Source organism: Columba livia, chromosome 10 (assembly GCF_036013475.1).
Source record: "Columba livia isolate bColLiv1 breed racing homer chromosome 10, bColLiv1.pat.W.v2, whole genome shotgun sequence".
Taxonomy (NCBI): Eukaryota; Metazoa; Chordata; class Aves; order Columbiformes; family Columbidae; genus Columba; species Columba livia.
This window is the reverse complement of record NC_088611.1, coordinates 19,300,939-19,423,583: the sequence shown is the minus strand read 5'-3', so window position 1 is coordinate 19,423,583 and position 122,645 is coordinate 19,300,939. Positions and strand designations below refer to the sequence as shown.

The 122,645-nt window shown below is 46.5% G+C and overlaps 2 protein-coding genes and 1 long non-coding RNA gene across 14 annotated transcripts; 1 reads left to right on the top strand and 2 right to left on the bottom strand.

Moving 5' to 3' along the window:
* The first annotated feature begins 3,476 nt into the window (after window positions 1-3,476).
* CHST13 (carbohydrate sulfotransferase 13) lies at window positions 3,477-61,675 on the top strand. 5 transcript variants are annotated; one of them, XM_065075644.1, is made up of 11 exons: window positions 3,477-3,539; window positions 5,133-5,241; window positions 5,400-5,470; window positions 5,800-6,005; window positions 7,655-11,084; window positions 15,331-15,479; window positions 16,675-21,278; window positions 28,467-28,750; window positions 32,576-32,708; window positions 57,465-57,547; window positions 60,357-61,675. In XM_065075644.1, the coding sequence occupies exons 10-11, from the start codon at window positions 57,482-57,484 to the stop codon at window positions 61,200-61,202; spliced, it is 912 nt and encodes a 303-aa protein (XP_064931716.1). In that variant the 5' UTR covers window positions 3,477-3,539; window positions 5,133-5,241; window positions 5,400-5,470; window positions 5,800-6,005; window positions 7,655-11,084; window positions 15,331-15,479; window positions 16,675-21,278; window positions 28,467-28,750; window positions 32,576-32,708; window positions 57,465-57,481; the 3' UTR covers window positions 61,203-61,675. The 5 variants fall into 5 exon arrangements, with proteins under 5 accessions (XP_064931716.1, XP_064931717.1, XP_005507587.1 ...); XM_065075645.1 differs by lacking the exons at window positions 3,477-3,539; window positions 5,133-5,241; window positions 5,400-5,470; window positions 5,800-6,005; window positions 7,655-11,084 and adding an exon at window positions 13,914-14,419; XM_005507530.3 differs by lacking the exons at window positions 3,477-3,539; window positions 5,133-5,241; window positions 5,400-5,470; ... (1 more) ...; window positions 7,655-11,084; window positions 15,331-15,479 and adding an exon at window positions 16,149-16,579.
* Window positions 29,947-33,380, bottom strand: LOC135580476 (uncharacterized). The gene is made up of 2 exons (XR_010475146.1): window positions 32,929-33,380; window positions 29,947-32,665 (listed from the first exon to the last, which is right to left on the bottom strand). It is a non-coding gene; the product is annotated as an uncharacterized LOC135580476 (long non-coding RNA).
* Window positions 61,658-113,861, bottom strand: SLC41A3 (solute carrier family 41 member 3). Of its 8 annotated transcripts, XR_010475143.1 has the most exons (16): window positions 81,945-82,052; window positions 81,025-81,096; window positions 80,105-80,249; window positions 77,924-78,070; window positions 75,164-75,308; window positions 74,366-74,445; window positions 72,460-72,594; window positions 71,517-71,665; window positions 67,017-69,169; window positions 66,729-66,880; window positions 66,204-66,343; window positions 65,159-65,598; window positions 64,753-64,948; window positions 64,523-64,583; window positions 64,297-64,428; window positions 61,658-62,267 (listed from the first exon to the last, which is right to left on the bottom strand). XR_010475143.1 is itself a non-coding variant. In XM_065075636.1 (13 exons), exons 4-13 carry the CDS (start codon window positions 92,697-92,699, stop codon window positions 68,984-68,986), a joined length of 1,458 nt encoding a protein of 485 aa, XP_064931708.1. In that variant the 5' UTR covers window positions 92,700-92,727; window positions 94,635-94,941; window positions 98,343-98,470; window positions 113,699-113,861; the 3' UTR covers window positions 68,281-68,983. The 8 variants fall into 8 exon arrangements, 7 of the variants coding, with proteins under 7 accessions (XP_064931708.1, XP_064931709.1, XP_064931714.1 ...); XM_065075636.1 differs by lacking the exons at window positions 61,658-62,267; window positions 64,297-64,428; window positions 64,523-64,583; ... (2 more) ...; window positions 66,204-66,343; window positions 66,729-66,880 and adding exons at window positions 92,409-92,727; window positions 94,635-94,941; window positions 98,343-98,470; window positions 113,699-113,861 and having other exon boundaries at window positions 68,281-69,169; XM_065075637.1 differs by lacking the exons at window positions 61,658-62,267; window positions 64,297-64,428; window positions 64,523-64,583; ... (2 more) ...; window positions 66,204-66,343; window positions 66,729-66,880 and adding exons at window positions 92,409-92,727; window positions 98,343-98,470; window positions 113,699-113,843 and having other exon boundaries at window positions 68,281-69,169.
* Between the last annotated feature and the right edge of the window lie 8,784 nt (window positions 113,862-122,645).

Sequence of the window (122,645 nt, the reverse complement as noted above, 5' to 3'; positions counted from 1 at the left end):
TTCTCGATAACACTCCTGTGCTTGTTACCTCGCTGCTTTTGAAAGTATCTTGGAAGCTTTTAAAAATGATCTTTACATCTTGCTGTGCAGTTAAAGCTCTGAGTTTCTCACTAGCACATACAGATGTTTCTCGGATATTCGCAACAGCTAGAAAATGGGAATGTGTAAAAACCCTTCTCATTATTAGCTGGTGGATCTTCCCTTTTCTTCGACTGTTTGGTACCTGTTTCCATCCTGCGCCACGCTGTTGGCGAGCAGCACTCCAGCAAAGTGTATCCCTTGTAGAAAATGAGGATAATCTGAATTTCAATAACATTCAGGTCTAGCTTTTTTGAATCACTTAATGCTGACCTTTCCGTGATGTTATAGAGCACTCCTGAATTGGAGTAAATGCCCAGATAAATAAATACGCAGAGTTTATTAAATGTAAAAGACGAGGAAGGTTCATCATTTAGATCCAAGTCTGAGTTGAAAAAATCCATCTGATTCTTATATCTATTTGAATGTTTTCTTGGGGTTTTATTTTATTTCAAAAATATCTTTGTGTTGACTTTTCCCCATTTTCTGAAGTGGTTGCTGTCTGTACACAACAGCGCTGGACTGGTTAGGGTGGAGAACCCAGGACAATTCACTCTTTTTGTACATTTGAACTGAACAAACTGCTGAGAAGAGAAAACAGCAGCTTATTTGGAGGAAAAATAATGCAGGAAAGGGTAAGGCAGGAATGGAGTGGAGTTCTTAGTCTGAAATCTTGATTTGGAGCTCTGCAAGCTTATTCATACAGAGCGAGGGAGGCTTTACCCTTAATAGTGTCCCCTTTTACTGTGTTCATAGAATATTGCTCTTCTATCTTTACCACATTCATCCCTCTTAGAAAACCCATCTTAAAATACCAAAGGGAGAAAAACATGCTGTTGCTGGGCTCACTGACACTGACTCTTACCTGGAAGGTTTTTGGGAAGCGAATGTAACGTACGAACACCCAGAATAAGGCAGATGAGTGCTCCATATAGCCTCATATAGAGGAAATTAAACGGACAGAGGAATCGTACCATGGCAGTCTCCTGATACATCTTCACAGCATCCAGTGCTCTGTCGTATTGCAGCTACTTGAGCTTTAACTAAGACCTCAGATGGACTTTTCTGTCTTGAGTTTGCCTAATTGCCTTTTGAACCTGTAAGAAACGCAGTTGAATTTGTGCTGCTGTGAAATACAAGGAGTTGAATTCCGAACGGGCTGCATTCAGAAACACAAGAATCAGCTCAGAGGAAAGAAGAATTGATCCCAGCGGCTAAGCCTGCCACCATGTGCCAAATATACTTAAGAACAATCTTCTGCTGCAGATGGAATTGTGTAAAGAACTTTGTGTGAAATCCATTGCAAGGGTACATGTTTCGCAAGAACAGCTATTATTCTGGACAAAAACTGGAAGATATCACATCCTGATTTACTGAAGAGAGTTGTTTCCAAAGCAGAGGTTGATGCATATTGAAGAAAAGTACACGTTTCGTATTATGTGCACACAAAAAAAATGCATGTATCGATTAGACTGTGCCTAGCTGGATTTGAATAGGATTTTTCTTTATGTGAGTATTTCCTTACAGATACTAGACTCAGGAGCACTGATTTATTTCTTGCCCATTCTCCTTCCAGCTGCCTCGCTGCTTCGTTGCTCCATGTACATCCCACTCGCTACACACAAAACTAAACTGGAAAAGTAAATGATGTTTTCTTTGGGAAATTATCTGCTTGTTTCTATATTTTCTTAAACATAATCCATATTTAAAGTTTTTCGTGGAAACTTCAATTTTGATGAAGACAATGAGAGAAATCTTGATGGAAGAAAATGCCTTTTGATCAATTACAGTGATGAGGTTTCACTTGTCACAGATAACTTTGTTCAGCCTCTAATATTTTTTTGAGGGATTATGGGAGAAAATTCTTACATGTATTTTTATAGCATGAGGTACTAATAACTAAGATCTAGCAAAATAAAAGATTCAGAATACTTTTTCAGAAGGATGCTGTGGATGAAAGCAGTACACAAGGTGAAATATGCATACCTCCTGGAAAGCAGATGCCTTGTAAGCCTGGCATTTTACCTTTGCATTTATAGCATGAAATATTCTCTTTGCTTATTCTGATATAAAAAGGCGTAACACAACATACTCCTTACACTTTCTAGTGCAGCTGCTGTTCTCTCTTGTGTATCATTTATGTCTCACCTAAACATCATATTTGAATTTCACTCACTGATATATTTTTTTCCAGTGAGGCTTTCACTGCTGTGAATGATTTTTTTAAGCATGTTCACCATACAGGTCAGGATGTGTGAGCTGGAATCTCATGCTTCTAAGTGCAGGATTGGGTGGGTTTCAAAGGCATTTGAGGGTTTTTCTATGAGCATTCTTCTTATAGGAATGTTGATTTTTAAGCATCCTGAAATCCCACATTGGCACCATGCAGCCTGATCAGCACTGCATCAGAAACCCTCATCATCATCCTCTTCCTACACTCGTCTCGCAGCAGCGAAGAGTAAAATCAGCTCAGGGATTACCATTCTTCATGCAAAGGAATCATTGTGACAGTCGATTTGAATAATCGGTGGGGCCAGCGCTTGCAGGCAACAGGGGTTTGGAAACTCCTAGGGCTGGAATCTCCCTGCGTTCTCCCTTCGTCACCGTGCGCTTGGAGACGCGGCCTGAGGAACAGGTTTGTATGAAACCGTGGTGATCGCTGTACAAAGTGCAGCCGTGTGTCACGCGTGTCCTCCCCCAGCCCTGCACCCGCTGGCTCGGGAGCAGGAATACTGATGAATCATGTTTGCTTTGGCAACCTCTTGCTCAAGTGCCTCCTCAAAGCTCTTCTTGGCTGAGCTTGGGTGCCTTTGGACCCGCAGGTGGGACTGCTGGGACCTACCAGAGCTTCCTCCTGCTTTTCTCTGCTCCTGGTGACATCTACTGGTAGAACAACCTCAGTTTGTGCATTTGCTGCTGCAGAAGGTAGCGAAGATATACATCAAGTTCAATATGTGTACCTAAATGCAGTGTAGAATTTATTAGTGTAAATGTTTCTATATTTGTTCGGGTTATTCTGTGATTTGTAGCAGGAAGGCAAGGCCCTTGATGGTATTGAAATGAGAGCAGAATAAATCACTGCAGTAGGTTTTATAGGCAGCGCTTCAGCTGAGCTATGAATAAGTGAGATTGCGCTATCAATGCCTCGAAGGCTTTTTTGTGGTTTTGTTTCGTTTGCTTATTCTGTTTTCCTTGCACAAAGGATCTTTCGGTGGTGTCACACCATCAGAGGTTACTGAAAGCCAGACTCACCATGGGAATCGGAGCTGGTACTTTTTGTTTAGAATCAATGCTTTCTGGCTTTGACATGTCACAGGCTGGTTCGGGGAACAGGGGTAAGACATGCTTTTCTTTCTGGTAATGGCCATCTGTGCTTTGCTTCTTTTTTAGGTGCCTGACATTGACCATGAGACCTCCAGAACACACTAAGCAAAGAACAAGAAATTATAAGTTGAGAAGGAGTAAGAAAAATAATTTTTAATATTTTTTTTAGAAAAATAAAAATAGGTATTTAAGGGTGATAGCCCTGTCCACGTAATTAATGATGATATGTTTACTTTGGTCTATGATTCAGAAGCAAAAGGCACTGCAACTATAGTGGTTTAGCTTTGAATTCTTGTGCCTGCAGGTGTTTTGGCTTCACCCAGGGTTAAGTCCTCTGCTCGCCCATCTCTCATCTTTCCTGTGTAAACTTGCACAAGGTACCGTATGGCTCACTTAGTATTTGTGAGACTTTTTGAGGTGCAGAAAACATTTTCTTGCTGATATTAAACCACTTGATTGAAGATGAAGCATGAATGTTGCCCGAATTCTCTGTACATTGCTCCTGTAAGGCCTGAGCTCACTGAGGACATTCATTGACAGAGCGGGAAAATCAGAGGCGGATTCAAAGTGCTTTCTAAATGTGATACCCCCTCTGCTTGAGAGCTGAACTCAGGCTCGCTCGGTTCTTCTGAATGCAGCATCAATACGCACACAATTAAGCACAAGAGACCGGTCTTGTGATAAGTTCTTATTGATCCTGTTCTGAAGCCTGGAAAAAGAACAGAAAAGGCTTCCAAGATAGAAAGCGCTTCAGTGCGGGATGGGAAAGGACATCCCCAGTGGTTTGTACTTTTAATAAATCCCTACAAAAGTCTTAAAGATGGCAGCTGAGATAAAGTACTGCTAAGCACAGCAGAAAGGGAGATAAGAAAGTTAAGCCCCTCTGTATTCAGAGGTAAATTTGAAATAGTCAAGCGCATTGATGGCCTGTTGAGAACTGGAGCCGAGATAGACCTCTGAATATTGGAAGGCACGTTTAGGGCCATAAGAAATGATCCTGTGGTGAAAAAAATGGGATTGTACAATAATCATAGAGTCCTGGAAGATAAATTAAGATTGCAAGAAAAAGTTTGGTTTATTTTCCTGTATTTTTACTTTTGGCTTTCCAACAAGCAGATGTAAAAACCCAACGCAGATTTGGGATTTTGAGGGCACATGAGGTGTAAAGATCTCTTAGATTCTGTACGGTCTCATTTATAATTGTAATAATAAGTAATTTAGATATGATTGAATACAAATATACTGACACCTAGCTATTAAGCAGGATGTTGCTACGCTTACAATGTCAGTTCATTATACGATGTATGTTTAAACTAGTCTTTTAATTATGGCTTAGAAGATTATGTGCAGGAAGTTCACTAAACCGGGAAGTACTGGTTCCAGAAAGACACAAAACAAATAAGAGTTTCCTCAGCCCTGCAAGTATTTACTGTGGTAAATGTAGGCGGTTTTCCATGGAAATGTTTTCAGTTTGTCACCATTGTGCTTCTGTAAGAGGCGAAAAAGCCCCTGATGCACTTAGACTACAGTTGGACAATGGAAGGAAGATATTGCTAAAGAAAACTCATGAATGATGGCAAAATAGGAGAAACTCACCTTAAACTGCTGCTTTACTGTAATGTGTCTCTCGGAATGAAGTTGCACTGGAAAAGGATTTGAAGGTTTTGATATTATACCTCTTAAAAAGACTCGTGTTTGTACGTGAATTTCTTTTCATATCTCTCCTACAGATTTCCTGAAATTCTCCGTTCCGATGGAATACAGAAAAGAGGGGACCCTGAGAAATGCTCATGACAAGCAGAGGGTTCCTGTGATCCACATGGACTATTCAATCCTTGGGTAGGTATTTTCCAGAATTGTTATCTACTCGGTATAATTTATAGGGAATGACATGTTTGTCGCTGTGCTGAGACTCTAATGACCCGTAGCAGGATAAATTATGCTGTACTCTCGCACAACAGGTTCCTTGAAATATGTTTATTTTCCTGTGCATGCAGGCTAAGATCACAGGATGGTTCAAGACATCGAGACTGTCTTGTGAGCGCATTTGGCTGTTCCTGCGGGCAAGGTCAGCTATTTCTGTCAAATTTACACATAAAATAGTAGGCTAAAGGATTCATTTTCCCAGTGCAATTTGTAAGAAAACAAGTGAATCATCTCTTGATAGATACACTAAAGGTGAATGAGAAAACTTTTTGTAATTAACTTAACTACAGTGCCTGTCTACACTGTCTGTCCCCAAATTTAGGAAGATTGCAGACCTGGGCACATGGGCACTGACCCGTGTTGTGTGATGGCTGACTCCAAGTGTTTGCCTGAGTTATCTCACTTGTGTTCATTGTCCTTTCTCCCTGCCACAAGTATTTACCTTGCTCTTCCTTCCTTTCATTTCTACAGGTGGTTCCTTGCCATCTCCTTCCACTCTCTGATAGTTTCCCTGTTGTCCTCTTGCCCGTATGAATAATCCAGCAGCAGGACTGCGGTGATAAAGCTCTTTCTAACGTAGGTTGATCCCGAGAGGATCAGGTACCCCACAGCAGGAGAATCTGAGCTCCCTCTCCAGTGACACTGGTGACACCGACTGACCACAGCGTCACACTAAGGTACCTTGGAAACCAGCTTATAAAAAACTACAACTAACTACTGTTAGGTTTAGTACCAACAAACATCATCCTGAAATACCGATCTCCACGGTGGGTGCAGAGGATGCTGCTGTTAATACATCTGTAGCCACTGTTTACTTGGCCAAAAGATCAGCATCTTGAAAGGCTGTAGCAATTGCCACGACAGAGCTGAGGGCACTAATTTTCCTGGGATTTGGCAGATGGTTTTCCTGCAGTGCTGCCCAGCAGCCGGGAGGGGGGGCACAGGCTTTGCTGATTTATGTGAATGGTTGCACAGGCCTGATGCTGAACACCAGGCTTGAGGTTTGTTGGGTTCAGTGGACATAAAGCAGCAGCTTGCGGATTAAAGTTTCCGGAGTAAAACACTAGAAAATGGAGGAGTTTGTAGGACTGCACTCAAAAGAAAAGCTCTTGGCACTGCTGGCAAAGGCTTGCAGAGGTAAGAAATAGGGGAGAATAGAACAGCAGGGAACTGAAGAGAAGCAAACATCAGGTAGCTGTAACTGCTGCTATTTCTGAAACGGTCTGGGGCAGAAATTAATTTGGGACGCTAGGCTGTAGAGATTTCAGCTTAAAATATATATGTATTTTATATGTTAACAGCAAGGACCTGGCAAAATCCAATAGAAAAACTGGGTTTGAACATAAGGTGAAACTTAGGCATTTACATTCAGATAAACTAAGATAAAATCCATTGAAATCCTCTAAGAGTTACTATGAGTTTATTTGGCTGTAATTGTGAACAGAGTCATCTCCAGTCCATGGGCAAGCTGTGAAAGACTCAGTCTGAGTTTCGTCACATACAGGAGTCACAGTGATACCTGGTTCCTTGCAGGAGGTTTTAGTTCCAGGTTGATAAAACACATAATCATGACATGATAAACCTTAGAACAACACTGTTTTGGTATTCATGAAGAATTTGTTCCTCCCCTAAGCTGGTGCCTGGCTTGGGTGCAGTCAGTGCACATCTCTTTAGGAGCACACTGTATTAATAAAAGGGGCATTCAGATATTTGGAAAACTCCATGACTGCCCAGAAATATCTGCTCTGAGACAGGATGGCTATTAATTTATCAAGTATGTCACTAGGTTAGCATATTTATCCCCTCCAAATGAACTGAAATTGGTTGTTTTGTTGTTCATAAAATTTCATCCTCTGGATGTACTCCCCAGAATACCCTGCAGTGAAGGTCTGTGCTCACACACGTGGTTAACATCATATCCTAAATAGCAATGGACTTGGGCTCTTCCCCAGAGAAAGTAACTGTGGAGTCTTTCACTAACTACACAACAGCAACAGGTCCTAAATATTTGTGTCCAGCATGACACACGCTGTGTCTGGGCTGTTCTCAGCTACTGGGGTGAAAGTCAATAATGAAATTGCTACAATAGCCAAAGGCTTTATCAGTCAGAGGCATCCAGAAAAGCCTTTCCCTCTGCCCCCATCCCTCACACCTGAGAATATGTATACATATATATATATATATATATATATATATATATATATATTCATCTTAAAACCTGCTGATCATTCACACAAAACTTTTGCCTGTCAGAATCAGGCCCTATTAAAAATTACTCATGTCCCAAAGACTGTCATCTTCCTCCCCCCATCCCCATATTTTTCAGGCGAAGAAAGGCATTAACATCCCATTTTCAGTTCCCAGTGCCATGACGCTAGTCCTGACATTGCTGCTGGTGCTATAAAAGTATAAAAGCAGCTCGGTCTCCCTCAGGTTTGGAGCCTAGTCGTTGGGTACAGTAAGTAACAGCTCTTCTCGAAGTCAGGTAAGGTCCTTCCTTCTCAGCTCACTTTTAATTATAATTGCTACCACCTTCCTTTCTTTGTGAGGGCTGAAAATCCAGTTGGGGATCTGGCGAGCTGATCTCTGACAATATCAAATGTTTTAAGAACTCTTAATCGAAGGCAGCCCATGAAAGCACCCCGGGGAGCGCTTTATTCTCTGTGTTTAAAAGGACATGAAAGTACAATAGTTCTCTTTATACGGGTACAAAGCAGCCAATTGATCTTGTCAGTTTAATAAATAATACAATTGCTTCCATCAGACAGTGTTAATAGACTCCTGTCTGGACTAATGTCGTACAGAATTGTACAAGTACAGAAATGCTATCTACCTCCGTCTGCCCTGGATTAACCACCTCCCCCTTTATCACCTAGAGGCAAAGCTTCCAGCAGTCGGCCCTGAAGGGCATCGGGTCCCCTGATCTTCATCTCTTCATCTCTTTCTTCATTTTAATGTGTGTTCTTGGAAGAGACGAGCTAATTTCCTGGTGCATCTGTTGTCTGGCTGGTTCCGAGTATTTGTACAGAGTCAAAGCTTGAGAATGTAAACTAGGCAGCAGATTTGGGGTTGGGGTTTTTTTGTTGTTGTTTATTTTCTATTCATGTACTCTCTACGTGGTCTCAAGGTGCAAAATTTGGGTCATGCTTTTCAAACATTGCAAAGGTGCAGGGGAGCTTGGATGCAGCTTTTTACCTGGGGCAATATGAATACAAGGAGCAGATATCAGCAAAATTGATCCAAGGCTTTGGTTCAAGGAGCTCACAGCTCAGGGCTCTGGGTTGTTTCAGATTTGGTGCCAGAATAACCAGCACATGCCCTTCCATGGATTCCTCACTCAGCAGTTTAAGCGGGCCCTGAGGTTTTGCATTATCAGCACTGCTCTTTAGGTGAGCATTAGATGGGATACAGACACGACAGTGTCCATTGGGAGAGCGCTGGTAACATTCCCAGTAGATCTAAAAATGTTAATTGTTTTGGTTTGTTTTCTGGCTTCTTTCCTCTGCCATGACATGAAGTGATTTTGGGTTTTGCAGCTGAGGTATGTGATGAAGTCAGGAACAGAATGTATTTGTCATTGCAAATAGGTTTCCAGGGTTTTCAGGACCAGAATGTCATGCTTTGAAAATAGTTAATTTTACAGCAGTTATGGATTTTACATTATTTCATATTTCTGCCTATATATCTACCTAAATAAATGTTTATAGCTACATGGGTGTTTTATAGATTTAAAACCATAAAAATATAGGTATGTTTTATATATATATGTGTGTGCACATATATGTATTAAACTCATCTTCACTGTCAGAGCCCCCACAGGTTGTTTCCCCAGATGATGAGAGACCCGACATGCATCTGGGAGTGTTGCTGAGCTCTCCAGCTCGGCTGGCAGAGGAGATATTGCAGTGAGTGAAAAGCTGACCCATCCCCTTCCTTGTGTTTGCAAGAAAAACACCTCTGATCTTAATGCTGCAATCAGTTATTCAATCGCTAATATATAGTAATAAGCTAATAACATTTTTCAATCTATAATAACCCGAGTGAATAATGCAATGAACAAAAAAGTAAAAAGAGCTGCTGAAAAGTTATTTAGACCTCTATACGTTGTTTTTTTTTTCCCTGCTGTAAAAGGTAGGTAATAACAGTGCCAGAATTCAAAGGGGCATTCAAAGGATAAATGAATAATTTACATTGAACTCCTCAGGTATTTGAGGTACTGGGATAATATATGAAGCTAAGAGATTTTTACCTAAGCAGAGAGACATTCTGGTTGCTTGATGGGGTCCTACAGCAACAGGAGAAGTCAACAGGGATTCTTTTGGATCAGTGCGGAAAGCAATTCTTGGGAATTGAATGCTTGATCCCCAAAGCCTTTTTCCCTGAATCCCTGTGTGATCAAGTCTGTGCTTACACAGATATTGCTTTTGAATTGTTGTTGCACTGCTTGCAGAGAAAATACACTGCTGCCCTTCTATTTGGAGATGAAAAATGCTTTTTATTTTACATTCAAAGACTAATTGATATCCAGACTTCTTAACTAGTTTTAGATATAACTCCAGAAAGAAAAATCAGTCCTTTAAATAATAAAATGCTTGTACTGAAAATCAGTTTTCTTTGCTCCTGCATCCATTTTGAATTGAGGCTACTGTGTTTGAAGGTTAAGACCTAATAATGTTTCTAAAGTCACAACTGGTATTTGAAAGGCAGCTCTGTGCTCTTCTTTGAGTGCTATTGATGCTTTCAGCTGTGGCATGAAAGACCTAGAACTCTGATCTCTGGTTTTGGCAAGTCAAGTCGTTCAATTCAATTTCAGAACTGTGCAGCTGTGAAGCTTTACAGTTTTCGATGTTTAAAAAGGGCAGGGATTATTTCTGTTCCCTGTGATTTGCGAGCAACCGCTGCTTCTGTCAGCAAACCCAGGAAGAAACCTGTCTGTCTGATGTGCACCGACTGCTACTGATACCTGCGCAAACACCTGAGTAGACATTACACATCTGCCTGGAATCTCTGAGATCAAAGCGCTCTCTGATGCTTTGCTGCCCTTTGAACAGCATTTAATTGGCCATAAGACCACCACGTTTTAGGACCTGGGACTGAGCTTCACAGTTCACAGTGTGAACTTTGGGTTGTCCTATGCAGGGACAGGAGTTGGACTTGATGATCCTTGTGGGTCCCCTTAAACTTAAGGCATTCTATGATTCTCTGATGGACTGTGTGGAGTTCTGTGGTGTGCACTGTTACTCAGTAGCTCTGTCACTCGTGACAAGGATGATGGTGCTTGAGGGTGTTTATTGACTATATGGTGCAAAAAGCTGCTTAGGTCCTTCATAGACAGGCCTGACATCCAGGTTTCCTCTGTGATGATCTCAGAGCCTGGGTAGGTGTTGGATGGATGAGTGGCAGGGAGATGAGTGCCCTGGACTGCCAGGGGACGTCAGGACACCGACAGCACTCTGCACTCGATGGGTGTGAGGAAGATGAGGAGGAGGGAAGGTGGGACATGGGCAGGTGTGCGCTATGGAGGGGAGAAAGCAAAGTCATCCTGCTGGGTGTCACTTCTGAGCAGAGGACTCTGCTAAGGCTCAATTCAGCAGCATGCTGCAAGCCTACTGTTTGCAGCCAAGTCTAAAGGCACCAAGATGTCAGTGCCTTGCAAGATTAAACTCTTTGATTCCAATCTCTTTAGCTAGAAAGCATGTTGTTTTATCTAATGCTTGTCTCTGTCTGTTTTAGGCTGTGGCCCCTGCTGAGAAAAGGTATGCATAATGAAATGATTAAATCATGCGTTTTCAAATAATCAAAGTCATGCTGTTTCAGCTATGCAGAAATCCTGTTCCTCTTATGAGGCATCTAGCCAGATTCAGAATTTCTTTCGGATTTTTGATTTCTTAGAAGGACTATGAATAAAAAAGAGAATCTGGTTAAGGCCAGTTCTGCTTTCCTGGATGCCCAGGGCCAGATATGATCACATTCATATTCTTCTAGTGTCACTGCAGACGGAAAATAACTTTGCAGTCTGATTTTATGCTCTAAAGAAAATCATTCACACTGTGGCAGCACTTCAAAATATTTCAATCCTTACTCTGTATATGCTGCTGGCTATGACTGCAGTGCAGAAAAAACCTGTTTCACTGAATCAGTAGTTATGGGAAGGGGTAAAGTTTCCAAATCACTCCTTTCCATCTTGATTTTGTAACTAATCCCTTGTCCCCTGCTGTACCTCCACTTTGACATGTGTCCCCTGTAACTCCGCACTACTGCAAGCTTTGGCATCCCTGACACACATAGTTGCTCAACACTGCTTTAATATTGTGCATGGTAAGGTCAGATGGCGCTATATAAACTGCTACATATAGAATTGCCCCCTGACTGTGGGAAATCTCCCAGAGAAATGCACCCTGGAGCTGGCAGTGAATCAGAAAGACCCTCATGGTCACAGTCCAGAGACTCCTACCATCCACCAAGGAAAGGGCGCTTCTTAAAAGGATGCTGTCAAGGCTGATAGACCTAACATGAAATCTTGTGCGCTTTCTTGAGTGATGGGCAATGAATGTGTTGCCACATTCTGCTGTTTGGGATTAGTTGTAGGATCGTGTGAGAAAGGAGCTGGAAACAAACAGGGATGTTGTCAGCAAGGAGGACTCTGACCTCCCGAGGTCATGGATGTGACAGTGAACTGATGGAGGTTAATAGGCTTATTTTAATGAAGAGACTGTTTTTACAGGGGAGGTGGCACAGCAAATAACATGGAGCTGCACCGTAAGACACTCTTACAGGTTAATTTTAGCAGATCCTAAATACAGCCTCAGGGAGAAAAGCAGTGAACAATCCCTCCCTCACAGTGCCACATTTAGGAAACCGAATGACAATTGCAGTATATCTAAGAAGGCAGAGAAATTTCATTGAATAGCAAAATATCAATTCTACATTTCAAAGAGAGGAATTATCTTTTTTAGGCCAAGCAGAATTTAACTTTGACAAAAGGAGTTATAAGAACTCTGCTTTTCCCATAATGGAAACTGTCATCATCAGTCTCATTTTTATTATGGGAGTGCAGTTCCCCACCTCGAAACCGAAACATCTCAGGCCAAATGACAGTTGCAGTTTCCAAGAGCCACGTTTCAGTGCTGCAGTGACAGGGATAGAGACCGTACAGCTGCGCCACTGGGCTGCCACCCTTGCTCTGCAGATCGCATGTTGAAGACAACGGGATGATCAGACAGAAGGCGTTACTCCAGCAGAAAGCATTAATCAGGGACACTGAAAATGGTACACCCGAGTAGCTATAAGCAGACAGCAGATGGAGGTGGAAGAGAAGGAAATAATCAGATTCTGAATTAAGACAGAGACAGCTTAGACGGCTGCTTTCATTTGCATTCATCTAATAAAATGAATTTGCTAGTTTTACTCTAGATATGGATTTCCTCAGATGACAAAGCCAAAAAGGCAAAAAACTCCCCTAAACAAATCAAAATTCCCAGCTTAGCAGCAGTGCAGAACAAACCCAGCATTCAAAAAGCAAAGAGCAATTTCTTCTCTCCAGATGAACAGAGATGGATGATTATGCCGGTTGCCTTCAGCTTTAAAATACTGATGCAGAGCTTGGCACTCTTCTCTTTTGCTCAGCCCAGTGTGGCTTTTTGGGACAGGACATGATGCTGCCACAGAAAAACCCACCAAGAAGAACTTGCAGCTATTCAGACCTCTCATGGGGAGCACAAACCTTTTCCCAACGAGGAGTTAATGTCACCAGTGCCCACGCTGGGCCTCTTCCTTGCAGATTTCTGCCTCATTTCCTTGGCTGCTTCACCTCCTTACTTGAACCTAAAGCTTTAACCAGCAGCCAAGAGCTGTGTGGGGTTGAGAGTCTTCGGTACAATCTATTTGAAAAATGCCTATAACTAAAAGGTGTGAAGCCTTTAGCAGTCAAGAGTAGAACGACTTTGTGTAAATAACAGATTATACCAGTCCATATTGATTTTTCTTGCCTGAGCAATTCCTGGATCAAATGTGCTCTTTCTACAAGTCAGAAGGTGATATTTCGAACTGCACTCACTCCAAACTCTGAAGAGCTAAAACCAAAGTTTTTCTTTCTCTGCTCCATCACTGCTGTAAGTAAAAACCTTACCATGAAGACTCACCTTAGCATTTTGTTTCTGATCCATAAAGCTTACTTTTTAAATAAGGAAAAAGCTGCCCAGCTCTATAAACTGGGCATGGCCTAAGAAGAGCAATTGCACACCAAAGACATAGTTGTGGGCAGCAATTCTCCTCTTAAGTGCTCTGATGTATCGTGTCCCCTGCTCCCAATCTCTGACCTACAGACTCAAGGGGACAGGAGCGCATGAGGTCTGTCCTCTCCTCATCAAGATCCCTCTGCTCAGATCAGACAGCAGCAGACTTGTTCCTACAACATTGAGAAGAAACGCAGAGCACACTGGAGGAAGAGACGAAAACACCCAAGCCCTTGGGATCAGACCAGCTCAATGACAAATGGGTACCTGTGTTCTTTATGCACTGGTGGGTGTTTGGATTTAATAATAGAATTATAGAATCATTTTGGTCAGAAGAGATCCTAAAGATCATCAAGTCCAATCACAACCTAAATCTAGCACTAAACCACGTCCCTAAGAACCTCATCTGTATGTCTTTTAAATATCTCTGGGGATGGTGACTCCACCACTTCCCTGGGCAGACTGTTCCAATGCCTGATGACCCTTTCCATGAATAAATGTTTCTTAATATCCAATTTAAACCTTCATTGGTGCAGCTTGAGGCCATTTCCTCTCATCCTATCACTTGTTTTTTGGGAGAAGACACCAACACCCTCCATGCTGCAACCTCCTTTCAGGTAGTTGTAGAGAGTGATTCCCCGTCCTCAAGGCCTGCCAAGGAGATCCTGCTTCTTCTGGCAAGTGTTGGGTGGCTGACGTGGCTTGTTGGAGATCTGCTGGCAAAGCCACCAGCAGTGATGCCTTCAGGTCTGTGCGGAGGTTTGGGATGAAAGGAGACCTGGAGTGGGCCCCACAACAAACTTGCAGTAGCATTGCCTCAAGTGAAGTTGTGCAGCCAAGACAACAGATTTCAGGAGGTGAATGAATTTCACATTTATTCATGAGCGCACTCCGGAAGGATTCTTAACAGCTTTTTTACTAACAATGACAAAATTGGCGTTTCAAAATACAGAAAAGATACCAAATACCAAAGGGTCATCCTATTGAGGGAGAGGAAATCAAGTTGATTTGACTCCAGAAATCAAAACTGAATACTTTGAATATTTCTCTCTGTACAACAGATATATTTTTTATTTTTTCCAAACAAAAAGTAGACTTCCATTGCTTTTCTTTAAAAAAAAAAAAAAATAATTCAATATCTTAGTCATTAAGGTGGAGTGAATGTTGCTGACTTCTCAGACTTTCCTGAGAAAACAAGCTTACCAACAAAGAGGTGATGGTGACCAGACCTGGGCTAATAAAGCTCTAATAAGGTACAACATGTTGTCTGAAAGTAGGTCAGAGCCCAGCCCACTTCTTTATCAGAGTTTAACCTCAAGTCCATATATTGGAGTGGTGGAACAGAGCTCTGTGAATCCCAAATTGCCATCACCAGCAGGGTCATCCATCAGCCTTAAATGTCCAGGCCCAGGAGTAGAATCATCCTGAAACCCTTTAATGGGAAGGAAACTCATTCCTCTGTATGAAGTACAGCTTAACAGCATGGGGTGTTTTCCTTCTGCACTGCATCTCCCCTTTGAGCTCCTTCCTTCCCAGCAAGAGCCATGGGAGGACACTTGCATCCCTTTTTTTCCTGAATCTTGCCAGTATGATTCACATCCTAGATACCAGGTTAGACCTGAATACCAGACATCCTATATCTGCAGGAAAAAAAGGCACTGGGTGGTTATTTCCCCTGTCTCCATTATGTGTGTTTTGCCCTTCACATTCAAACAGAGCACTTGATCTTTCTTAGACAATTTATCTCTCTCATTCTTTCCTTTTATAGTTTCCCACAGCAAGGCCCCAAAAGTTATCTAATAAACATGGATGTTATGCCATCCTCCCACAAGAACTCTAAATATCATACAGGAAACATCGCCTCATAAACGATATAATTACTGCAGAGATGAAAACCAGCACTCCTGGAAACACACGGTGAGTTGCTCTTCATCTTGTCGTACAAATTATTTCCATTCTTTTCCTTGAGTGCTTTGTTTTGTCTTGCTTTGCTTTTCAGGCTCTTGTTTTTTCCTCATTGCTTGTGATCATATGCAAGAAATGTATATCTCCAGGCACAGAAATGTAAAGCGCAGTCGTTCTGAGCTGCCACGGGAATGCAGGTCCACCCAGTTCATTTTTGCCCATTGTACTGGGTGGAGTGGCTCCACAGACACACTCTTATACACACCCTTTCTTTTTTGGTACTGTTAATTACTTTTAAGCTACCCTTCAGGTTGGTAGCATAGCTTATTACTGTGGAAAATGAGCAGTTTCTCTCCTTTTGTGGTGACTAGTAAGTTATGAAAAGCTTTTTAGCTTGATTTATTCTGACTTCTGCCATGTCTTGCTGATTTATCCATTATGCTTTAAAAAAGGGCCAATTAAACCCAGCAGTTAAACCAGACAGAAAGACACGCATTTCCCTCCCCAAAAGGTATTTTTTGAAACAAAAAGACACGTTTTAAGCCAGTAAACTGTACGTTTTGCTTTGAACTAAGGACAGCACCGTGCAATTACCATTGACTCCGTTGTCATGGGCACGTTGCATTATCACTTTGCTTTGTTATTACACTCAGTCAAAGCAGAGAAACACAAAGGCGAAGGCTGCTCTGTCAAGGGCTCCGAGGACGGGATTGCTGAACGCCGTATTTTAATCATCTGCCTTGTTCACATGAGCAGAAACAGCCGCAGCCCAAGCAGAGAGCGCTTGTTGGCCAACCCAAACACAGCTGTTGTAGCCCATTTTGAAGTCTACCAGCCTTTCCGCCATCCCTTTTCAGAGATTAAGCTTAATCTCCTGTACGCGAGGCTTATGTCACCTCACTCAAGGACAGTTTCACTGATAGCCTTGGAAGTTTGTTAGTTTTTTTCCTCATCCTTTGTGGTTTTGGCAGGGAAACAACTTTAATAGAAACGTACGCGGGCAAAAAAAGCAGGATAGTGTAAAACCTGTGTGGTTCTGCCACACAGCCAGGGAATTCAGCGGCTTCTGGAGAAAAATGCAAGCTGATATTTTGGTATGGAATCCAAACCAGGTAAACCCGACCATCCTGTGTGATTTGAGTCAACAGGCACATGAACAAAACAGGAGCTGTGTTTTAATCTGAGTTTTTATTTCCCTTTCTTTCAGCTTGCTCTGAGATCCTATTGAAATGAAAGTGTGGGAGGAGGCATTTGTCTAATCCGTATGGATCAAAATGTCATAAAATACCGAGTTTCACCAGCCTGCCTCTTCCACAGCCTCATCTGTGTCGTGTGAAAGCCAAATCAGGGATGGAAGTAACTCTGCCCCACTGCCAAGAAACTCATCGCGTTGGTTGATCCAGAAGGGCTCCCGTACCAAAGATAGCCTCTGGCGTGTGGGTAACGTTTTGGGGCGGCTTTTAGAAGAGAACTGCTCCAAGAGAAGCGGAATGTCTGTCTTCAGGTCTGTGATTATTGTAAAAGCCTGGATTTGAGCTTTTTCTTTCACTGCCTGTGTGTCACAGCACTTTCATAATGACCACTGGTTGCTGCCTCAGTTGAATAAGTTCCCCAGACTAACCAGGAAACAAGAGAAACCCTCCACCCTTGGTTCTTTTTCATTTTATAATTATCTGCTGTTTCTCTAGAGTTGCTCTTTTATCCTTATGTTTTGCTCTTGTCTGGATGTGCCCAATGCCTTGCAATTAAAACAAAACAGCTCTATACAGTTCACAATCTAAGATCACACGCTGCAAACCCTTGCTCATTAGAGCAAGCCCAAGGAAGCGAATAAAGCTGTTTCACATCAGGTTTGCTTGCTTGGTGAAGTTTAGTAATTTCTGACCTTTAGTTCCATGTTTTAAAACATCAGCAAAATGTTCTCTGACTCACTGTTAATAGTATAATTGCTAATGTGGTGAAGCTCTTAAAAATAGGTCCAAATATGTTTATATAACCATCAGAAAACTTGCATTCCCAAAGTAAGGCAATGGTTGTACTTTTAACAACACTTGTGTTTTGGCCTGGAGGTGTCCTATGTGCTGTGCCAAAAAGTAATAATTAAAGGGACATGGTCAACATAAAACTAAATTTACTGAAATTTCTTAACCTGTGCTACTTGGAAATGCACTGGGGTTTCAAAGTGAAAGGTGTTAAAAGTTTGTTTTGCACCACTTAGGCTCTTTGTTCTTCCTGCAGTGCTCCATTTTAAGTATAAAATCTGTTTTTTCTGGTTTCACTTCTAGTTCGTGTTCGATCACTCCGTGTTTCTGTGCTGTATGTGTTCTGAATTTAAAAGACATCTGCTTCACTTCAGCTGTATCCCCCACTGTCAGCCTTTGCTTCCTCCTGTTATATGCATGCTAAAATATTGCTGGCATGAATATGCAAGGAAAGTAAATGCAAAGCCAGCACCACAGATAATTGCTGATCCCTTTAAAGTGTCCAAACCTCTCATGAGGTCTTTGATGCAGAGGCTGTTAAGCAAGACAGACTAAGGTTTGACTGTTCTCTTTGCAAGCAACAAGAGCAAGCATCTGCAATTACTTTATGAAAACAACCACTGGTGAGAATTACAAATCAATAAGTGCAATGTGCTCGTTATACTTTATTTTAATGAAACCCTGCTTCACGCAGCGATTTTAGTTTCTCAGCTGCCTTGTTAGGTCCCTGGCATCAAGGCACGGTGACAAAGGAGCCAGGCACCTCCTCCGCAGTTGGCATCACGGGGCAGATGCTGCAAGCATGGTGAGTAGTTCACCAGAAATCACAATTCATTTGGTGGCCAAGTGATTGTGAGTAAAATTGAGATCTGCATTTAAATTAAAAGGATAAAAAAAAGAAAAAAAAAAGGATAAAAATGCATAACAAAGTGCACAGGGCAGTGTGACGCTCTTGCCAGTGTCAGATCGGTCAGACAGGGGCTGAGCTGGGTGAGGGTGCAATGCACAGATATGCCCCGTGCAGATGTTGGAACTTGTCATGCTGAGAGAGCCGTGGATGGAGCGGGGGGAGCCGATTCCTGCCACTGTATTTGTGCACGGAGGGCTCCGAACTGCAGAGCTGGGCACGTTGCCATGGTCCCGCAGCCCTACGGCTTCTGGCCTGCAGCCGGGCTTGCATCTGGCCAGCCAGAAACCCAGCCAGAGGAATTCAGATCCATCTGCACCCACAGCCCGTTACCGCTCAGGGTGCAGTTGGAGGTTACAGCTCAAACAATCCTTTTTCCAGGAACAATGCCCTGGGCAAGGCCTGTCTGATCCAGAAGATTTGATGTTCTCAAGAAAAAAAGTAAAACAACAACCCACAACCTTCTTTACTTCAAAGCCAGGACTTTCCTCCACTTATAGGGGTTCTAACAAGAAGATCTTGTGATCTGACATGGTCAGTCATAGCCCAGAGGCTGTGCAATAGCCCGCTCTGTCAGTGAACTCGTTGTAACAGGTCCAGAGACTGGGGAAAACAGCCAAAAAGCAGCATGCCAGCAGAAAGTGTATGGTCAGCTTGAATAATGGATATACTTGAGAAAACCATGGTCTGCTCGTAAGGATTGCTCAGGCTGAGGGGAGGATCTGTGCACCACATCGGTCTCTACCAGGGAGCCATCCCTTTCCCTGTGATGGCAGCGGGGAGGAGATAACCCAGATAAGGCCAGTGCACATTTCCTAAGATTTAAAAAGAGCACCGTGAAATAATTACTAGAAAGTTTAGGTCATGCAAACGTTCAGTTGGATCAAATGCCAACGGAAAGCGCTCTGAGAGCCAGGCCTGTCCGTCTGATGTGTCTAGCAGTCAGCATGCTCTGTAATCAGCAGATTAACGACCTCCAGAGAAACAGCCCCACCTCTGACAATCTACTCGAGATTTCAGCGATATATCTTTGGATGCGGTTCCTCTGAGCTTGGCGTGATCAACCAGCTGACATGTATTATGCAGGACATTTGGGGGAATTCATTACAGCCACAGTGCTGATGGGTGGGCGGCTGGGAGATGACCCCACCAAAGTGGAACTGCTGGGGGATAAATCCATCTCCCAAGGGGTGGGTGTTTTGCCATACGTGCCTTATACCTCTTCAGATGTTGGGTTGGGTTTTTGGTTTTGTGTGTGTGTGTGTGTTTTTTGTTTGGCTTGGTTTTTGTTTTTAAATCTCAGCCTTGGTTTGCAATTCTTCAGGGTATCTAATTAGCTGTATTTTTTTTTCTTCTAGGATTACTTGGCTCCTGTCCAGTTGATGCTTACCATGCACAAAGAGGGAAGTGTGCTCTTCTGTACTAGGGCTTTTATATATAGTCCTTCCCTTAAATGAAAAGAAGAGGGAGTTTGTCTGCACTGGATTTTGGAGGGGTGGGGGAGCCTTAAATGCCCACAAGGTTCAAGGATGAATTTAGGCAAAATTACAGGCACGCTCAGGGGATGTTTTCGGGAGCACATGGCGCCTTTGTGGATCTGAGAAGATGTGGCGGTTTGGTGTGGCATCGGTACAGCTGCCTGGGGCTTGGTGGGAGATGCTCTTTGAAGAGCAGTAGAGCCTCTCCACAGATAGACGTTGACTTCGTACTGAAAATGGCATTATTCCCCATGCCAGTCAGCAGTGACCTGAGCAGGTTTGGATGTAAATACCCTGACATAATAGCCTGCGCTTGGTTTGCAGCGGACCTGGTCTCCTGCTGCAGCGGGCATGCTTGGGAAAGGGCGGTTTTGGGGGTTAGAGCATTCCCGGCATGGGGAGAAAGCTCAGTGCATCTCTGCACAATGCTCCTGCTCTCACGGTGAAGGTGCGCGCCCCAGGAAAATGCCTCATTTTCCCGAAATGGAGCCAGTTTCTCTGCAACATTTCATTTCTAATGTCCAAATGCACATCCCAGCAGGCTGGCCTGTGTGCTACCATAGACAGCAAAACCACTGTGATAGTTTGTTTGGATTGAATTGCACGTCTGCACAAAGGGGACCCTGCTGAAATGACAAACCCCCAGGCTATGTATCCACGCTCATGTTTTGATGCACTGATAATATAGTATTTCCTGGGGCAATTTGAAGCAAAGTGACAGGTTTACCCTTTACTCTGAAAGTGAACTTAAAGTGAACTTACGCTTTGAGGTGTAAAAGTAAAAGAATTTGAACGGAACAACAACAACAAAAAAGATTAGTAGTTAAAGGTATCTTGCAGGTGATAAGTTGGCAGTCTAGTTGGTTTAATATTAACACCCAGAAAGCATAAGGGGCTGTAAGTTAACCATGAGAGACCATTAACTTCCATCCCTGTTCACCTATGGAAAATTATTTTCTTCCCATTCTTCTGTTTTCTCTCCCCTTTGAATATAATCAAATATAACTCAGCTTTTCAATTCAGTGAAACCTTTTGATCCTGCCTGTGTATGAAACACTTCATACCACAGTGTGGCATTTCATAGTAAATTAAATTAACTCTTCTGCATACTCCTGAACTGTGAGAGACTCTCAATAAATAAAAGAAATCTGCAAATAAAGAGAATTTAGTAGAAGGCTGAATGCTTTCCGTTCACCTCAGAGACGTGCGGATCAGTGTTACCCTCACACGCCTGTGTAGGTACCTGTGTAGGTTCAGCCAGATGCCTGACTTCTCTGCACATCTCTTTTTCTCCTTTTCCTTCAAAGCAAAACCTTCTGTCTTCTGAAAATATCCTGGAGACAACGGCTGCAGCTCATCCAGCTGCTCCAGGCAGCCCCGCACCCCTTCCCACCCACACCCTGCGCTGCAAGAGGACTCCTCACCCTTCCAGGCAATTCTGCAGGTCAGTAAAACAGCCAGAAAAACCCTCCAGGTTTGTGATACTCACACGGGATGGGTGTTCAGCCCAAGCCAAGAGCAGGCTGCTCTCAATGGCAGCGTGCAAGCTTTGCGGCGCGGGGGTTTCCCCGTGGGTTTCATTTCAGAGGGATCCTCTGTCACAACATGTGTGTTAGACATTTCAGAGCCTGTGTTTGAAACCGTTTGTCTTCCTGCAACGTGTGATAGCTGCTGCTCTAACAGGGTGCAGGACAGGTAGGGATCACCTGCCGACACCAGCACCCTCAAAAACGTGACATCTGCTCATCCTCGGAGTCTGACCTGCAGCATGGAGCACATGGCTCTGCGGCACACCAGCCTTCCAGGGAGCCCGGTTTGATAATAAGCCTGGATGTCCTGCAGGATGTTCTCTAAATGGGAGTTAGGAGGTTGGTTATTTTTTTGGAGTAAATGGCTTGGAATCAAGTTATGTAGATCCTCTGCCACTGTAGATTTCTTCTGCCACTGACTCATTCTTCTATCACAGGCAAGTCACTTCACCTTGATGCAAGGATTAGTGAGATTGTGCCTCCAGGAGAAGAGTCTGTCTCATGCCTTTCTAATAATGGCTCTGTTTACTTTCTACTTTGTATGTGTTCACTTGTTGTGGAATTATGGCTTTCCTGTTTGGAAGAGTATAGTGTGGATTAGAAGTCCATGTGACAAGAGCCAAATGTGCAACAGAGCGTATAAAATGGTAGCAAATGTCTAATTGGTTAAAGAGTTAAATGGAAAGGAACCTGTGGCTGCTGGTAGGGCACGGAGCTCCATGTTCTCACCTCATCAACACACAGAAGCGTTTATGGGGCTCCTACAAAGCTTTCAAGATTCATTGTATGCTTGGCTGTGTACATTTTACCATAAAGAGCCGTAAATTTGTCGTGTTCCCCATGGCATTAACTTGTCTGGCAACGTGGCCTCTTCTGAATCAAATGTTTTTATAGTGACGTCACTAAAACCCTTTCAGAGCTTGCCGTGAAGCATTGAGACCCACTTTCCAAAGCAGAAGCTGCTGACACCCCTGGGCCGGTGGGCTTTTCTCCTGCCTGTGCTGGCTTTGGGAAGTTCTGCTGAAGGTGTGAGCAGAGCTCTGCATTCCCAGCTGCTGCCCCTCTGGTTTTACAGAGGACTCCTGCAATGTGGGAGACTGGGAATAGAGCTTGTCAGAGAGTGGGGCTTTGGGGGACTGCTGTTTCTTTAACGAGGTGCTTGGGGGGATGCTCTTTCTCAAATCTTTTTGATGTTCTTGAATAGAAGTCTGATCCCAAAGGGTACTGCCCTGCAAACATCCATCCCAGTGAGTCTTCAGGGTTCTTTGTGTCTGATGTTACTTCGACAATTCACCTGTCTTGCCTAGGTAATAGCTGTAATATTCCCCTAGAATCTGCTGGAAGGACTGAAATTCAAAACCCAGGATGCTGTCATTATACTAATCTCTTTTTACGCAACTGTCAATCCAACTTGTAGGCTGGGGCACCCACTGTGTGCTCCTGCAAACCACTGCTTTCCATCATCTCCTTCTCTAACCTCAGGCTCCTATACAGCTCTGCCTACATCTTTATACAAACTATACCCACCCCTACATCCTCAAGTTTCTAATGCAGAGAAGCCACAGCACCTGTCTACTGACCCAGCGGTGTCCCCTGATGTTTCCACTCCTCACCTCTGTGTTGGAATGGGTAATAAAAATGCTGCTCATTTCATCTTTATTAGGCTTTTCAAAAAGACTTGGAAAATGAGATGCTGTCTATCTGAGGCAGTTTCAAAATTCATGAGCTCAGTTAACTGCATGGATTAGAAATCACCTGGAGGGCTTTTTTTTTTATCTGTGAAAATTTAAATTCAGCAACCAGTGTTTCCTCTGCAAGAGAGGGTGAAATTACCACTTCTCGACTCCAAGGAAAAAGCTGCTTTCCCTGACTTCTTTACAATGCTTTAGGTGTTAGTGATTAACAGTACCAGCCTTCATTTCTGTCTTTGTCATCCCAATACTAGATATTGTGTGTATGGTAAGTGATGCAGGTACACCACCTATTGTTAAAATAGACTAGCACTTCCAGCAATAATAATTTCATTTCAGCTGCTTATAGTTTTGCCAAATTGCAACTATTTGCATTGAAGCTTCTCAAGCAGAGAGCGTCTGCTTCATGCTGATTAATTTGCTCTAAATTTCAGCAAAAATGTTTCAGCTGTACTATGGCCAAGATTGAGGAGATGTGCTATTGAATGTTGTTCTTACTACTTACTGTGTTGTGGCAGAGGTTTTTCTCCTTTTTGTAAAAGGAATTCTACCACCCACACGTGTTGGACTTGAAACCTGTCATGTCTTGGATGTGCTTTCTGGTGTTGGGCAGAGCTGTCCTGAGAGCCAGTATGAAACCAGTGGTAAAATCACAGCCTGTTTCATGGCCTCATGTCACAGTCTGTCTCCTGGATAATCTGCTATCCCTGCTCCTGTCCTCTCTCCCACCATCCAAATCGAGTAGCTCACTGCTGTCCCCTCTCCCTCTCTTCACCAAATCCACGCAGGGTCTCGTTTCCCATTCCCTCTGTGGCTGAGCCCGTGTGAATCTGCCCTTGGCTGCTGAACTGGAGGATAGTGGTCCAAGAGCATCTCAGGTGGTCAAATGTACCTTTTTGCCCTCCCTGAAGTCAGCAAATGTATCTTTCACCGATTTTCATTGGTTGTATGAGCTTGGACAACCACGCTGGGAACATTTTTCAGTTTTTACAACCCCTCTGGAGTCAGCCACCAAAACTGGGAGCTGATGTTCCCTTTCCCTGGCTGCCAGGTCCATCTTTGTCTCAGACAATGTTCTGGCACCTGGTGTGTGTAGGGGTCCTGGGAACTGGGATAATGCAGATGCTGATTTGGTACCAACTCCTGTACTGTCAGAAATGGCACCTTCTGCATCTGGAGGGGGTTTGGACACTGATCTGCTGGGAAATGCTCGTGCTAACTGGGTTTCTTCAGGTTGATGGTTAATTTTGCTGCCAATATTATTAAGGGTAGATGGGTGGAAGGGCTTTTTGGATAAGGAGAAAAATAGTTCTCTAAAGCTATGTAAGGAAAGATTCCCCCACACCCCAAACCCCCTATTTTGGACTTAATATGATTTAAAGTTGGCAAGGAAGGTTTGATATGGGAGAACAGAGGTATTCACATCTGTCACTGCAACTAAAAGGCTTTATCTGAGCACAGCCCAGAAAGTCAGGTGCATTTGCTTTCACTGCTCTTGGATCTTTCAGCAAAGTACTGTTTTTAAAGCATTTGGTTCCCCAGCAGGATTTCCAGCTCTGGTTTCCATGAGATTAATTGTTTCAAAAGCTGGAGTGGATGGAAAGTTTTGTTGGTTATGTCCATATAGAAAAACCACCACTTCTCTGTGCAGGAAAAGCTGATACTTTTAGCACTGCCATGTGTTCCTGAACAGTCTAATATTTCACTCAGCTGTTACATATTCTTACTTTACTCAGCCATTATTTAACAAATTAAGGAAGCACATGAAGTGATTCTATGTTGCTGTTGATTTCCTTTTCCTCGATAACCTTCTCATAGTAATTTTTTTTTAAGGTTCACTGTCACATTCACAAAAGTCAACACGCAGTTGCAGATCAGACTTCTTGGAACACAGGTATTTGAGACACCGTCCAAAATGAGATGTTGCTTTGTGTTATTCATTACCATTCTTAGCCTGGGTCACAAAGGCTGGGATTTAGGATTAGGTTTCTCTTTACTGTGCACTTGTCCTGACTGACTGCAGAACACATTGCTGAGACTCCAGCTGAGAATGGTTTTCTTTTCTTGGCTTCTGCACAGGCCAATTAAGATTTCATTGGAAAATGTTAACTAGTGAAGTGTATCCCTTCTTTAGAGACAGCTGTAGCAACCACATAACTATAAATTCCTGTGTAGTCAATCAGTGGCTCACGAGATCCATGGAGTCGTGCCTGCTTTGTCAGGCTTTGGAAATCTCGAGAGCAGGTCCTGGAAAGCCAGCATCAGCCTTGACTCGCATGGCCGGCTGATTTTGCACCATGAATCTCTGTTGGGCTCTGCAGGAATAGTTTGCTTGGCTAAAAACCAACTACCAGAGGAAATATAGCTAAGAAAGCAGAGTAGGAGAGGACAGCAAAGCCATATGTACTGCACTGCAGTGTGGATGAGAATTAACTGTCAGGGTAACACAGCTTTATTACGTTTTTTTCCCCCAATTCCTAATCTTTTCCTTGCATGGCGCCAGAGTTTATACTCTGGGCCAGCCATATTTCTAGATAATGTGTAATCATGGTTCCCTGTCATTGATTATCTCACTGCTCAGTTCCAGCTGCTTTGCTGGGCAGCAGGAAGCTTTTCCACATGGCCTGTGGGCATCATTAAAAAGCAACACCAGCCTGGTGCTTTCAGCCCAGAGGGATTTGATCCCCGTTCAGCACAGGGCTGATGCACAGAGCAGCTGCTGGATCTCACCAGCTTCGTGGTGCAAAGTTGGAGTCAGAACAGGTGCCTCGGCCTCCCCACACCATGCAAGCTTGGATGGGGGCCATGGCGCAGCGCTCCCCTAATTTATATTTCATTCAGAGCATGTCCTTCTCTATCACCCCTGCAATTTGAGCAGCGCTTTTTAAGTCCCTCATTATTTATTATGTATTCTTAGTCTTGCTTTGATAAAACCAGGAGGCTGAGGGTGATTTTACTGCCCCATCTCATTATTTGGGAGAACCCTTGGAAGGACTGGAGGGCTGTAGGACTGAACTGCTGGGCAGGGGCATCTCAGGGCATAAGCCAAGAGAGGCTGACTGAAGCACTTTGTTCAAGCGCCTCCACTCTGTTAGCTCCAGGATGTGAAACAGAAATAGAACAGAGCAAGCTTCAGTGCGGTTCTCATTGCTTCAGGTTTGAAACACTGAAAAATATGCCTGAGCTACCTTGGGCTGTGTCTGGTTGGTGTTTCCTGAACATGCCCCCGTTGAAAGAGATAATAATGTTTTGTTTAAATTAATTTCTGAAGTTAGAAAACCAATTTCTTTTCAAGACTGCCCAGTTCACTGAATTGAACCTCTGCACAGCAGCACATTCAGTTGCTGCTGTAAAGGGCTACTGCTGCTTTTTTTCTGTAGCTTTAACCACAGAAATAACAGAAAAACAAAACAAACAATCAAATGAAATGAACAAACCAAACAAAACCCACCAAAACCCAAACCTTATTATTTGTCTCTTTGGTTTTTTTCTTTCCTTTTTTCTTTTCAATGACACTGGCTGCACTGTTAGTTGGAAAAGAGGTTTGGGGAAGGCATATGACTGCGCTTTCTTCCTCAGCTGAGAAGAGGCATTTGAATTCTCTCTGGCTTTGCTGAAATGACACTATTGCTGAGAACATCTGTAGAAAAGAATCAGCTTTTTCTCTCCCCGCTCTCACTGAAAGCAAACTTCAGAGAAGGTCAAGCTCATAGGTCTTTCTGTGGATTATTTTAGCCATGCTGAAAAGGGTAGAACCCATCTCATTGCAACCAGCTGGAAATACAGCAACTGCTTTAAAAGTACAGGAGCTACCTGCCATCAATATATGGATTTGGTAGCAGCCAGGCAGTTATTTAACATTTTTGGCAGTGCTAGTGTTACTGCCCAAGAGTGCTGAGAGAAGTCTGGCCATGCCCTGAGCAGTGCAATATATCATCAGTAACTCAGCCAGCAAGACCATCTGTGCTTAAACAGGAGGTCACCCTGTAGGTCAGGCTTGTACCCATGGCAGATTGGATGGGCATGTTGTCTCTGGGCTGCACCTAACGCGATCATCTTAAAGGTCTCATCCAACCTAAATGGTTCTATGATTCTTAAAGCATTTGGAAACTGAGACGCACAGGTTTATGTTTCTGGGAGCACATGATGCAGAAACTCGTGAATCATCACTCCATGGTTAATACTTGCAAGAAGAGGCGAAGGCATTACCTGCAAACCTTTGATCTAAGTTGCTTGGGCTGCAGTCTGCAGGGCTACTGCGGCTGTTTCTCCTGAATTAATTGTGGTAGTAATAAGAGCTCCAGCTGCAAATCCAATGCCCTGTCCCCTTCTGTCTTTGATGGACTCTGCAAACACTGGACCAAAGTCCTCATTTGAAAGATTTCTTTATAAAAGCGAGGAGCCAGCCGGCTCGGCTTTCTCTGCGGAGACTTGGAATGTGCTTTCTCCACTCCATCCTAAGCTGATTTGGTAACTTGCCAGGACAAAACTTCTTGCAAAAGACACCTCTGGATCGAGTTTCTGGAGGTGGCAGACACCATGCCTCCTAGATCTGGCTCCTAGACATTCTGGTTAGGTGGTTGTCTGGTTTTAGCAGTGCTGGGGTTTACTAATGCAGACATAATTCAATTAGGGCACCCAGAGGATTGGAGAAAAGCCTTTATTATTTTTAGTCTAAATAAAAATAGTATCTCAGGCTTCCTAGAAGAGTGAAAACACAGAGAGTCATGGACGATTGCTGGACAAAGAATACTTATATGCTTTTTCAGCCAGGGTTTCCATGTAACCAAAGGTGTTTAGATTGGATTTGACCAGGCCTGTCATGTCTAGGCAATTAGTTCTCTATGCTTAAAATTGCAGTAACAAACCTGGGTTTGACTTTATGGCAGTACATGCAGGGTACACCCTCACAAATGCTATTTAGAGGATGATGATTATTACTTTAATCGTACCCCTTCAGTAAACAAGAAACTCCATTTTAGTCATGAGGGAATGTTTCAGCAGTGCTAAAGGGATTTAAGAACCCAAAGACTCATCTAAACATGGTCAGTGAGGGCAGTACCTAAGCCACATGGGTTTCTTTGAAAACATCACTCCATTCATTGCCTTCTTTCATTCTCCTCTTCCTCCAGGACCAGGTTGTTTCGTTGTAGGGACCCTCAGCAATGTCAGTATTTCTGGATGGTCTGATTATTCTGCCAAGATATGGGGTCTGGAGAGGAGAAGGGACAGACCTGACCAGGCTTCCCTGATGCAAGAGGGCAAGAACATAGCAGACATCCTTCCCTGCCTGTAACACAAGGTTTTAAGGAGAAAGAGAACATTCTCAGCGTGCTCATTCTGTGGGTCAGGAGACTTTTATAGCACTGCTCTGACCACTGATGGCAACTTATGTTGGTTTTCTTTTTACAGACTGGTTTTTCTTTCCCTTTGTATTTGGAGCCACTTCAGATGGATGCGTGTATAACAGCAGCAAAGTGAACGCTGCAGGGAAGAAGCACTCTGCAGCACACAAACCCCTGCTGAGAAGCTGCTTCATCTGGCCATGGGCATTTCTCACCCAATACAACCCTTCACTCTGCTCTCGAGAACAAATTTGCTTTTGCTGAGACCGAGGGAGTTGGAGAATGAAACACCCCAGATCACAATCTTGTGCTCATTGCTGCTATGCTAAGAAAGGGAACTTTCCAGCCAAGGTACTTAAACTAAGGTCTCTTCCTCTTGTTCTATATCTTGGCCACGGGCTGCTTGGACATAAAAGATCACAAGACCAGATCATTTCACAGAATCACAGAATCGACTGGGTTGGAAAAGACCTCAGAGATCATCGAGTCCAACCCTTGGTCCAACTCTAGTCCGTTTACTAGATCATGGCACTAAGTGCCAGTTGGTCCTGGGGTTCTGGTCATGATCAAGTCAATGTAAATAGATTGAAGTCCAGGAAACCGGAAGATCTTAAGGAATGAGAGGGACAAATTCCCACTTACAGAGGGAAGCTTGAAACATGTTTTTCTTGCAAGATCTATTTGTGCTTGAAATGCTCTGACTCCTCTTTCCCAGACACCATAACCAGACTGTAAAAAAGAGCACTGAGTATACAAGTCCCTGCTCTGTGCAAAGCCTTGCTCGCAAGAGATCTATGTGACACAGTAGAAAAATTACCTCTCTCCATCCCCTCCTTACGAATTGTGTTCCCTTGCCATGCAGAAGCTGTGTTGAGTCGTTCGCTGTGCATTGATGTACGATGGGCAGGACCACAGCGGTAATTTGCTCCAGGGCATCCAGGGTTCCCTCTGGGTGGAAAGATCATTAGCTGGCTCCCACCTCAGCCCTGCAGCAACACTGCAGCATCCTCTTCTCTTTGTGCAACATGTAGCTGTTACGGGGATGGCAGACAGAGCTGAGCGGTTGCAGCCGGTGCTTTGGGCAGAAGGGAGAGAGGCTGCAGCTTTCTGCTGGAAAAGAGCAGAGCATGAAGCAAACGCTGACCGCCGGAGCCTCGCGCTCCTGCTGGGAGGTTTGACAGGTTTGCTGCTCTTGTTGGAAGGAACGGCCATTCCCAACGCTGTGCTAAGATCAAGGGCAATTGGCTTTCTAGTGTGTGTCTGTAAATCACATCCCTTCCTCATGAGAGCCTCTAAATCAGACATCAGCAGAGAACAAGCTCCCAGCAGGTGACAGTGAATAAACTAATGAAATATAAATGCCCGGTACAAAAGGCAAACACAGTCCCTAGTTGCCACCACTGAGTAAATGGTTGATGGGAGTTTCCACCATACCAATGGCTTTTGATGCAAGTGTTGCTGGCAGAGAGTAGCCCTCAGAGCCTGTAATTTGGTTCGCTCCCATCACTGCTGGTCTTTTTAAAAGCAAACAGCTGCTGCTTTTGGTCTTTCTTTTTTTTTTTTTTTTAATTTTTTTTTATTTATTGTGGCAGCAAGAAAGTTAAATGAATGATTTCTTGAACTCTATTTTGACGGAGGCCAGCATTTCACAATGCGAAGTGAGAGCTCAGCTTTTAATTCTTGATCTCTAGGAAGATTTCCCAGAAGATCAGGAGATAATTGCAGAAAGATCTCTGGGAAGTGATTACCATTTTGTTTGGGAATGGGAAGATCACCAAGCTATGCAATTAGCCAGGTTACAGTATTAACTACTCAGGACCAGATGCTAACTGCACTATCCTAAACCTTAGTACTTTTTTCCCTGACAAGGCATATGAACCTGCATAATTTTAGGCAACATACACTGTCATACCCACCAAGTCAGTGGGATTTCCCAGGGTGTGAAGTGGCTTTTGAATTGGCTGCTTGTTCCCTGCCCTGTCCCCCTAAGACCAAGGAGATTCCTCAAGGCATCAGTGCTACTTTATATGAACAAGTGGCAAAATCTGGCCACATATTTAAAAGATCCACCAAGCATCTAGTTTTATTATAGGTACTTTTAATTCTCCAGTTACCTCTCCAGAGGTATTGAATGTAAATTCTACCTTTTATCCAACCTGCTTCTGTTATATACTGAGTCTGCAAGTATTTACTCCAGTACTTAATGGTGAAAAGTCCACCCCAGTGTGATTCTCTGCTGCTGTTGTGTATCAGTGCAAAGTGGGCATAAACACTAGTGTTTTAATGGAATAATATTTGAAAACTCACATTCTGCAGGTGAAAAGGACTATAGGAGATGGTGGAAAGTCAATGTACTGCCTGAGAAAGCAAGTATTCCAGCTTGGTGCTATTAGCAGAATTAACCTTTCCTGGTTAATACAAAAATGTGACGGAGCCAGGTGCCTTGCATGTCTTTCAGGGCAAAATGTCGTGGGTCTCAGTTATGACCAGGATGGTTCAGATAAGGTGGTGGGAATTTTTTTTAGGGCTTGTAGAGCTGATAGAGATTTCTTGGCAAGATCATAAGGTGTCCATGTTGGGGAAACTGTCAGAATAAGCTGCACACACATCTGCTCAAGAAGGGGATGAGCTGGGTCTTTGCAAGGTCCCTCTCAGCTGGCACATTATATATGCCATAACATTTAAAGCAAAGCACTGAGCATCAGGATACACTGGGGCCTGCAGAAATCCTGGAGGGAGGGTGATGTCTGATGCAGTGCTTAGAAATCAGAGAGGGAGAACCCCCAGCAATCTCTGTGAATAGCTCCCCAGATGTTGGTTTCTGAAGAAAGCCTGTAGTACATCAGTGTAGTTCCCTACATATCTGCCCAAGCCCTTCCTGGTTTGGTAAAATTTGGGGGCTCCGGCTGCAAACACATTGTGCACTGGTGCCTGGCCACCAGCAGATGGAGGTCTCACCAGCATAAGGCCAGGGCAAAACTATTTCTATGGCATTCCAGCTCCAGAATGAAATAACCGGGTGCAAAATTAAAATATCTTCTAGAAAGGCTCCTTTTCACAGCAGCTGGAAAACCTGGTTTTGAGGAGGAATTCAATGGACTCCTCAGTTTCCAACGTTTCATTTCCATTCAACATGATCATCAGACCAAAGCTTGGGGTTAATCTCGCTCGGTGGCACTGAGGTCCTGGGAAACAGCAAGGCATTTGGGAAAAACCTGCTGGGAAGACAGTAACGAGCGCTGCTAACGAGCAGGGAGGGAATCAAGCATGCATTGCACCGAAGGCAACGCATCTTTCTGCAGGCAAAAAACACCCCCTCTTCACTCACAAGTCAGATGCAGTCCCAGGCCTCAGCAGGAACAAATAATTTTCCACCATACCATGTTATTTTGACCATTATTCTTGGTTATCAGCCTTGCCTTTACAGTCATAAATAGCTCCTCCGTGATCTGAACTCCATGGTGTGAACAGGCAGCATGGTGGCCCTTCCACAGGGAGTTCACAGCCTGGCAGGGAAGGAGCCATTGCCAGTCTCTAGCAAATCCTAATTTCTCAGTTCTTCCAGTTAACCTGGCAAAGCAGCAGATTTAGAGAGCCAGGCTCAACGCTTGCCCGCAGAAAACCACCACGCTTATTTCACATGTGCCGCTGAGCACTTGTATTTTCATGTGTGCGTCGCACCTCAGTTGTTCTCCAGTCAAACCAGTGGGGCTTGGAGATGGATGGATGGACTTCTCCAATGCAGACTGAATCTGATTTCCCTTAGAAGTAGGCTTGGAATAATAGTTCTGGAGTCTGAGAGCTTAATTCCCTGTGCTTCTGGGGTGACCTCTCTTCCCAGGTAAGCACCAGGCACTGTTTTCTGCCTCATGGGCTGGGGTTGCTCTTTCTTTCTGTATGGTGGGGATGCAGGGAAGGGGAAGGGTACAAGACATCAACATGTGGGACCTGGGTGGTTTCTCACACACAGAACTAGGCAACAGCAAAGCCCTGACCTCCCAGCAGCTGGTGTCATTGTCCCCTGACAGCTCTTACCATAGTCTACCTCTTTCCCCTTGAAAATGGGTTTGTCCTTCTAAAAAGAATGTTTTAACGTGGAACCAACCTGATTTGCAGATAAATCCAAGTAGGAATCCTATAAAATCTTCATGATGTGCTTCCCCTTACCTCATCTAGCCCCGCAGATGTGAACAGCGCGTTCACCTCGGACTGTCAGAGAACTGGCCATGCATATCTGATGTGATCACAGATGGCCCCGGCCCTGCCCTGCGGGTATGAAACACAGACAGCAGTCAGCAGGACTCAACAGGTCAGTGTCTGAGCTTCAACTGCGATGTTTTACTGTATTTTCTTTAAAAGGAATATCCAACTATGGGTGAAGTTGGGTCACTTGTACTGGTTTTATTTCTCCTGCTGGACCCAGAGAAGTTGAGCTAAGAGGATGATTATTTTCCTTAGCTCCTGTGAGAGCCTTGGTCCAGATTTTCCAGTGTTCAAGTACTAGAAGATACAAATAGTGAAAAACTCACCTACTGTCCGAGTGCACCTTCCAGCTCCTGGAAAACTACTGGAAGGGGGTTCCCACTGCACAGGCTGGATATGCCAGTTGTTGTCTCATTTCTGTCGCCACTCTCTAGACCAGGGCTGTCAAACTCATAGGCGTAGTTATATTTATACAGCCCTAAAATTACATTTGGCCCTTTGAAGGCAACTGCGAGGCTGATGTGGCCTCTGGTGAAAATGAGTTTGCTCTAGAGCATCCAACAGGGACTTTAAAGAGCTGTGTAATTTCATGGTCATAGTTCAACTTGGCCCGCAAGGTGCTGCTCAGGTTTTTATTTAATTCCAGCTTCATTCACTGCAATTCATTCCTTCTCCTGATTTACTCTGTCCTAAATGAGCGCAGAATGAAGGTCAGCATATACACACAGGCAGGCTTTCTTTGTCATTTTTAGTGGCTCCTCCTTGAGCTGTTCTCTTTTTTTTTAAAGCTAAGCATTTTGGGGATGCAGAGAGAAGCAGTGATTGACTTGTCAGTGGGAATCCGGCTGTCTTTCTAATTTGGCAAGTGGCCTCTGCGTAGATCTCGAGTGTTTTACAGAGTTGGGTCAACAGCATCGCTGCTCTTTCAAAACCAGGGCAACAGAAGCTCAGAGCTTTTTTTGCCTGCAATTACAGAGCCTGGATGTTAGAGGACGCGGTAAGAGAGCTTTGCGCTCTTGCTTTCCAAAATCACGCAGAGATTAGTGGAAAATTAGGTCCTCCTTCTATGTAACAGCATTGCTTGAGTTTGAATTACTCAGAAGCATTATTGCTTTCAGTTAAAGACTGTATGGCCAGGGGGATAGCCAAAAAAAAAAAAAAAAAGAAAAAAAAAGGTATATTTTAAGGCTACGAAACTTTGTGATGCTTCCGAATTGCTGAACGTGCAGCGAAAAGTCCTCAGGAAACTCCGCCAGCACATCAGTAACTCTTCCCTTCCCCTGCGAGGAGTTCTAAAGCCACCTCGGCAGTTCGGTGGGGAAGCGCGTACTCCCGAGCGCAGGCAGGGAGCGGACACAGCCCCGGGCGAGGACACCCCCAACCCCCGGGGCCGCACCCCCAGCCCCTCCCGCTGCCCCCGCCGCTCGGCGGGGCTGGATGGGGCGAGTCGCGTTGTGGGCGCCCAGCGGCAGCCCCGGCGCTGCGGGGCACTTGGGGGGCCAAGTTCCCCTTCCCGCGGCCGAGCCGCTCCGCTGTCACTTCCTGCCGGCGCCGGCGGGGCGAGGCGGCCCCGGGGCCGCGGAGCGGGGCGGGGCGCGGAGCGGCGCCCGGGGCGGTGCGGGGCCGGCGGGCGCTCGGCGGGCCCTGGCCGCGGGGCGCTGCCGCCGCCGAGCCGCGGCGGAGGATGCGGCGGAGCCGGGCGGCGCGGCTGGGGCTGGCCGCCTGCCTGGGCTCGTTCCTGCTGCTCGTCTTCTACTTCCAGAGCAGCCTCCACCCAGGTGGGTCTACCGCGACCTCGGCGCTTCTCGGCGGGTCCGCGGGACGGCTGGCGGCACGGAGCGGGTCGGGGTGCGGGCACCGCGGTCTGTCCCTGTGCCGCCTCCTAAAATCACTTCGGTGTCGGTGGGAGCAGGTCTGGTGCGGAGGGGCCGTTCGGCCGGGGGGTTGAAGTTGGGGTCAGCCGGTGAACCCGCCCGGAGGTTGCACATTTTCTCGACTGGGACCGTTGAACTTCGCTGTTGTGTTTGCTTGCAACGTGTAACCGATTTACCGGCTCAGCGCGGCCGTTTTCCAATGAAATTGAGATTTCGTTTTTCAAGCAGGCTGCTTTAGGGTCACTGTCCCGCTCGGTGTCCCCGCGTTCAGTGAAAGCAGGACATGAAACTGGGTCCAGCTTCGTGCGGTCCCGCGGGGGTCAGGACAGACAAAGGAGCTGCTCTGTTCCACAAATGCCTATTTCACACCCACAGTCACTAAAAGTCCTGGAGAATGTGGTTGAGTTGCTCAAGGGACCTCTTTAGCGTATGCTGTTAGAAATATCTGCCACATTGGGAAACAATTCAGCAGTAACAGAACTGAAATATAAACAGTTTTCTACTGGAGGGGTTATTTATCTCCCTGTCTGCTTTCTGTTCTTTTGGGGAAATTAGCTCTTCTTTCCTAAGAGACGTTATTGGGTAATTCCTGTAGTTCCAACAGTGTACTAATGTGTTCTGATTACAGCAGCAATCCATCAATGGGGCCTTTAAAGTTGCATCTTAACATTCAGAAGACTGATTTGACTGAGATGTTAGTGGAATTTTATCAGTGCGGACTCAATGAAACGTGCTTCTCCTTTAATAGGGACTGCTTCATCACTTTAATGTGTTTTTTTCCTAAAAATAATTTTTTAAAAAGTCTTAACTTGTTGGCTGAATAAGATTGAAGAGGAGTTGGGTTTTGGCAAGCATTTGGTATTTCTATAAGAGCATGTGAAGTCTGTCAAATGAATTCTTGTAATCCCAGAAGACCACAATCAGTATTGTATTCTTTAGTAACTTTTTTAAATAAACTATATATGCATCTTTATTTTAGTATTGGGACTGTTCAGTAGAAAGTGCAGCACTGAATTGGTGCCAATCTCCAGGGCTCCTAAAAGAGAGAGGATTGCGTTTTACATGGGATTCGCTTTCTAGTATTTGACTGGAAAACGTGGCTCTTTTCAGGACTCTGGTTTTCAAAAGGAGACTTCAGCGTGTCTGAGTCAGCAGAACTTTCTGTGCTTACTTGGTTTTAATCCCTTGCGTGATCTCAACAGTTTCACAGAGAGTTCCCGTCAGGTCAGAGCAAACCAGGTGACAGTAATGGCAATGGCATCTCATGACGGGTTTAGGGGGTTTTGGGTTTGGAACGCTTCCTCGAGAGGTGCTGGCCAGCTGAGGCTTTGGGAATGCCCTGAATAGGCTGCAAATTGGTTTCCTTCATATGGGGCAGGTGTGATTTTTGAAAGGTCCTGTAGAAGGTGATTGATCTGGGGTAGCCATGCTTAACTGGTGGTGTTTGTCACTCAGGGGAAGCCTATCTGTGAGGGTGGTGAACAGCCGCTGCAGATTTGCCACTCAAGGTTCACAAAAGAGGTAAATTGAAGTGATATTGATGTTCTCTAAAATCTGGTTATTTTCTAGCTACATAGTTGTCTTCCTGTGTCCAGCCTTCATTGTTTTTTTCTCCATTTCTTTCACTTATTGTTACTCAGTTTACAGTTTTTGCTTTCCTCTCTAGTTTTGCGAGAAACTCACTAGCAGAGGAAAGGTCATTACCATATACAAAATAGAAACAAGCTAAAAATGGCTTCTTTTTATCCCAAAGGAAAGCAAACTGAAGCAAACTACTTGAATTTTAGAAGTTACAAGTTATAATAATAGGTAAATAATTTGAAGACAAAAGTGTAATCTATAAGGTGATGGTTGCCTTGAGGTTATTTGGAGTTCTTTTGGTTTCTATATAATAATGAAGCAAAATGCTAGAAAAAGCAGCAGTGCTGCAAGTTCCTCTTGGGAGCAGTCAGATCCTTTTCTCCCTCTTTAGGAGGATCCAGCAGGTCACCTTTCCTGGGCTACCCACAGTCCGTGATGTGTAACATGCTGAATCAATCCTTTCTAACAGCACATCGAGATTGAACCATCCTGTGACCAGTATAAGCGGTACAACCTGGGGAGAAAGCTGATATAACTAGAAACCTTTTAAGTTTGAGAGCGCTAAGGGCTCACTCGCCTGGAGGAGCAGGAATTAACTCCTCCGTTTGCATTTCCCACTTTTAACGCCATCCAGGCGGTCGAGCGCTGGAGCGGTTTGCACTGAGCTCCGTGGCTGTGCTGAAATAAGGGTTTCTTGTTCTACCCTAGGAACACCCACATGCCAGCATGTGCTGAAATAACTCTGTTCCTAAGCGCTGCCGAGTTGGTTATTTTGGTGCTGGGCTGAATTTGCTTGTATTGAAGTCGGTGGCAGAATCCCCCATTGTACCTCCTGGAGGCGGAGATGGGCTTGTGTGTGTTTGCCAACCTCACGGGCACTCGGGAGAGGAAAGTCTTGTTGCTCCCCAGGGAGAGCATCCGTATGGCAGTTTGAGTGAGGATTGACTTCATACCCCTGGTTGCTTTGCTTTGGCTTTGCTTGCCTTTGGCTGGACCAGCAAGCGGTGACGGGGACTGCAGTCCTTGTCCCTGGCTGTGGGGTGCAGCTGCAGCATGTGCACCGTCCCCTGTTTGCTCTGAGACAGTAATGACCTGTCTGTCCTGTTGGTTTCAGCTGTCTCACTCCAGAATTACAGATACGTGGCCAGGAGTAGAATATCCGCGTTGCAGGGAGGTGTTAGAGTGGTGCTGAGCACACTGGCAGGTGGAGTTTGCGAGGAGTGTGGTAGTGGGCAGTTACGGGGTTTGGCTGGAGCTGTCACCTTTCAGCATCTCCAGGCTCTCCTGTGTTTTGCCTGGTGATGTGGGCAGGTACGCTCAGCTCCCGGGCAAACCTGCGATCTCAGCTTGGTGCTGGGAGGGATGTGGTCCATCAGGGGGACTTGGCTCTACTGGTATTGACCCACAGCCATCCAGGAGATCCTGCCTGGCCTCGTCATGATTGTCATACATCTTCTGAGCTGGTCTTCCTCTAGTGTTCCTCCAGGGATGGTTCATCGTTAGTGGTGGCTATGCTGCCTTCTGCACATCGTGCATTTTCTGCATATCGAGGTAGGAATAAGCAGTGGGGCTCTCTGTCCGTTGTCTCGTCTGACTGCGGTCATAGCGAGTCTAGACTGGCACGGTGGTAAATGCTGGAAGCTGCTGATCCTTGACTACATCAAAGCTTTGGTCACTGCTGTTCTTAGGGGAACCGCACAGTTCTTACCACCAGCGGTGGAGCTGGGGATGACTGTGCTGGTGCAGATGTGGGGTGGGGAGAAGGGAGGACATCTGAAGGAGGCAGAGGGAGGTCAGTGGCAGGTGGTAAGGCCCTGTGTTCATCTGCATCTGCGGTTTCTGCAGACCTTAATTAAATGTGCTGTGGGGCCACCCCAATGGTAAGGTCTTTTGGGGAAACCATGAGTAAGTAACTTGTACTGACATCCAGAGAGCTGGCAGTTTTCGGGCCGCTAGTGAGGGGCCAGAAGGATGCGTGCACGGACTTGTAGTCTCCTAAGCAGTTAAAAAGCAGCTCCTCTGTCCTAAATGAACATATTTCCTAATGAGAGGCGACCGGGTGCTATACGAAACATTTTACATAACCTTCCCCCTCTCAAGGCTTCCATCTCTGGCCAGTGCTATTTGATAATAAGTCCTCTTGCAGGCTAGGGAACAATCCCAGAAGTATTTGAAAGAAGAGGGACCTTTGGGAGCCTGAGGAAAGGAAAGAGGGGAAGATAATTTAGTCTGATCCCAGGAGACCATTGCGTAAGAGCTGGGCTGTTTTTTTCTTGCCCTGTCCTTCGTGTATCAGGTCCAGTGACCTGTGTGTGCTGGAGGTGGCTGGGTGGCACAGAGGACATGGCAGCGGGATGGGGAGTGCTCCGCTTCCAGTTGTTTCTAGTTTGTTCCAGCACTGAACCACCTTCTCCAATAAGAAGGAAAACCCCTCAATCTCAAAATGCTGCTTCATTTCTCCTCTGGTTCTGTTTGACTGAGGCATCCAGACGTTGCTTCTTACGTCTTTTTAGCAGCAGTAGCCTAAGGCTGGTTCCTATACCCCCATCTTCTTTTACAACCTTGCATGAGGCTTTGTGGTTTAGACATACTCAGTGGTTTAGACATACTCATGATCTGGCTCTTTCACAAGAGATAGCAGAACCAGGATCACAGTAGTGCCCAGGTTGAGATACCACTCCAGAAAGGTTTGCGAGCAGCAAAGCAGCAAGATCCCTTTCTCCATCCTTATCTGCTGCTGCATCAAACAGCTGGATCTCCTCTGGGCACTGACAGAGCAAAACCCCCTCCAGCCGCTCCTGAAGCTGAGGTACCACTTCACCAGCCCAAGAGAAGAGGATGAGGATGTCGCAGGAGGATGAGCAGCAATGCCAGAAGCTTCACCACCACATGTAACTCATATCGCAGGCAGGAAACTGTGTCTCATCGTTCTGGTGTGGTTAGATGTGGTGGAAACAGAAGATACCCATTGCTACCATCCTCTGCCAACTTTAGGATGGTTTCTGTTGCCCAGCCCAGCATCTCTCAGCACCAGCAGGTCATGGAGAAGCTCTTGCTTCTGATCTATGCAAGTCTGTCCTTTCAAGTTTTCTGAGCTGTGCATCCAAAGTCTGGAGTTGCTCTTGTGAACTGTCAGTCAGCTCTTACTTGTCCTTCAAGATTTTTCCCTTCAAGGGGGGACAAATTATTATACAGTGATAGAGATTATAGAATTTGTAAGTGATTTGACTGAGGTCCTGCAGAGTACCAGTCTCTGAACTTACAAATGCACCTGGACCTCAGTGAACGGAGATACACACTTAGATATTAGCAGACCCTAAGAAACCAGGGATTTTTTTTTCAGAACAGGAAAGAGCTTATTTTAGACCTCAGTTCCTCCCCATTGTTTAAAGGTATTTTCAGGCTGAAATTCAGGCGCTGCCTTGGGACGTGGACGCGGTTCGGCTTTCTGAGCCTGGATGATGTTTGCAGCTGGCTGACACATGTCATCAGCCTTCCAGATAACGAGGGCGACGCTGCCCTTGCCCTGGCTAGCGCTGCAAGCATGGCCAGGGTTGTGAAATCTAAGACACCCTTTGAGATAGCATTGTTGTGTGTTTTTGGGGTTTTTTTTTTCTGTTTTGGGTTTTTTTTTGTTTGCTTTTGTCATGGGGCAGTTTTCCCTGGCTCAGATTCCTGCTCTCAGTGCTCTGAAGCCCAGGATGCAGCCTTTGAGGAGCCAGAGCTCAAAGTACAGCAATGTTTATCAGCCAAGGCGTTGGGCAACTTGGGCTGGAAAACCCTCAGCTCTACCTTTTTTGAAGAAGACATGAAATGCTGTACCCGTGACCTGTCGTGGTAGAAAAGTCTGCCCCATCCAGTGCTGGAAGCAGGGCAGTAATGAAGCCCATCTGCTCCCGAGGGCCAGGCTTTTCACAAGGAATGCTTCTTCTAGTCTTTCTTGGCTTTCTATGGTTTCCTGAGAATCTCTGATATGTGTGAGGAGGGGAAAGGAGGGGGCTTAGCGCACTGGGAGTTAACTCTGTGCCTGCAGGAGAGATACTCATCCTGGTCGCTCTGTTGGGTAGATCCAGCCCTTGCTGGCCCCGCATCCATCTGGCATCCCAGCCCGGCTATTTGTACTTGCATTTCCTGCTTTGTTCCCAATCCCCAAGCCCCAACACTCCTATTTATCCTACAAAAAGGCACATGGTTTAGTGCCAGAGTTAGGTTAATGGTTGGACTTGATGATCTTGAGGGTCTCTTCCAACCAAATGATTCTATGATTCCATGATTGGAAGGACTCCACAGAAGCATCTCCTGGGAGTGGTAGGACCTCCGCCTGTGTGTTGGTGCAAGAAGGACATTCTGGTGGTTGTCAGGAAGGTCTGAGGTTGGGAGATGAGTGCTCACACAGTGGCCAGGGCACTCCTGGGGGTGCTGGGGCTTATTATGTGCTGCATTTTCTTTGCTTCCCACAAGCATCTGAATGGAGAGCAGGACAAACTCTCCATCCTAATCCCAGTGCAAACACAGCTGTCTCTTCCAGGACTGGCTATCAGAAGCCAGGAAACTACAAAGGCATTAGGTGCTTAACTCCCATTGCTCCCCCTTGGAGCTGAGGACCCAAAGAAGAGCTTAACTCTTCTTAACCTCTGCAGCACCAAGGAGTGGACATCAAGGCTTTGAGGCACAGCTGGGCAAATGCCCAAACCTTTCCTTGTTAAAAGGCAGTTAAAGACTAGTGGTGATCTGAGAGGGAGGGAGCATGTCACTGAGTAGCTCTGGGGTGACCATTGCCATCGTCCTGCCTTCGCTTCAAGGCTTGCACTGGTGCTGAGAAAAGAGACAAATGGAGCTACCCTGAGACCTGGGGGGATTTTTTTCCCCTCAGTAAAATAATTGGTGGGTGAAGGGGAGTGACTGCTGTCCGTGGAGACTTGAGCCCTGTATTCCCAGCCTGTACTGTCCAGGTCAGAACAATCTGCGCTTTCCTGTACATGTACCTGCACCTGCGGAGTTTGTGCTGCTGTAAACTGGGACACCCCATCTCTGTCTCCTCTCTGGATCTGCAGCTTTGGGACAGGTCTATATTCATCTACTAGCCCTCTACAATTTCCCCACTGTTTCACGTGGATCTTTTAATTTTTCTCTTCAAATACAACCACCCTCTTGGCAATAAAATGGTTTCAGCAGGGCCGGATGGTGGGAGGTGTTGCTAAATGTGGTACCTACACATGCTGCTGCCCTGTGCAGATCTCCCCCTTCCCTGATGCTCATCTCCAGATGCCAGGATCATTGCTTCATCACCAGCTGCCATGGTTTATTCTGGCCAGCCCCGTTTTTGCTCTGTTGCAGGTTTGCACCCAATGTAATTCCAGTAAAGTCAGTTGTAGAGCTCTGATAAATAGGGTCCAACCTCCAAGTATGTCCTTTGCAGGAGGCAGCACAGTTGGTTTCAGCAGCCACCAGTGCCTGTTCTCCTGTGCATGAAGCCAAGGAGACCCAGCAGCCAGATGAACCTGCAGCGACTAATAGCCTTGACTACCACCCCACCATTTAACAGCCCCCACATTTCCTCCCTGTCTCGCTGGGCTGAACCTGGCAGAGCACAGTGTTGTCCTGAAGTGTGCTTTCAAGGGATGTTGTTTGACCTACAGTCTGAGCCCCGCAGACACAGCGATTGCAAAAAGCAAACACGCCACACTCCCCTGTGCACACACGCTCCCCTGCACTTGGCAAATACATCTCAGCGGCAGCCCCAGCATCGCTGTGACTCGCCCTGGGCAGCCACCTGACAAATGGCCTTTCAGTCGGAAGAGTTTGTGAGCAGCTGTGCGAGAGCCCTGCGTGGGGTCTGGACCCCAGCTGTGCCATTGGAGATCCGTGTTGAAGCTGGTGCTGTCCCTTTGCCCACCCAGCCTGGTGGCACCTGTGGATGTGGGGACATCTTTACGCTGGCTTGCCAGTGTCAGGGAAGCTGAGCTCTCCGCAACTGTTTTTTGGACACTGTTGAGCAGGTTTTGTTTTTCCCAGGCCCTTTGCAGCAGCCCTTACTGGGGTGAACATGCTTTCGGAAGATCCCTGCCTCGTAACCCTTTCCAGCTCCCACCTTTTGCAGGGTTGGACGCAAAGATCTGTAGAAGCCTGAATTTTGTTTCTAGATGGACCAGATCCTTTTTTGCCTCAGAGAAGGAATTCAAAATCTGTTCAACTTGCGCAAATCCATTCCCTTGAGCTCCGTGGGATGGCACTGAGCAGGTTTAGCTTTAGGGCACTGAGGTGTCCCACCCTGAGCCAGTCAGCGGGGAATTCCTGCAGCCCGGCAGAGGAACAGCCTGGCTGCCCTGCCTGCTCCTGGTTTCCCCATAGTGCTCCTCTTCATATTTGGATGAGCTTTCATTAGATAAAAGATTTATAAATTTATGAGCAAGCAGACTGATGGGAATTTGGCTGGGCAGAGCTGGGAGTTGGTCTCTCATGGGAGAAGCAAGCAGTTTTTCTCCCGCTGGTTGGTACTGCAGCAACTCTGTCACTCTCGGGTTCAGCAGCGACATCCATAGCTGAGGTGTCGTGTCACCGTCTACCCATGCTTGAAAGCGTGGCCGCGTAATCCACATCCTTTGGCAGCTCCGTGCTGAGGTGAAAATCACTGTTCTGTATTAAGAATGGTCGAGAACCTGGTTTTGAGGGTGTGAGTCCATCTGGATTCAGTGTCTGCCTAGTTTTGCTGTCCTGGTTGTACACACTGTCCCCGGTCCTTCCCTGCACAGTGGTGAGAGCTTCTTGCACCTACAGCTGGACTCTCCGAGCACCAGCCGTTCCCAGCCCCATGGACAGCCCAACCTGGCTCCTTCAAGCCGTCTGCCTCCTTCTCTGTTAGCATGTCCTGCTTTCTCTCCACCTTGTCAGCAATCCTCCCTGATGCATTGGGGCAATGAAAAACAAATGCATTCAGTGTTCCCAGCGGTGCCGCTCAGCCTGATGGCTGTCACCAAACCCTTGTGGTGGCGTGTTGCATTCTGAAGCTGTTTCCGCAGCTGGGAGATGCTGCAAACTGCCCTGCCTCAGGTCCGAGTTTGGTGTCATGCTTGGATGAATCCTTTACGTGGCCATGTAAACAAACCATGGCTGAGCGCAGGTGCTGAGACCTGCTGTGCTGAAGAAGCACCCAATTCTGGTGAGACCCAGCTTTTTCATAACGGGACTTAATTTTCATGGACTCCCCCAGAGCATTATCCAGCTGGACTTGACGCTGCTTTCTCCCCAGAACGTCTGTTCTGAAGGTGTCACTGTCTCTGTGGTGGCTCAAGTGGCAGATCCGCGAGCCTCTAGCTTGGGCAGGCATTTGCAGCTCTACCCGTGGTGTATACGCATGGAGGAGGTGTGCCGGTGAACATTTTGGACCTGCACGGTAATTAATACACAGGGCATGTTGTGACCTGTGGGTCCCTTCCCACCCCATGTCACCTCTGTGGTATGGGGGGGTGCTGAGGCCACAAGTCCTGGCTTCTTGTCACAGCAGTGCTCACACCTTATTCTTCTCTTTGTAAATGCCACTTGATTAATAGCCCTCCATCTCTTGGCTGCTCTCCCAGCCTTTTCAGGGAGCGAGCAGTGGGTTTAGAGCTGTCCCTTGGAGCGGTCCCTGCACTGCCTGGGGATTTGCAGCCTCATCGCTGACGTGAAGCCTGATCCAAACCTGACCCACGCCTGCTCTCTGGACAGATGTTGCTTCACTGGGCAGTGTTGACACGAGGTTCAAAGGTGATGTTTGTTTGGAGCCGCCGGGTGTGGGTATCTCTGGGGTTGGCTCCCCGGTTCCAGAGGGCTTTCTTCAATGGGAAATTAGTACAACGTGACTGGAGGTCAGAAGCTCCTCAGCCATTCCCCATCGCCGTGCCCTGCAAGTGTGTGGCTCTGCCCAGCTCCCCAGCCGCAGGGGAGTCTCTGCATAGTCGTGTTTCTCCACGGCATGGGAAGGCGGCGAGTTCAGTCCTGCACACATCTGCACAGCCGGGCTGTTCCTTTTGGCAAGGGTGCAGGGGGAGCATATTCACAGCTGGGTCTTTTCCAAGTTTACTCCTGGCAGTATCAGAGAGATTGATTTCCCTTTAGCTTAATAGGAACAGCAGACACAGGCACTCTGAGACTGACGTGACGCTGGTGGAGTTTTGCTTCAGTTGCCTATGAGCAGCCGCTGCTGGGTGGGTGTAGATGCAAAAGTCCTTGTTCTCTTTTTCCTGAAAACTCCATTAGACTTGATCATTCCCTGTAAAATGGAAGGAGATGTCTTTAGAGCATTTGCTGCTAACAGCCATTCTCAGGGCTTGGCCAGCAGCAGGGAGATAAATCCAAAAAGGACTCAGATGGGGTGCGCCTTGTGATGCTGTATTTATTGCATCTCAGTGCTGCAATGATACTGGAGATGTTTGTACCTCCTGTTCAATGTGCTGGCTCTTTGGTGGCTTCAGGAGGTGCCCACTACTAGCAGCAGAAGGAGGTACAAGGAGCGATGCAATGATAAGCTATGTGCTAGAGATGGATTTTATAGCCTCCAGCAGGCTGTAATTAGCTCCTGTCCTCCTCTGCAAGCTCATGCATCTCTTCCACATGTTGTAAAGCCTCTTGCTCTATATCTTGGGGCAGTGAGTCTCGCAGGTTGACGACCTGCGGTCACATAGAAGAGCAGGACACAGACCCCCAGCTGCTGAGAGTAGAGGGGTGAGAACTGTGAATCAAAGCTGGGGTTGGATGGCTGTGTCCACCATGGTGCGTTAGGACTGTTTTGCTGAATGTGCATTTTTTTCCAAGATCTGCTCGTTGAGGCTTTCATCAATTCCAGATGCGCAAAGCTGACAAGATGGCTTGATGCATATTCAGCAGGCAAATTGTTGAGCCGCATGACCTTAGAGAGACTTCATTTTTTCTTGTGTTAGTGTAGGTAGCCTACGTGCGGAGGGCACAAACAGCATCTGCCTGAACCAGACCTGACTTCAGCGAAGTTTTGAGCAGATCCAGCCTCGTCCCCTAGCACCCTGGGCTGCTGTGGCCTCAGCAGCTGCGCAGAAGGCAGCAGGCTGGTGCAGATGGGCTCATGGCTGGGTAGATCCATGCGGCTGAGCCCAAGAGGTTTTTCTGCACCTATGGCTTGCCTGAGCCTGCCCCAGCAATGGGAGCCTGCAGGGCTGTGGGTGTGCAGGGGAGAGACGGGGCTCTGGGGCAGCTTTGCCAGTTTAAAATCAGCCCCTGTGCATCCCGGCAGGGAGCTCTGCCTTGGCACTGCCAGCGCAAGCCCTTCTGCTGCAATTCCTGTTGAGCAGCAGACTGGAAAGGAGGGGTTTATTGACAAGGAATGGAAATGCTGGCAGTTCAGGCTTGCATTATATATGCAAGCAGCCAGCCGGGGCCAGCAGAGTGACAGGCGTAATGGGGAAGAGAAATTGCTCCTGGAAAGCTTCTAGCTTGGCTTGTGAGAGGACTTAACCATTTGAAAACAGAAGGTTGCATGGTACTTAAGCACAGGTATTCTATTTGCTCACATAGGCCATATTCCTGCTGGATAGTGTTAATTTTCTGTTTTCTTTAAAGATCTCAATCGCAATCCTTGTGACAGAGGAGAGCAAGTCACGCTACCCTGGTGAAATACATCCCCTCACCTCAAATGCCTGTGATCTTTCTATTAAATCTTTCTGATATCTGCCTTAGGCTGGTTCCAGGTGACCAGAGTCTCCTGCCAGCACAGGGACATGTGGGTTTAGGTGGAACAACTGAATGGGACGGAGTGTCCAGAGCAGCTGCCTTTGGCTCTGGTCCTGGTCTGATCCCCAGAGACGATGCTGTGGCATTTGGCTGGTTGTGTGAAGCAGCTGGATTCTTTCTTTCCCTCTCTGCATGATTTATTGTGAGCTAATCCTATAGCTGTCACCCTTTTCCATCACTTGATTAGAGTTTCCCTGGCTGATCCTTGACTCAAGTTGACTAAACTGGAATAAGAAAGCCTGCATTGAAAAACAGAGCTGTCATTGTCTCTGGGGAGGAGGGAGCCACACAGCCAAGGGCCAGCTGTGCCCACCCCTGTGCCCAAGTGGGGACACTGTGGCGGTCCAAGAGGTGCCAGCAGTGAGAAATGAAGAAAAATGACCTTCAGAAACATGAAGGCAAAGTAAGCTGTGTGAGAAAGCAGGAGTCAAGAGAGGAAAGAGCTTCCACGAGGCTTTACAGAAAACAGGGAGCTTCCGTATGTAATTTTAGTATCTTAATGGCAATGGTAATAACTTCTTCCTAAGTAAACCTTCCAGGATCTTGAGCATCAGGAGTAATGCTCTGGTGGTTTTAAAGCATCTCCAGCAGCCAGATCTCTGAATCATAAGTCGCTTCTGGAACCAGCGACTGCCAGTCCCTGCGCTGGCTTGGGTGCGGCCAGCCCTCCCCGAACAGGAGTGACCCAGCTGAAGCCTGGGCAGACCAGGGCTTTCAGGTTTCAGAGTCTCTTCCAGGCAGTGTTAAAGGCTCGGCAGTCTCCTGTTAGAGAAGAAATAAAAAAGGCAAAAAATAAAGTTAGAAAGATACTTATTCTCCTGCCCAGTGCATGTGACATACAGTAGAAATCTGCAATAGTGCAGGATGTTCAGGCTCAGTCTCGTGTCAGGAGTTTACTGTTCTTTTTGTAGCAGCTTAAAAAAATACATACATCTGAAAACACCCCCCTCGAACCTCCCATCCGCCTTTGTGGCTGCTGTCGGAGCAGTTGTGTACAGCATATGGAAGGCAGAGCTGGCTGCAAACCCGTTAATGCTAAATCATCTCGCGGCTCCAGCGCTAACTGCAGAGTGCTGAGTTTGCACTGCAAACACGAAGCTCTGTGGGCTGGGTTTGTCATCCAAGCACGAGAAGCAAAATGCACACACCAGTCCATTGTCTCTTTGGACACCAAGGGCTCCAGCAGCCTGCTGGAAAGGGACCGGGGATGGGGGCTGGCGGGGGGTCACGATGGCTTTGCAGCGCTGGTAACACTCGCACGCCTGGGACAGTGAATTCAGCGCCGTGCCTTCCCATTCCTGTGAAATCTGTAAGAAGATTAAGAGAAGCAGACAGTGGAGATGATGTTATCAGCAGTGCCTGCCGTGTTTCTTTGGAGCGCTTTCAGCAGAGATCCCTCTTTTTTTAGTGATTTGGAGAGTCATAGAATGTCCTGAGTTGGAAGGGACACACAAGGATTGTCAAGTCTGACTCCTTCTCTGCACAGGACAACCCCAAAATTCACACTATGTGAATCTCAGGGTGTTGTCTAAATGTTTCTTGAATCCTGTCAGGCTTGCGGCTGTGACACCTCCCTGGGAAGCCTGTTCCAGTGTCCAGCACCCCCTGGGTGAAGAACCTTTTCCTTATGTCCAACCTGAACCTCCCCTGGCACATCTTCCTGCCGTTCCCTCGGGTCCTGTCATCAGGTGGAAAAATCCAAATGGCTCTGAATATTGGACCACTGTTTAGAACACAGTGGGGCACACAGGCTCTGGTATGGCAGTGGCTGGTGTCGTGCAGTGTCCTGTCTGCAGCCATGGTCTTTTCCAAGAGCATATTAGACCCCAGGGAGTGAGGATGAAGAAGCTGCCTATTGGAGGGGTACTTTCAGCACCCTTTCAGTTGAGGAGGGGATGCCGATGTGAAATCGGTCTTATTGTCACATTTCTGTAGTCGTGGCAGTGCCAGCGCCATGTGTGCCTGTCAGAAGGCCCTACTGCGGTGTGATTCTTGGTTAGGATCTTGGTCAAGACATGTTTGAGCTGGAAGAGAAGGTTCTGAAGAGTCAGTGACAACGGGGACAATGAGCAGGGGCCTGCAGTTGGGAAGGGGTCAGGTCAGCTGCAGAGCTGCCACCCCTGTCTCGTCAGCTGCTCAGGAGGCGTTTGCCGTCGTTCCCTGGCACAGTGGCATTGCCTCCCCTACAAAGGTTGCCACAGCATTTGGGAGGCTGGACTGAGGCATTTCTCTATGAAAGTCAATGTGTCTGCGTTGAGCTGGATCCAGAAGGAGAAACCTGGAATCTGGTGGCACTTTGCGCTGGAGGCCAAATGCCCTGTATCTGCCATCTGCTGTTTTATTGCATCTGGCGTGAGTCACTGAGCATGGAAATGTTTATGGGTAGGTGACAGTCACAAACGAGGGACATTGCATCCCTGCACTGAGGGAGCAGGGAGCATCTGGCTGCCTTTTGCCAGCAGGTGGGAAACAGTGTGGGTGCATTTGGAATGCTTGGTGCTCCTGGGCTGTCCTCACTCCTGTCTGCCCTCAGATTTCTGTGTGCGAGGGTACCTTGCTGGGAGTATTTTGCACTTTGTAGGTGGCATAAGTGCCCCAATATCAGAGAGGTGACGCAGCTCTGCTGCTGCTCCATCCCCTGGTGCAGCGTGCACAGGGTCCTCGACAGCAGATGTCTATGTACAGACATTGGGGATCTCACACACGGGTGGAGGAAGGTGTGCCTGGATTTTTGGTCTGTTTCAGTTCCCTAGAGCTGTACGTTTCTACCCCCAGACATTCACCAGAACCGCTGCTGCTTCTGGCAGGCTCAGCCATGCCCTGTCTGGCTGGAACGAGAGCAGGACCTGTACTCACCCCTCTGCGTGGCTCTTCTTCCATCACTTTCCATAAAGAACAGTTTAGGACCTTTGTCCACGCCCTGAATTAACATTTCCCGGAGGCATCGTGCCCCTTTGTCCCTCTGTCGCCCATGGACCGCTGCCTTCCAGCCAGGCACATCCCGACAAGAGTGAATGATTTTTCCTGTTAAAAGCAGCACCGTCTGCCGAATTATCCCATGTAAAACAGTGACTCATTGTCCTCTCTTTGGAGTGTGTTTCTTGGCTAGAGGGAGATGGTCATTCGTGCCAGGGAGCCTGGCTGCTGTTACCTTCCCATTGTGCCGCACAGCCCTGGGACTATGGTGTAGCTGCAAGGTGTTGATTGCTGCGGACAAGGGTGTTATTTTTAGGGGATGATACCTCCTATCACCTCCTTCCCCGAAGAAGTCATCTTGGACATCGGGGAGAGCCCATGCACACATTGTAGCAGGGTGGTCAGGAGGTCCGCAGTATCTTCAGACCTCTGTGTGTGCAGGAACTGTGTGGGGATGGAAATGCTGCAGAAGGGTTTGTCCTGGGGGATAGTACCTGTGGAGTGTGTGCATTTAGTGGAAGGAGGCTGGAAAACATTGATTTTCCTTTTGTCTAGAAGGTTTGTACAGCTGGGCCTCCTCAGAAGTGAGGACTGTGACCTCAGGTCAGTGCTCGTGGTTCCTCTTCTGAGGAATGTGGCTGGGAAGGAGGTACTGGGGATGCTTCATCAGCAGAGACGTGGGCTGAAAATGGGTGTTGGGGATGGGGTGCAGCCTTCTTCCCTCCTCTGCATCCCTCCCTCATCTTCCCCTGAAATGGTACTTTATTGCAGCAGCTAAAACATCACTTCCAGGTGACCGTTGTGTCTGCGGTGCTGCAAAACCACCTTCTCCCATATGCAGATGTGTGCAGGTTGATCCACCCAAGCTGATGGGAGAGGAGATTTGTCTTTGGCTGCTGCAGCTTGTCGTGCCTGTTGTATGTGTGCTATTCTCTATGTAAACCTCCTCATGTGCGTGTCCTTTCTTGCCTCGCTCAGGTTTGCCTCCGAGCTGCTTTTATTTGTGGTTTTTCCCTTAGCTTTGTGGGTAACCTCCTCACAAGGCATCTCTGTTTAGCCCTCTGCAATTCCTAAGTGCTGGGAGGTGAGAGGAGTTGGGGGGGGGTTAATTATTTGGTTTGGCTGTTTCAGAAGAGCTGGGGGGGGATGGTAGAAAATGTGTAGCAGTGGAAAAAAAGCCTGAGCTAAGCTTTCAAGCATCCTTGTGCTGCTGGGACGCGGTTCTGTCTGATCCAGCCAAGCTCAAGTCACTTGGTTGGTTTAGTTTCTGCTGAATGAAACAGATGAATGCAGGAAAGCAGATGGTCGCTTACTTGGTCATCTTCTCTATCAAACAGCAGTCACTACCTTCAGCGATGTTAGGTTGGTGGGTCCAGAACTTGTCGTAGGATTTTGGTGTTTGGGTTCCCACATCACCTCAGTTTGAAAAGTATCTTTTTTTTAAAAAAAAAAACAGGAAACAAACAAACCCTTGTGCTTAGACGGCAATGGAGCGAATGTGTTATCCACCAGTACAAGCCCAAACATGAAAGCTGGAGCTTCCAGACTTGAACTTCGCTTCGTTGAGACCAGCTCTGTTCAGTCCCATAGCTCTGATCCTTCCAGGCAGGGCTGCTCCTCACACAGACCATGGGCCACTGCCCAGGGCTTCGGCTGCTGCTTCCATGTGGGATTTCTTGGCTTCTGTGCCCTGGACCATGCTCACACAGTCAAAGTGTCCAGCCGCCAACCGAGCAGTGTGTCTCAGGCTTTGCTGTCAAACCAGGAGGGAAAGCTGAGCTCAGACGGCAGGAAATGTCTGGATCCATCACTGCTGCTCTCAAGCTCTGTTTTTTTTTAATTTTTTTCTCTCTCTCTTTTATTTTTCCCCTCTTGGATGTTAAAATCGAAAATTGGACCCATTCAGCAGGCAGTGGCTCTGGCTAGTTTGGCTTCGAATAACGCAGTCTCAATATCCTCTCTTAAATTAGACGGCAGCATCCTTCTCCTTGTCTCTTGGGCGCAGTTGTTTTACTAGCGAGGAGGCTGTCGTCACCGAGCAGGGCTGATTTCTGCAGTCAGGGTCGAGTGAGCCATCACTGGTACAACCAACACACTTGCTCGTCACCCACAACAGGTGCTGGGGAAAAGTCAAAAAGAGCGAAGTCCGGAAGAGCTCATTGCTGTGCCCGCTAAGAGATCCTGGTCCTGATTTCTGGCTCTTCCAGTGACTGACTTTAAGCAAGTGCCGATCCCTTTATGCTATAGAGCTCCGTGTGTTGTTTCCCCTTTTAATATAAAGGGGTAATATTGTTCTTACTTGTTTCCCACTGTAATCTCTTCTTTATCGTACAAATACAGTTCGGCTGCACATCTGTGCACATGCCATGTGTGCCAGGCAGTCAGTTCATGTCACCCCAATATTTTCCGATGTTTAAAATCTGTTGTGATGCGGTGAATTCACACAAATGTGGTGGATTCACACACACCCCTTCCCTCAAGAATTTTCTTTCGTTGTGAGGGTGAGCATATCTCTGATGGCCCCAGGACGGGCTGGCCTTAGAGCTCTTCCCATAGTACAACCCAGCACCCATCCCACTCACCCGCTGGGACTCGCAGGCTGTAATTAACACCCAGACTGAGCATTTTGGCACCACAGTTATTTTTTTCTCTTTTTTTAGGTTGTGAGCAGACACAACAGGAAGCAAAGCTGGGGCTTTGAGACAGCGGTGGGGTCAGGATTAGCTCCTTGGTGCCTCTGGGCTGCGGACTCACGTGCAAACACGCTCTGTCTCTTCGCTTTCCTTGGCTGGAGACCACTGCATCTCCAGGCTTTAACCCTCTCCAGTGTTTCGTATTGGAGACCACGAGTGGAGCTTTTGGCTCCTTGTGGCCCCCAGGGTCCAGCCCAGAAAATGCTCCATCCTCCAGGCCAAGAAGGGTTGGGATTCCTCCTGCTGCATCGCAGCCAGACTCCCACTGATCTGGGCTTTCCAAACCTCTTCATATTTGGCACCTGAGCAACAAGGATGGTTGGGCTTGATGATCTTGAGGGTCTCTTCCAGTCAAAATCATTCTGTGTCCTTCATGTGGAACACCTCCCATCGCGCTCTGCTGGCCCATTCCCAGGGGACAGTCGTGTCCCAGCGCAGCCCATACGTACATCCAGCCCTTGCAGCCTCCCATGGGGCAGCAGGTCCTGGGATGGCCCCGTCACGTCGCAGCTCTGGATCTGCCTTGGTCCCAGCAGAGCAAAGCTGTCAGTGCTGCAGGTGAAGGTTGCCAGTGCTATGGATAATAGTATTCATGCTTTTATTTTTCTTTTTGCTGCTATGGCAAATACCTCACCTGAAACGCTTCAGGACTTCATTTGCCTTTTTTTATGACTGTCACAGTGGCAGCTGATAGCCCAAAACTAATGCATCTGGGACCTCCTGCCACTTCCAGCAGCAAAGTAGCAGAAACTGCTGAATTCCAACATTGTGAAATTAAATTCTGTTGAATTTCCACTCCCCTGGTCCAGGACAAAGCTTTAGTTTCCCTGTTTGGTTTTTCCATCTCTCCCGGCCTGGCAGCTTTTCTCAATGCTTTGTCCATCATCAGCATCTATTTTTATGTCAACTCATTCCCAAAGTACTGATCCCAAAGCCAACCTTGGAGATATTTTACCAGAAATGCCTTGTGTTTCCCATTTAAATGCCACCTGCTTTCCAGTTGCTTGTGTCCCTTACAGTTCACCTCTTAAACTTCATTTTCTCTGAAGTACTTATTTCCTGTGGTATGTCCTATCGCATGCATTACATATATCTGGGTAAAGATCTGCCACATATGCTTGGTCTACAGAAATGGCTTATTTTATTCACAGATGAGGTTGCATGGGTATAAGCTGCACTTAGTGAAAGCCATGTTGATTTTATTCCCCTATGCAGCTGCACCCACATCTTTTAATTGTTTTCTTTCTTTCAGACTGTTTTCTAAAGTGTCGGTAATGCTGATGTCAGCCTCGCAGGCTTGTCGCTGCCTGAATCCTGTCTCCTGGCCAAACTCTTCAATTCAGGCCCTGGATTTGCTGTTGTGGTTGCAGAGAACCTCCCTTGTAATTAAGAGCCTCTACAGCTAAAACAGCAAATTCTTTCACTGGTGCTTCCAGAAGTCTGGGAAGGGCATGATCCAGTCTTTCCCTCACCTCACACATGTCTGTCTGTCTTTGCAATCAACTAGTACATCTAAATATTCACAGCTTTAAAACCTATTCCCTTTTCCAAAGAGAGCTGGTGAGTCGTTGGAAGTGGTATCGGTGTCACAGTGCTCCGGTTTTGGTGGGACAGCACTAAAATCTGGGCTGGCAGGGAAAAGGAGGGAGGGAGCGTGTTGCCTTTTTGAGCTCCAAAGGAAAAACTGAAAGCAGAGGAGACTCCAGAATGAGCCTGAGCTCCGTTTCAGGCTCATCTCGGTGGTTCTGTCTATGTTATTGCCTTAGCATGGGGTTTTTGGTCCCTTGCTCTGCGTCACTCCTATTGCCTTGTCTCGTGCTTTGAAGCTGCAGGGGATTTGGATTATGAATATACACTGTCTTGATACTTGCTATCCAAATGGTGATCCAGCGGTTGCCAAGGGTTGATGTTTTCTCCCCATTAGAAACTCAATATACCTTGGCTAAGTGACCTCCCTGCTTTCAGATGCAATTGTGGCAATGCTGAATTTCTGAGGATTACCATTGCACGTGGTGGAATCTGGGAACCTCAGTAACAAGCTATAAAGTCAGGAGGAAAGGCAGGGTGTGAAGATCTTGGCAGCCCCTCCATGATGGAGGATCTTGCTGTACTCAGGGCCATGGTGCCAAAACGCAGCATGAACCATTAATTTACTCTGATGCTACTCACTCCTTAACACTGCTATATATTTCAGTATTCCTTGGCCTTATCAAACTTCTTAGAGTCCCAGGAGCATCCCAGAGATAGGTGAACCAGTGGTACATGGGATGAGGTGATTGACTTGCTCTCAGCAGGAACAGGTGGAAGCAGAGGGATGTCTAAGCGCCATTGCCTGCCTGCCCCCTTCCTCCCTCCTCCTCCTCACAGTCCAGGCTTCATCCCGGGTCTGATGGAAGAAACAGACAGATCAAGAATCGAGCCTTTCCCCAACTCCGCCTGCATGTTTGGTTTTTAATTTCCAGCTGTACAGGTCAGCCAGCTGTGGTGCCTCTTGAGCTCGGCTTTCCTAAGGTGGACTGTTATCCTCTTGGGGTAGGCGGTGAAGGCGACGGCAGGATAAGGAGAGACCGCAGGATGAGAGCGTGTTGTGGAATGGTACGATGGGACAGCTGGGGTAAAGCAGATGTGGTTTTGTGTCCAAGGGATGGCCAAGCTGTGTTCATAGAGTGTGTCCATGAAGACTCGGGGTCTGGTGACCAGGGGAGGCCAGGGAGGGGAATGCATCAGCAGAGATGTTGTAGGTGCTGGGGCTGATGGATGGCGAAAGAGGATGATGGATGATGAAAGGCTGATGGATGGCCAGAGCTTGAGGTCATGGGGCAGAGCTGCGTTAGGTGGCAAAGTCAGGTTTGAGGGGGGCTGGACTCGGTTAAATCGCTGTCTGCAGCTTTCCGCTGGCTCTGGCAGGACACAGCAGCCCTGGTTTGCCTACTGCTGTGATGGCCAATGCTGTTCTGCTGGGTGATCCCAGATGCTTCGGGGATGCTTTGGCCACAGACAGCCAGGACTTGTCTCCATGTGCAGCCGCTCCGACCCCAGCCCTGCAGAGGACAGATGCTTTGGTCCCGGGGGCACACAGATCGCCTGCTGCCCCCTGCACGCACCGGTAACAGTGTGATGCTGTGCTGAGCTGCACACGGCTGCAGCTGTTGCATCTCCCTCACTGCTGCAGGGTTTAACATTGGCGTCAAAAGCCATCCCCACGGCCCAGCCAGGAGCCCTTTGCTTTTCCACTCGGGATAGCGAGTGCAGCGCAAGCAGATGGTTTCTGAGCCTGAGAGAGGAGGCTTCCTGCAGCTGGATGCTTGTTAAAACCCTGCCATCGGGCCAGACGTTTGCTTTTGCTCTGAAAGGTTTGGCGACCGCCCCGGGCAGGGGATGGTGTCATGGTGTCGGAGAGCACAAGCTGTCGAGATGCGGTGAATGTGCAGTGCTGGCGTCTCCCCCTGCCAGCTCAGCGCTCCCCGGCTCCACCAGCCGCACGGGAGCCGCCTGGCAGCTTTTTTCCTTGTTTTTTTTTTCTTCCTCCTTTTTATTTATTTTTTTTTTATTCTGGAACTCTGTACAGCACAAGCATAGAGTGGATCCTAGGGGGTGTGCTGCTATCCAGAGGAGATGGCTTGTTCTCTACCAGACCTTGCGCTGGGGAAAGGCTGGAGGAAATCCATTTTGCAACGTTTCTGCTGGGGCTGCTGGTGACAGCCACGCAAGGTGCAGCATCCCTGGCCAGGCTTGTTCCCCTGCCACAGCAGCACCAAAAGGCGCAGCCCAGAGCGGTCAGAGCACGGATCTGTCCTGCCCGACCTCTGCTCGCTCCCTGCTTTACTGCAGATTTGCTTTTTGTTCACCCTAAAGAGCCTCCTGCCGAGCCAGCTCGCTCCTCCGGGGCCGTGACCTGACCCTGCGCCGGGCACTGCTGCCTTTCCCAGAGAATGCATTTCCATGTGCCCCTGCATTTGCATTTCTAGCAGCTTCAGGTCAGCCTGAACCACCCAGGGTTTGCTTATGTCACTTGTAAGAAGGGTTCTGGTTGATGCACGTGTTAATCTCGAAAACAAACGCCTCCACGTTGCTCTTACTAAATATAGGACAAGTGTGTGCTGTGGTTCAGGGTGCTCGCAGGCAGCCCATGGCAGGGTCACACTCTTAAATCGAGCAGGAGTTTATCAGCCCCAGCCAGGAAAGGGACTGGAGTTTAATGCTCTCTGCTTGCAGATTGGAGCTGCAGTGAGTCAAGTTTTCAAGGTCGATCTAATTCCCTGTCGTTTGCAGAGGGCTGAGCCTGGAAATGTGAAACAGGGCTCCTCTGGGATGAGCATCTCAGCCCAGCACTGCGTACGTTGGATCTTCCGTTTATCTCTCGTTAGCACAGATGCTGTTTCACCCTCCTGTGGGGTAACTGATACAGGGCATTGAGGAAGAAACTGTACCTTCTCGTTAGGTCACATCTCAGTCAGTCCAGTGCTGCAGGAAGTCTCATTTCCCACAAATGCACAAGCATACAGGCATTGCTGATGAAATCTGGTGAGGCCAGGCAGTCATTTCCCCCTAATTACAGCTCCAAGAATGAACAGTATTTAGCTTTAACCCTGGTGACTTTGCGCTTTTGGAGCAGTTTTTATTTAAGCAAAATATAACTACAGAAAAATGAAGATGGGATTTGGATTTTTTCCTTCTGGTTATTTGGTTAAAAATATGCCACCTGAGGCTTGTATAACAAATTTGGTTTTATTTGGTGATGGTCAGTGAATGAAAAGCTCCAGAGCCCCAAACAGTTATGCAAAAAGCTGCTGTGTTAGAAACCTTTCTGTTGCCGGAAATGGATTGTGAGAGATGTTTTTCTCTCCACCACATATGTCCTTCTGACATTTTAGAAGGTCCCTGTAGGACCAGGAATTGGGAGAGCTGGAAGAACCTCCCAGGCCATGATCTCTTGAACAATAAGAAACATCATTTTAAATCTCATCCATTTTAAATCTCACAGTGTGGTTTCTTCTGTGGAATCCAACACCGGGGCTGCACAACCTAATGGTTAGAAACCTTCTTGTATGAGAACTGTTGTGGCATTGTCTGCCAATGGGGAGGGTCAGATACGAGAAGCAGAGGGTGGGTGAGAGGTGGGACACCTGCTCGGTGGTGTTACTGCAAGCAAGAGCCTGTGTCCATGTTGTAGCTGGCTCCATAGATTAGGTTTGGGTTATCCATGTGGTTCTGCCCACACTGTGCTGGAAACGGGTCCCTCGGGCTGAGGGATGGCAGCTGAAGCAGATGCTTCATAGCCTGGAAATGGTTGCATCCCTTCATAATTTATGAGTATCAGAACTTGAGCATCAGTCACCAACTGGGTGTCTGGCACCGCATTTGTTGCTGGCAGGATTCAGCCTCAGGTTTGGTGCTGCAGCAAATAATCCTCCAACATCAAACCAGATAATCTATGTGGCAGAGAAAGGGTGAGGACTGTCACCAGCTTCAAAACTCGAGGAGATGTTGCTGTTTAGAAAGGAAATAAAACAAGGAAATAGCAAATATGAACTTGAAACGACTTACCACAGTCAGATGACTAATTTGTCTGTTAATGACTGTGTCCCTGAGCCTGGCAATGCAAACTCCGAGCCCGTGGGGGCTCAGCACAGAGCTGTCACTGTTGGATCTGCTCCTCGGCACTGCCGAGCCCCAATGCCATCTCGTCCCTTGACCCGGTGCTGGTGGGGGTCCTGTCAGCTCTGGGGTCATTCCCTTGCCAATGCAGCCAGCACACACGGGCACTTCCCAAATGCACGCAGATCAAACTGTTCCCAGGTGCTTTTGAAATGGTAACAACCTTTATTTATGGTCTTTTATTTGTTTAAAGGCTAGGTCAGGATCTTTTGAACCTCAGCTACAGGTTTTGTTTAAAAATAAGGGGGAGGGACAAGAATTGCTCGAGCATTTTCCCCCAGAGCCAAATGGATTTGTCTCTTCTCAGGGGACGTTGCCTCATTGCAACTTGGGCATCTCCAGAGAGCGTGAGGGAAGCTGCCATTCCAACCCTGCTGATTTTTCTCACTCTTTTTGCAGCTGCAGAAGACAGGGCTATGAGATCCACCTGGCAGGGGAAGGCCGGTCGCAGCCCACTCCAGGCCCTGTACGAGAGCGACCAGGTAAGGGGACAGGGAGAGGGAAATGGGGGGTGAAGAGGGAGTGGGGTGCTGGGGATTGACCCCTTCTTCCACCCCTCTGGTGTGCGGGGTGCTGTGCCATCTCCCACCACCCCCAGGGTCCTGGACCTCTGTGTCCAAAAGATAAGACCACATTGCTTTAGGGAGTAATTGTTGATAAATAAATCTGCTTACAGTCCTTGCTGGGACTTGGGCAAATGGTTTCATTGCCGGTGGGCTGAGCCATAGCTGGGCAAACCCAGGAGATTTCGCTGTCTGAATATTTCAAAGCCAACTGTGGGTCATCATAGGAGGGGAAGAGCATCATTGCTGCAATTTCTGAGCTAATAATTGATAGACAGATGCTTCTATCTTGGGAGCTATATAGAAACATTCACATATGTATATGTGTATATATATATATATATATAAAAACCTCTAGCAGGGGATGTTACAATATGAAAAGGGTTGATGGTTTTAAATTAAAAGAGAGGAGATTCAGGCTGGACATGAGGACGGAGCTCTGAGCAACCTGATCTGGGTGCAGATGTCCCTGCTCATGGCAGGGGTTGGACTGGATGGGCTTTGAAAGTCCCTCCAGCCTGAACTGTTCTATGATTCTATAATAGGACAAGAGGAAATGGCCTCAAGTTGTGCCAGGGGAGGTTTAAATTGGTTATTAGGAAAAAAATTCTTCCTGGAAAGGGTTGTCAAGCATTGGAAGAGGCTGCCCAGGGCAGTGGTGGAGTCACCATCCCTTGAAGGGGTTTAAAAGGCGTTTAGATTAGGTTCTTAGGGACATGGTTTAGTGCTAGAGTTAGGTTATGGTTGGACTTGCTGATCCTGAGGGTCTCTTCCAACCAAAATGATTCTCTGATTCTATTCTATGATGCCAGCAAACCCTATCCCTGCTGGAATGTTGTGGTGATGCTTAACTTCTCTGGCTTTTAAAGAAAAGGAAACGTAGAGAGCAATTCTGCTCTGAAGTAACTGCAAGACATGCAGTTATTCCAGGGGACAGCAGTTGAAAAGTAGTCACATTTATTTGTTGCCATGTCTGCAGACAGTGTGTCTGTATGTCTGTCTGGTCCAGCAGTCTTGAATTATGCAAGTGCAGGGAAAAATACCTGAAAAAAACCCCACATACTAAGTGCAAAAAGGGTTTCCAGTTTTAAAAGGTGATGGAAAGCCTCAAAGCAAGAGAATCTTTCCTGCTGAAAGGTTTGGCTGTGTTGCAAGGAGGTGTACCATGAGAATGCCTCTTCAGCTATGGTTGTCATCCCCCTAGGGGCTGTAGCTTCTTCATATCCAAGTAGCCAGCTATGTCAACTTCCACTCTTGGTGGCAGTTTGAGTCTGTTGACCCCCATCTGAGCATTTTCCCTTACCATCTCCCTTTGGAAGGAACAGGGATGGGATGCTTTCTCCCACCCCTGCCTTAGTTTACTGTCCATGCAGGTTCCTGGAGAAAGCGGTCACTATGGTGACCTGAACAAGGTTATTTCTTTTGTGGAAATGAGATGCAAGAAAGCCTGAGTGTGGTTCATCCCTTGCAGGAGGAGCTTCTTGCACAGATGTTAGTGTCCCTCTGAAGGTGACAGGTCTGCTGGATCATCCATGAGACGGACATTTTGTCTCAGGATCCCAGCTCCTGATAGGAGCTTTACAAAGCCCCATCTCCACAGAGATGCCTCTCCCAGCCTCTGGTGCCTCCCCAAACCCCTTAGGGGCCTCCAGGGTGAGGCAAAGGTGCACCTGAAGCTTGGCAAAGGGTGTCCTTTGTCATGGAGAAGCAATGACAACAGCAAAGCTGTAGGGACCAAGGAGGTGGCCTGCCCTTGTGCTTCATCCTGAGGCTGCAAAGACATTTGCTGTGATGTCCTGTGACACCGGCGGGACTGTCTTCACAACCCAAAAGTGGAAGCCACCGTCATCTTGTGACACGGAGGTCATTGCACCAGGTTGGAGCAACAGCTCCGTGGGGTCAGAGCTCTCCCAGGTTAACAAAGAGGCGGTGAAGTCTTCAGTGGTTGTGGGCTGGATGAGGCTGTTGGAGATTCCCAGCAGTGACCTCAGGGCTGAACACGAAACCTCCCAACCAACCCTCGTGAGGAACTGAGTGGGCAGGAGGAGGAAGGGACCTTCCCCTTCTGAGTTCCTGGAAATGGGTTCCTTCCCCAGATGTTTTAATGACATTTTGGGATTTCTGATGAAAGCCGTGACAGAAAAGGTCACATCCCCAAATCTGGAGGCGGGGTTCAGCTGCGGTAAGGGTCAGGGGACTCTGGGCTCCTAGGAAGCCAATGCAGCAGCTGCCAGGCCTTGGCACAAGGATCAAAAGAGATAAAGAAAAAGGACCTCCCCGTGGGCAAAGGAGACTGAGACCAGAGCTGAGGCATCAGACTGCGGTGTTTGGAAAAAAAAAAATCCCTCAAGAGAAGAAACCCAGAGCTCTTGGGTAGGGCTGGTGTAAGGGAGACCTTTAGCTCAGTGTGTGTGGGTGTTATAACAAATATTTGGTTACTGACCCCCTCTACAGCTCCTGTTCTTCCCTTATCCCCTTTGACTTGGCTTATCATCTGGCTCCTTATCACATTTTGTTCTGTGTTTTTTTTCCCTCAGCAGGTCCAAGGATTAAATGCACAAAAGTTGAGTTCAAAGTCAGTGAACTGACTAAAAAATCTCACTTGCGTGAGTGCCAAACCCAGGAAAGAGAAGGGGATAGGGACAGTTGTGGACCAAGTGTTGTTTATAGGCCACAATCAGCGTGGGCAAGATGGTAACTATGTCTTTTTTCCTCTCTGTCTCCCCAGTTTGAGCAGTCGTCACTGCAGGCGGTTCACCAGCAGAGACGGGAGCTGTTGAGCAACATCTGCAACCGTTACACCCGCAAGCGGCGTCTTCTGCGGCCGGATGACTTGCGGCACTTGGTGGTGGATGACACGCATGGGCTGCTCTACTGCTACGTGCCCAAAGTGGCCTGCACTAACTGGAAGCGGGTGATGATGGTCCTGACGGGGCAAGGCAAGTACCGGGACCCACTGGAAATCCCCGCCAACGAGGCTCACGTCTCATCCAACCTGCGCACCCTCTCCGAGTACAGCATCCCCGAGATCAACCACCGCCTGCGCAGCTACCTCAAGTTCATCTTTGTGCGGGAGCCCTTCGAGCGCCTGGTCTCAGCGTACCGCAACAAGTTCACCCGCAGCTACAACACGGCCTTCCACAAGCGCTACGGGACCAAGATCATCCGGCGGCACCGGCAGGAGCCCAGCGACAAGGCCCTGGAGCGCGGGGACGACGTGCGCTTCGAGGAGTTCGTCTACTACCTGTTGGATCCACGGACTCAGCGGGAGGAGCCCTTCAACGAGCACTGGGAGCGGGTGCACTCGCTCTGCCACCCCTGCATCGTCCACTACGACGTGGTGGGCAAGTACGAGACCTTGGCTGAAGATGCGAACTACATCCTCCAGTTGGTTGGGGCTGACACAAGCGTCAAGTTCCCATCTTCATCCAAGACCACCAGGACGACAGACGACATGACGGCCCAGTTCTTCCAGGACATTAGCCCCTTCTACCAAAGGAGACTTTTTAATTTATACAAAATGGACTACTTACTCTTCAATTACTCCATCCCCTCGTACCTCCGCATCCGATGAGACAGGGGCTGGGGGGAGAGGCGCGAGAGAGCTGGGTAACTCTCTTCTTGCCACAATTCCTCTCCTCCCACCCTGTGCTAATCTCTTGGTTGACTTCTCCCCTATGCCTTCCCCATTACATTTTGCTCCACATGCTGATGCCTTGGTCATGCACGGTCTGGAGGGAGGACACCTCAACACACTGGGGATGGAGCTTTTCCTTCCCTTTCCCTCCCACCCTTCAATATCTACAGGGGAGGGTGGTGGGACTGGACACTGCTGGGCAGGAGGGCTTGCCTTAGCTACGGACTTTCTTTTAGCTAAGAGACGCCTCTGTAGATCCAAATCTAAAGGCTCTTTTTTTCGGGCAGGATCCCTTCAGGTCTTTCTCCTCCTTATGGGGCTGTTTGGGGGTGGCTGTGGTGTGTTGGGGGGCAGAGTGGAGCATGTCAGAGACTTGCATAGAACCAGAAATAAAGCAATAATTAATTTAATGGAAGATTTTGGTTTTGTTTAAAATTGCTCACCTCTTTTCTTTTCACCTTGTTCTTGTGCCTCCTTCCCCATCACTATGGAAGGCAGTGGTGGTATTACTGTGACCGTGCATTTCTCCCGACAAAGCCTGGAGGGCTTTTTTGTTCCTCTCTTCCCACATGCTCGTGGTTGGGATGCAAAATACTCCAAAGAGAGAGAGGAGGTATGAGCTGATAGACACAGAGCTTTCTGCTGAACTACAACAGCAGAGCAGGCAGTGCAGGTGCCTGCACATCTCTGAATTTCTGCTCAAATCCAATAAATCCAGGCCCCACACCTCCTGGATTTTAAGACAGGGTGGTAATTGGTTTTGCAAAGCTGTATATAGGTGACTGCGCAGTTAAAATCACGTCCTCACAGTGTTCTGGCTGGCAGGACCCAGAGGCAGCGCTGGCTCGTTGTCCCAGCACCTCGTGCTGCTCTGCCGGTGCCTCTCACGTCGCACTGGGGAACAGAGAAAGGTCCTGGGGCACGTTGGGGTTGTAAAGCACTTGGGTGAGCACTGTGCTGGGACGTGCGAGGTCAGTGTGGTGAGGAAAAGGTGATGCTGGACTGGGAAGAACAGAGAAGAAGAGAATGTGTGTGCGGGAGAGAAAAATGAGAATAAAAATAGGGACAGAGACACCTAGAGGAAAATTTCCCTTTGGCTGGCTGGCTCTGGACAATTAATTCCTTGAAGAAGAATAGGGGAGGAGGGGGCAAAACACAAAAGAAAATGACAAATCCAGCCCTAGGATTTTAAATTAAAACCAGTCCAAGGAGCTGTATTTTTTTTAAAAACCATATTTCAGTCTTTCCTCTTCTCTGTTCAGCTTTGGCTCAGCGGCTGCCTTTGTAAATAAACACACTAGTAATAGAATTTGCTGTAGAGTGTATCTGCTGGCTCGGCTGCAAACACTTGACTTATTAGTGCAATACAATGGGAGTTTTTATAAAAACCCCAGTGCTCTCAGGCTCCTTTAAAAAGAATGTTTTCATCTAACAGCTTTCGGCTGTTATATCTTAACCTTTTTCCTCTCTGCCTCTCCTCAGCACCTCTACGCTGACACTTCTCCTTGGTTGCTCTGTTTGGAGATTGGGTTTAGCAAAGCCATGAACAAAAAGAAAAGTAAATAAAATTGCTGGTGATCCTGGCAGTCTGACTGATTCTCCCAATCTCGACGGGAGATCTCGCAGAAATGGCCTTTCTAGTGCTGTGTTAGTATCTCCCCGTCTAGCTGAAACTCAAAAGCACAAAGACAGATTATATGAACAAATTTCATTGGTAGTGTTCAGGCTTGGAGTGCATTCCTCCCACTTTCTCAGGAGTTTCGCATTGCCTGCTTAGCATTGCCTCTGCTTGGAAAAAATCATTGTTCGAGTCACCACAAGCTCTTTTCATTGCTTTTGGTCATGAATCATAATTTGGGGTCAGATTCAGAGAGACAAAGGGATGGATTTTTTTTGGATGGATTTCTTTTCCTAAGTACCGCTCACTGCAGGTAGCTCTTAAAGCTGATGGCACAGTGAGTTGCAAGGAGAAATACACAGACTCTTTAACCATTGCCTGTGGATGTTTAGGCAATATCTGGCTGGCCAGGAGCCCCTTTGCACTCTCTTTGTGAAAGCAAAAGAATGGCACGCTCTGGGCTTTGTCCTTTAGCCAACTGGTTTCTAACCTTTCCTGCCATGGTGGCAATTGGGAGACGATCCCAGTCGTCACGGCTGTCAACCAACATCCCCATCAGACCTGAGCCAATGGCCCAAACAGCAAAGCCAGGGTCTGCTGGGATTTGGACTATAACAGGGTGTCTTCTGGGTCACATAGGACCTTTGGAAATACCCACCTTTGGGATTTTTCTAAAAAAAAATATAATAATAAAAATCCACCAGCCACAATCCAACCCATTTAGGTCATACCCTTGGCTTTCTCCCTGCCTAAATAACCGCTTTCTGAAGCAAAACCTGCCCATGCAAACAGAAAATGGCCACTTTGTATTTTTGAAGCTACTGCCTTCAGCCTGGGCTGGAGCTTTCGGGGCCTGGCAGCGCTTTGCCTGGGCCAAGAGCAGCGGGACCAAAAACCGCCGCAGGACTGGAGCAAAACGGAGTTATGAGGACACCGTGTGACTGCTGATCCTAACTACAGGCATTTTAATTTCCTCTATGACTTCAAGTGCTCCTGGTTGCTTTTTTTTGGTGTGCGTGTGTGGGGGGGTTGGTTGGTTGTTTTCCTTTTTTAAACTGTTCCACTGCATCCCTTTTTCTTGCTAGAGGAAAAAAAAATCAAGGTAACCTAGGCTACCTCTAAAATGTAATTAGATTTGGGTTGCTCCTCTATTTGGGACTGGGAATGCGGTAGCGCCTGATGGGCAACAAGGGCTTGAAAAGATGCCCGGGGACATCCCCCCAAAAGGAGGGCACAGGGTGCCATCCCCTCGGACATGCTCGAGCGCCCCACTGGGACTGTTTCCAGCAGGAAGATGGTGTCTGGTGATGAAGGGCATGAATGCACTACCTGGATCCTAAATAGGACCAAAACACAGCCCTGTTTCTTAGTGGCAATGGGGATTTGGTGCAGCTGCCCTGCGGGGCCACTTACCATGTCCTGCGCTGCGTTTTGGCCAAGGTTTGATGATGAGCAGAGGTGACGACTCTTCTCGAGCAGCCCTGTGACCAACGAGGTGAAGAGAGGACCAACCAACCTACCCGGAACGAGCACGGCTGCTGTCACCTGGAGAAAGAACAAAGGGATAAACCTCAAGGACAGCAGGGACATTGCTACCTGTGCATGGACTTCTTTTGGTGCCCTTAAATACAAGCCTTACACTGCCAAAACAACCCCAAGTTGGTATTTCTGCAGGGTCACCCCAGCTCGGCAACAGGAGCCTAAAGACAAATGGAAAAATCCAAGTTAGACGTGACGATTGCACGCGGCCCAGCCTCAGGGAAGGAATAACCTTGCAAACTCTATTTAAACCCTCCCTTCCTCACCCCCCTCAGTCAAGTGCTATTAAAATAAACAAAAGAAACTAACTAAATAAATAAATGAACAAACCGTGACTGTTGCCATATGAAGTAGCATTCAGACTTCTGAGTTGCCGAGTGTTTCCAGTCCCATTGGAGGCTTCTGGTACCACAGGGGTCCCATCCTGTTCTCAGGCTCCAGGGCTTGGGGACAGGCAGCTCTGAGGGAACCAGATCAGCCCTGGGGTTCAGTGCAAGGCTGGGGAGCTGCTGTGGAGCCATCACAGCTCCAGGGACACAAAAAGCAAATAAGAACAGTCTTACTTTTATATGTGCATGTGTGCCCACATATACAACATAAATAATTCTTATATTATCATGTATAAAATAGAAATATTGCAAATAATTGAAATACAGGTGATAATACATGCATTATATGTAATATAGATGTATAAAGCATTCATTGCAAGAATGATTAAACAGTGTTTTATACTTACATATTATATGTTTAATAGAGTGATTATATTTGTATATAACTGTAATACTTAATAGCCATTTGGTTTATGCAGGTCTACATATGCTCGCGTGTGTGCAACATCATATTTACACAAACATGTGTGCATTCCCAGACAAGAGGTGGCATCTTCCCTTCCTGCAGCGTTGAGCTTTGCCACAGTCCAACGTGGCTAAAACTGAGCCTGTCCCTTCCTGTGAGTTCCACCAACAGCTCTGCTGGCTCCAGCCTTCGGGCACTTTGCTGCGGGTATTTCACACTACGGAGCTGCTGGCCCCATCCCTGGTGGCCCATGTGAAGCTGTTGACTTTCTCCTTCCAGTGGAAGAAAACTGAGCTTCAGCAATAAGGAGGTTTCCTTCCAGAGCTTGCTGTGCGCTGCAGATTGGGTTGTTTACCAGCTGGAGGATTAAATAGACTTTCACTGAAGGGAAAAAAAAAATATGTAAGTGTTTTCAAGTATGTCTTGGAAGCAATTCTCGCTTGAAGGAGGCTTTTCAGACTTGCTTGTATTTGCTGGCTGGCACTTCACTTGTCCCTGGTAAGGATGCTGCATCTCACACAAAGTAAGAGTTTCTGGAAAAATACTGTATTAGGATGGAGGCAGTGAAGAGAAGATAGAGGGGAGGGAAATAAATGCTTTGACTGTTCCTGAGAACAATCTGCTCCCATCTCTCCCTGTGGCTGGTGACAGCCCCTTCTTTGCTTGCAGAGAAACACTCCTCTGCATCCAGGAATGAGGGAGCCCCTGACTGACCCTCCTCCCATTGCAGGAGGGGAATGATGCCTGGACAACTTGGTGGCTTCTCAGGCTAGACATAGAGAAATTTTTTTACACTGAGGTTGCTGAAATGCTGGTCCATGTTGCCCAGAGAGGTGGTGGATGCCCCATCCCTGGAGACATCCCAGGCCAGGCTGGATGGGGCTCTGAGCAACCTGAGCTGGTGAAGATGTCCCTGCTCATGGCAGGGGGGGCACTGGGGGAGCTGGGAAGGTCCCTCCCAACCCTAACTATTCTGTGATTCTTACCTTGCTGCGATGAGGACTGAGCTCAGTGCCACCACTGGGACGGCTTCATTGGAGAAGCAGGTTCAGGTGGAGTTACAGTAACACTGATCCAAACCATGCTCCAGGATCGCATATAACCTTTGTTAGCAAAGGCCCTTTTTCTTGCACAGGGAAAGAAAGGAGGAAACAGTAAACAGGCTGAAAGCCAAATAACTAGCCTTTCACTGCCCTTAAAAAAAAATCCCCTTTTATTGAAACCATTTCCTTTGGTTATATCATTTCTCTCGAGCCTGGAAGCAATTTTCAGTCTTAAGTGCGTTCCCTGCACTAAGTTCATGGGCAGGAGGCTGACGCGTGGCTGCCCACCATGGGGTACCCTGGAGAACAGCACGTCCCTCTGTGCCCCGTGTGACCTCCCCACATCAGCTCACAGCCCCAACACCTCCTGCAAGGGGGGATCCCCCAAACCCAGCATGGGTGAGCTACAGCACAGGTCACCCTGGCCAAGCTGGGTCCCACAAGTAGGACACAGATGGCATCCATTACCTGTTCCCATCCGTGTACTCTGTCAGTAGCAACAAGGAGAACAAGCCAAACTCTGCCCAGAAATCCCCCGACGAAAGGAAGCAACAGTGCTTGGGTTTTGTCGCAATCACATGGCAGAGGAGCAACTGAGGGTTGGACACTCGGAGCTGATGCTGAAGCCATTAAAAAAAGAAAAAAAAAGAGAGTTTCACATGTCTGGGACCCTGCGCAGGGCTGGAGTAACCTCAGCAGCTTGGCCTTAGGACCAGCCTTGCCTTAGGACCAGCCTTACCTTAGGACCAGCCTTACCTGATTCACACCAGCAGCAAAAGCACCAAGGTCCAGAGAGGACATCTCCAGCACAGTGAGGACATGCAGCGAGGAGGAGAAAAGACAGTCTTGAGGCCGGAGGAGTTATTTTCCAGGAGTTATGTGCCAGGACTGCAGGAGCCAGCGCCAAACTGGCGCTAATAAAGGTTTACAAAATAAAACGCTAAGCTCAAGTTATTCAAATATATACTTATGTATCTCCTAATGCAGCCCCCTCTCAAACTGGGACCAGCAATCAGACGTTTGCTTTGCTTTCCCCACCAGCCCCCTCAGCTGCTGCTGCTGCAGTAATCCCCCGCGGGTGCTCGGGGCCGAGGGCGGCGCAGCCCAGCGGAGCTGAGAGCACACGGGCTGCAGCGAGAGATAAAAAAGGGCCCAAGACGAGGGGGAGCGTGTGCTTCGAATGCTGAAATCTCCCCACTAAGAAGCTGAGGTGCGCATCCTCTTCGGCTCAGCCAGCATGAGATAATTTATCTGTCGTAACAGAAAAGGAAGAGAGGAGCAGGCTTGGAGAGGAGGAAGGTGACAGCTCATTTTTTTTTTCAGGGAGGGTTTTTCCCCAAGCCTGGTGGCCCAACTTTTCTTGGTAGGGACCTTCAGCCACATGTCAATCCTGCGCAGGGGCCTCAGCTTTGCAGCAGCTCTGGGAGATCGGAGCAGCACCAGGAGCAGAGAAACACCCAAGGCCAACAGGCACCCAACACAGCTCTAATTTAAGCATTTAACAGTGTCCTCAACTCCTGATTCTTCGGCATCTTATCTGGAGAACCCTGCTTCTTTGATTTCAGTGAGAACTGGCTGCTTTCAGCCCCACAAGCCTCCTTAACCTGTTCCTGGTAGCACGGAATAGCCACCTTGGAGTGAGGACCTAAGGAACTGTTTGCCAAATCCTCACGCCAAACCCTCACCCAGCCCAGCACAGTCCTTATGCACACATGAAGATCGTAGACTCATTGCAGAGCAATTGTTAATTAGTGGGTGGCAACTGTGGGAGAAGGTAGGGGCTTTAATGCTAACCTGAAACATATGGGCTGCAGAACGCTGCTCCTGGTTAGGAAACACTGATTTTCCTGAAGCCCTGTTAAAACTGTCCTGTCCAACCACAAATGAGTGAGAAAGAAGTGAGCAAGAAGTTCTACCTGACAAGCTCATACTAGAAACAGGCAGAGCCATGGCAAGAAAAAAACACCCCAAATCCACAGCATTACCTTTTTTTTTTTAACCACTTTATTTGTGCGTGTTGTTTCTATAAACATTTTAGCTACTGGACATTCCATAAACCGTAAAAACAAACCTTCCTATGCCGAAAATGCAATCAATCCAGCCTGTTGGTCAGACAGCAGTGATGCTGCCAGCACAGGTGGGTGGTATCCCTAGATAACCTCCTGCTGGGCACAAGCCAGCGAGGAGCTCACTGCGTCAGATCCTGAGTTGTCTGAGCGATGGAGATGAGACAAGTTTAAAGACCTGGTTGCCCCCCTCGTGCAGGGATGTGACAGGAGAGAAAAGGGGGTGAATAAAGAACTTCTCCTGATGGAAAGTCAGAGTCCAATGGAGAGGTTGTGACATCCACTTGCAGGATCGGATGCAGTGACCTCGGCTTTGGAGCAGCCTCGCAGGCTGTTGGTGCTTGAAACCCATCAAAATGCTCATTCATTACAAATAGCCCAAATGCTCCTTAACGCCTTGTTTGTCGGGCACAGGTGTGAGCAGCGGGCACTGCTTAAAACCGGCTTGCTGACTTGCGAGGGTGCAAGTCTGTGGGTGCTGATTCCTTGGAGCGGGTGAGCCCAGCTGTAAGGCACAATGGAGAGGAGAGAGAGGGTGCAGGGGCAACAAGGGGGGCCTAATCCAGCCAGGTGACCCAGCACTCATCACGAGGGTACCCCGTTGTCCCAGAGGAAAGCACCGTGTCGCACGAATGATGCAGAGCAGCACTTGGTCTCTCAGTTGCCCAGGTTCATGTCTGCGCCGTGGACGAGCCAGACCAGGCGGAAACAGACGGCAAGGAATCCGGTGCCCAGGAGGTCGCCCAGGGCAGTGAGGTAGGGGATGGAGAAATTATCGGGGTCCAGCGCCTTCCTCCACATCAGGCGCACAATTAGATCAGCCACGTAGAGCAGGATTCCCACCTGGGCAGAGGCAAGAAAACAACAAAGAGAAATCACTGTTTCTCTTCAGGATGGAGCTGCTGGGATGGGTGTAGCTGGTTCAGACTCTCAGGCGCTGCATCGCCCATGGTGCCACGGCCACACGCTTGGGCACCACACCTGGACTGCCGACCAGCACCACACAGCACAAAATGAGACCCCGGCTGCACCAAAAGCATCTCTCCAAGCTACAGTTCCCACTTGCCACTCCATGAATGGGAGCACACCCATTCACTCCAGCAGAAACAGGGCTGCTGTGAATATGCAGGCGGCCCCACGGGATAAGCTGGTAGCCAGATTTTTTTCTCTTTATCCTTCTTTCTTTTCCATTAGAAATTCAGATCACATCTACTTCGCTTTTCCTAAAAGTCTCAGTGGACAACTGGAGTTTGAGGCAGTTTTTACATCAAAGTTATCCCAAGCAGCACTGACATATAAAAAAAAGACAAAATAATTTCTTTTTTTTTCATCTCAACAGTTTTTAAATCTTTGTTGTGATTTCTTTTCATTCCTATTTCATTCCCGATTCTGATAAACAGATGGAGGAAAAAATACTTCGGTTAAAGATTAAAGACTGTCTAGTTAATTGAATTAAGAATGAAGAGTTTGCACCCCACATCTGTGGTCCCTCCATAGGAGATGGCAGCACAACAGGAACCAAAGCCAGAGGCAGCATTTCTAAAGGTGAAAACTGCAAGTTGCGTGGGGGGAAGAGGGAGGAGGAGAGATGTAGGACATAAATTAAATAACAGAATTGCAGAAACTAAAACTGCATGGAAACTCAACAGGTTTTATATAGACCATTCCTCTGCCTCGATACAGGATCAAATTATGCCCACATCTTTCCTGAAGGTTGTTTGTTTAACCTTTGCTAATCCACCCCCAAAAGATGGAGATGCCACACTCTAAGCAATCAATCCCACGGCTTTGGGTTTTTTGTTTGTTCGTTCGTTTGGTTTTCTTCTGCTCTTGTTTTTCCCAAGAACTTATATAAATCTACCTTCTGCCATTTGAAACCCCCGATTTCATGTTTCATCCCTAGCAACCACGGAGAAAATGTTATTCTGTCCCTCCCTACAGAAACTTGGTCCTTTAAAGGCTGTTAACCAGATTTTTCTCAAGCCTCTCTTCTTTGGACTAGCTAACCCCAGTCCATTCAATCATTCCTCCTAGGTCATGTTTTCTAGGCCTCTGATCTTTCTCTTTGGGCTTCCTCCAGCTGACCCTAACTTCCCCCTCTCTTTCTTTCTGTCTTTCTTTACAAAGTATAATGGAGAGGAAGAAAGAACCAGGCTGAGCATATTCTCCTTTGCTGGCCTCCATGGGAAACTTTCAGGGTCAGCGGTGTTGCTGGGATTCTGCTCTTTACATTGTCATTTATTCTGCGCATTTTCATGCTTGGCTCTGGTTGAGGAGTTACCTCTGTGCATACAGAGAAGAAGAAATGTTTTCCTTTACAACTATGACTGTGCTGCTGGGCTCAGGGTTGTGCAAAGGTCGAGAAAAGCCGATTGTTTACACATGCAAGGAATTCACCCGCAGACACGAGGCTGCTTGTAAGGCAAAGGAAGAAGTCAGCTACCTCACCCTCAAATTAATGAATCACTGATTTAAAAGGGCAAGTGAACTTAGAGCCTCTGGGAGTTCAAGCAACAGCCGCATGCATTTCTGGGTGAGACAACAAACTTTACAGGGCAGGCAAATCAGTGAAAGGGGAACAGGCAGAAAAAATGGGATGAACTGCCCATTGTCTACCCAGAACTTTTACTTTTGAAGATTAACTTCTCAGGCCTGGGTTCTCCCTTTGCTTTTGACCCATACGACCCTGCTGAGAGGGATCCCTGGGTCTTTAGCACGATATGTGAAACTGGTTTTCAAAATGAGTGAGGAAACCTGCTGGCTGGGTTTCACTGCCTCTCACTTGCACCTTACTGGGACAACCAGTGACAGTCTAGAAATACTTGGGGTTTAGGGACTCAAGGAGTGAACACTTTAAAACAAGAGAGACAGCAAGAGAGATCTCCTTGCTAAGTGTGTCTCTGCACACATATTGCTGCTCAGCGGATCATGATAACTTCTTCATCTCACCTGACCCCTCACTCACCCTTAACAGCAGCCATGCTCAATGTGGGAAACCAGACCCTGGTAATTTGGGTGAAGTAGGACTGGACCCACAGAAGATACATGATGCTGGGTAGGAAGCATGCCTGAAATGACCGGAAATGTGGGCAGCTGCTAGAAGTTTTACCATGACTCCTGTTTAGCCTGAGGACTGCTTTGTTTTCATGTTATCTGTGAGATTCCTTTTGGATGAGAGTTCGGGGTTTACCTGCAGCAAAGCAGCAGTCAGATAGAACATCACAAAGGTGAAGGACAGAGACGTGTGGCCCCCCTGCAGCAGATGGATGGTGTAGAGGAACACCAGGTGCCCTGGGACAACCAGGAGGAACAGGACTCGGGCTGACTTGGAATTCACCTCTGTGGAGGACAGAAACAGCGATGACAGCAGCTGCAGATGGTGTGGGGATGACAGGATACAGCTGCGTATTTTCATGCTGGTACATAGATTTGGGGCTGTCCCCTCCCACCAACCACATTGCTAACGCCTTTTCTAGATCACGCAGCAATCTGGAGCATCTGCAGTCATCAACTCAGCAGCTTTGCCTAGCACTGAAACTGTGTGCCAAAGACGAGCTCCACGCTGACCCACTCTTCTTCCAAACACCCCTCTCAGCTGCTCTCTGCCTCCCACTGCTTCTGCTCTGCCTTGCTGCAACCCACCTTCCCAGTTTTTAGTTTGCTTTAGCAGTAACTCCCAGCCTAGCAGGGAAAATCAAGAGGAATATGGACTCTAAAAAGAAAACAGGCCCAAACACAGTTTTGTAGATGCTTAGCTTTATCCATTGCAGAAGATGGAGGTACTGCTGATTTTCAGCAAGGTTCACTCCTCTGTCCACAGGTGATGGCTCTAGGCTGGCAATGGTTAAAATGACTTTCTATTAGATCAGATCTGAGATTCTTTTTCAATTACTTTCTTTAGTGCTCCCTGAAGGCCAGTTTCTTTGCACACCAGTGAGCAACTACACCACAAGCTTATTTTTCAAGCTGCCCACTGCAAAGATGCTTCCTCTCCAATCTGAGCATCTTCCCTGTAAGGGGGAAAGGGAGTTCTGGCTTTAAAACCCACCTAGTCCTTCGTCAACCAGGCTTGATAAAGGAGCTATCTGTGATGACAGGCCTTGAGACATGGACACCAAGGGTTCAAGGTCTACCTGATGAGAAGAATGTGGTGCATGGGTTGGGCCAATTCTGCCTCATCTTGTACGGCAAAACTCCAGGCATGCTCCAGAAGTGCAGGAATGTGGAAATACGGCTGGCCTGGATGGCGACCAGATTCCCTCCAACACCTGTGAGGACAAAACAGAGTAAACCTGTAAAAAACCTTCACTGTAGCAGGAAACATCAGCCTAAAACCCAGCCCAAGGTGAGTCCATCTGCATTTGCTTACAAGCTCATCGGGAGCAGCAGTGAGAAGAAGAGAAAACCTGATCCCACATGTCATGGTGATGACGTGCTGTTCGCTTGGCAGGAACAGCTCATAAAAGGAAGGCTCTAGTGATTGTCTCCTTCTGACTGCTTTATAGGAAATATGTTCCCTTGCTTCCCAGCGCCAGCTGTAAATGCCACGTGGCCTCTGCAGATGATGTAACTGCACCCGGTTTGACACAGTCTGGGAGTAACACCTGGGGAAAGCACCAGAGGCAACGGGAGATGCTGCTCATGGCCACTTCTTGGATTTACTCACCCAGAGAGACATTATTGTTTAAAAGACAACAAACATCACAGAGAGTGATTATATGTCTGTCTGAAGGCACCTAACACGCTCGTTAAATGAAAAGGAATCATGTGAGAATGAATCAGAGCCCAAATATGTCAGATAATTAAAAGGCAATTAATTCCTTCCAAACTGATTAATTCTAGCAAACATGAAAAAGCAGCTATGTTTTTCAGCAGAAAACAGAGGGATGACGATCTATGGACCCAATCTCCACTACCCTGAGAGTAGAAATGCCACAGAAAAGGTAACTGCAAGGCACATCCTACAGGCTTCTCATGTTTTCCCTTCCTTGAAGAAGGAAACGCTCCATCATTACATGTGAGATTCACCAGAGCAGAATCAAAGTGAAAGTATTCTATTAAGACTAACTCAACGCAGGTCAAATAAGAGCTTTCTGAATCATGCGCTGCCACTCTGCAGGACTCCCCTACACCTGCCAAGTGAAGACCCAGAGCACTGTGAAACTGCCACCAGCTCTGCCAAACCGGTCACCTGCCCCCACACAGCGAAGTCTGGGTCAATCATTGCTCAACTCAATTGCTGTTGACGTACTCTCCTAATCAGGCCCATTGAGTAACCGTGCTGGAAAGAGTCTGTCAGCAAGGTGGCTGCCTTTATGCAGATCCGGTAAGGTGACAGCTGGGTGACACCCTCTGACAATGCAAGAGGACACCACGTTTTGAGGGTAGCGTCAGGCCAAGCCTGCCCTAGGATCGTGGGCTTCCCCTGGAATGAGCCTGGCCTGCAAGAATATTGAAATAGCAGAAAAATAACCCAGTGGATCTTCAATGACGCCAGGATCCCCAGCAGTTTGTACTGGTGTGTGTGTATAAAGTACTGTGAGGTTTCAAACAAATACAAACATACACACATGAGATACTGATATACATATTAAAAACGCTTATATATAATCTTTTAATATATATACACACACCTATAATCTTAATAAATTTATCATCAATCTGCATAGAGGATGATTGCACAGCTCAAATTGCTGAGTGGAGAGAGACAGGGAAAACAGATTTATTGTGACATCCTTAGTAGGCTTGATGTTACGAAACGAAAGGTGTCAACGTAGCTCTCAGAGACAACTATCAGATGCTGTTAACCTTTCCCACAGCTCTGCCAGTATTTTTCAGCCCTGCCTGCTATTTTGCTCCAAAGACACTTCAAGATACAAGTAGGGATGTAATGGGGACCAGTAGCTTCACTTCCACTCATGATGGAAGCAGGGACTTGAACACAAACCTCTGTGCAGGGGCAACAGTGGATACCATAACCCTTGGGGAGGAGGGGAGGTATAAATAAAAGCATGTATATAACCCCCCTGCCCAACCTACCGTTAATCACAGGTGTGAAAACGGCCATGCCTTCGAAGTTTGGATCAGTTACAGTTTTGTCCAAGATGAGCCCACCGATGCTGTTAAAAAAAGAACAGGCAACGAGGATCAACCTCCCTTCCCAGGGCAATTCCTACACTGTGCAAACAGCACACTGAAATGAGTTGCTGCTTCTTCCCCATCACCAGAGCTACACTGTTCCCCATTTACTCCTTTTACAGCTTGGTTTTCACAAACAGATCACATTACAGTTTTTGTTATTGGCATAATGAGATCAGGGAGGCCTCTTTGCCCACCCTTAAGTGAAACTGAAAATATCCAAGGAAACTTTATCATCCTCCCCAAAAGTTTTGCTACATTTCTATACTGGTCTTAGCAGTTTCTTTAATTTTATCCCAGATCTCAGTTAGGTCTGAAAGATGAAGTGCAGGTGGAATGAACTACCTGGCTCTACATTCACTGGTCTTCTGCCTTTAGAGCTGGATAAAAATGGGGTTGGTGTTTAACTATTTGTAATGGTCTTCATCTCCCTTTTTGGTTTCCTGGCTTGCACCCACACAGTGCATGGATGTGCGAGTGAGACTTAAAATGATGACAGACTTGCATTTCCAGTCATTTTGGGGGCTCTTTATCTGCTATCTCACAGCCTATTGCAGGCCCACCACGAGCTGAGAAGCTCTGGAAAAATACCTTTCTGCTGGCCCTTCCAGTCTCGCTTTTGATGGGTTTCTAAAGGAGCGAGTTGTCTCTCTGCAGCGTGCACACGCGTGTGGGCTCAGGAGCAGTTCCTCAGTTTACCTGCTGATGCTCATTGCAACAATGACCGGCTGCCATCCAGACTTCAGGACTTCGGCAAGGGAAGGACTTTGCTTGGCGATAGCAACCCAGAGGGGGATCATGACAATGAAGACAACACAGATCAGAGGAGAAAGGTATTTCATATCTGGCAAGGAAAACAAATTTTGAATTAAATGTCCCTGGCTTCACAGGTTGCCAAAATCATATTGTACCAAGTCTGGAAGAAAGGCAGCAGGGCTCTCCCTCAGGCTGAGTTACGTTAGCAGAAAAACCACATGAACCAAGATATTCCCCACACAACCACCTCACTCCACCGCAGAAATCCATAATTAACCCCTGAAACCCACTGCTAGATGATGTCATTGGAAAACCAGCAGGATTCAAAGCAAGTTACATTTGAAGATGAGCAAGTCTCCAATTCCGCCTCCAACTAAGCAAGACTAAAAGTTACAAAATTTCTGGCTTTAGGGTACAAATCAAACAGCAGGGCAAGGGGGAAACTCCTGTGTGCAAGCTGTATCATACTTGCGACAGACACCTCACGCCTTCACCTAAAACAAGAGGTAATAGGAACTTTTGGTGACAAGCTAGCAGAATTGCTGAGCAGCTGGTCTGCTCTGTAGGAACAAATGCTCTCTTGCATATATAAGCCAGTTAAGATCCAGGGTTTCTTTCGTGCAAGCTTACATGTGTTTCCATTAGGTGCTTTTTCCATTCAGTAGGGGCATAACCTTGAAGTGACCTTTGGAAGCAAAGGAATTAAAAAATAAGTAGACGTGCAGCACTAGAAGAAAATAAACATGACTCAGAAGCATGAGAAACACCTTGAAGCAATGGGGACGATGCCAACCCTTTTGATATAAAAATGCTTCTTCAACAAAGCTCTCCATCTGGTCTCTGTGTTGGGGCCAAAGCCAGCGGGTTGTAATGCAGATTTTGCAGGTAATCTGGGAGATGAAGCAGGCTCAAAGTTTGCATTTTTCAAAATGACATTACGGGAGCCTCGGGCTACCTGGATGAGATGGCACTGATGCGATGATATGTTCCATGAAGCAAGGGCTCTCACACAAAGAGGTGCACGCTTTACACGCAGCTTTAGTCAGCACGGAAATGCAACCACTTCTGGGTGTAAATAGCTGCTGTTTTGTCAGGGCACTTTACCACCTGAAATCATTTCAGACAGATGGGTTGTATGACAAGACTTAGTTGCTGTACTGGATCTCCCACCTCCACTCCTTGTTGTTTCAGGCAATTAATTCCTTCTTAAATAATGCAGACACAGAGCACTGGAGTCTATCAAACCTTATGAAATCCCACAGAAAGACTCCTGGTAGGATGAATGGACTTCAGTCTCTTCATTCCAGTTCTGCCACATTCCCCCACACAGAGCCCATAAACAAGCTGTAACCCAGTTGGTATCTCCACTACCCAGAACTGGGAAGGAGCAGAGTTGATTTTTAAAGAATTGAAAATCTTCACTGGCAAAAGGGTATTCCACAGGAGATGGTGCTGCATCAGGTGGCACATAGTACTCCAGACTTTACAGATGCACCGGTGGTTTTGACTGAGACATTTTGGTAGGACCCAGAACTTAACACAGCATGGCCTGGCCCTTACAACACACTGGGGAGGGAAATGGACTTATTCAACCAGCATCAACAGTGCCTTCCTCCTCCCTGCTTCACTTCATGCTCTCAATGACTGGGTGTTTGTGTATTGAGCATTTTCCATCTCAAAGGGCTATTTAAACTGCTCTGAAAACATCCCAGACGGTCTCTGGTCACAATCATAAAGGTTCTCATGTTGTTCTGGCATGTGTTCCTTGGAAGATATTATCAGAGACATAGCGACTGAAAGACCAACTAACTTTACAGAGGCAGGTGTGATGGCGTAATGGAAAAAGCCTATTAAAAAAAATGCACCTCTGAAGCTCATGGAGGGCTGGACCAAAGTGATTTGTGGGCCTCTCCCTGCAACATGTGCTCCTCCGCTTCCTCACTTGCTGGCATATGGAACGAGTTATGCAAACTGACAACAGCTGCCTCGCTGCTTCTGCTCACAGTCTGAACTAACAGTTTGGGTTTCAAATGGCATTGAGTTTGCTGGATCTTCTTGTTTTCCTATTTCTATACTAGGTTAGTCTCATGGTAAATAGCCAAGCACTTTACAAGCAGCAGTCAGGCATATATCACCAAGCTGAACGTCTTTTGAGCTTTTTGGTGTGAACAGGTACCCAAGTCTTTGCCAACTATCAGCACAGCTAAACCTGCAGCCACAACTGCTACTCAGAGTCCTGTGAGCATCAAACAATGCAGCCCTGCCTCCCTCCCTCCAAGATGGTATCTCATTCATTCATGACTCTCCACATGAGAAGATACAAGAACATTTTACAAATGCCAAAACCCTGGAATAACTTTGTGAGGAAGGACCTGCTATTACCCATGCATAGAAAGTGGTTATGCTTGGCTAGCGATAAATGCAGGCACAGAGTCAGTGTCACATGTGTCAGCCTTCTGTTCCAAAGCTATGCAACACACTATGGTGATTTCTTTGCCAAAGCCCAGTTGTGTTTCTTAGGCTATGCCGTCCAGTTTGCTACTAAAAGAGAGCCTAGAAAAAGCCTCTTTGGTCATTTTTCTATCCCAGTGGCATGACAGCCTCCATTCTGAAACACCCCAGAAATGGCTTAAGCACCTGCAACAATTTCACCAGGATTGGTCCCTCCCTTGCTGAGCTGCAAATCCCCGTGAAACACTGTACCTATGTATTTGAAGAGTGTGCTGCTGATTCCCGCCAGCAGGGAAAGGGTTATCAAGTCTCCCAGGCTTGCTGCTATGGGTGTGGCAACATTGTCTGGATTGATCCCAACTTTCCTTGCTCCGATGATCACTCCAATCATTACCAGACCTAGAGAAGACAGAGAGCAGGCATCAGAGAATGCACCCTGCTGCATTTCACCTCCAAACTGCTGTTGCGATTCCCAGAGCAACGCGGGTTCTGGGAAAAGCGAGAAGCACATTGCCCAAAGCAGTATCACACAGCTGGAGATCGGACATCCCCAGGAATTTGTCCTCTTGCTTTCACCAGCCTGAAGGGCATGACTCTGCCCTTCTGAACTGCACCAAGGGCCCAGAGGCACACGAGCAAATTCCAGGGATCAAAGGAGATACCAGCAGGCAGCCCAAATGTAGACGCTCCCTCCTGAGCAGCCTAATCTTCGCTGCCTTGAAGCAGGACCAGGCACGGAGCACACTCAGAGATAAGCACACAGCAGGCATGAGGCAGCCCCCTGGTGCCATCTCCTGCTCTAGATTCCACAGCACAAAGATATTTTCCATATTAGACCAACATTTCTCTGAGTTTGAACCACCAAGAAGGATTCAGCTTCCTTACAGTACCCTGAATTAGCTTTGGGCCGGCCATCAGACTGATCTCTCACATCCAGGAGTCTTTGGGGCTGCTTTAAATTGCACAGGATATATGTTGATGGTGTGAGCAGCTCCAGAGTGAAAGGGTTATGGAGGTGACACACATCACCTCTCTTCCCCTGTCCTCTGAGCTGCACCTGCTGCTTTTCGGCATTGTTAGAGAAGAGGCAAACTTTGCTTGACCAGCTAAGTTAAGAAGTACAAACGCCAAACCCTGATGAACATGTGGGAATCCCTTGGCCATCAGATCTTTCAAGAGGTCTGGGGAAAAGACACCTGCCTGGCCAGCCTCCACTGCTGTGTGACTAGTAAGGGCAGCCTTGAGATGAGACACATGACATCTCTTCCAAGTCCTTCTGTGGCTGGCAGCACATAACAAAGGAAACCTGAGAAATGGTGTCTCTCTCCAGCTCACAACCTCTCTGTGCCTGTTCACCCAGGCCCGCCAAGCCAAGCGTGCACAGGAGCACTGGCTCCCCCCTAAGAAATGCCACGTGTGCACCTTCCCTGCTACAACATCCCTTTTACAGAAACGCATCCTCAGACAACATGGCATTCTCTATAAAAGCCCTCCCAGACACCCACGCTTCCCTCCCTGGTCATAAAACCAGCAGCTTCCCATCGTGCACACCCACACAGAGGCTGCCTGTGGCCATGTCCAGGGAAGAAACTAATGCCTGCTGAAAGCCTGGGCTGGTACAGCAGCAAAGCCTCTCTGTATCACGCCGAGCAGGGAGATTGAAGGGAAGGGTTTAATGAAAGCTGCGCTGCTGTTTTTCTCTCTTAACAACTGCCTCTTCCCATGTTTTCCATCAAAGGCATCTACAATCACCCTTTGACTCCAGCTTCAGGATATGCACTTGCTAACTTATCCCTTTCATTTAGAAAACCTGCTGTATACAACTCTGCCAGCCCTCTCTATTCAGGGTGTCATGCTGCCCTCGTATGGCAGATTTACAAACTGATCATCTCCAAGCAACACAGAGCAGCTCATACCTGTCTACCCCATCATGTTTCCATTGCACAGGGAACAGCCAGGGCTGTGAAGAACCTGGCTCAGAGTTCCTGCAGGGAAGCCACAGTGCTGCTCGTGATGGTCCACAGGGTACCGGGTGACATGAGTCCATCTCCAGTGTGCTCTGGAGCTGTCTGCTACCAGATTCATAATAACCCTGCTCTGGGAAAGGTGTATGAAAGGGCCAGTGCGTCACCCAACACAAATGGAGAAGGTGTGTGTGTACACCCATGCATAGCATGTGGCATTTTCCATGTGTCAGGTGAAGTGGGACATTTTGATCGCTGCTGTGGATGCCAAGAGCCCAGTGAACAACAGATCATGCGAGAAGAGAAGCAAAGGCAGGATGCAGAGGGGGTGAAAGCAGACGAAACAAGACTTATTCTCCCTGCACCTCTCCTCCCTGTGCAGACCAAAGGGATGTCAGCTGGGCTTCCCTGGCAGAACGGACAGCAGCCGAGTGCTGCACGTTTAGTCTGAGGAAGGAAAACAACTCACCGAGAGAAAGTGCAGCTATGAAGGCCGTGGTCACGCTGCTGGCACACAGCACGGCAGCCTGGCTCAGCTCCACCGAGCCCTTGGAGATGGCTCCCAGGATCACAGCAGCAACAGCAGCCAGAAGTCCCACCACGGTGGCCTGGACCTGGGGGCCAAAAGACAGCTGGTGAGCAACCATCTGCCCCTGCTCCCAGGCACTCCCGGTTCCACGCAAGCGCAGCGTTGCCACACAGCTAGGAGGGCAAAGCCTTGCAGGGATGCTGAGTGCTTATGGATTTAAGCACATCCCTGTAAGGGATCCCAACAAAATGTGGAGAAAGAGTCTAGAGGCCTGCAAAGGGCAGATAACATTTCAGCAAAGGACAATGAGTCCATCAGCAAATGTATAGCCCCGGTCAACACAAAAATGGGCTCCTCATCAACACAGCACTCCTAGCAAGCTGAAAGCTGTGAAAGGCGATAAGGGGAAGCACAAAAACATGTCGCAAGCCCTGTAGCCTTGCCATGTGCAACCTCTAGGCTGGTTGCTGGATTTTAACAGGCAGAAATAGCTACAAGAGGCACATTTCTCCCTTCCTGCACAAGGCTGATGCCCAAACACTGCCAGTATACGACAGGCTTTATCTAGGGGCTATTGTGAAACAGGGATTGTGCTGGAGCTCCCCCTGCAAAAGGAGGGGTTTTCATTTTTTCAGCTTGTCCACAAAGGCAATGAATGTCTAGATGTGTTTTGCAGCTGAACTGCAAGCTCTGAGGCCACACAGAGCTTTACTGGAGATCAAGTCCTGGGCTCTGCTTGGCTCTGTTGAGAGCACCTGCCCCAAATTAGCAGCTCCATATCCAACGCTGCTGGGAACAGATGCTGTTGGGCTGCAGCACTGGGAAAGAGCCTTTTTGCTCTCCCAGCTGAAGCGACTCACCTGGATAAGGGCTAAATTGCAGGTGGCCATTTTCCATTGCTTCTGCGCATCATCCATCTGTCCGGTGTTAGCCTAAGAGCCAAGAGAGACACCCTGAAAACCTGTTCCTGTGGAATGGAGCAGCTGCTGAAGGCAGTTTCACCTGGTCCCTGTGGGAAAGAGGTCACTAAAGCCAGAGAGAAGCGAGCGCAGGTCAGCATCTCCCAGCCTTCCCTGCATTTCCTTTTTGACACATCTCCATCGTGCTCTGACCCAGCGTCCCGGGGACATCAGAGGCTCACATGGAGGTACTATAGGTATTGCAGAGGCATTGCAGGGCACCCAGCTGCAAGTGGAGTGGGCACCACCCGCACAACCCGCATAGACCAAAAACTGAACAAATTAAACCATTTTTCCTCTTTTGTTCCTCCTAAATCACTCAGTTAAGCACCATTTTCTCCCAAGACGTGCAATACAAACAGCCCAAAATAAACAGAACTGCCTATGGGGATAGGAGAGATCAAATCCAGAGTAGCAAAAGCTACTGCAGGTCCCAAGGAGCCTTGTTGTCCTCCCAAGGTGGGATTGCTGGGAAGCCCTGGGTCTCTCAAGGGCCAATATCCACCCCAAAGCAATCCAAAACCGAAGCTGACAGCTGTGGAGCCCTGGCTTTGTCTCCTTCATGTGTCACAGGGCCCCAGATATCAGCAACTGGCCACCCAGGGATTAATTCACCTTCAAAGCGCAGATGGAAATTCTCTGTTCCAGTTACAAAATGAGGACACACACATTATTTTAACACTCACACACCACTAGTTTCTACTTAGCAGAAAAGGGCACATCTCATACACACAGTGTGGTTATATAAAAGAAGAATTTCCTGATGTCTCCTGCTAATCCCCACCATCCCCACACACACAAACCACCTTGTTAACACTCACAGCAGTGGAGAGCCTGGATGCCAGTGTCATCTCGAGATTACCCTTCAGGCCAACCAAGGCAGGAACCAGGATAAAAACTTCTGTAATTGTCCGAAACACATCCCAGTGCTGGAACAGAACAAAGGCAATGACCTCAGTTTGTTAAGATGTTGCTTCAAAGACCAATGGGTTCCCATCTCACCACCTGCTCTACAGGTATCTGATTTACACACGGGGGCAGATGCTGCCCTGGCCTGGCTGTGTTTTGGGAGCAAAGGAATTTCTAGCTTGCAATATTCCTTCTGATTTCATGCACAGCAAAGCACTATCCTAACAAGGAATGAACCTTCTTCCTGAGGGCAGCAGAAGATTTTGGAAAGCCACAAATTAAAATGTGCCTTTAGCATCAGCCAAGAACAACATGAAAAATAATTACAGTTCACAAGCCAAACGAAATACAGAGTGCTCTCCATCCTTTGTACTGACAACAGATACAGGAACACCTATCACTATCCAGACTCCTAAGAACAAACACAAAGATCTGGAAACGATCTAAGAACAAAAAGTTGTGTCTGTCTTTTTTTTACCCAACTTCTAAGCATCTAAGACTGGTGGTGGGAGGGAAGGAGACTTTTGTATCTTTTCTCCACAGGCAGTTCCCAAATCTTCCTGTTACCAAGCATGCTGCCAGCACAGCTGGAAAAAGGATTTTGAATTAAGATATCCCATAAGCCTGAACTGCTGGGCCAGTATTTTGATTATTGTTGCTCCTCTGAAGCTGAACTGTATGAAGCTGTTGAATCAGCTGCAACACTAGAAATCACCTGAAACCGTAAGAAACTTTGTTGATTAACATGTCTTCTCTATTTCATCTACCATACAGTGCCTTGGAACGTAATTCATTCACCCCCTGTGTATTCAAGGATGTTGGCAAAGTCCCGCTGTAGTCAGAGAGGGTCACATCAGGATGAAATCACAGAATGGAGCAGCTCACCCTGAAGTAAAACCAACAAGCTCCACATCTAAGAGCAGAATACAAGAAAAAAAGAAGCATCTGCAATGAGTCAGACCAAAGGGCCATCTAACCTGTCCTTAGCTCCACCAGTAGTCCAATTCAGATGTATAAAACAACAATCTACAACTACAACAAGTAGATGGGATAATTCTCCTGTATATTTCCCAGCCTATGACTGTCACAGGGTACTGAGCTGCAGGGCTGGTGTTTCTACACATGATTGTTCAAAGGATTTATCTTTCAGGGACTCATCCAACCTCCCCTTTCCAACCCATGTGCCATCCTGTGGCAATAATTTCCATAGTTTAGCCACACGTTGCGTGAAGGATCAACTTGTTCACTAATTCTAACTTGTCACTGGCTAATATCGTGTGACGGTGCAAAATTCTGGCACTAGAGGATGAAACAAACAGGTCCCTGCCCATCTTCTCTGCATCCACTGGGATTCTGTAAACCTGAAAATCCAGGAGGTTGGACAGACCCAGTAAATGTCAACACGTTCAGCTGTCAGGCTGCTGGGAAATATATATATATATGGGGTGTTTTCTTTCCTCTGGGAAAGGCAGCGGGGTGGCTGTCGGCTGGGAAGACCTCAGAGCTCTCTTCTGCGCCAGGAGGAGCGACAGCCCTGAGCAGGCAGTGCAGGACACGCCAGAGGTGCAGATAACAGGCAAAACGTTATTATCAACGTAAAAAGGCACATTTCCTGGCAGTGGTGACCTGGAAACAGGCACGTTTCAAAATGCTGAGGTTACTGTTGAGTAAATAGCAGACAACATGAGAACAGTCACCCTATTTGACACACTACAGTTTGGTTTGAATTTGCTAACATGGAACTTAAAAACCCAAAAAAATCTAGGGGCAGACACCCTTTTTAAAGATTCAAATTCCCCTCTCTCCTCTCTCTTTAATTAAGATTAAAGATCCAAACACATCTTCGACACCTTCAAAAGAAAGAGAAGAAAAACCAGACTTTATAGTCACAATATAAAGAAACCCAATCATTTAAAAGACACAGATGCGCAAACACTCATATTTAAGACCTTGTGTATTTTGCACATAAAAAGACATAAATAAAAAGCAACAAAAAAACTGAACTGTTTGTTTGGTTGCTTGTTTGGTTTTCGTGTTTTATCTGTGCATGTTACCTTTTGCAGGTCTCGAGCCATCATAACAGAAGTTTCAGCATTTGAGGTATGATTTTTTGGGACTCTGTCTCACATATAATTACACTGAAAGGCTTTGAACAATTAATAATCACACAACTTTACTAATAAAAAAGCTGACTTAATTGCCTCCATTTGAGTCTCATTAGTGACTCACCAAGAGCCTAAGGACAGATTTGTAATGATTTATACTGCGGTAGCCAGGACTCCATTGTGTTAGAGACTGCTGAAATACAGAATAAACACGATGCCTGTGCCATTGCCTTGCACGGCCGTCAGCTGGAGGAGCAGGTGAACGTGACAGCGCAGGAGCTGCCTGAATGAAGACAGCAGGATTAAGTCTGAAGGAACAGAAACATTGCCTGCAGCACTGCAAACCCACACAGGGACACTCAGCCAGAAAGACTCTTCCCCACTCCACGTCCCCATAACGGAGTTGCAGCCCTAACGCTCAGCTCTGTGGAAACTTGGTTACCCCGTGATCCACAGCAACTTGTTCCTGTGTCAGCATGATCTGCTCACGAGGTCCCCCAGAGGAGCAGATGCTATGATGTCCTACGACAGTGTCCCCAGCCGCAGTCCACCCCGCTGTCCCTCCTTACACTGTCCTCAAAGTCCCAACCATGTCCCATTACCTCCCCAGGGCATCCATCCTGCCATGGCAGCAGCTGAGAAACCTCCGAGGTTTTCCATTGCCCCGAACAAGTCAATAGGGAGATCAAAAGATCCTGGACTACAAAACGCAAGCCAATTCAAAATCCTTTTTCAGTGCTAATCATCTCACAGGCTTTTATCAAAAAAGGACAGGCATAGCGTATATCTGCGACTTTTATTTGGATTGTGTCCCACTGCGGCGGTGTGGAAGGGGAAAATGAAAGGGAAACTTTCCTCCTGAATTCTCTGGTTTGAAATCTGATCGTGCAGCTTCAATCTGATTCTTCAACTCACTGCAAAAGAGTGGGCCAAACACTGGCAGGGCCTGCAAGGTCTCCAGCAATGCCAGCCAGCCCAGAATCCAGGTCAACCAGCTGGCCAAGGAAGCAGAAGCAGAAATGTCCAGTGGGAAAAGACCCATGTGGTGCTACCAGCCCTTCGGAAAGACTGCATCGTCTGCACAAGCGAGAGGAGAAAATGGCAAAATGGTGTTTCCTTGGGCACCCTTTTATTACGGTATGAGAGACCCAGGTTTGAGCCTTAGAGTCAATTGTGCTAGACAAATGGTTGATTTTCTTTTTTTAAACAGTAACATGAACAACTCTTGGTTTAATCCCAGGGCAGATGAGAAACTGCTAATAGCCTGAAAAGTTTGATAGGACACAAACAAGCAACCTCCACGTTGTTCTCCTGTACACAACAACACCAGCCCTGCAAACAAGAGGTCCAGCTGGACTCCCAGCATAGAGCCACATTATTTCAAGATATTTTGTATGTGACAAAACAAGGGCAGCCCTGTTAAACTCACATGTGTGCTCTAGACACCATCCTTGAGCTTGCCTGTTTATCTCCCTGTCAAAGGCAGACACAGTTTCCTAAGAATGTTTTGCAAACTGCAAACACGGAAAAATGTTTCTCAGTCAGACCATCCCCTGAAAAACGGGCAAATCACAGATTCCTTGACCAGAAAAACCTGTAGTTTCAGCAGCGTGAGCCCTCGTGATTACCAATATGTGTCTTCTGGAGAGCCCAGGTACCACTTTTAGTTGGGCAGGACTGTAAGTTTCCAGCTCTCATGCTCGCAGGAAGAAAAGCGGAAAATAAGCAGCTCAAAGACAAAAAAGCACAGAAGAATAATCCAGACTTTTAAAGGTTAAGATCTCTGGACTGTTCCAGGCACTGATTTTGTTTTTAAATAGGGGGTTGCGGCTATCATGGCAGCTCACCTCACCAACACCTCCCCTTTGCCAGTTGTGACTCTCAATGCACCAGCTCCCTCCTCTGGGAGCTGAACCCACTGACAGTTTCTATTTCAACTCGGTTACAAACACCTTCACCAAAAAATACACTTCCTATTATTGTGCTTCACGCATGACCCCATCTCTAAGTGTCTAGTGAACAAATACACAACGTAGACTGCACTCTGGTATTTAAAGGACACGTGCAATGTGGGTTTACATGGCTTGTGTTTCCCACCAGTTCGGATACAATTACACTGTTGAACAAAGCTCGATTCTTAGCAAGTGCGTTTGATTCCTTTTAGACAAAGACCTATTCACCTGCCAAGGGTATGGACTGGCTATATAATATGTCTTTATCCTTCTCTGAGATACCTGGCCAAAGATAACTGCTAACTATTAACATAACATCTTGGGTAGTTTGAGAACTTCTGTAATGCTGCAAGACAGGTCTGTATCTAAGCACAGCACAAGGTGGAGATGACAAACACAGCATAGCAACAGCGTGTGCCGCTCCAGTTAACCCTTCTTTGATATTCCTCGTCTTCCCTTTAATTCAAGTCTCTGCCTTCTTTGTTTCTTCCAATACAAGAAAAAACAGCAAGGTATTGTCTTTCCAAACACTCAAGTATCCATTTTTAGCTCCTGCTGTGGTACTAATGCCAGAGAATCCAATGAGCTCAGAGTGCAGGACATATCCTTTGGAAACTCTGCCAGCCTTTTGATTTGTAAATCCACTGGCATGAGATACCCAAACTAGATTAAATTTTGCATTTCTATTTGTGCCATTGGTACAAAGGAAAGACATACAGGATAGATTCTGGTTGTGGGCACAATGGTGTAAATCCAGCAGCACTCCTTGGAAATCAATGGAAGTTGTTCCAAATTTACACCCCCCTCAGAATCTGACCAAGAAGCACGCACTTTGTAGGCAACGCTAATCTTTTTATGCTGGCATGCCGCTCACCACAGTATCTAAATGCCTTCTAGAACAAAGATTACATTAGGTTGTTTGCAAAGAAATGAAAGCATAAACTTGCCTCTAAGTGAGACAGGTAGTTAATATCAACCGTGACCTAGATCATCTTATCAGCAATTCTTGAAGGAAAGAAATAATACCATGCAACGCAGGAATATGCCACAGTCTGACCCCAGTTTCTTCATGCCAGTCATAACCCAAGTGTTTAGGTAGATGCAGCACAGGGAGCGCCCAGCCTAGTGCATTGAGGGCAGCATTAGGCAGCCTGTCTAAAAGCCACTATCCCACTTTACAAGGAGCCCGTGTGCTGATCTAAAGAAGGTTGATAGTGTCTCTCTAGCAGAGGAGAAGCCGACAGCCATCTGGCTGACTGGCTGCCAGGACCACACACTTCAAAAACAAAACCACACAAATGCTCAAGGTCAGTGAAGGAGCCCACCCTCTCACTATAAAGTTGCCTAAATAGATGTACCTACTTGAAAAACATCCATCAAGAGGCCGGCAGCCACCATGCCCAAGCCAGCCAGAAGGAAAGGCACGAAAATCTGTGAGGCAATGGAGAACGAAGTCTCTGGGAGAAATCCACTGGCTGACCTGGTCAACTTGCAGGTGAAACCTCTCAACTTCTTGCCATGGAAGCACAGTTCCAATTGTAACTGGGTGACCACCATGGTCAAACACCATTACCCCATGCTCAGCAGGGCAAAGTGAGGGAGATCAGGACATCAAATAGATCTTCCTGGTAGCTCTCTCCAAAGTCAAAAGAATGTTTTTCCTCAAACTACAGCAACGATGCCAAATTGCTTCAGCTTCTCCTCCTCCTAGGAGCACGTCCAGAGGGTTGCAGCAAGGGTATCCTCCAAAACGGATTCAGCTGGGTTGAGCCCAGGTGGCAGGAAACTTGACGGACACTATTTCTCCGAGTTATATCCAGGGGGGAATTAAAAAAGAGAAAAGAAGATTGCAGAGGTGTCTGTGGACGAATAGAAATAAGCCCACGCCCCATTCAGCTCCCACCACCTCGATAAAAACCAGTAAGACCTGCTCAGGCTACAGCACTGAAAGAGTGACAGGTCATGCAAGAATCCCTCAGCATGCTCAAAGGCACTAGTGTCCTTTCTCCTCAGGTTACATTTCTTGTCAGACCGCAGCTCGCCTTTGATACGATGGTTTAATATGTAAGCCTGCTGTGAACCGGCCCCACTTTCCTCACTCCCACCATAAGCAACGTTGAACTTTTCTCACTGTCCCAAGGCCGAGGAGGTGGGGAGTTAACAACCAGGATCCGTTTTGCTCTCCTTCAAGGTGAAGAAAGGTCAAGGAAAACATGAGGCCACGTTTCTGCCGGCTGACGATATCACGCAGGTCTCATCCCCAGGCAAGTGACACAGCTCGGCCGGTTGGTGAGAGAAGATCGGTCCTGCTAGACCCCAGCCCCTCTTCTTCCCTCCGTGGTCTCCATGGGATGCAAGGATCTCTGTGCCAGCTGTACCTCTGAATGACTGGCTTTCAGGGGAAAAAAAAATCCAGAGAACCAGCCAATAAGCTTCAAAAGTGAACACCCTTATCTGCTGTCATCACTTCAACTTTCTGCTAGTTTGCAAAGGCCAAGATAAGAGTCATAGCGAGAGCTTATTTAAGGTAGCTCCGTAATCTCACTACACGGCAGGCGAGAGAGAGAAAGGGTGAAGTTTCCATGCTGTGAGCTGGTCTCCTTCCTACCCTAAAGAGAAACACTCTGCTTCTGCACACTGCCAGGCAAATTCTGTGTTTGAGAGAGGGGGTCTCACCCCAGGTTTTCCCTGGTCAAACAACTGACAATAGCTCAAGAAACAGAGATGCATCATGGCCACATACAGCCCAAGAATTTGTATCCTGCTCAGTGAATTGTATTCTTCATCTCAAAGTCAGGCATGCAGGGAAGGGAGTCAGGGTATACTTTTGGGGATCCTTCCTGATAATTAATTTGGGCAAAATAATTGGACCAAAGGATCAAACAGCTTTAAAAACACAATTTTGGATGGAAGGTCATGGGATCAGTTTAGCACATTGGCAACTGAGCTTTTCCCCTGTTCAACCACAGGTTCAAATCCAGCCATACCCCAGTGAAGGTAAACAAGTCAAAGCAAGTATCCATTGGTAGACACGAAACACTCAGGTTTCTCAGTCTAGTTCAAATTCAATGCCTAAATTACATTGCCTTACTAACACTTTTTGTACTCATCAACCTCTTCCCTGACACTCTTTTCAGAGAGACATAAAGATTAATGGCTTGTGGACTCTGTCCTTGTGACAGGGTCCCCAGCTTGGAGTTTAAATGCACTGGTAGGGCTGGACAGAACAAGACACGCTTTTGCCTTGCAGACAAGCAGGGAACTAAGGAAGCTCTCAGCCATTTGGACAGCATGTTTCTTTTGGTCTGAATTCACACAAGCCAAAGCACGAAGCCTAACGGGCTGAGAAGGCACAATGGATCTTTCCGCAAGCATGGCGGGGTGGAAAACCAGGCCTAGCTGCAGGTGGGAGACTCTGTCCTTCGCTCCTTTCTAGGTTGGTATTTTGGTCCAGCCCCTGAAGCTTCTCCACTCCCAGCTGGCTTGGTGTGACAATGGTCCGGTTAGCTACAGCTAACGGGAGAACTTTTCAGCTAATCTAACTAGGAAAAATAAAAAGCTCACAATAGCTGGAAGAGGAAGGTTAATAATACCCCTGTAATAACTACACATGACCCAACCTCTTTATGCCAGCCAGGAACTGAGAAGTGACAGCATGAGGGTGCAGTTCTGGTTAGGAACTCACAGAGGCTTCAAGGAAATAAAGGACAATCTCTGGATAACTACCATGAGTTTTCAAAGATCTGATAATGTGTGTACCTAGTCCTATACGTCATTATATCTGCCAACTGGATTGCCAAGAGGCAGAAACATTAATATAAAGGAAATATTAATAAGCCTGAATGACTCAAATGCCATTAACAAACACAGTAGCAAGACATCCTGTACTAAAGCATCAGCCTGCAGGGTTTATGAGTTCTATCACGCTTCAGCTCTCTCTGTTTCTAAGCAAGCACCATAAAAAGCCCTCAACCGATGAGTCAGTATGCAGAGAAGGTAATTGTTTCAGGTGACCTGTGTGTGTACACTGGATCATTTCATTATGCATTTAAGGAGCCTCTGATAAAAATCTGCACCATATTTGTCAGCAAAGAGATGCATCATATTTTCCTGGCAAAGGGATATACCACAATTGTCCTCAAAGAGATGCGTCAGGTTTGAGAAGAAAGAGAGCACTGCTGAACAGCAGGAAAAAGATTATAACTAGCTGGGGAAAATCCCTAAAAACACCTCATGGCTGCACCGCTCATCATGGCAAAACCCAGGCAGGTACCCTGCTGCCCTTCTCTGCTCGCAAATACAACGTATCCCTGTGCTTGCAAACCATCCAACAGGTAGCATTGACCTGGAGGAGCCAAAGCACAAACAGCCTCTTTGGTGGGCCATGACCCTGACCTAGGGCTTCCATCTGCTGCCACAGTACAACAAAAAAGAACAGAATGATGACAAGTGCCAAAGAATAAAGTTTTAGATGTATCTTATCATCCCTGCAAAGAAGGGATAGAGATTCCAGTGAGTGCTCTTACTCCAGCATTAGCAACAGACAGCACAATTTAGACACCTTAGATCTGTGGGAGGATGAATGCTTTTCAGGGACCACAAATCCCAGTTGTTGGAGTGCTATCCCCCCTGACTCCGCTACCTCTCTGTCACATCAGGCTGTGTATTTTTCCTGGTTTTTACCTCACTCCTTTCTTCCCTGATTTAGGAAAGGACAGAGAAGAAAGCTTATGCCGAGAGACTGAGAGCAAGCAGATGGAGAGTGTTTGGGTCCCAAAGCCTTGCAGCATCTCCTGTTGCCCCACAGAAACAGCAGCAGAGGCCAGAACTGGCTTAGAAAGGAAGGGCAGCTCCTAGAAGCAGCAAGTCCACGGTGAGACATGCTCAAGTGGTTCATCATCATGCACAAAAAGTCACTGTGCTAATTGCTAAAGGTCTGCTTTTGCTATGAGATGTTGCATTGGTTATTGCCCAGGCTCTAAGCACTAACGTGAAAGCCTTTTATTTGCATAAAACAGAAAGCACACTTTGGCAATTTCAGAGCGGTAGGAGGTTTGCTTTGCATTCTGTTTATATTAGTGGCCCAGTCCTTCCCAGAAAAAAGACTACTCTAAGGGAAGAATTTTGAAAGAAAAACAACCTTCCAGCATCATAAACCCATCTCCAACTTATTTCACACTTTAATATCTCACAGTAAGAGGTAACACGCATTTAACGTCAGAAATCCATAGGAATGGACAGGTCTGAACCGTCTGAAAAGTAAAAGTGGCTGCTCAAGACTCTCAGAATGACATTTACAGAGACAAAAAGTACTTTGCCACCAGGTTCTGGATTTGCCTTGGTGTCTTCTGATCTGACTAGATATTGCTGGTTATTGAGTACATGCTAAGGTCAGTTAAGGATAGCGTGTCACTCATAAGCCTTTATAGCTCTTCAAGCTCAGGGAGATCAGCCCAAGGCTAACAGCAGAAAAACAAAGCTCCAGATTTGTGAAAGTTTTCAGCGCAAGCACAGTAGTGTCAGTGTTACTGCATCAGATAGACCAGGGCAGTCTGACCCAAGAGCCAGCTAGACAAATAACAAGGGTTAATAAAAAGGCACACAATAGTGAGAGTCACCTAGAGAGCAAAGACAGAGCAATTTATAACCTGGAAACTAACTGCAGCTTTAAACTGTCTGAAATTATGTGCTCACCATTACCTTGAGGCTGTGTACTGCTGCACCACAGGAAGAAAGGTCCCATCCTGGCTGGCACAGAATCAGAGATGGGATTGAGAGAAGACCTGAGGATTTGAGTCATCTGCTGCAAGGCCTTAGAGAAGGATGTGGTGAGCAGGCCAGGCTGAGCTGGTTGTATGAAGCATTAACAGAGCTGGGCTGGCTGGCTCCCTGTGCAATGAAACAGAGGATGCAGGACTTTCCAGGGCTACATCCAGGAGTGCTAAAGCTGCATATACTGCAGGAAAGCACTATGCCACCACAGTCCTTGGGGCTGGAAGTCAGCAACCCTTGTCCCAGGAGCAAAGTGAGATCTTTGCACAGGACTGTGCCTTCCTACATAGATACCTCAGATCCTTCACGTGCTCTTTGGTATCATTTTGTCTTTTATCTCCTGAGGATTAAATGGCCCAGATAAACAGCACACGCTGTCTCCTGAGAGCTGCACGAAAGTATATAATAGCTGACTTTGAAGGGCGTGTTGGCATATGAACCTGCTGCAAACCCTCCTTTACTTTGCTATCCCCAAAACAAATCCCCAGCCTTTGAAGAAAAGTCCCCCAGCTATCCCATTCCAGGTAGATCAGATCCTTTCCCTTACCTGAACATAATCCAAAACCATGCCTGCCAAGACCATGCCAAGCCCAGCTAGGAGGTATGGCAGAAGCACTTGCAGGCAAATCGCGACAGCTGACTCTTCCCGTGACTTTGCCATGGCCGCTTTCCCCTCAGCCACCAGCTTCTGCTGTGCAGGCGAAGAGACATCCTCTGCCTCCTGACTGCCAAGTCGGTTCTCTCTGTGTTTACCCTTGCTCTTTGCTTTGTGCCTGGATCGCTCGCCATTCCTAGTCCTGCCCTCTTTTTTCCTCTGCCGAACTTCCTCACCTTTCATGGTGGCTTTCTTAAATCACAAAGATTTCCTGAAAAACAAAGTCAGAAACAATGAGGTAACTAAAGGAGACACTGGATGGGTCAGAAACAGGAAACCCTTTGGTATTTTGTCCATTCCACTAACTTGCAGGCAAACCACCACCTACTTCCAAAACCCTAGATGCTCTGCTGACCCAAACAGTAGTACTTTGTTTACCTTCAACTTTATAGAGCATCAAATCAATCTCCCTTTCTGTAACTGTATCTGTCTTCCCAGACCTATGTTCATGCTGGAGTACTTGCTGTGCACCCTGGCTCCCACCCCGAGAACACCTAGAAGGATGCGAACAGTGCTGCACACAGCCTGAATTCTGCACTCACCAGCTCTCCCACTGCAAATCATGAAAACAGAGGAGCCCAGCAGAATCCAGACCTTTTCAGGATTTGACCTCTAGCCATAAAATGGGAGCAGTTCACATCCTGCAGTCCAGCAAAGGGTACAATTCACACCTAGCATAGTACAGCTAGCTGTCCATCACTCCTCAAGAACAAGATAATTCTTTAATCTTCTTTCTAATCTGGATGCTTTTTCTTCCTGTTGTGCTTTAGTTGACACGCATGCACTATGTGACTCATCCATCTACAGAGAAGTTGCCACAACCTCACAGCAGCTTGTAAGAAAAAAAGAATAAACACACAAAATTGTTACCAGTCACCCTTTACCTGCCATTTCATTGCTTGCTCTAAGTGTCATTCATCCTGCCTGCCCCAAATCTTTCCCCATCACCTCCTGCCAGCACTCATCCAGGTTAACCACTGGCAAATGTTCTCTGATGCTCTCATTTTCAGGATGGACCCCTAACATCCTAAGACCCTGCACTACCACAGGAAGGACCAATCCTCTTCTTGCCCAACATCTGGGGAGCAAAGGAAACAGCCAGGAGGCCCCAATCACAGCTTGTAGGGAGGGAGGAGGAATGGACAAAACAAAGTCCCCCTTTAGGGGAGGAGGAAACCCGGCCCCCCCTGCCAGCGCTTACCGACTCCTTGCCCTGCCCGGGGCTCTGCCTGCAGGGCCACGGCCACAGCTGGGACGATGCAAACGTGGGAAGTGCCCACCACATCTGGGGCGCGGCGGCGCGGCTCGGAGCCCGCCCTGCGCCGAGGACGCGGGTTCGAGCCCGGCCCCCGGCGGCGGAGGCGGTGCGGAGCCGTGAGTGGCAGCTGCCGGGCCGGCCCTGTGGGTGTGCCGAGAAAACAGCCGGGCCGCTCTCTGCAGGCTGGAAACTGCCGCAACCCCCGCTATGCCATAATAATAATAATAATAATAATAATAATAATAATAATAATAATAATAATAATAATAATAATAATAATAATAATAATAATAATAATAATATACCTCTTCCTGTCCTCCAGCAGCCAGAGCAGACAGCTTAGGGGTGGAGGGAGAGGCTGGGGGGCTCTAAGCAAGGATGGCTTCTGCTTGGGCTGTAGCCCTGCTGGAGGCAGATGCTCGGGGTACCCAGGGTGCCAGGGAACCTCTTGCTGCCCCACTGGGACAAGCTCAAGCCTCTGGTTCCCCTGCCACCCCCTGGCAGACCTTATCAGAAAGGATGACAACTTTCAGCATAGACTGAGTGAACAGGACCCTGCAAATTTGAGTTGAGGAAAGACATTTCCTCTATGTATGGTTTGTGTTTTGTTTTTTCTTGTTTTGGCATTTGCAAGCGCTCTTTGTGTAAGAGACTGCCTCCACTGCAATGACAGCGAAACTCCCCTTAACTTGATGCTTTGCCCCATTCCCATATGAAATCAGCATGTTAGAAGTGTGATTGCAGCATCCGTCACATTCAAGCACATAAATCCCATTAAGCACTCAAGTAACGGTACTCATGCAAGGCTCCTGGATCATGCAGCTCAAATTAGCAGAACAATTGAGGATATCAAATCATACCTCAGTACCAGAGCAATCTTATATCCTGCTGAAGTCTCAGATGTCAATGCTGCGCTAAAGGGCTTTTACTGATAAAATGGTGTCTCTGGGCCCGCGAGCTCCGGCTCAAGCAGGGCACACCAAAGGGAGCTGAAGGTTTTTGTGACAGTAACGAAACGCTGCAGCTGGTGCGTGTTGACGGTGCGCGATAACTGCTGAATGTCAGGGCTGTAATGGCAAGGCTTAAATTTCAGCTCACTTGGTGTGATTTTATGTCTTCGCTTTGCAACTGACTCTTCCCTGAGAACAGTCAGAAGATGGTGTTTTCCTGGGAGAAAAAGGAGGGGAAGGGATACAGATTAAAAAGTAGCAACCTTGCCAAGACAATTTTAGACCTGTTAAATGTATTCTGCTATCACTTTACCACTGATCTTCACAGAGGAATATCTACAGAGCAAGCGGAAAGTCTCCTAGGGAGCTTGACTGACAAGGGTATTTCAGTTCCAGCTCAGGAATGTCACCATTCTACAAGGGATCCAACCATCAGCTCCAACAGGCGCTCCCAGCACCTGCCAGACCTCACTCTGTGTGCAGGGGGAGACGTAACCACCTCACGTACCACCTCCCCATGTCCCAGTCTGAAATCCCTGCTGTGTCCCCAGCAGGTATGTGTTTGTGAAGGCCGACTGACTTTCAGCAGTGGCACAAAGCCGCACTTTTGCAGAAGCACAGCAACAGTGTTTAGATAGATCCTGGACTTTGATTGCAAACAGAGCTCCTGTGACTCTAGATAGGAGAGCTCAGCTGCTCAACGCTGTCTGAAAGTGCTTGTTGGCATGAAGCTGAGCACCTTTGTGCTAAAATGTTTTATCTCCCCACTGAGCCCGAATTCACGTGTGCTGCTTTTCTCTGCTGTCCCACAGACGTGCAAGTAGTAGCAGCAGTTACAATGGCATTTGAGGACTCATTGCACTAATTTCTGTTTCTCTGCACAGTGCTTTTAAAGACTGTTTCCTCCAGTAGGAAAATAAGAATAAGTTTGTTTTCCCTTCCTCTCCTTCATGTTGCTTTGCTCCTGGACTTTCTTCGCAACAACTGTTCCCTTCAGCCAAGCATTTAACAGCTTTTCCCAGTATTTTGCTCGGAGATACAACTTTTTTTCTTCCCACAGTTTCCCTGTTATAAAATGACATTTCTTCAGTGACTGGGGACCACTGTAGACATTTTTTAAATATAAGGCTTGATTTACAACTTCAGTTAGCCCTGGCAACAGCCCTAGTTTGACTACTGGGCCACACGGGTTTCAGGTCACCAGTGGGGCTATATTAAGGCTGTGGAGGCTGCTCCACGGGTCACTGGGCTGTGGTCCCATCACGGGAGATGCCTCTGGACACCCAACGGCTGCCATGCAGGAATGCATAAAGCAATATGCAATCGCTAACCTTTCTCCTCCATAAGACAGTGTTAGCTAGTGTGGCTTAGAAGTATTATTTGGAGATCTGCGTGTAGAAACAGGCAGTGCAAATCTGATATATGATAGATACTTACTGCCTTATAAATCTGGGGTTTTAGAGACAAAAAATACAGTTGGGCAAGAGGGAGAAGGAGACATCTTTCCTTCAAATATTATTTATTATAATTTATATACTATTAATTTAGAATATGTTTTATAGATATAATTTATTATAAAATTATTGTTTATTAAATAGTATAAATATTATTTTATATTATTATCAGACCAAATAGTTTTCAGATAGTTTATTTTATTCTAGTCTTCATCTCCTCCTCTTCCCGTATCAAAGTTCTTGGAAGTGTAGATGTTTTGTGTGCACCAGCGGTACTTGGCAAAATTAAAAGTGCCACCTCCTATCTACTTTCTCTCATCACCTCTTCTTGCCATGGGCACCCACCTCTCAATTGCCATTGCCCTTGGGACAGATGTTAAGCCAGGTTACAACCACAGACTTTCACTCAGGTTTCACATACGGAAATAACCCAGCACAGGGCAGCACAAGCATCATGAAGATCTGTTCTTTGTAGTGGGACACCTCGACTTGCAGCACAACAGGCCTTTGTCAAACTGTTCTATAGAGAAATAAAGCCAGCCCAAATCACCATGCTTCCTCAGCACTCTTAGGGGCTGATGAGAACTATTTGCACAGGTTCTCCCACATACTAGACCCTCAAGGACAAGATTGCATGAGGCCTTTCCACTTCCCATCTGCCATTAGATGGCAGCAACTGAACGTGAAATGAGGACGTGCAGTTCTGCAAGTCCTATTTATCCCGTAGCTTGTGCAGGGATTTCAAGCTTTTCACTTCTAGGTCAATGGTTCAAATCTGGCCCAGGTCAGGAGGGGCCAGAGATCTTTATAATCCGACAGCTGCTCAGCATCCTGCGCAAGAGCAGTTTGTGGGTTTCCGTTTCTGATCTTGTGGACGAGTGCCCATCTCATCACTGGCACTAATTGGCACTTGTGCTTGATGCACCAACAAAGAAGAGGCGGAAGATGCTCCAAAAAGACTGAATTCTCCTCCTTGCAGTCCAGACAATTCGACAAAAGAGAGCACTCATCGCTGCGCACAAGCCTGCCCTCTGTAATGAAGCCAGAAGAATGTGCTGTCCCTGTTCCTCCTGTAAGCGAATTGACTGCCCAAAATGATCTCATTCCAGAGAGGAGGGTGACAGTTGGGGTCTTTCAGCAGATAAAATTAATTTGTTATTAATTTGGTATATGATATTCAGATAGACTAGTGATGGCGCAATGAAATCCCGTCAAACGTGTCGTAACATCTAATGTTATTTACAGCCTCTATAACTGTAGGGACAAACTCCATCCAGAACTGCCTTACAAGGTGACCTAATTTGGAAAAGAAAACAGATACAGAATTTTCTCACATTAGAAGACACCTCACCGTGACTCCTTCACTTACAAATTTGAAATCCTATGAGGGACTGAAGCAACTGATACTCTCCAGAGAAACCCGTGAGATAAGAAATGATCCGAGCAAGCATGTGATTGTGATATAGTTCAAGCCTGTGTGTGTATCACTCAGCTTGTTAAGATTTGAGGAGCATGTCGCTACGTAAATCCCTTTGGGCAGCTGGGCACCCCTCCAATGCACAGATTTCCCTCGCTGCTAATGAATCAGCCTCTTTTTGCTAACTTACCTCCAAAGCTCGTTTACTTGGAAACCAAGGGAGCTTAGGGAACAGGGCTCTCTCCGTGCATAACAATGACCTATTTTAGATACTTTTCCTCACGTGGTCATGGACAAGGGGCAGCGAGAGTGTTTCTATCCAAGAGGCATTTCCTGGAATCAGTCCTAAACAATGCCGGGCCATTTCCATTTTGAGACCTGACATTTCGTGGTGCCAATGCCTTCACACAGCAGAAAATACCAGTGCAAGCCAGGGATGGGATCCAGCTGCCTCATTCCACGGATGTGCACCCAGGCCCTCTGCGTACGTGGTGATTATTCTCACAAACAGGCCCATTCCCACACAAACTGATAACACAGAACGGGAACACCTCACAGCGCTCCCAGAGCAAGATGGTAAATAAGACCAAGGGCATGTTTTCCACATCTGGGTATATTTACATCGCTTGGCTTTCCCAGGTATTACAAGCAATATAATCCATTCTTCCCCACCAAGCGCTGTGCTGCTAGACCGCTACCCACATGGAATTAGTGGCATAGCTCTGTATGACTGCAGGATGGACTCACCTGGTACCCCAACAGGGAATGCTTGAAAATAGGAAATGTTTCACATGCCATCTTGTCTCTGAGACGTAGGCTGCTTCCTGAGACCGAGAAGAAGCCAAACACATCATGGTGTTCCCACAGTTAGTGTCCTGAGGCAAAACAAAAGGAACAAACATGTTATAATGCACTAATTTTGTATCATACTTAAACCCCCAAACTCACCATCCTGAGTACAAGACTCAGCTCCCAGACTGGAACCCTGTGGTTTGTGCTCACCTGTGGTTGATACCATGCAAGGCCAAGAAGGACCCTTTTCCCATGTGAGTCAAAGGATACAGCATGTCTTTCAATTAAGTCCTGGTTGAGCTGCAGCATTCCTGTTAGATAAGTACCTGATCTACAAAAAAACCCAACCACACAAACAACAACCAGTGATGGGAGAGAATCACCACAAGGGTTAAGAACTCATCCACTATGCCCTTCTTCATGAGGCTGAATTTGACCAGTTTCAGCTTACAGCCCCTGCACACAGTTACATCTTTCTGACTATAGAAGCTCATATCCAAACTGCCCTTTCCCTCCTTGTGGTTCTCCTTGAGTCCCTCATCTTTAGGGAAGCAGATCAGCTCCCACTCACTCATGTGGCTCTCCTCAATGTCACCCCAATTAACTAACATCTGCCCATAAACTGTCAACGCAACTGGATAGCAGGTTAATTTGAAGAGATTTGGTTTTTTCTTAAATAAATATTCACTGCTGCTAATTACCCAGTTATTTTCATTGATGAGTCACCTCTAGGCTGCTCTGTTATTCTGACTAACACCACTTTATCAGCTCTCTGAAGCAGTGATTCGTGGCACAGCCTTCTTCCCATTGTCCTGGAACAACCCTGTTCTTTGCTGCTTCTGCAGGGTCTGTTTCTCACCATCACCGACAGCTGAGGCTACTGAGTAAGAAGGTGAGAAATAATTAAACAAATAAGCTTTCCTAGCTACCAAGTAGTTACTCAATCTGCTTCATCTCCCAGATTTACTCATGGCAACATCAAATATGCTCTGTTCAGCTAATACAATTTTTATTATTAAAAAGGAAGTAATCTTCCTGACCCTCAAAAATTCAATAAGATAACATGAAGAATGAGTCTCCTCAGCGTGCTTAATTTAATATAACCACACCTTTGCTAAGAAACAAGATGGCTGTAAGAGGAGCATCATTTCTGCCATTCAGTTCTGCCCGGGAATGATGCTTCAAAGTAAGGCAGTGATCCTTTCACTACATGTTTTTTGTAGCTGATAAAATAAACCACTCAGCATTGCAGAAGGTTGGGCACCACTGAATATGTTCAGAGCCATGTCATTGTCCCCAAGGAAGAGGAATAAAAATCATCTGGCATCCTTTCCCCATAGGTAAATGTCTCTTACTTAAGAGGAATTAAATTTAGATAGTTATTCCTTAGGGCACAGCTATGCTGAAGAGAAAATTAAGTGACTCACAAACGATCATTTTGAAACATCTTTCTGGTTTGTTAGGATATTTCCTCAGGCAACTGTTTCATTCCTGCCTTTTGCTGATCTGTATTATGAATCTTTGCATTTGATTTCTTACCTGTTTGCTGCTGCAAATAACAGTAAACATTCCTGTCTGAACTTTTTCCAGAAAAGCTGAATCTTTCTGGAGAAAGGGTCTGGGAAGTCCAAGCAATATTGTTTAGCAAAACAAGGTATACAGGTCTAAATAGCAGAGGGAATTAGTCAAGAGAAGAAGAAACCGCCTCAGTCCCAAGTTACCAACTGTGGTTGTATCCAGCCCAGTGATGGCTGGGAATCATTAGGAGCTCAGGATTGCCTGGTGGCATCTGGAATAAGTTGTTGGTCTCAGTCCCACACTGCATCAGCTGTTTTGGGGGATGCACACTTCAAAGTAGGTTTGTCTAAGTATTTCCCATGGCTGGGAAGTCACTACATGCACCCAGCCAGGCACTGCGGTAGCTGCGATGCCCATGTGCAAACAGCTGGATGCAGACAACAGCTAGATGCAGATGCTTTGCTCACAGCTGCTTCTGGAGCTGCCTGGCCTGACAACACAGTGTCTCTGGAATCAGTCTTCTGCCCCAATAGCAAAAGGGCACAAAACACTGTGAGAGAAGAGCTGTCAACGATGGGTGCAGACTGAAGGAATAAAGCTTGTTACGAAGAAAATGTCCCAGCTCCAGCCTGGGTAAATTACATTCTTCAAATTTTCAATTCCATTGCTTCTTCAAAAGGTACGCAGTGCTGATCTCTCTACCCTGTTGCAAACTGCTGTGCCAGGCTGTGACAAAGCGCTGCTGTAACATTCAGTCCCAGACACGGGTACATTCCAGGAGCAGGGGATGCTATTTCTGTGTGTTTCCTTCTACCCAGACCAGCTGAGCTTGTTTTGAACCTGACTTTCTGTTTGTGAAAGACTTTGGGGATACTTGGCTAAAAATTATACACAGATCTCCCTTTACAACTTGGGTTGTGTTCCCCTGTGGTACATCTGAAGAAAATGAGATACAAGGAGTTCTGTCTAACTTAGGCAAAGCTACAGAGCACTCCATGCAGAAAAACAACATTTACATTGTTTAAACTCTGTAGCCCCCTTCCATTATTCCCTGACCTCTTCTTGTCCAGTTCCTTCTTCTTAATAATGAGGAACATCTTTCCAGGCTCAGACTCTGAGATCTCATCCTGACACGGTGAGACCAGATACCCTGTCAAACTAGCTTAGAAATGTTATTACATGCAAGTATACAAATGTAACATTACAACACCAGATAGAAATATCATTCTAGGAAATCTTGGCTTTTTTTCATTTGTAGCCTGGATAAGGGGAAAAGACAGTATGTTCTTGCATGTCACCACTCATTTTGTGCATGGAAACACTGGGCTCCTGAATGCAAGAAGTGCATGTGTCGGTCAAGAGCCTGCCCAGGGCTATACAGACCATGTGCTGCCTCTAAGTCTCATACCAACACGCTGAGAGGAGCCACCACATGCCTTGGCTTTTCAGGAATCCACACCCTCAATATCACCCAAACCTCCCTGTGCCTCCGACCACAAGCAGAACTCTTGCTTCCCTCTATTAGCAGCGAGTGGTTTCTATTAGACTCAAAGCCCTTCTGATTCAGAAGCAATGAGAAGTCGCAGCACAAGATATACACTAAAATCACTATTTAAATTGTTTATTGAAAGCTCTGCTAGGACCCTGAAGACTATTGGCACTGCCACGCTCTTCAGAGGCAGCGTGGTCCAGCTGTTGGGAAAGCAAGTTTGGAGGAAGCAAGGCAAGGCTCACATTGACATGTGCTGCTAGTCTGGGCAGCACTTCAGTCTCCAGTGTCTCAGTCTTGTCATTTAGGCTACCAGGATAATTGCAATTAACAATGCAACATGTTCTGTGGTAAAGCTTTCTCAAACACTTGGGTGAAAGAAGCTGCAGACACACAACAGATTGCATTTATGGATTTATGGAGCTGCTGCCACAAATAGGACCTAAACCAGCTTTGATATCTTAAGGAGAGCTCTATTTATGTATCTGTGTGCTAAGCAAAAAAACCCAGAGTCCTTGAAATGACAGACGAAGAGGTTTCTCTGCTTGGAGATCCTGGCTAATGACAAGAACCATCCTGCTGAGCATCGTGCGTTTAATAATCCCTTGTGCCAGCAGAGAGAGACGCTGGTGAATGGACCCTGTGCTGCCTGGAAATTCTGAGCTGGCAGCAAAGCAGTTCGGAGTAACAAGAACCATAATAGGTATGTGGGCCCCAAGCTTTCCATATTTGTGACGAGCTGTTTGGAGCCCACAGCAGCGACGTTAGCAGCACGTTATATCTTGTGATCTGCTCTATAATAATAAGCCTGAACAGTCGTTGACATTAAGACCAGGGGGAAATGGTTTGCAGCGTGTGGTCGGGGATGAAGGTAACAATTTAATGAGCTTTTGGAGAATTTGCACCCTCCCAGAAAACTCTTGGCTGTGAATGAGCATTAAAACAACTTCCTTCCCACCTATAACACCAAGGGACTATCACTCCTACTGAACAAATACCAGGTCACAAAACTGAAAACACAAAACAAGAGGGAGTCTTGCACAGGTATAAAAAGATCTTGCTGACACTCTCCTTACTTTTTAAAATCACTATATAATCAAATATTTTTCATTAACTTGAGCTGGTTGGGCCCTTCAAAAGTCCTCTGAAGCTTTTTCAAGCAAACTAGCTTAAAAAAAAAAGGTTAATGCTTCAACATTACTTCCACAAACAGAGCGCCTCCTAAAACATCTCTTTAATGCTGCAGACAGTCACTGTCTTGTCCCTGCCAAAATCTACCTACAGCTGTGGCTGCGGATGTACCAGAAGCCTCCCTTCTCCTCTCTTGTCCGCTTAAACACCTTTTGGGATTTTTTGCTTTATTTTGTTGTCCATTAATACACTAGTTTAATTACCTATGCTGAAGTGCTAAACAAGCATCCAGAAAGACATGGGAGATTGCACTTCAGCTTAGCAAGAGCTTCCAGACTACAGAGATGATGAAGCATTAGGCCAGTACACCTCCAATAATGGAGATCTTTGAAGGCATAAACATCTACACACAGGTAGCTGCAGCCAAAGATGGATGAGATGGCTTTCGAAGTTCCTTTCCTACTCCACAATCAGTTAACTAGCTATGATAAATATTGACTAGTTACGTCCTGAAAGTAATAAACTGTCAATATTGGGAGATACATCCTTGGGTATTCTATAAACCGCAGTTAATTTCTCATTCTTGGACACTCAGTTGAGTTGCTCTGGTTTACTGAGCATATCAGCTGAGCTACATAAATCTCTGCTTTTCACAGATAAGTGGGAAAATGTGAGTTGTAAGCACTGTTAACCCAGCGTAACTGGACTAATGTCTAAAGCTTCTGACTGCATAGGTCAAAATTGAAACAGGCTGGATCAAACCCATTAGACATTAGGCAGGTAAGAGAGTCAGAGGGCAATTCATCTTAAACACTTCTCTTCAGATGGGACCCACTTAAAGTGCTTATTTTTGCTGACTAGGGAAAGAATGTGCCTTAAACATCAACTTTTAAAAGGCAGTAATTAGACAATATGAATCTTCGGAAAAATCTTCAGCACTAAACAAAGCATCACTGCCCACCTCTGCTCATACACGAGGAAGGCTTTTGTCACAAGCCACAGTGACCGAGTGGTTTCTGGCTTCAACGAAGCCTGCGGCTGTGGAGCAAGTTTGGTTTCCTCTCATCTGGCTAACAACTGTTTTGGTGTAACTACTCATCTCAGCGCTGCAGTGTTTCACAGCAACACTGGGAGAGCTGCTCCAGCAAAACCTGACCAGCATTTGCCTGCATTAAAACCTTAATCCTGGAAGTTTACACAATAAGTGTCTTGGCTCACTGGGTCTAGCGCATGTGCCAATGGACACTGCGCAAGTAGATGCTGAAATCTGAGTGCTAAGTATTCATTTCCCCATGCTCGCTATGTTATATCCAATGGTCCTTTTAAAGTAAGGAAAAGGTAAAGCATACAATGAGGTATACTGATACGGCTTGGTAGAGTTTGCCAGCATGAAATAAATCTAGATCACTGACTCTTCCTTGTCCCCTTGCTGTTTTGCTTGCCAGTATCTGCCCAACATCCTGCCCTGTTCCAGCCAGCAGAAAGTTCTCTGTCTGCCTCTGCCTAGTGGCCTGAGGCCTTTTTCTGTTCAGTGCAGGGAGTGATGCTTTGCATTTACTCTTCAGTGCATCCCTGTGGAGCACCTACTAGAGCGTGGACTGGACTGGAGCAATCCCCAAGTGCCCCTTGCACCATCTGCAGCTCAACACCAACAGGAGGCTATTCTAGATATATCAGAGCCTGGTTTAGATGACTTCAAATAGCCTTCTAAATCTCAGTAAAGTCTAGCTTCATCCATCCCCTTTTCTTCCTTTAACAGGCCATTTGCACTGATTTCTTGAGCGGTAGTCAATTCACAGCCATCTCCTCTCTGAAACTCTACTGCTGTTCGCTGCTTCTTTTCCCTTTCTGCTTCTTTTCCCTTCTCCTCCCAACAGGGTGTGTAACAGAAAATGATCATGTTATAGCTGAGTCCTGAGCACTCTGGCTGGGGGCAGAAAGATGTCATGGCTTCATGGCAATTACTATAATCAGAGAGACTCATGGTAATTTAAATTAAGACCATTGTAAAAGATATCCTCATAGCTCCCATACAAATAGAGGACTTGCTCCAGAAAGTTTTGGATGTGATTCCCCAGCCTATGTTATGCAGGTCAGAGGATTTGGTCATAACGGTCCCTTCTGGCCTCAACATCTAATAATCTATGAATCATGTCATTTAGCCCCATGACCTGGTCTCCATTATGTCACTAGCGTTTTCCAAAACAAAGCAAGGGGCCCTATCTTCTCTTGCAGAATGGAAAGAACAGAAAATCAAGGCAAGACCATAAAATAGTGGAGAGGCAGTCACAAGCCTGTTATCAAGTACATCTCATTATCCAAAGACAACTGGTGATTTTTTTTCCAGTACTGGAGTGAATTTCTTCAGCTCAAGTGCCAGTTTGTAGTTAACATCACTTCCTGAATAGCTGTGACCTTGCAGCAATGTTGGGTTGATGTGTCTAAATGACAGACTTGGAGAAAGCCTGTTGTATACTTTGAGGCCAGCAGCTGTGGTTTATAGTAAAGCGTGTCACATGTATAATTAATTTTCTGTGGACACAGTCATGAGTTCTGTTGACAAATCACAAGGAATGGGAGCTCACGGGCACTCAGACTCACTTGATACTTAATCTCCACACAGCTCCTTACACCTGAATGTGTGAAGTAAATCACAGATGTATGCATCTATAGAGTCTCTAGCACAAGTCAGATTCTCCCTGACATTCTATCAATAAGCCCTTTTAACATGGTAATTTAAGAAGGAAAAGTCATTCCTTGGGAGTGATTAATCTGGTCATTACCCAAATATGCAAAGTATGTCTTCCTTTACATTTCCTTGGGGAAAGCTGGAGTGACACAGAGGTGCTCCTGTCTGCCACCTTCCTTTTGGGATCTTGTCCCAACCAGCAAATATTAAGAAACAAAGCTTCGCAATACTACTGTAAGGTAGGTCGTAATGATCCAGAACTTAAAAGAAACTCACTCTGGAAGCTGCCTTATTTGCTGGTGCTTTCAGACACCAAATCGTTCAGAACCCTGAAGCAAAAACACAGAACAGAGGTAGTTCTGGACATGGTGCTGGGCTGCCCATGCTCCTGGACATCCCTTCTACACTGGTCTTACAAAGGGGTTAGATGTGCTGGTGCCTATGGGCAGAGATAGGTGCACTCTCTTTGCCCATCCTTGTGCCATGGGGCAGGGACTACTAGTCCTGACACTGCGCTCTGCTAATGCATCCACATGGCACCTGGACCAGGACCAACTTGGGTCTGGCCAGCTGGGACACTGGGATCATGGAAAGCAGAGCTTAGCTCTGCCTGTTCCCATCTGTACCCTGGAAAAGGGAGGAGGCTAAAGATTACAACAGAGACCTTGTGATGTGCACATCATTCCACATGAAATGCTTTAGCTCTCTATTGCATGGACTGCCCATCTTTCCCTCTTCGAACTAGGGAGCAGAAACACGCACCACTAAAAGCCCTTAGAGCTTCTCAGCTGTATATAAAGTCTTACTGGCCATCCCCATAGGCAAACCACCTAGCTGGGGAGTTCATTAAATCCTGGGAGCCTTTTGGACGTCTCCTAAACATTTTCAAACATCACAAAACGTGAGAAATTGAAACAAAATTCTAAATGCTGGTTATTCAGGTTGTACCACAACTCCAGCCTGGCTCTAGGAAAGTCATGCTTTGCTTCCTCTACAGAGACATTTCAGAGATGCTCCTCTGGAGGCACAGGCACTAAGAAGCATGAAATAAGACACTTACAAGCGGTAACTCAATTCCATCTTCATCAGTAACAGGGAATTAATGGCTAATGGTATTTTACCTAACTGTAATTACACATTAAGCATAGTAATGAATGAAGCTGAGAAACACGAGCTGCTTCTTATGCAAAATTATCCAAATTACACAGTCCTTTTGGTTTCCCAAATAGTCAATCAGCGACCTCATGAAAAAGGCCTGTAATACAAGGGATTTCTGCATTTTACTGCTTCTGTAGATATCCCAAGAAAGGCAGCATGCTTTCCCCAGAAGCTCAAGTGCGTTTGAAGCCAAGTTTATCTTTTTGCAGCTGGATCAGCTGTCTGGGCCAGTAGTTGGGACAGCCTATCCTATCACAGGGTAAGAAACATGAAGTCTGACCTTAAAGTTGACTGACAAAAAGGGAATTGCTTGTTCTACTCACAACACCAGCATAAGCTGAGGTTTAAATAGCACGTGCATGTTAAGCTTATATTCAACTTGATTGGCATTGAAATGAACAGCAGTTGACCCAACATGTTTCTTGTGGTAACCTGCTTGGCCAGGTAATAAGTCCTATATTCAACTCATTTAAAGTATATTAAGTTTGCAGAACATTAAGTTAGTGCTGATTAATGTCCATCAGAAGCATCTCTCTGATGCAGTCCTCCTCCTGCTTTCCCCATAGAGGTTCATGTACCACTGAAAATAACCAACCTATTTACCTCCTGACCTGTTTATCACCTCCTCTCGAAGGCTGTATGGGCAGGATGTCACCTCTCTGTACCCATGATTAATGGTGTGGGAGCATAATGTGGATATACCTCTTTCCTGGAGAGATTCAGAGGCCTGACAACAGCAAATACAACTGTGGGTTCCACTAAGTGTCACAGTGCAATTAGGGAATCGCTTCTCTGCAGAGATAGTAATATGCCCTTGGCAATTCTCCCACCACTGATTTCCTAATAGCAAACCAGCATTAATCAGAACGTCGCTTGTATTTTCTGTCACCAGCATTATGGCCCAAAACATGGTGTCACCCACACTCTCCAGGAATAGCTAGAAAATGACCCAATTAATTAAAACACAGGCTGGATTATAGGGTGGTAAGAAAGGAATTGGGTGGGTTGGTCCCAAGTTCCCAAACTCTAAACTAGTTGGAGTGGTAGTACCAGGGAAGTGGAGCTCAGGGTGTTGAGAGAGAAAAGAACAAGCCTTTGACTATGTCCAGTAAGTAGCTACAACTTGACAACTCATTAGCGCCACTGGAGGAAACAGAAAAGCCCCTGTGAATTCACACAACCTTCTTCTTGTTGGCAGGATTTTCATGCACCACAAGATCTCCTGCTCACTTCAGGGGCTGGTTTACCTCATCCCTCCCAGACTTGTTTGAATCTCTATCAGACGTGATCCTTCTCTCCGTCCTCGTTTCACACCCACCCCTCCGTTTCCTTCCATCACACCTTCCATGCAGCACCATCTGTCCAGGACGAACTTGTCTATTTTCCCTCAAACCAAATTCTTCCTGAGAAGCAAGTGCACTATTTTAATGAGTCTATAATAATAGTAATAATAAAAAAGCAAATGATAAAAGGAAATCTACCTTCCTTTCTGACTGCCCCCAGTTCAGATCTCCCACCCGACCAACACTTTCGAGGCACTGCCAGAGGATTGTTTCATCTGCTGGATATGCATTTCACTCCACAAGCCAATTCTTCCCTGGGTGTCTTTCACGTGGGGCCTTCCATGCCAAATTACAACCTGCCGCCTTTGTGCGAGATGGTGGCGGTGGTTCAGGGAGAATAAGCTTGGAAGCAGCAGGTTAGAAGGAAAAATGAAGGGAGAGCTTTGACATCGGAGGGGATTCATTTGAATTCCTGCCCTGAAACTCCAAATGATGAGGGGGAAAAAGAATGATAAATATTCTGCATACCAGATCTAGAGCCAGTGCAAGTCAGCACAGCGCTGCTGCCAGCTGGCTGGCTTGACCCACAGACCCCCAGCCCTTCAATGGGGAAAGTCCTACAAAGTACAGACCCCCAGACACACAGGACACCTCTCCCACATGCAGAGCAAGAAGATCCCCGCTGCTTAAAACCAATGTTTGGCTCCAGTGGTGCAGTGTAAGCTTGCACTGGCTTTAAACTTGCATTAGCAAGTATATGTAATATAAAGGAAAATCTCAAGAAAGGGAATTTCAGTGAAAATCAAGCTGAGTTACAGCCAGCTTCTCAATTCCCTCAGTGCCCTTTATTTAGGCAGCATTCCAGTTAGTGTCAATGAAAGTTTTGCCTGAGTAGCAACCAAGTAAAAATAGACTCAGAATATCAGGATTTGACCCAGAGCCTCTAATATACAGAAATAGACAGACCCACACAGAAACACACACACAGAGGGTAAACCTCAGGAGTGATAATGAGCTTTGATTTTTCATCAGCCACAAAAATGTCAACTATGCTCCCAGTACATTCCACGATAGAGCAATATTTATACTTGATCTCTGCAGTGGTTTCACGCTGCACGTTACATAAGCCAGTCATTCCCCACATCGTAATGGAAACAGACGGCACTTGCCACGGTTTATTTTTTGCATCAGGCATTCTTTGGCAGGTCCTCATGGGAAACAACGTGGCAGGGGAATGGCATAAGACTTCCCCTGCGCAAACACCAGGAAGGCCACGAACAAGCAGTACAGGACTTCTGCTCTTGGCTTTGGAGCTGTTGCAAGAACTAATGGTTCTCGTCCTTTGCACATCCAGGTCTCGTGCATTACAAGAGCAGATGAACTAAATGGAGTCCCCGGTGCCCAGAAAACAGCAGTTTCTGCAGGGAGCTCCGCTCCTTTTCCAAAGCAAGAAGCCACCAAAGCTTTTGCTCTGCTCCTTCTACCTGCCTGAGTGGGATTCAAACAATCCTCAGGGTGAAACCACCACAAAGTGCCACCATTGCCCTGGGATCTCTACTAGTAAAGCACCATCCTATAGAGAATGAGCCCCAAGATGGGTTGACTCCTTCACTGAGCCCTAGCCCTCGAAATACATTACTAGGCAGAATGAAATGAGAGTTCAATGTTATTAAAGAGGACTGAGCAGTTAATATTGACACCAGCATTAACTACATGGAGTGGCTACTCAGTAGCATCTTGCCACACAGCTTGTCTGTCCACCAGCCTACTCAGGTTATGTGAACATCAGACTCTAAAAGAACACTTTGATGTGGAGTGGAAATGCTACTACAAGCTTGGCTTCAGCCCTGGGTTCTGACCCATTACAGACATGGAATCATCCAGCAACTTTGCTTGGGCTCCAGTTCTTTTGTATCTGTGCTGCAGGCTGAGGTTTGGACAGGTTATTTCCTGCTGTTGGAGATCTTTAGGGGAAATATTAAGAACTTCACGGAGCTGGTAGTATTGTTCTTTGAGCCTTTAGGAAACAGGCTGAAAGAAAAAAAGCTGCCTAAGCCATGCCTCCCACACTAAAATAGGACCACCCAAGCCTGGAGTAAAAACCTCTCTTATCAGATCTGAGCAAGACACTCTGTGCAGCGGGTACTGAACACCCCAAATCCCACCGGCAGCACCCAGGAGCTGGGAGCATTTAGTATTTGACAGGCTGGACCCTAAGATGATGATCACACAGAACAACATCTCTCCCTGTGTCTAATCCCACTCCTGCACGGTGCTGAGAGCTTCACACAGGGTTTGGCATCCAAGGGACACTGTGCTCCACGGTTTGCAAGTCCTGCCCAACGCTGCCCGGGCAGGCTGCTAACATCGGATTCTGTTAACATCTGATTCTGCAACAACAGGGGGAGTGGAAAAATGCTGACGGAAGGGCTTGGAATATGCCACTTGGTGAGCTAGCAGGAGCTGGAAGCAATTTGTGCAGGTTTTATTGGCAAGGACTAGAAGATAGCAATAGGCTTTAAATCTGTCTCTTCTCTACAACCATTGGTAAGCTGTTTTTCTTGGTGCATAATTGCTTACAAACTCTGATGGAACACAACAGCTCGAGTTCTAGCACGTCTTTTGCTTCCAGCAAACATGTGCGATTATTTTTTGCATCCTTGCTGGAAAGAACAGAGCAGACTGTACTCCCGGACTTTGTCACCTTAGGACATACAATCACCATCCGCATGTGTCACACTCAGACTTACGCCAGCCTGTTAGCAGAGCAGGAATAGTAAAGGCAGCGAGAAAGGTGCTGCACTTCCACAACCCTCCAGCTGTCAAGAGGAGCAGAGATTGACAGAAATAAGCTGCACGGAGGCCAAACCAGAAATAATCCATCATGTGCCACAGTTTCCAGATTCCTCAGGATCTTTTCCGAGGAATCTGATGTCAGGCATTGAGCACGTCAGTACGCTTTGCACTTTGGTGATTTTCCATCTGTAGCTGCTGTTTCTGACATTACACGCAGGGTTACCACTGACACGTATCACTTTACGAACAGCTGGAGGAGCAGTGGCCAACTCTCTCTTGCAGACTGAAAGTTTTGCACCGTCAAAACCCACAAGACACACCACATCATTCTGCAAGCCTGGAAATGCCTCGTACAGGCAAGGACAGCAGCTCCACTGGGATCTCGCTGCTCTAGAGTGTTGGCACCAGGCTGTGCGTGCAGTGACAACAGGCTGAGCCCCCTCCCGATTTCCTTCCAGATAGATCTGAAGTCACGGAGAAGCCTTGAGAGCCCCACAGGCCCCACTGCTGGTGATGTGACCCAGTGCATGAGGACTTGGACTTACGAGGCAGCTGTGGCTGCACAGCCACACAACCACCTGGACAAATATCAAGGCATTAATGAGGGGAGTTGTCAAGCAAGCAGCCAGTAAAAGCCAGATTTGTAGTTTCTTAGACCAAGTGCAACATCTGGGCCATTTTTGAGGGGAGGATAGCTCAGAGCTTTCAATATCTGGTTTTATCAGCAAAACAGCCCTCAGAGAAAGTATTGGCACATACAAGGGTGCTACACAGACCTCGTCTCCACCTCACCTGCTCTAGCCATCCAGAGAGTCATACAACATGGGGCACCCACTATTGCGACCTTCCTCCCTCCATCACACCAGCATTGCATTTAGCCCTCAATGCAGCCACCTACTTGTACAACTCCCAGATTTGCAGGAATGTCCAAACACCTCTTAAAGATTTTAAGGATATCGGAAGAGTGTCCAAAAGATAGGGACATGCATCACACTAACATGTTCAATAGCACCAAGACCAGTCTTGCATGGACAGACCCAGCTCCTCCTTTCCACCCACCTCTGTCACCAGCTCCGCTGCATGAGAGCAAATTCACAACCATGTTAGACATTTCAACTAGTTATGAGGATATCAAGATCCATGCAAAGGAGGCAGTTACAAGTTTACTAAGTTGGTAGAGTTAAGATTATTTTGGAAAGCAGAATGCCCTCAGGAAATAATAGTATTAACCACTAGCCAGTTTCACCTCATTTCTGTTTGCCATATGGTTGGAGCTACAGCACCATAAGTGTTAGAAGGTGTGGGAAGATGCAACTCTCACATTTTCAGAAGTAAAACACTCCAGATCAGCTGAGTGGCCACTGAACAGTATACTGAACAAGAAATTAAAAGGTACCCAAGAAATGCCAACCAGCTGAAGGAAACACAGTCACATTTCTCAGCCACGTGTCCCAGCTGAACTTTCTGTTCCCTTCTGTCATTTAATCCCAGCTTTTCCCAAGTGACCAAAGTGCTGCAAAGGAGACTGCTCACCAGAGGGCCCAGAACCAGCACAGCCCTCCTGTTCCAAATTCAACACCTCCTGAGCTACTGCCTCTCATACCATCAAAAGGCTCTTACAGCATATTTGAGGCGCTAGGCAATCCTTTGCAGCATTCACTGCAACAAGCCCAGCGCTTCTCCAGATCTTGCCTTTACGTGAGGAATTTTGGTTTTCATTTTAAAAACCTCCTTCTCTGATTTCACATGGTCTTCCTTCCCTTGACCACCTCCTCATTGATATTTAATGTTCTTCCACCAAGTCATGCTGCCCTCCTCTGTTGCTCCTTTCCTTTTCCCAGTGAAGTTACCCTCCTTTTCCCCCCGCCAAGCATTGTACATTTCTCTGCGCTCTTCTCATTCAGTTGTTGCAATCAACTTCTAGTTGTTGCCAGAGTTCCTCTGGCCAACTAGATTCAATGCACTGATTCCTGCACAGGTCTCTCCTCAAATCTCAGCCCTCTCCCTGTTCACACGAAGAGAATTAGGTCATCTGATTGCAAACATACACAACAAATGCTACAGCAACAGATGTTACAGCAACGCAGAACTGCGGGCTGTTCAGTGATCCACTTTAACTATGACCTGGATTTGAGCTGCTATCAGTATCACTGGTGTTCTGAAAAGCAGGGGCTTGGTTAAAAAAAAGAAGAAAAAAACCCCACATGTATACAAAGCTGCATGGCTCCGTGTATAGTTATCTGGCTGAAATGCTCTTACAGCACATTTGTGCAGGATAATACACGGTTGCAACTGCCAGCATTGATTTCAAGCCATAGTGGTAACATGTGTCACCTGAGGATTAGGCAGAGGTTCAGCACACATTGCAATACAATGACAAAAACACACTTGCTCTAGCTTGGGGTGGCCAAGCCGTGGTAAGGTGGATCATCACTGGTTTGTAGAGCGCGGTTTCACCACTGCCAACTACTTGCTGCAGTCATTGTCGCCAAGTGAAAAATGTTTGTCAAAGCCTGAACTAGACCAGTACAAATTGGTGTGAACTAACCCATCAGCACAAGTGGGTTTCAGCAAGGTGAAACAGCAGCCCCTGCTTCAGAGAGTTCTCTCATCACTGCCTCAATCTGCCAGCAAGAATGAAGGTGACACCAGGACCAGGACTACTGTAAGACTGACATAGAGAGCTTATTTGGCATTTTTTTTTTAATGATATGATTCTTATACTCGCAGCCATAGGAACTGCAGTTTTCACTGGGCGCTGCCCTCCTTGCCTTGTCCCCTGCTCCCCAACACTGCCACGGGTTGCACAAGCTGGACAGTTCAGCCCTCAGTATCTTCAGTTGTTTATTGTCTCATGTACCACAAGCCAATAAAGATGGTCACAGAATTATAACCTTTTAGTAAAAGTAAATAATAACAAGCTATTCTATCTAGAGGCATTTTTGGAAACAATCCCTTCACTTCTTAATTAGGAAACTCAACACCGTCTGAAGTCAACAGCACAACCTATCGCCACTAATTCCCAGCTCTGGCAAAGGAGCTGAGGTTCATATTTCTAATCAAATCCACCACCAGTGTTTGGTTTTTGAGTGAGTCACTTGGACCCAGCAGGGAACCCCAGAGGAGAATCCAGACGTGGAGATCCCACAGCATCAGCATATATATATATATATATATTTTTTTTTAAAGGAATTTCATTTAACTTGCTCCCACCCAAACCTTTCTCCCTTTAAATAAAACTTCTCACCAGTTTAATTCCAGCTCCAACTCCTTCCACCATCTCTTATGGGGCCCTCTTGAAAGTCTTGGACTCACCAACATTAGGGATTAAACTGTACATGGCTGTCCTAGGACAGAACAGAGAGAACATCATGTAATTTCCATTTTTCTCCCGGTTGTGCTTTTTCAAAGCCCCACACTACTTATGGTTTCCACGCCACATATTCTTCTGTCCGTTGCCATGGTGCAGCCACTGGTTTGTCATTAATATTGTGGGTAACTTCAGATCCTTGACCTCGGGGCTTTCAGAGCTTTTCATGGTGTATTTTCCTCTTGATTGAATTGCTCTGCATTCCCAAGCACTGCTAAAACAAAAATAAAACACTGCTGCTTTTGAACGGGGAAAATTCATTTCACAAAGACAGGCTAGCAAAGGCTGGAAACCCATTGAAGAACAGCAGATTAAAAGGAAAACAGCCATTCTCTGAAGATGCAGCGACTGTGGCATGGATTTAAATTTACCTACAGCATCTGAGTCAAGCTATAGTCCCCGGGGTCTGTGCTCAATATCTGGACCAGTTCGGACTCTAATAATATTCCGCCCCACTGCCAGGGCACCTCAAATCCTTCTATAAATTCTCATTCATGAAGTTTCACAGCAGTCTTGAGAAGCACAGAGCTACTTGTTCCCAGACTGCAGATGGGAAGACTGAGGTACAGAAACACGAAGCTGAATGATGGATGAGAGCAGAATTCCATCCTAAGTATTTTTTAATGCTACTGATAATTGTCACTTGAGAAAGCAGTTCATTTCTGAAGTCCATTAGAAAACAGTAAGTTCACATATACCACACTGAGCCTGTGGTATCTCTGCACTTAACGGAAGTATGATATATTTTTTCCAGTCTGTAGAAAATAGCCATTAGCATGGAAAATGTGCTAATTGTGATATCAACCAATTGCCAAAGCTAAACCACCCTTCAAGTTAACAGATTTTAAAAACTCCGTGCACTTAAAGATGTCACTTTCATACAAGCTCCTTCTGTTAAATGAGCTCCAAGAAACACAGATTTGCATTAAAAAGGCCTAAGCCATCACATTTCTGAAAATCCAACCCTCCTGCCCAGTCTGGTAGAAGTCTATTTAGCAAGGAGCCCTTCGCAATATAAAAACTCAAGGGAACTGCAGCACTCCCATATTCTCTTTTTTCTTTAAGGTATTATTTGCTAAACAGGAAAAATATGTCTGTTACCTGTTTGGGGAAGGTGCTTCAGAAGCTACAAACAAAACGCCTGAATTAACACACAGTGCAATACTGCACACATCAGGCGAGCAGTTTTACACACTTAAAAACACATAATAGCAGGTCTGAGGATGACAATAACCACTTGATTATATCAGAATCAATCCAAACACCTGCCTGGAAAAACAAAGAGCAGCAAATGGGCAGTGAGACACAAAGCCTGAGAGCAAAGAAAAAGCAAAGGAGAGAAGGAAAAGCAGCACAAAGGTACATTCATCCTCCTCACACATGGGGCCTGGTTGAGCTCACATTGCCACTGAAACTACTTCAGGATTGGTCTGACTTCAAGTCCGTCTCCCCTACTCCCCACACTGAGCACAGAGCGTGGCCGTATCACAGCATTTAGGGACAAAACCCTCTTGCTGCCACAGACACGTCCCTCTCACTGGAGACTTGGAGTAAAACCAATCCCACAACTTCTTCCCAGCAGAATAAGGGCTCCCTTTAGGATTTGTTCAGTCAAGAGGACACTCCAGCTGGCTGCATTCCCGGGGATCTTCCTGGCCAGGCTGGATCGGAGCCGCTCTGTTCCCATTGAGGTGAGGGAGATTTTGGGGTAGGATCCCTCAGGCAGCCCATTTGAAAGCCTTTCATTGGGAAGGCCGGTCACATTCCACTTGAGACAAAAACGTTGCCTGACAAACAGCCTTGTTCCTCAGATACCCGGCTGGAATAAGGAGGGGGAAAATAACCAAGCTGTGAAATCCCACAGGTCCTCAAGGAAAAGTGTCTCTATGTGCACATCAATGTGCCTCATGACTTCTAGAAGGGCTGTACCTGACATTTATTCTTATAAAAGCCATTTAAAAAATACTTTATTAAAAAAAACCAAACATATATATCCCTTGTGTTAAACAACAGAAATAAGGGGTAATGCCAGATATCCCTTCCTGGGTTAAATCCCATGAGGTGCTGAACATTGCCACCTTCTTATGAATAAGGCAGCTAAAACCCCAAGATCATAATGTAGATTTCCTCCTTTTAGCAGCCCCACACTCACATTCAGGATACTCTCTTTGCATCCAAGTACCAGCCTGCTACTTCCCAATATCACACATTTTTTCCCCCCTTTTTTGAACAAAATAATGCTGCAAGTGGGATCTCTTGTCTACATATCGCAAAAAGCCACATCTGCTCCCACACAGTGAATCATGCAGAATAAGCCTAATAAGTTCTGCTGTAAATCAGACTCAAATAATCTGTACTATGCTTAGGAAGAGCGAAATGCAGGATACCCACAGAAACTGAGCTATCTGGCCTTTCCCAGGCCCAAATCCATCTGTCCGTCTGTCTGTCCATCCATCCATCCCAGAGCAGAACCAGTGCTATCATGAAGCACACAGGGACTTTCCATCTCCAGTACTGGGGCTGTGTCAGTGTCCAAAACAGGGACCTGATGTGACTCTTGAGTCCAACAGAGAACAGATCTGAACTCGAACCTTCATTTATTGTGCTAATGCACCACAGCAGCCTCATATTTCTGCCCTTTCAACATACTGACCTAATCTTAATAGATTAATGCAACTGATAGTATTGCATGGAAAAGTCACTGCAGATGCCTGTTAATGCCCTCAAGGAGCTGTTCTGTCCAAGGTTATGTGTGGCTCTTAAACACACGAGAATTTCAGATACATTTAATTTCCACATTGTATATGTTTTTGCTCCCCTCTCTGCTACAGAGGGGTCAGGATTCAGCGCGGACATAGAACTGTACCTCTTTATCACAGAAGAAAGAGATTAATGAGCTTCAGAACAGAATTTTTCACTTGGAAGCATTTCATTAGGCAAGCTTTCTCCCACACGGAGAACATGATGCTGGAATGGAAATAGCTTAACCCATTTTATAAATTGGCATGAATCAAGGTAAACGGCAGGCGTTGAACAGATTCCAGTAGCGGTGTTGCATGCTTCACTTACTGGATGATGATATAATTTCATCACTGTTGATTAACTAATTTTGTTAGCAGCTACAGTAGCCATCTATCAGTGCCTTGAGGTCACCAATTATTTCTCTACCAAAGCTATGACCTACTTATACATCAGCCAGTTACCTAACAGTGACAATAAAAATGACACCTGGTAGTTCAACTACCATAGTGAAACTAAGGAAATAGGAGTTACTTGCTGTTTGTGGCCAATTCACTTAGGCTACAGTTCCCTCATATCCACTAGCTTGGGCAGTCCTGTTTTCGGACAATCAAGATCTCCATCTGACATCAAGAAATAACGCAGAAATTCGACAAATCAATCCCTCAGTGCCTCCAAGTCCTATAAGTCAATTTTGCAATGATTCTTTAGCTGTTTCATTGGATACCACAAGCTTCATGCTCCAGCTCATTCCTGCCTGATATTCTCCCAAAAAGACATCTGAAACACTTGCAGTGCAGATCTCTCTCTCCTGATGCAGCATCCCATACATTAAACGCACTGTGACAGCCACTTAGCTATGTCCCTCATGCAGAATTGAGGGGTCAGATCTTTGCACTGCTTGGGGTGAGGCCATGTCACAGTCTTGAGGCCAGAGGAGCCCCAAAAAAACATACCCAGGTGCATCTGTATGGTGAAGAATCCCACAACGTGCTGTCTCATGCAATGCAGGGGGGAAAAAGGGAACTCTGCAAAACAAGGACAAGCAGCACACGTGTCTCCCTCACACAGACTCTGGCAGATCTAATGAATACAAACAGATTTTAGTTCCTTTATGGGAAAGGGCTGCACGACTCTCCACCCTCACACTGCTTCCTAATGTAGCGCAGCAAGGCACAAAGTTTTCACAGGTTGTTTTTAATCCTGTAGCCTGGTTAGAAGGTTACAGTGTTCCACCAGAAACTCTGGACAGCAAAGTTCAGAGCAGAACTTCGTGCTGAAGCTGGAACAAGGTGAATCCTTTATGGAACCTACCCATGGTATAATGTTCAAGCATGAAAAACGAAACCAGCTGAGTTTTGCACAAAGCTTTTGTGTGTGTGTGTGTGTGTGTCTGATGTGCTCTGTGAATCTTTTGTCACAGCTCAAAGTGCTGTCCCCAGAGAGGGACAATTTTTTTTTCCTTCCCTCAAGTGTGTTTTATGGTTTCATTCTAATTTTACAGCACAATCTGCGACAGCTGGTCACACGGTGTGTCTGGGTTGAATAAACCCGGGACCCTTTGCCAAGCCTCTACGCAATGTGCTGAGCCTAATGAAATGTGTCAGCTCCGCTGTGAATCGTGCATTCATGGAACTGAATGAATCTGAGTTTTCAAGGAAAACTGAAGGGATCTATAACTGCACACAGAAAACCCTGAGAGGCATGGAGAGGAATCCCAGAGAAACACTCAGCGGCTCTACTAATAGCAAAATAGATCCTGATAGTGGGAATTTAATCCTCCTATTTGAGTAATGATGGCCTTGGGAGAACAAGGATGGTTTGGTGGCAGAGTTAAAATGCCAGGTCCCAGTGGTCCAGGTTACAGTGCAGCTCTGCCACCTTCATCCAGCACAACCCAAAGCAAGTCATATCATTTTGGGGCCTCTCCCATTTATATAACGGGAACAAAAGGGCTTCCTTTTGGCTCAGTTTACTTCTCTTACCAGCTCAGGAGGACACTGACCACCCCTCAGCACACAGCAGTGCCCAAATGGTGCTTGAAGCTGGTTTTGTATTCGGGAGAGCACAGCAATCTGTAAGGGTCCGGTATGCTGTGAACACAACGTTGCAAGCTACACAAAGCAAAGTGGATGAACCTTACTTTTTCCTCCCCTGCAATGCTGCAGGACAAAGAGGACCCTGATAGACATGAAAAATATTAATTTTGACAGAAACAGAGGTTTTCAAAAGGTTTAAGGTGTTCCTGCATCATGTCAATCTGTGAAAGTCATGGTCCCATTTCATTTCTCCCGCTTGTAGTTTCTTGCTAGAAGTCAATCTATCAGTAAACTAATGGCTCGATTCTCTATTGGAAACAAAAGACAACATGAGTGCTCAGCATCCTTGAAAATCATGCAGTGTATGCACTGGGAATTTTTCTGACATAAGAAACTCACAAGGGGAATGGGTAATTTGTTCCCTAATTGCTGTAAAGGATTTGCACTGTTCTCTTTTTCCCCAATGTTTTCAGTTACCCATCAGCTGAGCTGCACTGAATCCAGACCCAGCTGTGCCGTATGTGAACGCTCCGCTACACAGCGGGGAAATCTCCGACAAGGCACCTGGTGTCCGTGGTTGACAACAAACTGCAGCGGGGCCCAAAGTCACTCTGACGCTTCTGGATCAGACAAGATGCCATCTGACCTTGTCACACAAGTTTGACCAGGAAAACAGCAAACACAACACTTGTAAAACTGAAGTACAGATACCAAAATGCACATGCCCTTCGGGGTAGAGTTAAAAACCAAAGACACAGCTCCTGGATGTGTGAACATTGCTTCAGCATTTTCTACCACTCACCAGTGGCTTTTATATCTCAGAATTACTTTACTAAGGAATTAAGCCTTAAAATACCCTTTTACATAAGAAGAAGCTATTATTCTGTTTTACATTAAAGGAAATGGAAAGTTAAATGACTCCTGCAAACCTTACACCTGTGTTGGGATCAGAAATAAAACCCAGCTATCTTTGCTCCACTCCTTGGCTTTAGCCCAAAACCATATTTTTCCACCTCGTAACACAAGCCCTGCAGAAATGTGCTCGAGAAGAGAATCCTCAGTGCAACGAGGAGCTGGAAATGCAGCTCTGAACTCTGCCAACCTGCCACGTGTTCTAAAATAAAAGAAAGCCACGGCCATTTGAGATGCACTTTCAAAGGTGGCCCAGCACCTGCTACTTTGTCTCTAGCCACCCTCTTTTTACACCTGAACCCACCACACCATCCTCCTTGTCCCTGAACTCTCCTTCTCCTTCCACATCTGTTGCCTGCAAATCTTCCTGTCACCACCTCCTTGTTTAAATGCCAAGGCCTGCATTGCATCCCCGTTCCTTCGGGCCACGATCACTTCTGGCCGTGGGGAGCAGCAAACACCCCTTCTTTCATGGACCTTCCCCAGCTGCCTACAACACTGACCCCATGGGTGCAGTGTGTAATTTCCCACCTTCTCACCCCATCCTGATCAGACACGGAGCCTCGTAGATTTGGCTGCTTCAGGAACATGAGATCCCACACGTCGTGGGACTCAGTCTAATGCAGCACTAGTGGGATCCAGGCCAGGACCTAAGGCCCCCTGATTTCACCAGTAAATCTTCGAACCAAGACAAGCCTTGCCTGCAATCTTATCTACACCCCTTTGTTCCTGGGATCCAGTTCAAAATAACCCTTCTGGACTTTTTATTCCTCTCGCTCTCATCGCTCCTTCTGTTCCCAGTTCCCCTCTGTCATGACGCAAGACCCTTCCATTGAACGCCACAGGGCCTTCCTTTGGTCTTCTGCTAATAAGTTTGTGAGTCTTCAAATATATTCCATGTATTTTTAATCAAAGTTTTATGTAATTACCAACATCTATCCTCTGCCATCTTGTATGACATTCTGGAAATGATTTAGAAGTGAAATTTATCATAAGCCATTGCAGCGTGCTCCTCATCGAGTCTAATGAAAGCAGGGTTTACCCAAGAGGAGGGATTGATTTAAGTGTCCTGTATCTCAGCTATGGCAACATTTTAAATCCATATGTTTGTAGACAAGCCAACCTGTTCAATTCTAATGACCTGCGCAAGAAATACATTTCTCAAATAAATTCTCAGCAGGATACTTTTCTTCAGCATCTCTGGCTAGAAGGGGCTAAGTGAGGTGATGGAGTCCTGAGTCTCACATCTTGCTCTGGAAGCACCCTTAATGAATGTTATGTTCTGAGTTTGTACAAGGGGTTTTAATTACTAAGGGAAAAAAATGAAGTTAAAGCTGAGCCAGCTGCCAGAGCTTCCAGAGGACTGACTACATTCACAAATCTTGTAATCTCTTTATGTTCATTATGAGAATACTACAAAAAAAAAAAAAAAAAAAAAAAAAAGGCAATCGGATCTTGGCCAACAAATTAAATGCTTATCCAAAGATTAATTCACGTCATCTGTACCCCATTAGATGTTCTCTTTTGCCAGGGAGTATAATGCAATATTTTCAGGGGGAACAGTTGCTGTTATTGCCAAGAGCTTGCAATTTACTGGCTCTTGCACCATTGACATGGGAGTCACTGGGCTATGGGCACAGCGAGAGCAGATAGCATAGCAATATACAGTATGAAACATATGGAGCAAATCTGCTTCATTCTGGTGTTAAAAGGTGCAGATTACGAGTCCAAGATCCAGCCAAGTGACAAGGGGGAAGCAAACCTATAAACGAATAGAAGTTTATCCTTCATTGTATCATGAAGGGAACAATTTGTTGCTGCTGGGTTTGGGTTCCCCCTCCCTCCCCCCCAACTATAAATACATCTAGATCTCATTTGAAAATCAGAAAATATGGCTGAGGAAAGTGTGACTTAATTTTGGTGCATCTAACCTGAAACATCAGAACAGGGCAAACTTTCCAAGAATAAATGCACAGTACTGCTAAAGGCAGATCCCCAGAATAATAATAAAACAGCTTCCCTAATCAATTTGTGATTCCTTTCAGAATACACAGTGCCAGAATGCAGTTCTACTATCCTGCCTATTTTTACACTTGCTAAACACAAAGATTTTACCTTTTGTTTCCCAACACCAAAGGCCAGCACTGTAGTGCCTACCTTTGGGGCCCTTACGGATCCCTATGTATTGCATTAGGTGGGTGCATATGCAACAGTGACAACCATGAAAGCCCCCATGCCCAGTGCAGAATCACCTTCATTAGCTCCTAGGAAATTGTAACATAATTTTTGCCCCTTTGGGAGCTGTTTCTACTGGATTTAAACAGCTGCAAAGACAATTGTACAATACAAGGTGTTTGCATTTTTTACTGGATTCAACTCCTGATCCCTTTTCTGTGCAAACACTTGTAAAGGCACCATAGCAATAAATATCCCAGAATAGGGGTTAATTATCCAAGACTCAAATTTGTTTTGTTTTGCATCCAGGGCTGCTTATATAGTAGGCACAAAAAACCAGGAGAGGAAAGTCTCTTGTGTAAAAACTGGTAGCATCTGAACAGCAAAGATGGTGCTGCAAAAGCAAAGAGAGCACATCTGGGAGAACAGGCAGATCATTCCAGCTGCTAAACTGGTCTTGAGAATTCAGCTGATGAGATGCAGACTGAGACACTGCATCCCAGATTTAGGTAGACAGGTCTTGCTAAGTCGAACATATGGTCCTTTTCAGATGTTCTACTGTATCCATTGTGGTTGAAAGACATTAATTTACAGATATCACAGAATTTGCCTGCAGTTGTATTCTTTTCATTTTGCAGTATGGACAATGAACAAATCACCATGAAATTTAGGTGCCACACTGCCACATGATATATCCCCCTCAGTTGCTTTGTCTGAGGCCCAAATCAAAACCAGATTATGTCTTTCTATCAACTTCCCTGGGTACTGGAAATGACTGTGCTTGCATTTGGCTCCCTGTGGAAGCCAGATGCTACAAGCATCCATTTTAAATGGTTGAAAGGCAGAACTAAGTAACAGAAAGTTGTTTTTTCCTCTTGAAGCTATACAAGATCTTGGCTACCCAGTCAGGCTTCCAGATACAGAAGTAAATATGCAGTTTGTTCCCAAAATAATTTTGT

Bases quoted from the DNA above. Each gene is read 5' to 3' on its own strand.
- CHST13 (XM_065075643.1), top strand. From the start codon at position 34,287: ATGCGGCGGAGCCGGGCGGCGCGGCTGGGGCTGGCCGCCTGCCTGGGC. The intron at 34,381-57,464 runs GTGGGTCTACCG...CTCTTTTTGCAG, and splicing joins CCAGAGCAGCCTCCACCCAG to CTGCAGAAGACAGGGCTATG. The intron at 57,548-60,356 runs GTAAGGGGACAG...CTGTCTCCCCAG, and splicing joins CCCTGTACGAGAGCGACCAG to TTTGAGCAGTCGTCACTGCA.
- SLC41A3 (XM_065075636.1), bottom strand. From the start codon at position 92,699: ATGAAAGGTGAGGAAGTTCGGCAGAGGAAAAAAGAGGGCAGGACTAGG. The intron at 78,071-80,104 runs GTGAGTTGTTTT...TGTCTTCTCTAG, and splicing joins CATAGCTGCACTTTCTCTCG to GTCTGGTAATGATTGGAGTG. The intron at 74,446-75,163 runs GTAAACTGAGGA...TTTTTTTAACAG, and splicing joins GTTGCAATGAGCATCAGCAG to CATCGGTGGGCTCATCTTGG.